Source organism: Scyliorhinus canicula, chromosome 1 (genome assembly GCF_902713615.1).
Source record: "Scyliorhinus canicula chromosome 1, sScyCan1.1, whole genome shotgun sequence".
NCBI lineage: Eukaryota > Metazoa > Chordata > Chondrichthyes > Carcharhiniformes > Scyliorhinidae > Scyliorhinus > Scyliorhinus canicula.
The window spans coordinates 220,264,301-220,408,479 of NC_052146.1; the positions used below are offsets into that span (position 1 = coordinate 220,264,301).

General features: G+C 45.7%; 2 protein-coding genes across 8 annotated transcripts in view; one reads left to right on the forward strand and one right to left on the reverse strand.

The window, feature by feature from the left end:
- sytl3 (synaptotagmin-like 3) overlaps positions 1 to 6,920 on the forward strand; it is a 205,372-nt gene extending 198,452 nt beyond the window's left edge. For all 5 annotated transcript variants that reach the window (XM_038808089.1, XM_038808083.1, XM_038808108.1 and 2 more), the window contains one exon: positions 6,733 to 6,920. In XM_038808089.1, the coding sequence (XP_038664017.1) occupies positions 6,733 to 6,801 (69 nt within the window). In that variant the 3' untranslated portion in view covers positions 6,802 to 6,920. The remainder of the gene's footprint in view (positions 1 to 6,732) is intronic.
- Positions 6,921 to 13,957: 7,037 nt separating this feature from the next.
- LOC119971873 (ezrin-like) lies at positions 13,958 to 119,916 on the reverse strand. Of its 3 annotated transcripts, none has more exons than XM_038808144.1 (14): positions 119,794 to 119,916; positions 119,015 to 119,107; positions 95,548 to 95,631; positions 79,818 to 79,913; positions 68,633 to 68,907; positions 63,000 to 63,083; positions 56,574 to 56,720; positions 53,081 to 53,177; positions 47,837 to 48,000; positions 46,556 to 46,686; positions 39,410 to 39,570; positions 23,911 to 24,003; positions 16,425 to 16,679; positions 13,958 to 15,424 (listed from the first exon to the last, which is right to left on the reverse strand). In XM_038808144.1, exons 2-14 carry the CDS (start codon positions 119,024 to 119,026, stop codon positions 15,260 to 15,262), a joined length of 1,764 nt encoding a protein of 587 aa, XP_038664072.1. In that variant the 5' UTR covers positions 119,027 to 119,107; positions 119,794 to 119,916; the 3' UTR covers positions 13,958 to 15,259. The 3 variants fall into 3 exon arrangements, with proteins under 3 accessions (XP_038664072.1, XP_038664063.1, XP_038664077.1); XM_038808135.1 differs by having other exon boundaries at positions 119,738 to 119,811; XM_038808149.1 differs by lacking the exon at positions 119,794 to 119,916 and adding an exon at positions 119,520 to 119,538.
- Between the last annotated feature and the right edge of the window lie 24,263 nt (positions 119,917 to 144,179).

Sequence of the window (144,179 nt, forward strand, 5' to 3'; positions counted from 1 at the left end):
GCCAAAGGTGCCTTGCTGGCCAGCTGGCGCTTTGATAGCCACATGGGTGCAATTGATGGCATCCTGGATGGCGGGGAAAGCGCACAACTACAGCAAAACCTTGGCTCACTCAGCCTAATTTGCTTGTCCATCCTGAAATGAATGAATATGCTAACCCACCTGAACAAGTGGCATTCACCAGCTATGCACAGCTGCCTGGGAGACTCCGCAAAGATCATGCACTGACCCCTGGAAATATCCAGAGACATGAAAGTTAAGAGCTACAGTGACCTTCAGTGCAACAGGCATTGAAAGGCGACCCACACGGTTGGGCTCCAGAACCAATCATCTGGCATGAGGAAGTGGCAGTTTTCCTTGAGAGGCAGAGCCACCAGCGGCATGGCAACGGGCAGAGGTCCGCCCAGCTGGGACTCATTTAAATGCTGTCCCAGTCCTGGACCATGTGTTCAGTTAGTCCTGGCTGTGACACTTTTTAAAATATAAATTTAGAGTACCCAATTATTCTTTTTCCAATTATGGGGAAATTTAGCATGGCCAATCCACTTAACCTGCACATATTTGGGTTGTGGGGGTGAAACCCATGCAGACACAGGGAGAATGTGCAAACTCCACACGGACAGTGACCCAGAGCCGGGATTCGAACCCAGGCCTCAGCGTTGTGAGGCAGCAGTGCTAACCACTGCGCCAAGTTCCGTCCCAACGCTTTATAATAATAATAACTTTATTAATGTCACATGTAGGCTTAAATTAACACTGGAATGAAGTTACTGTGAAAAGCCCCCAGTCGCCACACTCCGCACCTGTTCAGGTACACTGAGGGAGAATTCAGAATGTCCAATTCACCGAACAAGCACGTCTTTCAGGGCATGTGAGAGGAAACCGGAACACTCAGAGGAAACCCTCGCAGACACAGAGAGAATGTGCAGACTCTGCACAGACAGTGACCAAATCTGGGAATCGAACCCAGGCCCCTGGCTGTGAAGAAACAGTGCTAACCACTGTGCTACCGTGCCACCACACTTGAGTTTAGAATAAATCTGTTGAAACCTTCATCTTTGTGTCTCCTGGATTACTACAGAGCTGAACTCTTGCAATCATCAGCAGAAATCCCTACCTTATGATGGAGGGATGGTCATTGATGAAGCAGTTGATGATAGTTGGGCCGAAGGCACTGACGAGCTCCTGCAACAATGTCCTGGGGCTGAAGTGATTGTCCTCCAACAGCCAAAATCTTTGTGTTAATTATGAATCCAACTAGTGGAGAGCTTGTCCCTGGTATTGGGTTATGGGGATAGGGTGGAAGTGAGGGCTTAAGTGGGTCGGTGCAGACTCGATGGGCCGAATGGCCTCCTGATGCACTGTATGTTCTATGTCATGATGTGGAGATGCCGGCGTTGGACTGGGGTGAGCACAGTAAGAAGTCTTTCAACACCAGGTTAAAGTCCAACAGGTTTGTTTCAAACACGAGCTTTCGGAGCGCAGCTCCTTCCTCAGGTGAAAGGCGAGGTATGTTCCAGAAACATTTATATAGACAAAGTCAGAGATGCTGGACAATGCTTGGAATGCAGGCATTTGCAGGTAATCAAATCATTACAGATCCAGGGAGAGGGATAATCACAGGTTAAAGAGGTGTAAATTGTCTCAAGCCAGAACAGTTGATAGGGTTTTGCAAGTCCAGGCCAGGTGGTGGGGGGTGGATGTAATGCGACATGAATCCAAGATCCCGGTTGAGGCCGCACTCATGTGTGCGGAACTTAGCTATAAGTTTTTGCTCGGCAATTCTGCGTTGTCGCGTGTCCCGAAGGCCGCCTTGGAGAACGCTTACCCGGAGATCAGAGGCTGAATGCCCTTGACTGCTGAAGTGTTCCCCGACTGGAAGGGAACATTCCTGCCTGGTGATTGTCGCACGATGCCTGTTCATTCGTTGTCGTAGTGGCTGCATGGTCTCGCCAATGTACCACGCTTCAGGACATCCTTTCCTGCAGCGTAAGTGGTAGACTACATTGGTCGAGTCGCACGAATATGTGCCGCGTACCTGGTGGGTGGTGTTACCACGTGTAATGGTGGTATCCAAGTCGATGATCTGGCATGTCTTGCAGAGATTGCCCTGGCAGGGTTGTGTGGTGTTGTGGTCGCTGTTCTGAAGGCTGGGTAATTTGCTGCAAACAATGGTTTGTTTGAGGTTGCGCGGTTGTTTGAAGGCCAGTAGTGGGGGTGTGGGGATGACCTTGGCAAGATGTTCATCTTCATTGATGATGTGTTGAAGGCTGCGAAGAAGATGTCGTAGTTTCTCCGCCCCAGGAAAGTACTGGACGACGAAGGGTATTCTGTCAGTGGTGTCCCGTGTTTGTCTTCTAAGGAGGTTGGTGCGGTTTTTTGCTGTGGCGCATTGGAACTGTCGATCGATGAGTCGAGCGCCATATCCCATTCGTACGAGAGCATCTTTCAGCATCTGTAGGTGTCTGTTTCGCTCCTCCTCATCTGAGCAGATCCTGTGTATACGGAGGGCTTGTCCAAAGGGGATGGCTTCTTTAATGTGTTTCGGGTGGAAGCTGGAGAAGTGGAGCATCGTGAGGTTGTCTGTGGGCTTGCGGTAAAGCGAAGTGCTGAGGTGACCGTCCTTGATGGAGATGAGTGCGTCCAAGAATGCAACAGAATTTGGAGAGTAGTCCATGGTGAGTCTGATGGTGGGATGGAATCTATTGATCTCATTGTGTAGTCGTTTCAGTGATTCTTCGCTGTGGGTCCAAAGGAAAAAAATGTCATCGATGTATCTGGTGTATGACATCGGTTGAAGATCCTGTGCGGTGAGGAAGTCTTGTTCAAACTTGTGCATGAAGATGTTGGCATATTGAGATGCAAATTTGGTCCCCATGGCAGTTCCATGCATCTGGATGAAGAATTTGTTGTCGAAGGTGAAGACGTTGTGATCTAGAATGAAGCAGATGAGTCGCAGAATTGCGTCTGGAGATTGGCAGTTGTCGGTGTTGAGGACTGAGGCTGTTGCAGCAATGCCGTCGTCATGGGGGATGCTGGTGTAGAGTACCGAAACGTCCATTGTGACGAGGAATGTTCCTGGTTCAACTGGTCCATGGGTGCTGAGTTTCTGTAGGAAGTCCGTCGTGTCGCGACAGAAGCTGGGTGTACCTTGTACGATGGGTTTCAAGATGCCCTCGATGTGGCCAGAGAGGTTCTCACACAGGGTCCCATTGCCTGAAACGATAGGACGGCCTGGTGTGTTGGCCTTGTGTATTTTCGGGAGGCAATAGAGATCTCCAATGCGGGGATTACGTGGGATGAGAGCACGTAGGGTGCTCTGCAGGTCTGGATCCAAGGTCCTGATCAGTCTGTTGAGTTGGCGGGCGTGTTCCTTGGTTGGGTCTGTGGGTAACTGTCTGTAGTGTTCCTAGTTGTTGAGTTGTCGGTATACCTCTTTGCAGTAGTCCGTTCTATTCAGTATGGGCAGCATGGTAGCATAGTGGTTAGCACTGTGGCTTCAGGGTCCCCGGTTCGATTCCCCGCTCGGTCACTGTCTGTGCGGAGTCTGCACGTTCTCCCCGTATCCCCGTGGGTTTCCTCCGGGTGCTCCGGTTTCCTCCCACAGTCCAAAGACGTGCAGGTCAGGTGGATTGGCCACACTAAATTGCCCTTAGTGTCCAAAAAGATGAGGAGTTATTGGGTTAGGGGGATTGGGTGGAAGTGAGGACTTTAGTGGGTCAGTGCAGATTCGATGAGCCGAATGGCCTCTTTCTGCACTGTATGTTCTATGTTTTAATTCCTATTGAGTTCAATTTCATGAAGACTTGTTCATACTTCACTCGATCAAAGTGCACATCATTAATTGCGACGCACTTTGAGATGGCCTGAGGTTTTGAAAGATACCAGATAAGTTTAAGAGTGTTCTCTTCCTATTTATAAGATGTGGACAATGCCCTACATACTTAAGCATAAAATTGCACTTTGTGCATGTTATATATTATGATTCATGTATTGCCACTTCAGTATGCTCCTCACAATACTCTCATTTATATTCTGTTTCCAAACGAGGCCTTCGGTTAATCTGATTCCATTATTTTCTGAAAACCTTTTAATCTATTTAAATATTATAGTAATAACAAGTGTACATAGCAATGTGTTTGACAGTGTGTTGTGACCTCTGATTTGCTGTTATGTTTGTAAAGAGGTTGCACAGGAATATACAAATTAGGAGCAGGAATAGGCCAATAAGCTCCTTGGGTCTGCTCCACCATTCACTAAGATCATGGCTGATTTGATTGTAACCTTAACTTCAAGACTCACCACTGAGATAAACAATTTCTCCTCAAATCTGTCCTAAATGGGCTACCTCTTATTTTTAGGCAGTGAACTTGTGTTCTAAATCCCCCCACATGGGGCATGGGTGGCACAGTGGTTAGCACTACTGCCTCACAGCGCCAGGGACCCGGGTTCCATTCCCACCTTGGTGACTGTGTGGAGTCTGCACATTCTCCCCCGTGTCTGCGTGTATTTCCTCCCGGTGATCCAGGTTTTATCCCAAAGTTGTGCAGGTTAGGAGGATCGGCCATGCTGAATTGCCCCTTAGTGTCCAAAGGTTAGGTGTGATTATGGGTATAGGATGGGGAGTGGGCCAAGGGACAATGCACTTTCGAAGGGTCAGTGCAGACTTGATGGGCTGAATGACCTCATTCGGCACTGCAGGGATGTTATGATTCTATAAGAGGAAACATCCTCTCCACATCCACCCTGTCAAGACACCTCAGGATCTTAAAAGTTACCTCCTACCCTTGTAAACTCCAACAGATACAAGCCTAACCTGTGCAACCTTTACTCATAAGACAACCTGTCCATTCCAGGTATTAGTCAAGCAAACCTTCTCCGAACTGCTTCTGACACATTTACATATTTCTTAACTAAGGAGAACAATACTGTACGCAGTGTAGTGATATGCATCACTGTATATACACAAGGGGATTAATGTAAATACACTACAACTAAGTAACCACTAGAAGGAGCACCAGAGATGTCATGATATGCAGACACGCAACCAATGGGTCATTAGAACAGGACACAACTAATGGGTAATCAGGACACCCAGAGGTGGCATTACCACAAGGGGGCACTACACAACCCATACAAAAAGGACAAGGCACACAGGCTCTGCCTCTTCCACCGGCAGAAACCAAGAGAGCAGGACAGGGTTGATTATCAGCAACATTACACCCTAGCACATGGTCGAGAGCAAGCTTGTATAATTAGCAGAGTAGACTGAGTTACTAGAGGCAGATTGATAGAGTGTCAAACTCATTCAGGAGCATTGTTAATCACTCAATAAATACATTAAACTTATCTCTGAGTCTGGGGCATCTTTCAGCAGAGCCTACATCAAGTAGCAGCTTCACGCAGTACTCCAGATGTGGTCTCACCAATTCCTATAAAACTGAACTATAATTTCTCAACTTGTTTTTAATCCCCCTCACAATAAAAAATAACCTTCTATTAGATTTTCTAATTACTTGCTGTACCTGCAGACTAATCTTTTTGTGATTCATGCATTTGGATAACCAGATCTCCCTGCATCTCAGAGCTCTGCAATCTCCCCCCATTTAGATAATATATTCATTTCTTCTTGCAAAAATGGACAATTTCCCATTTGCCTGTTGCTTACTCCATTTGCCAGATCTTTGCCCACTCCATCCAGCGCCAGCCCTAGGGTTGCTGGCGCCCCGGGCATGCTGAACTTCGCCGTCCTTGGGGGGGGGGCCGAGGGGGGGGGGGGGCCGAGGGGGGGGGCGAGGGGGGGGGCGCCGAGGGGGGGGGGGGGGCGAGGGGGGGGGGGGCGCGGGGGGGGGGGGGCGGGGTGGGGGTGGGGTGGGGGGGGGCGGGCGGGGCCGAGGGGGGTGCGGGGGGCGGGCGGACCCGAGAGTGGGGGGCGGGGGACCCGAGGGGGGGCGGGGGACCCGAGGGGGGGGGCGGACCCGCGGGGGGGGGACCGGGGGGGGGGGGGGCGGGGGGAGCGGACCGAGGGGGGGGAGCGGACCGAGGGGGGGGCGGACCGAGGGGGCGGACCGTGTGGGAGGGCGGACACCGCGGGGAGGGCGGCCACCGCGCATGCGCTGGTTGGCACCGGCCCAACTGCGCATGCGCGGGACCCGAGTCTCTGGCGCCCCCTACCACATGGCGCCCCGGGCGACTGCCCGAATTGCCGGTGCCTTGAGCCGGCCCTGACTCCATCCAACCCTGTAATCCCACCGAACCTACACACCGTTGGACACTAAGGGGCACTTGTTTGGACACTAAGGTGACCAATCCATCTAATCTGCACATTTTTGGACTACGGGAGGAAACGGAGCACCTGGAGGAAACCCATGCAGCAATGAGGAAAAAGTGCAAACTCCACACAGTCACCCGAGGCTGGTATTGAACCCAAGTCCCTGGCGCTGCAAGGCAGCAAGCAGTGCCAACCACTGTGTTGCTATTTCCTGTTAACTAGCCAATCTACTACCCATGCTAATATGTTAACCCCTACACCATGAGCTTTTATTTTCCTCAATAACTTTTTATCTGGCACCTAATCAAATGCCTTCTTGAACTTTATTTTTGCTGATACTTACTATGCCTCCACCAACCCATCTCCATTTATTTAGCAGACACTGGGTTATTTGTAAATGCATTCTTGAATGTTATTGACCATTGTAGTGATTTAATATATTTTATATTTGTGTCATTTTGTAGATCTTGCCACTAGGTTCTCAGTGGAAACTCCCAGTTTATAATCTGGAATCACCTTGTATCAAGATCTAAAATCAGTAACAAATGCAGCTCCTCAACTGTCTACATGTTTTCACTATACTGCAGTATGTATTGCTGTCATCTTGCAATTACATAAAATAAATTGACTGAATCCTTTATGTAAATAGTAATTCTTGTTTATCAGATTTTATTTTGTCAAGCAGTTAAAGATAAACTTTCTCTTCTCACCCTTTTTTGATCTGTCTGCAGCCTTTGTTCCTGTGCTGTATTTTACTTTGTTCTTTATTTTAGTTTAGACAGGCAGAATGGTCAGCACAGGCTTGGAGGGCCGAAGGGCCTGTTCCTGTGCTGTACTTTTCTTTATTCTTTGACACGGTTGACTATACCATCCTCCTCTCTCACCTCTCCAATGTTACCAGTGGGACTGCTGTCACCTGGTTCCCTCTTATCTATCTAATTGTAGCCAGAGAATCACACTCAATGGCTTCTCGTCTCCTTCCTCCAATGCTAAACATGGTCCTACCTGAGGATCTATCCTTGACCCCCTTCTTTTTCTCATCTACAAGTTGCCCTACAACATCTTACAAAAGCACATTATTAGTTTTTACATGTACACCGATGACACTCAGCTTCTATCCCGAAATCACCCGCCTCAACTCCTTCACTGTTGCTAAATTATCAGACTGCTTATCTGACAATTGTACTAGATGAGCAGAGATTTTCTCCAATTAATTGTTGGGAAGACTGCAATCATTGTTTTTGGTCCTCACTCCAAACTATTCTATCCACCAACTCCAACTCCACACCTCTCCAGGCAAGTCTGAGATTGCACTGGCCTGTTTTCAATCTTGCTGTCATATTTGACTCCAAAGTGAGTTTCCGAACACATATTCTCACCATCACCAAGACTTCCCATTTCCATCATTGCAACATTGCCTGACTTCGGCCTGTCTCTCAGCTATTTTTGTTACCTTCAGATTCAAGAGAGGAACATGGGAGCAGGAGGAGGCCATTTAACCCTTTGGGCCTGTTCCACCATTCAGCTAGATTATGGCCGATGATCTACCTCAACGCTGTTTTCCTGCACTTCCCCATAATCCCGTGATACCTTTAATATCAATGTGGACAGCACGGTAGCATAGCGGTTAGCACTGTGGCTTCACAGCGCCAGGGTCCCAGGTTCGATTCCCCGCTGGGTCACTGTCTGTGTGGACTCTGCACGTTCTCCCCGTGTCTGTGTGGGTTTCCTTCCACAGTTCATAGATGTGCAGGTTAGGTAGTTTGGCCATGATAAATTGCCCTTGGTGTCCAAAAAGGTTAGGAGGGGTTACTAGGTTATGGGGATAGGGTGGAAGTGAGGGCTTAAGTGGATTGGTGCAGACTCGATGGGCCGAATGGCCTCCTTCTGCACTGTACGTTCGACGTCGGCGTGGGTTTCTCTGGGTGCTCCGGTTTCCTCCCACAAGCCCCGAAAGACGTGCTGTTAGGTAATTTGGGCATTCTGAATATTCCCTCAGTGTACCCGAGCAGGTGCCGGAATGGGGCTTTTCACAGTAACTTCATTGCAGTATTAATGTAAGCCTATTTGTGACAATAAGGATTATCTATCAATTTCTGCCTTGAATATACTCTATAACTGAGCCTGCACAGTCCTCTGGAGTACAGGATTCCAAAGATTTATCACCCTTTGAGCAAAGAAATTCCTCCTCATCTGTGTGCTAAATGGCCTACCATTTATTCCATAATTTGGCTCAACTATTCTAACCATTCCCAGCTTGTCCTTCTGCCCTATCCACTGTGCTCTTGACATCATCCAAAACTTTTGTCTTAACTCACACCAGGTCCTTTTCAACTACAACCCTTCTCCTCACTGACCTACGTCAGGTCCCATTCAACTAACATTTTCAGTTTAAAATTCTCTTCCTTGTATTCAAATCCTTCTATGTGACATCAGCTCTCCCTACCTCTGTAACCTCCTCCAGCCACACTATCCTCCAAGGTATCTGTACTTCTCTAAATCTTACTTTTTACATTTCATTACACATACATTACACTGTCACCCCATATCCAAGTCACTGTTATAGATTGTAAATAGTAAATTGCATTACCCAACAGGCTACCATCTTCCAAACCAAAAATTACCTGCTTAGTCCTGTTTTCTGTCATTAACCAAATCTCAATCTAAGCAAATGTATTACTGCAAATCCCTAGATCCCCAATGATTTATAATAACCTCTTGGATTATTATACGATGCTTTCTGAAAATCTAGATACATTTGGGCGATTCAGTGGACTTCACATTAAATTTGGTTCAGGGACATTTCGTGCGGTGTTTCTTGGCAGCTGCAGCACCAAGATTCACCCCCCCTAATCACCGCCGTTTTGCCAGTAGTTTGGCCTTGGGGTGCTCCTCCCTGCCAAAGCTTCACTTTAGTTGATTCCTGGATGGCGAGCTGACCTCACCAGCAGGAATGATTCCTTGCAGATCCGGGTGATAATTTGATTGGCTGCCACGATCTCTACACCTGTCCCATTCAGCTCCCCCCCCCCACACTTTCTGGAACACCCCCATTTCATGCCCCCACCTTCTCATGGCTCTTGGTGTCCCTCCTCACCCTTCCTCTAATGGCAAGGTCCCCCTCAGGCCCAACCTGGCAGTGCCCCAGCACCTCAGCAGTGCCACCTGGGCACCCTGGCCATGTCTCAAATTGGCACTGCCAGGGTGCCAAGCTGGTAGTGCTAAGGTGCCCAGCTGCCAGGGGAGTGCCAGGATACTATCCTGCCCTGTCCCCAACCAGCCGGGAGTCTCAAATGGCCTGCAAGACCCCGAGGTGCCATCACGCCTAGTCCACATTTGTGGAAACCAGTGCTAACTGGCACCCCGGTCGAGATCTCGCAGGTGCGACCGTGGACTCCCGAGTGCGGGGTGAATGCGGCTTTTAGGTATTTAAATTGACCAAATAGCTAATTTAAATATGCTGATCTGGATCAGGGCCAGCGAGGGCAAAATCCAGATCGCGGCGGGTGGAGCGAGTTGGGTGACTCGCAGTCAACCTGGCATGGAGCCTGATTTTGGGCTTCACCTGATGCAACGCGGTGGCTAAATCGCACCCATTATTCCCAATTGTTTCCCCGTCATTCACTCTGCTAGTAACAAACTCAACATCGAAGAGAGTTGTTAAACAAGACTTTTCTTTCATAAATCCATTTATTATGTTTTCCTAAGTGCCATGATAATCATAATCAGCCCTGGGATCCAGACAGCAGGGGTTGGATTTGCAATTGTGGGTGGGGTCTGGAATGGGTGCAATATATCCTGCCGCCTCTGGAACACAGTGCAAATTTCAATACGAGTGAGGGGGATGTTAGGGGGCGACGGGTGTCTGGAATCCACCACCCCTCCAATTAAATGCCTTGAAGCTAATTGTGGCGATAATTAAAAGGCCTCACTGAGCCAGTTTAAGGTTTTTAAAATCGGCAGACACGGGGAACGTACAGCGAGTGTCTGAGACATGTCACGCTGAACCTAGCGTGTACTCAGGAGGGTGCTATTAGGGCCATTGAAGGCACCTGGAAATGAATTAAATGAAATGAAAATCACTTGTCACAAGTAGGCTTCAAATGAAGTTACTGTGAAAAGCCCCTAGTCGCCAAATTCCAGCACCTGTTTGGGGAGGCTGGTATGGGAATTGAACCGTGCTGCTGGCCTGTTTAAAAGCCAGTGGTTTAGCCCTGTGCTAAACCAGCCCCTGGTTTGAAGGAGGCTGTTTGAATATAGAAATTAGGAGTAGACCATTTGTCATTTCAAGCCTGCTTCGCCATTCAATATCATGGCTGATCCTCGATTTCAATGCCAAATTCCCACTTCCCTCCCCCATACCCCTCGGTGCCATTAAAATCTAAAAAATTCTATCTCTTTCTTACTTGCATTCAGTGACTAAGCCTCTACAGCCTCTGTGGTAGAGAATTCCATGGGTTCACTACCCTTTGAGTGAAGACAATTTCCCTCATCTCAATGCTAGCCCATATCCCGAGACAGTGTACTCTGGTTCTTGGATTCCCCAAGCAGGGAAAACTTCCTCCCTCCATCTAATCTGCCCAGCCTTTTGTTTCTAGCAGGTTTCCTCATCCTTCTAAACCCTAGTGAATACAGGCCCTGTCGAACCAATGTCTCCTCATAGGAAGGACAGTCCTCTGCTGCACCCCACCTTGTCTTGAAACCCTCCGCTAAACCCCTTAACTCCTATTTGATCTTTTCCAGCCAAAGAAAGTCATATGTCACCCAGCCAGACCGCTACCCCTGGTGGTGTTGCTCACCGCCCCTCCAATAAAATTCTTTGCCGGGCAATCGGAGAGGCAAAGGCCACAACATCGGCCCTCCTCCCCTCCATCAGCTCCAGCTTCTCCGATACCCCATATATCGTCACCAAAGGGTCCCGCTCAACCTCCTCTCCCACTATCTTTGCCAGCGCCACGAACAGTCCCACCCAGAATCTCCAAACTTTTCGCAGTCCCAGAACATGTGCATTGTTCGCTGGTCCCTACCCACACCCTGATAGAACCCACTCATTATTGCCCTAGTCATATGTATCCTGTGTTCGACCTTTAATTGTATCAAGCTCATCCTTGCACACAAGGAGGTTGCATTTACCCTTCGTAGCACCTCACTCCATACTCGCCAGTTTATCGCCCCTTCCCACTAATCCTTAATCTTCAGTACCCGCTCACCTCCCCGTACTCCCAACCACCTGCACATGTCTCCAATCCTGCCCTCCCCTTCCACATCCGGAAGCAACAAGTCGTTTCAGCAGGGTGTACTTCAGCAACCTGGGGAACCCGTTCCAAAACTTCCACGCAAAGTCCCTTACCTGCACAGTCCCTTACCTGCATGTACTTGTAGGGAAATAGTTAAAATCCAGGTTTTAAAAATATTTTAAACTGCAGTCGAAATACAAGCTTGCATTGTTCTGAGTCAAGGTCAGCTCGGCGGTGAAACCCTACACCAGCCTCTCAGCTAGACTGCAAAGGGGACAGCCACTAAGTCAGATATCAATGTCACAATCTAAAACTTGTAAACCAATAAGGGGCAAAGAAGGGGGCAGTACTAAACACAGGTATAAGGCACAAGTGTTTCCTTGTGCCTGCTCTTTACCGTTGTTCTCTTTTCGGTCATTTTTCTTCCTTGTGCCCTGCTGGCTTTTGTTTCTTTTATGTATTTTTGTTGTTTTTGAAGTGTACAAACTTAATTTTTGAAATAAAACTCAATTTTACACCACCACCGGACCCTCGTCTCTTATTTGAAAAATAAGATATCCTACAAATTGGTGCTGTTAGCAGTGTCGCTGAGAGAAAAGGAACTGAAGATCTGGACAGGTCTATTCCTGGAGGTAAGACCTCCCTGTTAAAAAAATGTCTCCGGCTGTTGTACATGACCTGAACCTCTCCATTATGATAGTCGGCTAAAGCCCCTGAAAAGACATCTGGATTTCGGCAGTACACAGGGTAGATATACCGACCTGGCTGCAAGAAGTCGCAAGGTTCGAGTCCATTCAGTAGGTATTTTGGTAGAGGAAAAGAACAGTTGCTGACCACCGTCAAAGGCAGTTTTCTTAGATGAGATCCTTCAGCAATTAAAGGAATATATAGAGCAACAGTCTGACTTATCCAAAACCTGTACAGAGATTGAGGAAAAGTATGGTGCCTCTGAAAGGACAAGGATCCTTGGAGAATATTAAAAGAATCTGGGGAAAAAACTACCCGGAAGAAAGAAAAAGACCAAACCAGATGCTCCTAATTGTTAACGGTCAGGTTTGGCAACGAAATGAAATTACGGGTCAATTCTACCATGATCGCGCACTAACCGCTGCGAAAGAACAGTTGAAGACCGTAAGCGAACAGTTAAAAATAGACCTTACAGGAAACCTGAAGATTGGGGACCACGCTAGGCTCAGGAAGTGGGGGAGGAGATAGAGCAGGTATTTCACTCTGGATTAGTGTTGAAGACAAAGGTGGTAGCGGTCTTGATAAATAAGTGGGTAGCGGTCAGTGCGTGATCATGGTCGGGTTGACCCGTAATTTTATTTCACTGCCAAACCTGAAAATAGTGGACAGAATATCAGAGGTAATTGCCCTTCCCTTTCTGGAATATTACCATGGAGTTTTCATATCCACCTGTGCAGATGCAACAGCTTAATGCGTCAAGCTAAAGACAGCACCTCCAGCAGTACTGCACTGAGTGTCAGCCTGGATATTAGCATCCACAATTACTGACTCATCACATGCTACCACTGAAGTACAGCCCTAACAGGTTATAGGACACTCTGTAGCAACTCAAAATATACATCAACAGTACCTCCCTTCCCTGTGACATCGAACAAGATGACCAATGCCAGGTGGGAGAACCACTCCTTAAATTAACTTCCTAATCCGATTTAAAGCATAGATTGTTCCTCTTGATCCATTGTCCATAAATATTCTTGATCATAATGACTGCAATAGTTCAAGAAGCCCCTCCATCATCTTCGAGTAACTAATGGTTGTGATCTTGCTTGTGTCAATCACATTGAGAGAGCAAATATGAAAAGTCATGAACGGCAATTATCAGCATAGGATGGGCCGACAGATTCAAAACATGTGCACGTGTTGTAAAACATTTGTATTATAACTACTTGATAGAGAAATCTGGACTTGGAGAAGTCAGGAGTTTAGCAAAACATTAGAGCAATTTTTAAGCTTAACGCATTCCTTTACCAAATGTCAACTTATCAGTAGAGGGCACAAGAGCCTTTGGCAGTGTTGCTGCTGCCACCAAGTGAGATCAACTAAGTTAGTGCAGTGCCAGGAACAAACCTAAGCCCTTACTCAGGTAAGTAAGACTCAGCTAGTAACTGGAATTTCAAGAGTTATGACTTCCAAAGTAATGTTGATGTCTGGCCCAAGCCCTTTGCAACAACCGAGTCAGCACAATGATACAATGTTGTCAACTTTATGATGCTATGGAGTCAGTGACCAAATGCACCAACTTTGCACACTGCTACACTCCCATGGTTACCGAATAGCCAACTATGTACAGTACAATTATACATGATCAGACTAGTCAATTTTATAGGTTGACAAAGTCTTTACGATGTGCACATTTATGCAGAATGTAAGTGGATGACTAATGGCAGAAGCAAGGTGAAGTTAGTAAATGCTCTAAAGCCAAAAATCATTGCCAAAATCTTTATTAGGTGCAATTCAACATTGCAAAAACCATTTTAGTACAAGGCTTGCAAGTACAAAGTACAGAACAAGAGTACAGATTGGAGTAACAGAACTGGTCAATTTGATAAGCGCACTATTACGACAGAGCAGTGATAATACATTGACAGTTTCACATTGCTTACCAAGGTATAACGAACATACAACAATGTTGAATTACAAACCTTTAACACATGCAGTTTCACAATGTCTAAATTAAAGACCGGCATATTTAGTTGTAATTATTGTCTTGTATTAGTTGATCAGATTAAATAGAACATGTGATTTTGCCCTTGCGACTGAAATTTTACAAACATGCCGTATTGCTCATTTGGTCCAAAATAAAAAAGAAATCTTTACAAATAGATTCAGTTCTACAAAATAAAAAGTCAGATTTGCTTCTGTGCCACACAAAACTAGTTTTTATTCTATTATAGATATAACTTTGCCATATTTAAGTGTTGAAGCACAAATCTTGAAGTAGTAAAAATATACAAAAGGTGTATCCGTATTCCCATAGACCTGTACTAGGCTGTCATTGATAAAGTGTAATATTACATTAAAACCTATGGAAGTTCATAATCTGCAGCAAGATACAGAGAAAGGTGATAAGTGTCCAAAGTGTTTCAATCACGTGTATGCCATTCATTGATCATTTCAGTGTGCCCATTAATATTTGCATGATCAAATACAAATCCTCATCTGCAGGGTGGCAAGCACTAATCAAAATTATCTTTTCCCCATGGCACAAAAGTGATGCAATGAAGAAATTTGCTTAGAGTGAAAATTCTGTTTTCCAATTCACGATCGTGGCCATTTCAGCTATAATGTTAGGGCATAGGTTGGTTTCCTTTAAAAAAAACACTTGCTCATTAACTATTTATTTTTGGCACCGAACAATCGTTTTTGCACTGCAGCACATATTTCAGAATGAAGAGCATTTCCTTCAAGCACTGAAGAGCCTACAAAAATATGCTTTAAATTATTGTGTGACCAACGATCTTGGTTCACTGCTCAATAACGAAGAGATTCAAAATGAAAGCTGTTCAAAATTTGGACACGTTTTTATATAAAATTTAGACTTGGCAAAACCAGGGAGTGTGGGGGGGGGGGGGGGGGGGGGCTGAAAACTTCAGGCTGTAGCCCTAGTTAGCCTCTTTACTCTAGAATCCAAGGTGATTGCTCCAGTGATCATCAGAAAAAGTAAAATACTTCAAATTGTTCATCACCCTGTGTAGAACAATGCACAAGTAGTGCTGGAAGTGAAATTTTACATAGATTCAAACTCATCCACTCTCTGCTTGGTGTTTCCTCGCCGGATCTGACGAAGCGTCTTGTACTTGTCTTGACCTTTTTTGACATTTTCCATGTGAATGATATCATTGGACGTTTTCTTGCTTTCATCTCTGGCTTGGGCCAGCTCACTGCTTAAAAGCTTTAGATGGGGAAAGGGGGAAAAGAGAAAGAACAATTGAGTCAACCCTCCCATGTAGCAGTGCATATAGCAAATAAATCTCAAGACAAATTAATCACTGCATTTGATCCTAAATATTCTTACCTAAACTAGTTCTCTCTGCCTCCCAACTTTTCCAAAGTGCTTAAAGTGTTACTAATGGTTTTAAATTTCATTTTCACTAAGCGTTGGCTTCAATTTGAAGCAACATCAATTTATCCATCCCATTGAGCATTTTGGAGGTCCAAGAAGGTCCTACCCGATGTCCTTCAGATATCTTCCAAGCTTTAATAATAATATTTATTATTGTCACTAGTAGACTTACATTAACACTGCAATGAAGTTACTGTGAAAATCCCCGAGTCGCCACACTCCGGCGCCTGTTCAGGGACACAGGAGGGAGAATTCAGAATGCCCAAATTACCTAACAGCATGTCTTTCAGGACTTGTGGGAGGAAACCACAGCACCCGGAGGCAGCCCACGCAGACACGGGGAGAACGTGCAGACTCCATACAGCCAGCGACCCAACCAAAGCTCCTCCAATTTAGCCCACATTTTCCCCAGACACTTCAATGCCCATTGGAATAGGCTAGCATGTCCAGGCCATGGTGAAATAAGAGCTGCTGAATCCCACACGTATGGGAGGCGCTTTCTTTCACCAGCATTTTGCAAATCAAGGAATCTTTTTAGGTAAAATTTCCTGAAAGTTGGTAAAACTTGCCAAAAATAAAACTGGCATTTCTCTGAAAACATACTCTACATTATTCTACCTTGACCAGTCTGCCACACAATTACATTTCCACAGCCCAAGCAACATAAGAACCAAAAATCCTAGATTGAATAACTATACATCCGACTTGCTCTGCATCAGTTATGTAACTAGGTTATGAATTAGCCGAAAGTACAGCCAAATGCACATCCATTTCACACAGCAGCATACTACAATATATTATTCACCACATAGCGAATAAAGCTTCTTACCATCAGTTGCTGTTGCACACGTTCATTTTTCTCCACTTCTGTCACACGCTCTTCTTCATTTCTGTTATCCAAGATGCCTTCACTTGCAAAGTCAGCACTGTACATCGAATGATTCTCTTCAGCATCATCATGTTCATTCTCTTCTATATGCTCATAGTCTGGTGGAGGGGGTGGAGGAAGGACTGGGGCAGGGACAGCTAATACCATGTGCAGTTCCTCTTTTGTTCTCACCAAATCATCCTGGACGACTCTTGCCTGAAGTGATTAATAAGATGACTTAATAATGTATTAAATGTTCAATTCAATTATAAAACAGAACCGTCAACAAAACAGTTGCCTTAAAGTTTACATTCCACTAGTAGTGCAGGGTACACTCCTCCCACATTGAGCATTTCTCAGGTTTGGAAGCAGCTATTTGGCTGCACACAACATGGTGGGGGAAATGCTGCTTGCGAGATGGGCATGTAATGGTTTTCTCTGCTGCATCCCTCTCTGCAAGTGCTGGATCACAGGCCTGTTCCCAGTATCTGAAGTGCAATGGTGCTCACCACATCCCTCCTTATTTATGAAGACCCGCCTTCTCACCCTTGCCCTTCGCTGGACGCCTGGTGATCCTCAGGTTAAACCACCACCAGTCAAACGGGAAAGCAGCCTATGGTCATCTGGAACTATGGCAACTTTACCTTGCTCCTAACTCTTGAGAAAGCACAAGATACAGCAGAGGGGGAAATGCAACTCAAGGGGTTTAACTCCATCCAAAGCAGTATTGGATACACGTCTACCTCCTTGTGCATTCTGCTCGTGTCAGTTTTCAAAGCTATTTTATGGGAAGGATGAAAGAAAAAGGGCCAGAAACAAAGGTTAATTTAGAACACAAGTGCTACTCCAAGTGATATAGAAGCTGCAATATTCTCATCACTCAAGTATTTACTTGCAAGGTTAAGTAAATAACATGACGATTAAAAAAGGTGGATGCGTGACTGAAAAATCAACATCCAATAACACAACCTTTATAGATGGGTCAAGTAAATACTGGGGCTCCAAGAGCAGGTTAAACACTGGGAATTCTGCAGTGAGTAGTTCACCTTCCAACTTCTGCCAACCATCCAGGCACAATTCAGGAGTCTGATGGAATACTTTCCATTTTTCTGGTTGAGTGCACCTCCAACAGCACTCGAAGCTCAAACGATCACAGGGCCAAACAGCCCCCTTAGATGAGCACCCCATCCACCACCTTAAACATTCACTTCTTCCACAATCACCAGTGTGCATCATCTACAAGATGCACTACAGCAACTCACCAAGCCTTCTTAAACAGCTCCTTCCAACTCCACCATCAAGAAGAACAAGGGCAGAGATTTGTGGGAACATCGCTAGCAAGTCATACATCTTGATTTGGAACTCTGTTGTTCAGATCAAAAAAAATCTGCAAATCTCTTCTTAGGAGCACTGTGGCTGTACCGGCAACACATTAGATTGCAACGGTTCACAATGGTGGTTCACCAGCACATTCTCATTAGCAATCAGGGATGGGCTGCAAGTGGTGGCCTTGCCAGCAGCACTCATTCTATGAAAGAATTTAAAAACTGACTTCCAGTGACGGGATGTACTGAGCAGTCGTACATCAGGTGGCTCTCCTCCAGAATACAATAAATGGGCACTTTTAGACAAATTTAGTCTGAAAATTGGATTCATTCTACTCATAAACAAGGAAGAGGAAAGGTGCAATATGCCAGCAAATGGGAGCTCAAGAGGCCACAGAGAAAGCAGAAGCTGGTGGTTTCATTGGTCGCCTTGCAGATGGTGATCGATGGAATGGGGTAACTGGAAGCTCAGGGGAAGATGATCCAGAAGCTTGAAAAGGCGTCGACTAACCCAAGCCACCAGAGATCAACAGTTCACTCCGACCGAAGCTCAAGGCCAGGGAGCAGCCAAAGTCAATAATCGCCAAACTACACATGTACCAGAATCAGGAGAGGTTCCTGTGTTGGGCAGACAAAGGCGAGCAGTTGGGAAGGACACAGACTACGGATGTACCAAGACATTGGGGCAGACCTGGAATGCGCAGGGCCGAGTTCAACCAAGCGAAATTAGGTCTGTACAGAAATGGAATAAAGTTTGAGATGCTATTCCCAGCCAGGCTCTAGGTGATATTTCAAAACAAGGAACATTATTTTAACACCGAGGCAGACGAGTTTGTGCGGACGAATGGTCTGGACAAAGGGTAGACAAGTGAGAGAGCAAGCGCCTTGCTTTGAGCAAGAACTCATAGGAACGGGTTGAGGGCAGCAGAGTGCAGGAAAGGGTGAAGAGGAGACAGAGGGAACAGCTATTGATCAGGCACAGGGGAAGGGGCAAGATCAGCCCCGAGAGGGTGGGGCACCACACTAGCGGGGAAAGCTAGCGCTAGGAAGTATGAAAGGGAGACTGCGACGCACGTCCCAGCAGGGAGGGAGCATCTGGCAGGGTAGAGGGGTGGGGTGTAGAAAAGGGGACAAAATGAGAAGGAAGGGAATGGTTTTAGATTAGCTTCAGCAGGTCAGGTTCGGGTTGAAGGAACAAGATGGCACCGTAAGCACGTAGTTGGCAGCTACGTTGGATGCCCCCTGGACAGAGGGAAACCCAGGAACGCAGGGGCACACCCATCAGGCAAGTATGGTTAATCCCGCAGGAAAGGAGGGGGCAAACTCCCCCCACCAGGATCACCTGGAACCTTAAGGGACTTATCGGCCCAGTGAAAAGATCCAGAGTCTTCTATCGGAAATTTGAAAGCCGACCAAGAGCTGCATCTGAGGGAGAAGGACCGACTGCGGTAAGGAAGGGCTGGGTGGGGCAGACCTACCATTCCTGCTATGGGGCACGGGCTGGAGGGGAGGGGGTAGCTATTTTAATAAGCATGAGGACAAGGCTTAAGGCGACAAAGACAGTTACAGACCCAGGAGAGCGGTAAGTCATAGTCAGCGGTGTCCCAGACGGGTCATCAGTAGTTCTGGTAAACGTGTACGTGCCCAACTGGGACAACAGGGATTTTATAAAGAAGACCATGACGGAAATCCCCAACATCGACACACACTGACTGATCATGAGTGGAAGGGGCGGGGGTGGAAAGAGGAGAGGGGGGACTTTTAACTGCGTATAGAACCCATTGACGAACCGATTAAACCCAAGAACGGGGAAAAAAGACAGGCATGGCTAGGGAACTGGGAACATTCATTGAGCAGATGGGGGGCAGTGGACCCATGAGATTCCTGCACCCAGGTGAGAAGAATTTGATTTGATTTATTATTGTCACATGTATTAGTATACAGTGAAAAGTATTCGTTCTTGCATGCTGTATAAACAATGCATACTGTACATAGGGAAGGAAGGAGACTGCATAATATGTTACAGTTATAGCAAGGTGTAGAGAAAAGATCAACTTAATACGAGGTAGGTCCATTTAAAAGTCTGATGGCAGTAGGGAAGAAGCTGTTCTTGAGTCAGTTGGTACGTGACCTCAAACTTTGGTACCTTTTACCTGACGGAAGAAGGTGGAAGAGTGTATGTCCGGGGTGCGTGGGGTCCTTAATTATGCTGGCTACCTTTGAGGCAGTGGCAATTGTAGACAGAGTCAATGTATGGGAAGCTGGTTTGCGTGATGGATTGAGCTACATTCACAACCTTTTGTAGTTTCCTGCGGTCTTGGGCAGAGCAGGATCCATATCAAGCGGTGATCCCATCTGGACATCTAAAAACCTGAAGCTCTTGACCCTTTCTACTTCGTTCCCATTGATGTAGACAGGGGCATGTTCTCCACTACGTTTCCTGAAGTTTGATGACAATCTCCTTTGTTTTGTTGACATTGAGGGAGAGATTATTGTCGTTGCACCAGTTCACTAGATTCTCTATCTCATTCCTGTTGTGTCGTCAGTGTTTGAGGTCCGACCCACAATGGTGGTGTCACCAGCAAATTTGAAAATCAAATTGGAGGGAAATGTGGCTATACAGTCATGTGTATAAGGAGTATAGTAGGGGGCTGGGGACACAGCCTTGTGGGGCGCCGGTGTTGAGGATGACCACGGAGGAGGTGTTGTTGCCTATCCTTACTGATTGTGGCCTGGGGGTTAGAAAGTTCAGGATGCAGTCGCAGGGGGAGGAGCCGAGGCCAAAGCCACGGAGTTTGGAGATGAGTTTCGTAGGAATGATGGTGTTGAAGGCTGAGCTGTCGTCTATAAATGAGTCAGACATAGGTGTTTTTGTTATCTAGGTGTTCCAGGGTAGAGTGCAGGGCCATGGAGAATTTAGTTCTTCTCACCGGTACACAAGGTATACATTTCTTTTGCAGTGGAGAAATCGGTACTTCCAGGAATACTCCACGATAGTCGTCTCCGACCACGCTCCACATTACACTGGTCGTGCCCATTGTCCCACATGGAGGTTGGACACAGACCTCTTGGCCGACATGGTCTTCTTCCAGAAAACATCACAGGCCATTGGCTGGTACATTAATAACAACCAGAATGGGGGAGAAAAAGCAAATTACTGCTGATGCTGGAATTTGAAATGAGAGAGAGAAAATGCTGGAAAATCTCAGCATCTCTGGCAGCGTCTGTCAGGGAAGTGGGGAAGGTTGGCACGGAGGTTAGCAATGTTGCTTCACAGTGCCAGGAACCTGGGTTAGATTCCCAGCTTCGGTCACTATCTGTACAGAGTCTGTACGATCTCCCTGTGTCTGCGTGGGTTTCCTCCGGGTGCTTCGGTTTCCTCCCACAAGTCCCGAAAGACTTGCTTGTTGGGTGAATTGGACATTCTGAATTCTCCCTCTGTGTACGTGAACAGGTGCCGGAGTGTGGCGACTAGGGGCCTTTCACAGTAACTTCATTAGTGTTAATGCAAATTTAGTTGTGACTCTAATAAAGATTATTATTATTATTATTATGTCTCACCTTCTGCGTTCTGGGAGGCATTTAAGGCAGTGATTAGGAGAGTGATTATAGCCTACACAGAACGTAGAGATGGGGAAGAAAGGGCGGCTAGGCAGCAGCTGATCCATCATCTTGGAGGTCGACAGAAATTACTCCAAGGGCTCCGACCGTAGAGCTTCTGGCAGAGAGGTAAAAGTTACAAATAAACTTTAACCTGCTATCCACCAGGAAAGCAGGGCACCAACTCCGCCAGACACTGGGGACCTTTTATAAACACTGAAAGAAGGCCAACTGTCTGCTGACTCCCCTGCTGAGAAAGCAGGCAGCCACGATGGAAATAGCCCAGGTAACAGACAGCTGAGGTGGACTGGCAGCCGTGGTCAAAGCATTTGAGGCTATCAGGTTCTGTACACTTCCGAGCCCCCCGATGGGAGACTTGGGGATAAAACAGTTTGTCGATGGACTGGACATGCCAGTCATGGGGGACGATAGACGGAGGAAGCTGGAAGCACCAATAGGTGGGAGAGGCCATGGAGAAAATCCAAGCAGGCAGGAAAGGTGCTGGGACCGGATTGGTTCCCGGCAGACTTCCACAACAAATTTGCACCGGCTCTTGCCCCTCACCTATGGGAGGTGTCTGCAGTCTTGCTAGCGAGGGGCACCTTGCCTCCAACACTAACCCAGGACACTATATCCCTTATTCCCAAAAAAAGACAATGACCTGACGGAATGTAGATCATCTCGACCCATTTCGCTGCTCAACGTAGATGCGAAAATACTCGTAAAAGCCCTGGCCAAGAGACTGTAGAACTGTGTACCAGAAGTGGCCGCAGAGGACCAGACGGGCTTTCCCAAGGGTAGTCAGCTAACTGCGAACATCAGGCAACTGCTGAATTTGATACTGACCCCTATCAGGGGGAAAGAGCATCAGAGGTGATCGTCTTCCTGGACACGGAAAAGGCCTTCAGAGTCAAATGCAAGTTGCTCCTCGAGGTACTGGAGCGGTTTGGGCTGGGGATAGGGTTCGCCTCATGGGTGAAACTGCGGTACAACACCCGCAGAGAGCGTTCAGACCAACACCACCAGCTCCGAATACTCCAGTTGCACTGAGGCACCAGGCAGGGATGCCCACCGTCTCCACTCCCGTTCACCCTGACAATTGAACCACTGGTGATCCTCCTGCAACACACGAGAGGCTGGACGGATATCCGAAGAGGAGTCAGAGCACAGAGTTTCACTCTATGTGGATGATCTTCTCCTCTACATCTCAGACCTGCAGAAAAGCATGAAAGTAATCACGAAGACCCCGAAAGAATTTGGGGCCTTCTCGGGCTACAAACTCAACCTGAGCAAATAAAGTGAGGTATTCCAGGTGAACCCGAATGGAGAAGGGACAGAGCTGGAGGAGGGTCTACCATTTAAAATAGCTCAAAACAATTCCGCCAGCAAGTGGAATCTGACCAGCCTGGCAGAGGAAGTTAAAAAGGACCTACTGAGATGGGATGCATTCCTGCTTTCCCTGGCTGGGAGGGTGCAGACGATCAAGATGAACGTATTGTCAAGGTTCTCTTCCTGTTCAGATCCATACCGATTTTAGACGCCACCTTTAAGAGGTGAAGATATGACGGGGGACGCTAGCTATCTGGGACTTCTACATGGGGATAGACTCGCAACCTTAGAAAAGCTGACGGACAGATTGGAACTACCGAACGGACAGGAATTCTGACATTTACAAGTGAAAACCCTTCTCCGCAAGGAGACGATGTGGTACCCTAGACCCCGAGAGACACACACAATGTTGGAGGAGCTATTGGACGCCGACAATATGGAAAAAGGGAACAGCATGTAAATTGTAAATAATAACCCATCATCTCCTGTACAGTGTAAAAATGTAAATTTCAATTAAAAATCTTTTAAAAAATGTAAAAACATTCAGAAATGTAGCACAATTTGCTCCAGGTTTTCCAATTGTGCCACGTTAGTTTAAATGTTCCAGGACACATTTTACAGATGTGGGATCAAACTCTACTCTGAATGGATTTATAGTTCGAAAAGTAGGTTGAAAGGAAAATTTGAATTATGGACATTAAGAGAATTAATTTAATTGGTAAAGAACACTCCTTCCTGCTGTAGCTGAATCCCAATTTACCTGCAATAACAGTTTGACAACTGAACTACTAACCCCAATGCAGTTACATTGCAGGATGGGCTTTGCACAGGCTTATCATTCACATACATGTTGTGCTCGCACATTGTCAGTGGCACTCGAGATTCCATCCAACAACTATGTAGCCCACACCAGCATAGACATATATATTTGACAATCTTGCATGAAGCAATGGAGAGAGGTGGGTATCACATCCCATGGTCTTCCTCAACCACCCTTTGCCAAACATTCCAAGAAGTCCTAGAAGTCATCAGGGGAAGGAGATCACAGAAAGACAAGGATCAAAAGGACCTAAAAATAGTGCTGCTACAATTAGCCAATTCCATGGATTTGACACAATCAGACTGAAATAACTGCTTCCTTATTTCTGAGCAAGTATTTCATATAAGTATAAAGATTAATAATAGGACTTCACCCGCTCTTGCCATTCGAATGCCTCTTCCTCTTTCATTCTCTTGGCATTCTCGAGTTCTTCAATCTTGGCTGAATATTCTGATAGTTCTGAAGACTGTTACAGAATAGTAAAGTACATTAATTGAGAAATGTAGCATATAACAATGAAGTTACTTCTGGTACTTAAGAAAACACAATTGGTCGAAGGCTTTGTGCATTCAATTCAATTGTAATATATTCTCGTACCGCACAAAAAAAAGTTGCAAACATTCTCTGCACTTTTATTTTAATAACACTGAACAATGTAAAGCATTGCAGAGGTTTGGCCCTGATGCCCAGTTGATTTTTCATTTCTCACTCCAAAATATAGGATTTGTCTGTTATGATGGGCCATGTGCATTTTGGGGAGAATCCTTGATTATATTATGGGGCGATTGCATCTTTACGAAAGCGTGTAAGAAGGAGGTTTGAGAAAAGAGCTGAAGGGAACTACCTTGCTGGGAGTAATGGGGAATGGAGCAGAGAGAGTGAGAGAACAAAATATATGTAGATAGGGGTAATACAATGTTTTGGATACAAGGGGGCCAAAATATAGTACAAAGGTGCTCAAGAGTAAAAGATCCCCTTGTGTTCTTAACATGATGAATTCAGTTTGAGAGCAAGAAATTTGGATTGGAAACAACGGTGTTTAATTTAAATAAAGTGAGTTAGAATGAAACGAGGATAGAGTTAGCTGAAGTGGACTAGGCGGATAGGTTAGCAGGAAAGACAGTAAACTAGCAGTGGCAGACATTTAAAGACATAAGACATCATTTATGACTCTCAGCAAAAATACATCCCAGTAAGGAGGAAAGATTCCAAGAGAGGAATAAACCAATCATGCAAAGGTTAAGGAGAGTATGAAGGTGTAAGAAAAAGCATATAAGCAGGCATAAGTCAGTGATAGCTCTGAAGACTGGGATAGATTCAGAATGCAGCAGAGGACTAAAAAAATAATAGAGAGAAAATAAACAAAGGCAAACCAGTGAGGAATATAAAAACTGAGAATAAGCTTTAAATATATAAAAAGAAAGTGAGGGGTCAAAGTGGACACAAGCCCCTTAGAAAATGAATCGGAGGAGATAGTTATGGGGAACAAAGAAATGGCTCACAGTACTTCAGATAGGGGGAGGAATTAAATACCATCATCACAGAGAAGCAGTATTAGACAAAATAATGGGTAAAGACAGATAAGTCCCTTATCCTGATGGCTTGCATCTTAGGATGCTAAAAGAAGTAACTACGGAGATAGTCTCACTTTCATCCAGAGTTCTGGAGTGGTTTCCTTTTTTAAAAAACAATTTTATGGAGGTATTTTAGGCATATAGAAAAAGTGACATTGCACAGTACAAAAAAGTCAAGACACAAATTAAACATAGTGCAAACCACGGCTTTGTTCACGCACGGACCTGCCTCAATATTACTCTACTCTACCTCTAGCGCCCCCCCCTCCACATTCGGGTGAACCTCAATATCGAACCTCTCAAGGCGAACTTGACTTTCTCCAGGCCAAGAAAACTCACCATGTCCGATAGCCATACCTCAGCCCTCAGGGGCTTCGAGTCCCTCCATGCTAACAGTATTCATCGCCGGGCTACCAGGGAAGCAAAGGCCAGAACGTCAGCATCTCTCTCTTCCTGGACTCCCAGGTCCTCCGAAACCCCAAAGATTGCCATCTCAGGGCTCATTACCCAGTTTTCAATACCCGGGACATGACATCTGTGAATCCCTGCCAATACCCCCTGAGTTTAGGGCACGACCAGAACATGTGTACATGGTTAGCTGGCCCTTCGGCGCATCTAGCACACTTGTCCTCCAGCCCGAAGAATCTGCTCATCCGGGCCCCCTGTCATGTGGGTCCGGTGCACGACCTTAAACTGGATCAGGATGATCCTGACGCATGTTGCGGTGGTGATCAGTCTGCTCAGGGCTTCTGCCCAGATAGCGTCCTCCATCTCCCTCTTCCCCCCCGCCAACCCCCCCCAAGCTCCTCCTCCCACTTAAGCTTCAGGTCCTCAGTCTGCGTATCCTCAGCTCCCATTAGTTCCTTGCAGACATTCGAGACTCTACCCTCTCCAACCTCTCACCTAGAAACGATCTTGTCCTGCCTCCCCTTCGACGGGAGACGTGGGAAGGATGGCGCCAGTCTGCGTACAAAATCCCACACAAGTATCTAAAGTCGTTCCCTCTCGCCAGCCCAAACTTCTCCTCCAACGCCCTCATGCTCGGGAAGCTCCCAGATCCCCCATCCTTGCAATCCCCACCTTCCTCCACAGTCAATACACCCCCCCCCCCCCCCCCCCCTCCTCCACAGTCAATACACCCCCCCCCCCCCCCCCCCCATGTTCCCCGGGGAAAATCTGTGGCTGCCGCAGATTGGGGTCCACACCGATGCTCTTGCCTCTTCCACTGGCCCCAGATACGAAGAGCCAGCACCACTATCGGGCTGGTGGAGTACCGTGCCGACGGAAGCGGCAGAGGCGCCGTGACCAGGGCTGCTAAGCTAGTGCCCCTGCACGAAGCAGCCTCCATCCGCTCCCAAACCGACCCCGCACCCACCTTCCATTTCCTTATCATCGCTATGTTGGTCGCCCAGTAATAGTTGCTGAAGTTCAGCAACGCCAGCCCCCCTTCTCCGCTGTTCCTTTCAAGAATCACCCTCTTCACCCGCGGGGACTTCCCTGCCCATACAAATCCCTGAATAAGTTTATTCAGCCTCTTAAAGACGGACCGCGGGATAAAGATGGGGAGACACTGAAAAACAAACAAGAATCGTCATCTTAACAGTCTGCACCCTCCCCGCCAATGACAGTGGGAGCACATCCCACCTCCAGACCTCCTCCCTCACTCGTTCCACCAGTCGGGACAGGTTGAGCTTATGCAACTTGCCCCAGTCCCGTGTCACCCGAATCCCCAAATATCAGAAACTCTCCCCCACTAGCCTGAACGGCAGAGGGGAAAGAAGGCAACCCTGTCTTGTCCCACGGTGCAGTCTAAAGTAGTCCGACGTCGACCTGTTTGTCCTTACACTCTCCTCCAGGGCCTGATATAATAGCCTAACCCAATCGATGAACCTCACCCCGAACACGAACCGTCCTAGTTCCTCCCACAGATACTCAACCCAGTCAAAAGACTTTTCAGCATCCATGGCTACCACTATCTCAACCTCCCTACTCTCCGGGGGCATCATAATCACGTTGAGCAGCCTTCTTAGGTTGGCCACAAGCTGCCTTCCCTTTATAAACCCGGTTTGGTCCTCCATAATTACATCCGGTACACAGTCCTCAATTCTAGTCGCCAAGATCTTGGCCAATAACCTGGCGTCCACGTTGATTGGCCTGTATGACCCACACGCCTCTGGGTCCTTGTCCTGTTTCAGAATAAGCGAGATGGTGGCCTGCGATATCGCCGGGGGTAAACTCCCTCTGTCTCTTGCCTCGTTAAAGACCCTGACCAGCACCGGCCCCACTATCCTGGCAAATTTTTTGTAAAACTCCACAGGATACCCATCCGGCCCCGGGGCTTTACCCAACTGCATGACCTTCAGGCTCCCCAATACCTCTTCGATCCCGACCAGGGCCCCCAGTCGTCCACCAATTCCCTCCCCACTCTTGGGAAGGTCAGCCCGTCCAGAAATTGCCTCATCCCCTCCCCGGGTGGGGGGGGGGGGGGTGGTTCCAAAGTGTACAGCTTCCTATAAAAGTCCCTAAAGACCTTGTTCAGCCCTGCTGGATCACCCATTAGATTACCTTCCCCATCCACTACCCTCCCTATTTCCCTAGCCGCTTCCCTCTTCCTTTGTTGCGCAAGCATTCTACTTGCCTTCTCCCCATGCTCATAAATCGTGCCTTTTACCTTTCTAAGCTAATCTACAGCCTTGCCTGTAGTCAGCACCCCAAAATTGGCCTGCAGCCTCTGCCGTTTCCGGAGTAACTCTGGCCTCAGGGATTCCGCGTAACTCCTGTCCGTCCATATAATTTCCTTAATCAGTCGGTCCGTCTCTGCCCAGTCTGTCCTGTCCCTGTATGCCTGGATTGAAATCAGCTCCCCTCTCACCACTGCCTTCAGCGCCTCCCAGAGCACCTGCTCTGACTTCTCCAGTATCGTTCACCTGCAGGTAATTCTGCATGCATTTCCTCAGCCTCTCACACACCCCCTCGTCCGCGAGTAATCCAACTTCCAGCCTTCATGGTGGGTGCTGGAAGCTGTCCTTACAAAACTGCAGGTCTACCCAGTGCGGAGCATGGTCTGATATGGCAATTGCCGAATATTCTGCCCCCACCATTCCGGCCAGCAGGTCCCTACTCACAACAAGGTAGTCAATTCAGGAATACACCTTGTGGACGTGGGAGCAATACGAGAACTCCCTCGCCGTCGGCTGGCTAAGTCTCCATGGATCTGTCCCCCCATTTGCTCCATGAACCCTCTCAGTTCCTTTGCCATTGCTGGCAACCTGCCCGTTCTTGAGCATGACCGGTCCAGGCTCGGGTCCAGGACTGTATTAAAGTCCCCGCCCATGATCAGCTTACACGAGTCCAAGTCGTGGATCTTCCCTAGCATCCTCCTAATAAAATCCACATCGTCCCAATTAGGGGCATGCACACTGACCAGGACTATTCTCACCCCTTCGAGCTTACCCCTCACCATAACAAACCTGCCACCCCCATCCACGGCTGTGCCCTCCGCCTCAAATTGTACCCTTTTATTAATCAGGATCGCAACCCCCTCGTCTTAGAATCAAGCCCCGAATGAAAGACCTGACTGACCCAGCCCTTCCTTAACCTTACCTGGTCTGCCACTTTCAGGTGCGTCTCCTGCAGCATGACTATGTCCGCCTTCAGAACCCGCAGATGCGCAAACACACACACCTTCTTCATGGCCCGTTTAACCCTCTAACATTCCAGGTGATCAGCCTGGTTGGGGGGCACTTTGCGCCCCCCCCCCCCCCCCTTTGCCAATCAGCCGTCCCCTTTCCTTGGCCAGCCCCCCAGCCATGTGTCGCGCTTCATCTGGCCCGTGTCCTGACCGGCTCCACCCATGACCTCCTCACTGTTGCCATGCCCAGTTTCCATCCCCGTCAGCAGAACGACTCCTCACCCTCCAGCAACACCATCCTATCACCTAACCCCTGCTCTAATCTAACTATATGCCCACCACCCACCTCGGATCCCGTTGACTAGCCCCACTCAGCTAGCCTGGGGCTTCCAGCCTCGGTGCCAGCGCATCTTCCACCCATTGTTCCCAGTCACCCCTACCCCCACCCATGCCTACTACTTCCCCAGATCAGCCCTACTTAAGCAAACACTCTATACAAGTCACAAATAAACCCCTCACTAGCACAATTCAAGTTAAAGACAAAAAAAAGAAAGAGATAAATAACAGGCACTCAGTCCTTCCCATACAGACACAGAAAAGATTGCACTAAGTTCCCCTGAAGCATTCCTCTTAACCCAACCCTTTTAACTGTTTTGTTTATTATTTCCCCCCCAGCCAAGCTCCAACTAATCAAAGAGCCCAAAAAAGAAACAGTCAGGTAAAGCATGCAAAAAGCACGCAGAGAAACAACAAAAACGGACCTGAACAGGCAGGCAATTTTCAAAACGGGAGAGACACCACATATATTTAAAAGTTCTAACACGAGTCCAAACACCCTCAGCTCAGGGCCAGCCCTTGCTTCTTAACGAAGTCCATCGCCTCTTCGGGTTCCTCAAAATAGTGGTGCTGACCCTCTTACGTAACCCACAGTCGCGCCAGAAAAAGCAGCCCGAATTTCACCTTGTTTTTATACAGTATCTTCTTCACCTGCCTGTAGCCTCCCCTCCTCCTGGCCACCTCAGCACTCAAATCTTGGTAAACACGCAGGGTGGTAATGTCCCAAGTACAGCTTTGTGTGCTCTTTGCCCATTGCAGCACCCGCTCCTTGTCCAGGTACTTGTGAAAGCGTACCACCATCGCTCATGGGGGACCCCCTCGTCGCGGCTGCCTCACCTGCAGTGTGCGCGCTCTGTCCACCACCGGCGGGCGTGGGAACACCTCGTTCCCCAGCAACTTCGGAAACATACCCTCCACATACACGGCAGCATCTAGCCCCTCTGCCCCCTCCGGGAGGCCCACGATTCTCACGTTCTGCTGATGTGAACTGTTGTTCAGGTCCTCCAGACTTTCCAAAAGCACTTTTTGCTGGTGCCTCAGCCTCCGAATCTCCACATCCGCCACCGTTTGAAAGTCAGCCTGCTCCTCCACTAACTTCTCCAACTGCTGGAGCTTCTCAGCCTGATCATCCAGCCTTTTTTCCATCCGGTCAATCGACTTCTGTAGCGGCTCCAAGTTGTCACGCTTCAGAGCCAAAAATCCCTCCTGCATAGTCTGCAGCAGCTGATCCATAGTGGGCTGGGCTGTCGGCTCCTTGCTCTGAACACCAGCCATGCTGGTCTCTCTCAGCCTCCACTGTGCCCTTACTCGACCACTTCTTCTGCTGTTTATGGTCCCTCCGGCTTCTTGGATCCATACAATTCTGTATGGGTTCGTGCCCGAGTACTATTGCTTTCCAGTTCCACACTCAAAAGTGCAAAAAAGTCGGGGAAAAGGTCCAAAAGTCTGTCTGAGACAGTAGCCACCAAATGCGAGACCTCCTCCCACATAGCAGCCACCGGAAGTCCAAGTGGTTTCCTTTTAAGGGAATGTACCTCGACTGTATCCGGACCATTTCTGTTTGGAAGGCAGCCCATTGTTCAGCCACAGCTTTACCTGCCAACCTTTTATTCCAGTCTATACGGCCCAGCTGTTCTTGCCCCATCAAAGTCAGATCTCCACCAGTTAATTATTTTTACTCTGTACCATCTATTTTCCTTTTCTTTTTAAAAAACGAATTGGGAGTATCCAATATTTGTTTCCAATTAAGGGACAGTTTAGCGAGGCCAATCCACCTACCCTGCACATCTTTGGGTTTGTGGGGATGAGACCCTCGCAGACACGGGGAGAACGTGCAAACTCCCCACACACGGGGAGAACGTGCAAACTCCCCACACACGGGGAGAACGTGCAAACTCCCCACACACGGGGAGAACGTGCAAACTCCCCACACACGGGGAGAACGTGCAAACTCCCCACACGGAGAGAATGACCTGGGGCTGGGTCCTTGGTGCCGGAAGGCAGCAGTGCTAACCACTGCGCCACCCTCTGTTTTCCTTTTCTATTATCCTAAATCTTACAACACAATGATCACGGTCTTGTAAATGTTCCCCAATGACACTTGGATTCACTTGTCCCACCTCATTTCCAAGAACCAGGTCCAACAAACAGTGCATCCTTCCTTATTGGGACTAGACACATACAGTAGAAAGTTTCCAGAACACAGTCTCAGAACTTGGTGTACTACTCCATCCTTTACACAGTCACTGACCCAATCTACATTTGGGTAATTGAAGTCCCCCATTAGAACTACTCGATAATGTTTGCATCTATGTAATTTCCCTGCAGATTTATTCTTCTACATCCTTCTCACTAGCTGGCAGTATATAGACTACACCAAGCAATGTACCTGCACCCTTATTGGGCCAAATTGATTTGGTCCTTGAACTCCCTGGTACATCCTCTCTTTCTCCAACACTGCAGTGCTCTTCATAACCAACATCACCACCCTTCCCCTTCTTTTCTGAATACCTTGTACCCAGAAATATTTCCCTTCCTCGAGTCAGGGCGCTCATCACCACATCATATTTCCACAATTAAATCTGCACCCGTCATGCCCCAATCTTATTCATTATACTTTGTGCATTCACATACAGTAACCCTGATTTAGATGTAATTACTTTCTCGCTTAGTAACCGAAGATAAAAACGGATGCTGGAATCGAAAACAAAAACAGAAAATACCGTCAGTGTATTCAGACTCGAAACGTCAGCTCCCTTCTCTCTCCCCAAGACGCTGCCAGACCTGCTGCAATTGTACAGTATTTTGTGTTCACTTAGTAACTTACCATTTTCTAGTAAGTTACTATTTTCTACGTTAGCGCATTCTGTCCCAGCCAGTATTTTGTGCATCCTGGCATTCCTCTAATATTTCCTCTTCGTTCCCACACCAAGTTACTTTAAAGCTCTCCCGACAGCACTAGCAAACACTCTTTAAGGAGCTCCAACCCAGCTCTGTTCCGATGCCCCGGATTCCCAGGAATCTAAAGCCCTCCTGCCTGCACCATCTTTCCAGTCACAAATCCACCTGCCTTATCCTCCTATTTCAGAACTCACTTTCATGTGGCTCAGGAAGTGAGTAATACAGAGATTACTACATCTTGCTTAGCTCCCCAAATTCTGATTGCACCATGTAAGACTTAAATTGTACAATGCTCCAAATTGAGGAGTCCTCAAGCTATAGAGGCAAGCAATGGACAAAACATTACATCAAAAGGTGAAGAATGTTTTAAAATTAACTCATGGCTTTTATCATGTTCTCACTTCTCTGGTGGGACTTTGACGTTATGCCTACAAATTGTATTGAGCCACCAGTTATACTGCTGCTCTCCTCTTCCCCATTATATTCATTTATGTTGAGCATTTACTTTTTTGTGCTGTACTATTACTGCAGTTTTGTTGTGTTGTTTGTTAAATAAACATAATTTAAAGAAAAAATTGATGACAGGACAGGAAAAGCTTTGAAGGAACAGAAGAACAGCTAAAAGTCCTTGGAGAACCAAAATTAGAAGCTATAACAGAAATGTGATCAAACATATAACAAACGGTGCATTCCAAGTGACTCAAGAATATCCATTAGTTTACCTAAATGGCACTTTAATTAAATTACTAGTTACACTTATAATTCTAAAGTAATGTTGAAAGTTGAAACACAAAATTAAGAACTGGTTTGAAGCAGAAAATGGTGAAATTTGAGGCAGATAAAAATAACTTTCCAGAAATGCTAGGGAAGCATTTTTGAGGATGAGGAATTGAAGAAAATTAGAACTAGGGAAAAATAAAGTGGAAAAATTAATGGGACTGAAAAACTGATATTTCCAGGGCACTAAAGGAGGGGGCCATGGAAATAGTGGGTGTGTTTGTTGTCATCTTCCAAGATTCTGGAACAGTCCTGGCAGATTGGAGAGCAGAAAATTTAACCATGCTATTTTTTTTTTTTAAAAAAGCAGAAAATTACAGACCGGTTAGCTTAACGTCAGTAGTAGGGAAAATGCAAGAGTCTGTTATAAAGAATGAGATATTAAGGCACTTCGAAAATATCAAAAAAATTAGATAAAGTCAGCACGGATTTGTGAAAGGGAATTCATGTTTGACAAACCTACAGGAGTTTGGGAGAATCAGTAAAACTGGTGTATTTGCTTTTTCAGAAAGCCTTTGATAAAATCCCACATAGGTTAGTGTACAACGTTAGAGAATTGGTTGGCAGACAGAAAACAGTAGGAATAAGTGGGTCTCCTCTCTCTCTCCTCCTCTTTCCCCCCCCCCCCCCCCCCCCCCCCAACACAAAACTAGGTGTAATTTTGAATGGCGAGGGGATGATGTAAAGAGGCCTCATGGAAGTTTAGGCAATTTGAGTGGGGAAATACATGGCAGATATAATGAGGATAAGTGTGAAGTTACCCACTCCGGTAGAAAAACATAATGGCAGAGTATTATTTAAATGGCAATAGATGGGAAATGCTGATGTACAAAGAGACCAGGTCACTGAAAGCAAGTGTGCAGGTGCAGCAAGCAGACACAAAAGCAAATGGTATAGGTTGGCCTTTATTACAAGAGGTTTAGAGTACAGGAGCAAGGATGTCTTACTGCAGCTGTACAGGGCCGCGATGAGACCACACCTGGAGTAGTGTGCGCAGTTTTGGTCTCCTTATCCAACAAAGGATTTACTTGCCATAGAGCAACAAAGGTTCACCAGAGATGGAATAACTGTTGAATGAGGACAGATTGGACTGACTAGGCTGGTATTCATTGGAGCTTAGAAGAATGAGTGGGGGTATCTCATTGAAACTACAAAATTATGAAAGGGCTCTACAGACTGGATGAGGGAAATGATGTTTCCCCTGGCTGGCGGAGCGGGTGTTGAGAACAAGGGGTCACTGTCTCAGGAGAAATTTCTTCACTCAGAGGGTGGTGAACCTGTACCACAGAAGGCTGTGGAGGCCCAGTCACTAAATGTATTTAATAAATTAGATATCTAGACAGTAAAGGGATATGGGAAGAGAGCAGGAGTACGGCATTTAGATAGAGGGCCAGCCCAGATAAAATATTGGGATTTCTGTCCGATATCCTAGCAAAGAATGGGGTCTTGTCCGGGATTGTAATGAGTGGATGTGGGAGGATTGTGCAAGACAGAGGAGTGTGAAATACATGACAGCAGATATCCTGGTACAAAGGATTGGGCCTTGTCTGATTGGCAGGATTTAGCAAGGGGCAGGGCTGGGTGCTAGGGCCCCAACTTTTTACTTTGATGAGGAGAGTGATAGCATGGTCGCTAAATTTGCAGATGACAAAAAAAAAATGTAGGAAAGTATTTTGTGAAGACGACAGAGTTTGCAGATGCCTATAGATAGGTTGACTGGTCAAAAATTTGCCAGATGGAATAGAATGTGGGGAAATTTGCATAGATTGATTCCCTTGCTCAATAAGAATCCAAGGTTAGGGGCTGGTTTAGCACAGGGCTAAAGAACTGGCTTTTAAAGCAGATCAAGGCAGATCAGCAGCATGGTTCAATTCCCGTACCAGCCTCCCTGAACAGGCGCTGGAATGTGGCGACTAGGGGCTTTTCACGGTAACTTCATTGAAGCATACTTGTGACAATAAGCAATTTTCATTTTCCGGTTATCACGGTTTAATGGTCAATGTGGAACTCAACACAAGCAGATCAGCCATGACCCTGTGAATGACAGAGCGGGCTTGAGGGGCTGAATGGCCTACTTCTGCTTCTTTTTCATATGTTCATAAGTAGCTATAAGCTGCAGCACCAACATAACTGACTATCCAAAAGGTAGTTAAAGATACATGCTCTTTCTGACTTCTGGTGGTGGCCATGGTGTGAGTGGTCACACATAGGGCAGCTCCTGCTTGAAGGCACAGAAGAGAGCTCTTTTTACCTGATACGGTGGGGAATTTTGATGAAAAGGCATGGGTGAATGTTGGAGGAATAGTTTCCCCGGGGATGGTATGTCTGCTGGTATCAGACCCGGCAGCGAGAGACCAGGCTAGAGTTGGAGCAGGCCTGTACTGCAGCAGCAGCCACTGTAAGGCGGGGGAAGGGCTGATGCAAGCTGGAAGGCCCAAGATGAAGCAGCTGATGGCTTTTATTAAGAGGAATTCTGCCAGCAGAGGAAGGAGATGTGGGAGGATTGCTCAAAGGCCATCGAAGGGGCTGTGGCACCCCTGAAGAGTCCTTTTGAACGGATGGAGAAGTGTTTGGAGGTGCAGGGGTCGCAGATTCGGAAGATCGAAGAAGTGATCTCGGACCACAGCGATCGTGGGTGGCACTGTAGGCGGAGGTGGGGCTCCGAGAGGACCTCTGTAAAATGTTGAGGGCAAAGGTGGAGGAGCAGGAGAATACCTAGAGAAGGCAGAACCTGCGAATAGTGGGCCTACCTGAAGGAGTAGAAGGTGCAAGCGCCACGAGGGACATATCGAAGATGCTGGCAGGGCTGGTGGCAGAAGAGGTGCCTGAAGTGGACCGAGCACATCCCAAATTGGGATATATGGGTTTGATGAGGGGGTTACTGGCATTAATCCCAGGTAACGCACTAGTTGATCATGGGAGGAGATTTTAAACTGTCCTAGAGCCGAGGGTAGATAGGTCGAGCCCCAGGTTGATGGGTAGGGTACGAATGGCAAGGGAGCTGGTGGGGTTTATGGAGAGGATGGGTATGGTGGATCCATGGCGCTTTCAGAACCCGGGGGAAGGGAGTATTCCTTCTTTTCACACGTCCAGAAGATGTATGTGAGGATTGATTACTTTGTAGTGAGCCGGTAGATTTTGGTTGGAGTGGAGGGGGGTAAGTATGCAGGGATATTTATCTCGGACCCACTGGCTGGAGACTTGGTTTAGATCAGGACGAGAGCAGAGGCCGGGGTGGAGGTTTGACTCGGGGTTGTTGGTGAATGGAGGTTTTTGTGATATGGTGCAGGCTGCAATTAAGGAGTATGTGGAGTTGAATCAGAATGGGGAGGTGTCAGCAGATATTTTTTGAAAGGACTGAAGGCAGTGGTCCGGGGGGGGGGGGGGGGGGGGGGGGGGGGGGGATTATTATTTTAAAGGCTCGTGCGGATAGGGAAAGGAGGGAGGAATATGACTGTCCAGTGAGTGAGATAGTGGAGGTGGACAGGGAATATTCGAGAGTGCCCACTGTGCAGGGATTGGCGAAGAGGAAAAAGTTGCAGGGACAGTTTGACAGGCTGACAACAGGGAGGCGGTAGGGCAAGAGGGGAGAAGGCAAGCCGCATGCTGGCACAACAGCTGCTGAGGCAGCCATGTCCAGGGAAATATTGAAGATACAGGCTAGGAATGTGGTGTTGGAGCAGGGAGGATAAACAAGGCGTTTAGAGAGTACTACCAAGGACTTTACGAGGCAGACCTGGGGAGAGAGGCAGCGGACATGGGCTGTTTGTGGACAAGCTGGAATTTCTTCAGGTAGGAGGAGCAAAAAGGCAGGCGATGGAGGAGCCCCTGGGGCTGAGCAAGGTGCTGGATAGTGTCAGGGGTCTGAAGTCGGGGAAGGCCCCTGGGCCTGATGGATACCCGGCAGAATTTTACAAGGAATTTGCGACGGATATGGCACCACATCTGTTGGGGGCGTTTAATGAAGCACTGGAGAAGGGGGAGTTGGCGGAGACGATGAAGCAGGCAGTAATCAGACTAATCCCGAAAAAGGGGAAGGACCCGGTGGAATGCGTGTCGTATAGACCCATATCACTATTGAACACGGATGTGAAAGTATTGGCTAAGTTGGCCAAGTTGTTGGCGGAGAGGATGGAGGATCGTGTCCCAGGGGAGGTTGCAGAAGATCAAACAGGCTTTGTGACGGGCAGGCAGCTCGTGAGTAATACAAGACGGCTGTTGAATGTGGTGATGAATCCATCGAGAGCTCTGGTACCGGAGGTGGTGGTGTCCATGGACGCGGAGAAGGCATCTGACTGGGTAGAGTGACGGTACTTGTTTGAGGTTTTGGGAAGGTTTGTGTTTGGGCTGAGATTTGTGGCATGGGTGCAGTTGTTGTATGTGGCACCAAGGGCAAAGACGAATGATATGAGCTCACAAAGCTTTGATTTACACCGGGGTACGAGGCAAGGGTACCCACCATCACCGTTGCTGTTTGCATTCGCTTTTAGCAGGTCAGCAGAGTGGAGGGAGATTATGAGGGGACAGAGGGAGATTATGAGGGGACAGAGGGAGCATCGGTGTCGCTTGATGCCAATGACCGCTTGCTGTATGTTTTGGATCAGTTGGAGTGTATGGGAAGGATTGTGAGCCTGCTGGGGAGGTTTGGAGGGTTCTCGGGGTACAAAGCTGGGCTAATTTGGGGGGGGGGGGGGGGGGGAGAAGAGAGAGATGCCATTTACGGTAGCAAGGGATAGGTTTAGATATTTGGGGATTCAGGTAGTGAGGGAATTACTGAAGCTGGTGGAGGCCAGGGAGGATCTTAAGAGGTGGGATACACTGCACTTAACACTGGCGGGGAGGGTCTAAGTGGTGAAAATGAATATTCTGCAGAGGGTCTTGTTTATCTTTCAGGCTTTCCCGATCTTTATACCAAAGGCCTTTTTTCGGAAAGTGGACATGACCATTTTGGACTTTGTATGGGCGGGAAAGGTGCCGAGGGTGGAGACGACCCTGCTACAGAGGCAGAGGCAGCATGGGGTTTGGCATTGCCCAACTTGCTTCATTACTATTGGGCAGCGAATGTGGATGTGATGCTGGGGTGGTGGGAACAAGGGGTAGAGTGGGTTAAGAATCTTGTAAGGGGTCTAGTTTGAGGGCTATGGTGACGGCAGCATTGCCAATGGCTCTGAGTAGGTATTCAGGGAGCCCAGTGGCACAATCCACGGTGAAGATATGGAATCAGCTGAGGAGGCATTTTAGGGTGGAAGGGATGTCGGTGCTAACGCCGCTGTGCGAAAATCATGGGTTTGACTGGGGTGGATAGTGTATACAGGAGGTGGAGAGAGTGTGGGACTGGTCAAGGTGAGGGATCTGTATTTGGAGAAAGAGTTCGCCAGTCTGGAGGAGTTAAGGAAGAGGGTTGAGCTGCTGATGGGGCGAGAGTTCAGGTATCTGCAGGTTAGGGGCTTTGCGCAAAAGGTCTGAAGGGGGTTCCCTAGGTTACTGGGATACTCCCTGCTGGAGCGACTGCTGCTTCCGGATGTGGAAGGGGAAGGAAGTATTGGGGATATATACACAAGTGGCTGGTGGAGCAGGTAGGCGGGCAGGTGGTGAAAATCAAGGAGAAATGGGAAGCGGAGTTAGGAGGGGAGATCAATTGGAGAGTTACGAGTGAGACACTACGTTGGTGAAACTGGACCTTGTGCAAGGACGAGCCTGATAGTTTAAGGTGGTGCACAAGGTGCATATGACTCAAGCAACATTGAGTGGGTTCTTTCAGCGGGTAGGAGAGGAGTGTGAGAAGTGTGGGCGGGGGCCAGTGAATCACGTGCACATGTATGTGTTGTGAAAAATTGGTAAGATTCTGGGCGGGTGTTTTCGTGGTCTTAGCCAGGATAGTGGAGGAGGTGGGACCTGGACAATTTGGTGGAGATATTTTGGGTTTCAAAGAAGCCGGAGCTCATGGCGAGGAGGAAGGCCGCATGTTGTGGCCTTCGCCTCTCTGATTGCACGGTGATGAATTTTACTGGAGTGACGGTCGGCATCGCCACCGGGGGTAGCGGCTTGATTGGGTGACCTGTACGACTTCCTGCGGTTGGAGAAGATAAAATAGGAGTTAAGGGGCTCTACGAGGGAGATGGGGGGGGTTTGAGAAAAGGTGGGTGATGTTTGTGACCGTGTTTGAGGAGCTGTTCATCACGGCGGGGGTGGATTATATTGCGTCAAACCCAGAACCTTGTAGTTTCACACTTTTAGTATCTAGACTGTTGAACGTTACTGGTATTTAGAGATTATAATATTGTTTTGTTTAAAAAGTTCGATTTATAATTTACAACTTAATCCACACAAACTACAATAGACTATTTTCAACTAATTGAAAATTTAACAAGCTTAAAATGCAAGATATCCTTTGCTCCAAGCCACGTGAAGGTGATTTTTTCTTTTGATGCCTCAGTTCCCCAACTCTTTCAATTCGCACCATCTCAAATGCAGGCCTCTACACTACACTAAGCTTAGTATATATCTATCGAAACTGTATGAGTGAAGCAGAGGCTATGGGGACACAAGAATCATTAATAAAGTAACCATATGTGCAGCTGAAAGTTTAGTTACTCTAACGGTGCTGCAAGCCACATTGCCTCAATAGTAAGGTAGAACACATCAGTTCTTACCAATTGTTCCTGGTTCTTCATTTGATCCTCAGCTTGTCTCTGCAACTCGTCCTTAGCTCGGAGGGCATCCAAACGTTCAGCTTCTAGACGTTCAGCCTCCCGCTGAGCTTTAGTCCGCTCTTCCTCCAGATTAGCTGCTCGCAGCATCTGCTCAGCCAGGTCTAGGATCAAGATAAAAGGTACAGTCGATCACCAGTCACTGTGAACATGCTAATGAAGAGCAACTAGGGATGGGCAATAAATGCTGGCCTAACCAGTGAAGCCCACATACCGTAAATTATCTTTTTTTTTTTTTTAAAAAGGAGACAATTAACTCCTTATGAATATATCCAAGAATATTTGCAGCCGCAGATTGCCTTGTGGAAATATAACGCTGTGGTGATAATTGAGACTTGGCTCAAAGGAGGGCAGGACCAGGCATTAAATATTCTGGGATGCAAGGTGTTCAGGAAAGATAGGAGGAGAGTTGTCAATATTGATTAAGGAGTACATTACAGTGCTGGAGAGAGAGGTTGTACCAGAAGAGTCACGTATACAAGTAGCACTGCACTGTTGGGCATGTTTTGTAGCGGAAAAGGATGTAGGGAAGCAAATATTCAAGGAATTATAGAAGTACAAGAACTGTAAAGTGGTTATAATGGGGGCTTTCAGTTATCCAAATATAGTTTGGATAGTAATAGCGATAAAGAGAAGATTGGGGCAAATGTTTCTAGAGTGTGTTTAGCAGAGTTTTCTACACCAGGAAGGAGGCATTGCTGGATTGAATTCTTGGGAATGAGGTGGGCAACTGGATCAATTTTCAGTCGGGAAAACTTGAAGGACAGTTATCATTGCATCATAAGGTTAGGTTAGCCATGAAAAAGAACACATAGCAATCCAGAGTAAGAATAACTAAAGGACAGCCAACTTCTATGGTTGAGAATGGATCTGGCCCAGATAAATTGGAAGCAGGCAGCGTTGTTCCCAAGCATCTTCTGCCTCTGTCCTTCTAGGTGGCACAGGTCACAGGTCTGCTAAGTTGCCATTGTCCCAGATGACCACAGGCTGTTTTCCTTCCGAGGAGGTCAGCTGACTGGTTATGATTTTACTGGAGGATCACCACACCTCAGAGGGGCAAGATTGAGGGGAGGCCTTCATGAATATCTTCACGGGTTTGGAAGGTGCTGCTGAAGGAGCTTTGGTGAGTTGCATCATGCAGATGGTACACACTGTTGCCACTGTGCATCGGTGGTGGAGTGGATGCTAGAGGTGGTGCCGCCAATCAAGTGGGTTGTCGCATAATGGTGAGCTTAAGTATTGCAGCAACTGCAGTCAACCAAGCAAATAGAATGTATTCCATTACAATCCTGATTTGTGCCTTGTAGATGGTGGACAGGCTTTGGAGAATCAGGTGGAGTTATTTTCTACAGAATTACCAGTCTCTGACCTGCTCTTGCAGCCACGGTATCTATATAGCTGGTCCAGTCAGTTTCTGGTCAATTATAACCCCCAGGATGTTGATAGTGGGGGATTCAGCAATGGTAATGCTATTGAATGTCCAGGAGAGATAGTTGGAGTTTCTCTCATTGGAGATGGTCATTGCGTGGCACAAATGTTCCTTGCCCTTTATAGTCTCAGCTGGAACGCTGTCCAGGTCTTGCAAGACCGCTCCAGCGAAAAAGCAAATAAGAGACGCAGAGAGAGTGTGAGAAGAGACTGACGGCTAACATAAAAGGGAATCTAAAAGTCTTCTTTCGGCATACAAAAGCGGTAAAAGGAGGAATTAAGTTGATTTGGGACCAAGAGGAGATTTACAGATGGAGGCTCTCACATGGTTGAGATACTAAATGAATACTTTGCAACTGTCTCCTGATAGAGTTTAGGGGCTGGTTTAGCTCACAAGGCTAAAATCGCTGGCTTTTAAAGCAGACCAACAGCATGGTTCGATTCCCGTACCAGCCTCCCCGGACAGGCGCCGGAATGTGGCGACTAGGGGCTTTTCACAGTAACTTCATTGAAGCCTACTCGTGACAATAAGTGATTTTCATTTCATTTCTTTACCAAGGAAGAAGATGCTGCCCCAATCATAGTCCCTTTCCTGAGACAGGAAGAGGCAATAAATAAGCTGGCTATACGTAAAGTTGATAAAGCAATTTGTCCAGGTGAGAACCCAGGGAAGCAATGCCCATAATTTTTCAATCTTCCATAGATAGAGGTGGTGCCAGAGGACTAGAGAATTACCATGTTGCTGACTTGTTCAAAAAGGGGCACAAGGGTAGGCCCAGCAACTATAGGCCTGTCAGTTGGGTGGTGGGAAGCTTTTAGAAATGACAGTTTGGGACAAAATTAACAGTCATGGAGCCAAATGCCGGTTAATCAAGGAAAAGCAGCATGGGTTTGTTAATTCAACTAAATTTCTGAATTGGTTTTGAGGTGGTAACAGGGAGATGGAGAGGAGAGTAATGCTGTTCACGCGGTGTCCACGCACTTACAAAAATTGATGAAATGCCACACAATAGACTTGCGAGCAAAGTTAGAGTTCATTGAATTAAAAAGGTACAGGAAGCAGAGTATTGCTGAATGTTGTTTGCAGACTGGAAGGAGGCTTATAGTGGAGCTCCACAGGGGTTAATGTTAGGATCCCTGGTTTTCTTAATATATATTAATGACCTAGACTTTCATGCAAGGGGCACAATTTCAAAATTTGCAGATGACACAAAACTTGGGAAGTATTGCTAACTGAGGAGAACAGTGTTAACGTTGGCGGAATCGATGGAAAAATGGATATGAAATTTAATGCCGAGCAGTGTGAAATGATTCATTTTTCTAGGAAGGAGGGAGAGATACCAAAATACAGGAAATAATTATAAGGGTTGGGCGGAGGAGCAGAAGGACCTGGGTGTATATATCCATAAATCACTGAAGCTGGCAGGCCAGGTTGAGAGATAATGGTTGAAACAGCATATCGGATCCTGAGCTTTAAAAGTAGGAGCACAGAGTACAAGAGCAAACAAGTAATGATAACAAACTTCCGTAAACAAGTTTAATTTCAACTGCAGCATTGCATTCAGTTCTGAGCACCACACTAAGGGTGAATCATAGAATTTACAATGCAGTGCAGAAGGAGGCCATTCGGCCATCAAGTCTACATTGGCCCATGCAAAGAGCACCTTAATTAAGCCCATGCCACCACCCTATTCCCCCTAACCCAGTGACCCACGGACACGAAGGAGCAATTTAGCATGGCCAATCCACTTAACCTGCACATCTTTGGACTGTAGGACGAAACCGGAGCACCCGGAGGAAATCCATGCAGACACGGGAGAAAGTGCAAACTCCACACAGACAGACACTCAAGGCATGTGAACGCTTAGAGATGATGCAGAAAAGGCTCACCAGAATGGTTTCCGAGATGAGGAATGCAAGTTACATGGACAGATACAAGAGAAGCTGGGATGTTTTCTTAAGGACGAGGGTAAATCTGATGGATGTCTGGACAGAGTAGATCGGGAGAAACTGTTCCCTTTGGGAGAGGAATTGAGAACAGAAGTCACAGATTTATGAATGACAAACAAAGCAAAGGCAACGTGAGGAAAAGCTTTCTTACGCAATGAGTAGTTAGGATTTGGAATTCTGACTGTGGTGGAGGCAGGCTCAAAAGTGGCTTTCAAAAAGGGAACTGGATCATCATATTATTTGAAAAACAGAATTTAGTGTTACTCAGAAAGCTGGCACAGACACAATGAGTCAAATAGCCTCCTTTCTATGATTCATTCTAAGATAGTGTGGAAACTGCCTGCTCAGATCCAACTAGCTCCCAACTGCAGATTCAGGCTGCATTTCACTAAATTTGGTGAAGCAAACCACATCACACATGGGTCACTGCAATCAGAAAATCATAGAAACAAGTGTTATGGGGATCACCAGGAAGAATTCACAACTTTCAATATGGACATCAACAGATTACAAAGGAGGATATGAATAGAACCGAAATAACAAGCCTCAGCTAGCTGATTCTAGGATGTGAACCAAAATGTGCAGCTTCTCATCCATTTATATTTTAATTAAAAGCTAGAAACTATAGAAGAGCAGCAAGATTTGAGGGTTCAGAAGTCAATACAAGATAGTGGACAGATAAAAATAATGAAAACGATAAATGGAATGTTAGCTTTCATCTTCAAAGGAGTTGGAGTACAAAAGGCATGGAGGTTATGCTAGTTGCATAAAAAAAACTTTGGTTAGACCACAACTAGAGTGCTGCTTCAAGTTTTAGGTTGCCAGGTGGACTTGAAGTAGAAGCCCTGTAGACATTGCACTCCAACGCACACAAAATGAGGAGAAATTTCTTCTCCCAGAATTCATTACCACAGAAAGCAATCGAGCCCAAAACATTTTTCAAGAAGCAGTTTGATATAGCACTTGGAGCAAAGGGGGTCAAAGGATATGTGGGGGGGGGTGGGGGGGGGGGGGGGAAGAAGAGGAGAAAGAGAGTGTTCAGGCTATTGAGTTGGATGATCAGCCAGGATCATAATGAATGATGTGGTAGGCCCAAATGGCTTCCTCCTGCTCTTAGGTTTAAATGGTGGAGAGAGGATTGGTTTACCCTGGATAGTGTTCAGGATTCAGAGTGTTGTTGCAGGCTGGACTCATTCATGCAAATGGGAACTATTCCAACATACTTAATTTTTTACTTTGTAGGTGGCAAAGAGTATTTGGGGAATAGGTAGAGGAGCCAGTCACTGCAGAATACCCGGCCTCTGATTGGCTGCATTTATGTAGCTAAAACAATTGAGTTTCTGGTCAAAGGTGACCCGCAGGATGTTGATGGGGGATTCAGTGCTGGTAATTCCATTAGGAAGAAGTTCAACATTCTCCTGCCAGATATTGGCTTTGTCTGGCACTTGCCTAATTCAAATTATTGCATTCTGTGCTCGGTTTCAGCAGGTAACCAACAATCCGCTGTAGAGTGCCCCAGCAGCCCATAATTCACCCATACCCACCATCAGTTTCCGAAGTCAGATCGGCCTTCCTGAAAGTGAACCCACGGAAGGCGACGGGCCCGGACGGGATCCCTGGTCGTGCACTCAGAGCCTGCGCATACCAGCTGGCAGAGGTATTCACAGACATCTTTAACCTATCCCTACTCCACTCCGAGGTCCCCACCTGCTTCTAGAAGACCACCATCATACCGGTACCAAAGAAGAACCAGGCAGCATGCCTCAATGACTACCGCCCGGTGGCCCTGACGTCAGTTGTAATGAAGTGCTTCGAGAGGCTGATCATGAGGTGCATCACCTCCATACTCCCGGAACACCTTGACCCACTTCAATTCGCATACCGTCGCAACCGGTCCACGTCAGACGCCATTTCCCTGGCCCTACACTCATCCCTAGAGCATCTCGAAAACAAAGACTCCTACATCAGACTCCTATTTATTGACTACAGCTCTGCCTTCAACACCATAATCCCAGCCAAGCTCATATCAAAGCTCCAAAACCTAGGACTTGGCTCTCCACTCAGCAACTGAATCCTTGACTTTCTGACCACAGACCACAATCAGTAAGAATGAACACCAACACCTCCTCCACAATAGTCCTCAATACCAGTGCCCCGCAAGGCTGCGTACTTAGCCCCCTACTCTATTCCCTGTACCCACACGACTGCGTGCCAAAACTTGGTTCCAACTCCATCTACAAGTTTGCTGACGATACGACCATAGTGGGCCGGATCTCGAATAACGACGAGTCCGAATACAGGAGGGAGATAGAGAACCTAGTGGACTGGTGTAACGACAACAATCTCTCCCTCAATGCCAGCAAAACTAAAGAGCTGGTCATCGACTTCAGGAAGCAAAGTACTGTACACACCCCTGTCAGCATCAATGGGGCCGAGGTGGAGATGGTTAGCAGTTTCAAATTCCTAGGGGTGCACATCACCAAAAATCTGTCCTGGTCCACTCACGTCGACGCTATCACCAAGAAAGCACAACAGCGCCTATACTTCCTCAGGAAACTAAGGAAATTCGGCATGTCCACATTAACCCGTACCAACTTTTACAGATGCACTATAGAAAGCATCCTATCGGGCTGCATCACAGCCTGGTATGGCAACTGCTCGGCCAGGACCGGAAGGAACTTCAGAGAGTCGTGAATACCGCCCAGTCCATCACACAAACCTGCCTCCCATCCATGGTCTCCATCTACACCTCCCGCTGCTGGGGGAAAGTGGACAACATAATCAAGGATCCCTCCCACCCGGCTTACTCACTTTTCCAACTTCTTCCATTGGGCAGGAGATACAGAAGTCTGAGAACACGCACGATCAGACTCAAAAACAGCTTCTTCTCCACTGTCACCAGACTCCTAAATGACCCTCTTATTGACTGACCTCATTAACACTACACCCTGTATGCTTCAACCGATGCCAATGCTTATGTAGTTACATTGTATATCTTGTGTTGCCCTATTATGTATTCTCATGAATTTTGTTTAATTCCCTTTTCTTCCATGTACTGAATGATCTGTTGAGCTGCTTGCTCAACAGCTGCTTGCTCACTGTACCTCGGTACACGTGACAATAAACAAATCCAATCCAATCCAAATGTTACTTGTCACTGTTCACCCCAAACCTGCATACCATCCAATTCTTGCTGCATGCAAGTGAGGAGCCAAATGAATTGTGACTGCAGTGAATAGCCCCACCAGCTGAAGATGGTTGAGTGGATAAAACTGCTCTAACTCCAGGAGCATGGCCTCGGATTGAGAAGATATGACATCTAAAAATCCCAACCAACTTCATTTTTGCTAGGTATGACACCAGACACTAGAGGTGATTCCCCCAATCTGAACTGGCTTAGATTCCGTAGTGCCACAATTAGTTGAAAGTTGTTTCGATGTCAATAGGCCAATCTGTCATTTCATCGGTGCATGCAACAGCAATTATAGGATCTTTACAAGACCTGATTTGTAAGAATACCAAATGTTAAAACAAGATACCTGTGTATAGGCAATAGTGATGATTATCTCCACTTCCTGTGGAAAACCTCAGTATAGGAAAGGGATTCATCCACAATATCCATTAAAGAATGAGACGAGCAAATTTTCCCCCACACACATTTTCTGGAGACTGGACAAAGTAGCAGGTCGAGTATTATGAATTTACACTTACCCTTTTCAGCTTTCCTTGTCTGATCTTCATAGTTTTGCAACTTCAACATCAGATCGCGAGTTTCCTTCTCCATCTGTTCCTTCTCTTTCTCTATCATCTCCCTCTTCTGTTTCTCTTGCTCCAATTGAGCCCTGCACATAGAAGAGTTAACGGTTTAAGATTTATTGTTCTCCTTATTTAAACTGACCCTATATTAAAACTGAGAGACTGTCACTCCATTTTCTTGCTGCCTTAAGCATTAAAGGCCCCAACCAATTATGAGGCACTACTTTAGCAAACTCAGAAAATAGTGATCATGGAAAATCAAATATTGAAACATATTTTTGACCATTTAGATGTCAAAGAAATTTTAAGTGCCTTAATAGGACTACACATTAAGTTCCATTGTACCCTTGGTTGGTAAAGGTTGATGCACTGATCTATGATACGGTTAATAAGCTAGGCCAGAGGGCACCATGGGACGTCAACTTAACAAAAGTAAACAATTAACTAATTGCAGCATTTAATCATTAACCTGACTAAATGAAGCAAACAAAATGGGGTTTAAAGCCTGTAACATGTTTATAAAGGTGGAAACCGTATGTAAAAAAGCAAAGTTGCTCTCGAAGGAAAAGCTGTGAAGGAACGTGACGAAGTGGAGAAGAGTGCTCAGGATATGCTACAGCAATTCACAAACAATAGATGACTTCTGAAGTAAAGTTATGATTGTGCCACGGGAAACTCAGCAGTCAATTTGCATTCAGCAGGTTCCACAAACAGCAATATGCTTCTTCTGGTGCTGAGGGTTATAATAATAATAATAGTAATAATCTTTTTTAGTGTCACGAGTAGGCTTACATTAACATTGCAATGAAGTTACTGTGAAAATCCCCTAGTTGCCACACTTTGGCATCTGTTCGTGTACACTGAGGGAGAATTCAGAATGTCCAATTCACCTAACAAGCACGTCTCAGGACTTGTGGGAGGAAACCAGATTACCCAGCAGAAACCCACACCGACATGGGGAAAACATGCAGACTCCGCACAGATAGTGACCCAAGCAGAATAAAAAAACCCTGGTGCTGAGAAGCAACAGTGCTAACCACTGTTCTACAGGTTAAACATTGGTTGGGTTACTTTAGTGCCTTAGGATGTTTCACATTTAGCATAAGCAGGTAGCCGAGGCCTGGGTTCACCGTCTCATCGAAATACACCATTCGGGTAAGTTTCACCCTTTAGAAGGGCGAAGTGAATGCACTACTTTCAAAAAGTCTGGAAAAAATATTAGATTAGACCCAATACCTCTCCAACTGTCTCTTGTGCTTCTCCTCTCGAGCCTGGGCCTTCATCTGCTGGACTTCAATGGTGTCAGGTTTACGGCGCCTCATGTACAGCTCATGATTGCCCATACACAGTTGCAAGATTCTCTTGTTTATTCTCAGACGAGGAGCATAGAATATAAAATCCTGTGGAATAGAGATGGTAGAAGAACTGTCCAATTTAATCCCATACTCCAGATCACCCCCACAATCCTGAAATTTAATCCTCAAAGTACACGCCCAATTCCTTTTACATGTTGCTAAGTTTTTTATGGAATCTGATTCCACCACCCTTTTGTTACGAGTCGTGCAGTGGAAATGCAAACCAAACTAGACAAACACCCAGCAAATGAAAATTACCAACAAGATTCCCCTTTTTTGTACCTTTTACTTTATTCACAGTCTCCTGTCAATGCAAGGTGACCACTGATATCCATCTGCGCACATGTATCTGTCTGCGTATACGCAGAAAACTATTAGCCGGACATATCAGCAACAGACACAGCTCAGTTATAAACGTTGGAAAGTAAAACCACAAATTTAGTTTTGTTAGCGATAACCATGTATGTTACAGATTGTGTAAGCTAAGAGTGTTTGGGTCTGTATTAAAATAACAGTGTAATGAATAGTAAAATATTTATGCAAGGTATGTACACAGAGCTGCAAATATGGCACAGATAAAGTTGAAGGAAATTACCAAGAAGAAAATGGGCATTGTATTTAATTTTGAAAATAGCCCTTTTTTGGTTCCAAAATCCATTTTTCCAAGATTGTAAATTTTATTTTGTTCTTTGGTTTCAGTTCTCATTTAGGATTGCTGCAAGTTTGAATTTTGCTTAAGAAAAAGTGAGGAACTAAATGGAGAGGATTAGTATCACAAAGGTCGAGGAATTCATTTATCTAGCAGTTTCTGTTTTCATTAAGGAGGAATGAGTTCTGATCTCCTTTGCTTGCGATGATATCACGGAGTGAAGTGGCAGAACTGTTGGCAGCAAATGCAACTCAATACCAATCAAAACCAATCTAATTAAACATGAATTAATAGATAAATTATACTTCAGCTTCTCCCTACTTGCTCAACCAAAACCCCACAATTTTAAATCTCCCAATTGGCACTCCATATGTTCGAAAGGAATAAAATCCCAGGTTCATCACTCTCTACACAAGTCCTTGGTATCATTCTGATAAACTTCCTCTATCTTGTCCAAGTCAGCATCCGTTCCATAATTTCACACAACTGAGACACAAGTAGAGATATGCAAATGCTTAAAATAGCTTTCTAATGTCCTATTTTCTAATCAACTGTCCCATAGGCTTTTAATTACCTTAACAACTTGCCTTCTCCTCTTTTAGGTTTGTGACTATGCACCCCTAAATCCCACGTTCTTGCACTCCTCAAAATAATACAACATCAATAATAATACCCTTTCTTTTTAATTTTCCCCAAAAAGTGCATTACTTGGGTGATTTATTTTTGCCAGGTGTATACCCACTTCTCTTCAATTCTGCTACCATCCTGCTTACATTGCCAAGTTTTGCATCATATGCAAACTTCAAACTTTATATGCAAGTCCAGTTTGTTTAGGGGCTGTTTAGCACAGGGCTAAATCACTGGCTTTGAAAGCAGACCAATGCAGGGCAGCAGCACGGTTCGATTCCCGTAACAGCCTCCCCGAACAGGCGCCGGAATGTGGTGACTAGGGGCTTTTCACAGTAACTTCATTGAAGCCTACTCGTGACAATAAGCAATTTTCATTTATATACAAGAAAGGCAATGAGTCTGTGACCCCTGGGGGACAAGACCATACTACAGTATGGGGGACCATACTGCATTATTCTATCCCAATTAGAAAAAGTATCAATTTACCACTCTTTGCCTCCAGTTCCTTAATCAAGCACTGTCACTAATTCCATAAACAATTTTCCAAATGAGTCTGTTCTGTATAACATTAGATGTCTTTTCAAAGTTCATATACAGAGCTTCCCCTTATTAACTCATGCTTTCCAAGCAGGAATTAACCTGGTTCTTGACTTTGGGGTCTAGAAGTTCTTCTACCACTGGCATTGGCTGAAGTTACCAGGTTTATCCATCACCACTTTGTTGAACAAGGATGTCTATCACGGCTCTTGTCAGGATTGAACGACTAATCAGTTTCTGCTACCTCCACCTTAAGCTTCCCTCAAAACTAGGAGGCATCCCATCTGAACTGAGTGAAGGCAACCTATTTGACACATTTCTATCTATTTTCATATTATCTACATCCCTTTCTTTTACTGCAACATAAACATTCTCTACTTTTTTTTTGAAGGCATGTGCAAAGTACTCATTCAGTACCTCAGTCATGTCCTCTGCCTCCACAAGATCATCTCTTTTTTTAGTCAATTGTGTAACTTATTGAAATATTTATAGGAATTTGGATCAGTATTGTCCTCTCAAGCCTGTTTTCCTCCTGGACACTATTCTGCTTGGAGTTTGGTTGCAGTCTGTACCTGACATTTGCCATTTTGCGTCGTGTTAAGATTTCTGAAATTTGCCTACAATTTTGCTCTTCAGTTTTCTATCTGCTACTATGTACAAGTAACACAAATGGGCAGAAGATGTTTTTGCAAATTACCAAGAATCAGTATCTTATGTAGACATACACTTTAAATAGAACATTCATATTTCAGTGTTGAAACACTCAAAAATCAAAACTTTGGATAGGACAATTAAAACCTCCGGCTTCATTTTAGACAGTGAAAAAAAATGTAGTTCAGAAGACACTGGAACCAGTACTAAGCAATAAAAGCAAGGGAAGAGATCATTCTGCTTAATTATGTTTCTGCTAGAGTAATCCAGGCCTAATTGCAGGAAAGAAATAAATAGACAAAGTCAACCCAAGAAACAGACTGCAGAGAAAGAATTCACATTGAGGAACAAATTCAGTTCAAAGAGCTCAAAGGAGCTTCCTTCCTTTGCATGTTATATTGAGTTACAATACTACATGCAAACCATAATAATGGCTCAGATCATAAAGTGCGACACACTACGAAAGCAAATGGTCTAATGCTGAGCCATGTGCATGGTTTGCAACTGACATTTGGTAACCAAGGTGAATCCACAGTAACTTTCACAGCCGTGTTGATCTAACAGACCCAATTTTCAAAAGTGTAAAGTGTTTCGAAATTGGGTTTTGCATCCCCAAAAAATAAGCAAAGAACCTTCTGGTATTGAAAGGTCCTGAACATTTCTAATGGTTGGCAGAGGCAGTCACGGACCAGTCAAAGGAGAGCATGATGGTGGGCTTAAGAGAGGGAGACAGGCTGGCATGGGCATGAGAGGATACCTGATGAGAGGAGAAGCAACAGACCCAGACTGGAAGGTGTGCGCCAGTGGTCGGTATTAGGGCCACTGCTTTTCTTGATCTAAATTAATGGAGACTTGCATGGGTTGGGCACTTCCAAAATCTGCAATGGCACAAAACTGGTATTGTGAACTGTGAAGAGGATAGACAGGCTGCTGGAATGGGTGAACATGTGACAGTTGATATTCATGTAGCGAAATGTCAACGGAAACATTATGTGAGGAAAGGTGATATAAATTAAAGGTTACAATTTGAAAGGGCGAGGACATGGGTTTGATCCTGGCCCACTGTCCGTGTGAGTTTGCGCATTCTCCCCATGACTGCGTGGGTCTCACCCCCACAACCCAAAGATGTGCAGGATAGGTGGATTGGCCAAGCTAATTGGTCCCTTAATTGGAAAAAAATTATTTTTATTATTAAGAAAAGTACAATTCATAAGAGGGTGCAAAAGCAGAGACTTGGGCAGGGGGCACGCATGAACAAATCATTGAAGGTGACATGTCTGGTTGAGAAAGTGGTTAGTCAACTAAAAGTGGTACATAGAGCCCACTTAACAAGAACCAGTATGAGTAGGTTCCTCCCAGAGGTGGAGGATAGATGTGAATGGTGCCAAGGAGGCCTTGCCAACCACGCCCACATGTTCTGGTCTTGCCCCAGACTTGCAGGGTACTGGACAGCCTTCTACGAGGCAACGTCCAAAGTGGTGGGGATGTGGGTGAAGGCATGCCCGAAAGTGGCGGTCTTCGGGGTTTCAGACCAGCCAGATCTATTCCTGGGGAGGAGGGCGGACACCCTTGCCTTTGCCTCCCCGCCGTAGAATCCTGTTCGTCTGGCAGTCAGCAACATCACCCAAAGCTGCAGACTGGTTGTCCAACTTCTCAATCTCTCCAACTGGAGAAAATCGAATTCGCCACCCGAGCATCAGACAACAGCTTCCACAGAACGTGGGAACCATTCACCCAATTGTTCCGGGACCTGTTTGTGGCCAACGAACAAGCAGAGGAATAGCCAGGTAGCCAAGAACCAGGGGAAAGAAGCCAAGGCATGAGAGGGAGAGACAGACCGGGTGAGGGGGGGGAAATCAGCTAAACTGAAGAGGAAAGAAAGTTGAACCACAGGAGGAGGGGGGGGGGAAAGAGAAGAGTGAAGCGACAGAGAACAATAGAGAAGATCAGGGAGGCAGGGAAATGATAGCCAGAAGGAGGGCATGGGAAATGAAAACAAACTTGGCATCTACAGGAACAGAGAGCAAGGAGAATCCAGGCGAAAGGCAGGACGAACGGCTGAGGCAGAGGCGAGTGCAAGACGACAACGGCAGCAAAATCCGTCCGGGAGAAGCAAGCGACAACACCAACACCAGACCCATTAGAGTATTGCCCTCTGTAATTGTTTCTCCGGCACCCAAATGTATATTTACACCACCCCCCCAACCCCAGTCTCCATATTGCCAATTGTAGAGTTGCTGCTGTTGAGCTGGTGCATAATACCGTACCAGTTATTTTATTTTGTATTTATTTTTTATTACTACTTCTTTGGGTATGTTTATGTGTGCCCTTCCCCACACACAAATAATACATATCTTATTCTGTGTACATAACAGTAAATATACTTTGTTTGAAAACCCAATAAAAAACATTTATAAAAAAGTGGTTAGTAAAGCATGTGATCCTGTAATATATAAAGATCTTGGGTGTAAAGGCAACCAACCCCTCCTGTTGAAGTGGCAACAAAATATGTGTGATATTCTGCTGCAAGCAGTCAACCTTGTGAAAGAAAAATCTTTCTCAATGAAATCCAAGTGCTGATGCACGAGAGACTAGCTCTAAATATTTGGAATGAAAAATAATACCTGAAAAATGAATCGGAAAAATAAACTCACTCACCGGTGCCTTTTTGTCGATGGGTTTGATGACAAATTTCTTGTCATTGAAGGAGATATTGCGGATTTCACTCCACGGGAAACCAATCTTGGGTGTTAGTCTAAATTTAAAAGATAATTTTACTTTCCAGTCTGGGCTTCAGCTGAACTAAACATTTCACTCCATACATATTAAACCAAGAACTGTACATTCATTAGATTGTACCTTGATGCACCTTTGGTACATAATATTTGTGGAAATACTATTTTAAACAAATTATGAATTCCTATAATTTATCAGAACTGACAACAGAAACACAGGTTTATCAAGATAATTGCGATTATTCCGAGACTCATGATTACCAAGTTATGTCACGAACAAAAATTGGAAAAGTGGTGCCACAAGGACATAACAAAAACAAGGTCTTGCATGAATTATAAAGAATGCACATCAGGAATGACCGAATTGAATTACACAATTGAAACCATTTTGAATTCCTTTATTCTCAACAACATTCCATTACTAGATTGGTATTTTTCTTCGAGAAAGAAAACGATCCTCAGGTGGAGCGTAATTCTGGGCACCATTAGAGAAACACGAGGAGGGGGTTAAGGAGAGACTTACTATCATGATTTCAGAGCTGAGAAATTGCAGTGCATGGGCAGACTGGAGAAGCTAGGGTTGTTTTCCTTGGAGCAGAGGTAAAAGTAGAAAAGGTCAAGAAATTTGATAGAGGTGCATGAAATCATGAAGGTTTTTGATGGTATTAAAAAAAATACGGTTCCAATTACACTGATTAATGGTGATATAATATTCTCAACAGGTTTCAAATATTCTCAAAAAAGGGAATTGGATAAATACTTGGGAGGAAAGAAGTGCAGGATATGGGAGAAATGAAACAAACGGGAGTGGGGCTAACTGGATTATTCTTCAAAGGGACCACGCAGACTCAATCTGTGCTCTACTGATGATTAAGAGTCTATGGAATCAAGATGAATAGATGGATGGGTGAAGTTAGCACATGGATCACCCATGATCTAATTGAATGGTGAAACAGGCTAGAGTTCAATGATCTACTTCCATTTCTTATGCATGAAAGAAGAGTTCTTAAAACTATTGCCCTCAAAACTTTGCTCCCATCAGGTCAGCCACAGATAAGAATCTCCAATCATTGCAGTGTACATCTCCCTCCAGTGCATGTACCCCTTAAGTGCAACAAGCTCATGGTTTTGTCATTAAGATTGAGACTACCTGCTCTGCCACTTCCCTCCTTTCTCCTAATCCACGGACTAAACATCCTCCAAGGACCCCCCCAAACAACCCCAGTTGTCGCCCGGAATTCTCTTTTTTCCCCAGTTTCTCTTACCTTCTCAATAGCACATTTTGTCTACAAGACTTCTCGTTTTTTTTCAAACTTCATTTTCACCCATCTCATCACCCAACTTTGGTCTTGGCCCCCATGCAGGCTGATATTAACAGTTCTCTCCCTTCAGGTACTACCCCATCCCATTCAAATCTGCCTTCACCACCCCGCTCTTCTAATTAAAAAAACACACAATTGACCTCTCCAACATTGCAATCTACTGTCCCTTCCTCAACCTCCCTTTCTTCTCCAAACAACTTGAATGTGTTGACAACTCCCAAATCAGTGCACATTTTTCCCCAAACGATCATTAACAAAATGGTTAAGTCACAAATGACATGCAACTGGAACCACAGTAAACCAGCTGCTTCAATCTCTTGACCCATCTGCAGCCTTTGACACGGCTGACCACCGTATTGTCCTCCTATGCCTCTCCTCCATCACCCAGCTCTGTGGAACTGCTTTTGCTTAGTTCCATTCTCATCTATACATTTGTAACCAGAGAATCACCTGCAATGATTTCAATAGCCCCTCCTTCCCAGTTACCTTTGGAGTCCCAAATATCCTTGGTGCCCCATTTCTCATTTACATGTTGCCCCTAGACCATCCAAACAAAACATGTACACTGTCACTCAAGTTCAAACAACACCCTTTCAATCCTCAATCACAACTTGTTTGAAATCCATTAAGACCACTTACTTTCACCTCAATAATATCTGCCAGCTCTCCTTTTTGTCGACCGGAATTGACTATTCCAGTCCTTCGCTGGTCAGACTTCCATAAAATGAAGTTGAGCCAAAACACTTATCCTAAATTGCACCAAATCCCATTGACTAGCACAGAAAAATAAAAAATAAAAAATAGTCCAGTTGATGATTTTATACATCTTTCTCGTCTTGACTATAACACTAGTTAAGACGACATAGCCTGAACTTTCTACATTTGCAGGATTGCAACAGACCTTAGCCTCCCAGCCGCTAAAAAAAAAAAATCTTTATTCCCTCTTAGAATCTAGTTAGTAGTTTGTTTAAACTATTAATCTACCTCCTGCCTCTAGACCTACTGTCATCAACTGACCGACCGTTCTACGGCACAGTGGTTAGCACTGCTGTCCTCACAGCTCCAGGGTCCCTGGTTCAATTCCAGCCTTGGTGACTGTCAACGTGGAATTTGCACTTTGTCCCAGTGTCTGAGTGGGCTGCATCCGGGTGCTCCGGATTCCTCCCACAGTCCGACATGCCGGTTAGGTGGATTGGCCATGCCCCTTAATGTCCAAAAGGTCACTGGGATAGGGTGGAGGATGGAGGTAGGGTGTTCTTTCCTGGGATAGGGTGGAGGATGGAGGTAGGGTGCTCTTTCCAAGGGACTGTGCAGACTCGATGGGCCACATGGCCTCCTTCTGGAGTGTAAATTCCATGATTTTATACATAGGCTGATGTTAATTTTTAATTTCACAATGTGTAGATTATAGAAATGGCCTACTTTATATAGAGAGAGAAAAGTACTAAACCAATCACTTATTTGCAATATTACATGGATGGTTCTTCCCTCCCCCTCCACTCCTCGCCACCAATATTGCCGATCCACTTCCACTTAGCTCTTGGATTCTCTCTCCAGTCTCACCCAGCTCCACCTCAGGCTTCAGCTCGCTGCTCTTTATCCCCACCCGAGGCTGGCTTTATTCCAACTCTTACTGCTACTGCAGTCAGGCATTAGGTCACCTGCCCTCATGCCTCCAATGTAGCACTGTGCAAAATGATCTTTCTTAACCTTTCTGAGATGCACCTTAGGAAATATTACGTTAAATGTGTGCTGCCGTGGTAGGGGGGGCTTTCCGCAAATCCTGATAGGAAAGTAATTAATCCTATGCCTCCTGAACAGAGTTCAATGTCATACGAACACATTATCCCGTGGTTGAAGCATGAAAAACCGGTTCAAGTAGCTATGGTTACAGATTGGAACTCAGAGACATTTCTACATACATCCAGCTGAATACCATAGCTTCCAACCCATTGCCAGCAAATCAAAACATAACCTAAATGAAGTTGCTTTTTATACAGGCCCATTCTTCTGAATGGGTATGGACAGAGTCAAAGTCTACTCATTCCAAATGAGCATGGTAATGCATTGAAGGACTTTAAAATAATCACTTACTTGTCTTCTTTTTCATAGATATTGAGACCCAGAGCATCAACACCCAACCACAAGTCTGTTCCCTTCTTATTTTTGATATCAAAGTAGTTGACACCATACATTTCTAGATCCTGGGCAATCTTCAGGTACTCTAACATGGCATCTTCTCTGTTGAAGAAACAAAATTTAAAAACAGGCTCATAAATAACAATAAATGAGTAGCACCAGAGAAATAAGAGAATCTTCTGCATATTATGGGCAAGTGACCCGTAAGTAAGAGAACACAACCTACACTATATATCTACGTTGGCTAGTGACCTTTCCCAATTGCATTAAATTGATTAGATGTCAAATAAAGCTCCGCCCAACCATCAGGACAAAGTTTGTTGACAAGATTTTCGAAATTGAAATTCCATGACTCAAGATGACAAAACCTACTGCGTAATCATTGTTTACACCTCATATTTATGGCCATCAGGAACGGAATGGATATATTGCTATCTTAGCATATTTCCAGATAGCTTGTAAAGAGAACCCTTTAAGCCCACTGGTTTGGGTTGGGATCAAACCCAGAAACAGAAACAACGTGCAACCTCAACACTTATCATTGGCTCCTTCATGGTTATTACCAGCACACTTGTGTAGAACAGAGAAGATGGTACCACTGCAGTCAGGCTCTTCTTCAGAATCATACAGATTCTGGCCAGCGTTTTCAGCTCCCTTTGAATCTCATCATCAGGCCCACACTCAATCATCCACCCCCACCCGTCCCCCAACACTAAATCCATCCACAGTGATATGATGCAAGAATAGCACATAGGACAACTGGCATGAAAAGGCATGCATGCACATGGTGAGCACAATGTTTGTGCAGCAGCTCCACGTGATCTGGGATTTATTCCGAGGGTTTGACTTGGGGGTACGGAGGTCCTAGCGGGGGGAGGGAATCAAGTGTGTAAAGCACTGTTCTTGAGGATGCTTGCTACTGGCTACTAGGGGCTGGTTTAGCACAGTGGGCTAAACAGCTGGCTTGTAATGCAGAACAAGGTCAGCATTGCGGGTTCAATTCCCGTACCGGCCTCCCCGAACAGGCGCCAGAATGTGGCGACTAGGGGCTTTTCACAGTAACTTCATTGAAGCCTACCTGTGACAATAAGCGATTATTATTACTGCCAGGCCACAGGCTCCTCAGAGGGAAAGGCAGATGGGCGTCATCATGGATTCACTCAAATCGGAGTGTGGGACATGTTGCCAAGGGCAAGGCCAACATGTCAATCATCAGTAGCCCCACCAGCTGAGACCATTCAGCTGTAACACAATTGACACGCCTGGAGTCAAACTAGTTGTGCTATTATGCCCACTCAAGCACCACCTATATACGAGAGTGCCACTGATTGCCACTCAGAATCTAGCCCTTGGTGCACTGACTTCCAAAATCGATGACTACCATGGTGTGGCTTTAACACTGCCCGATCGGGGAAGCAACCATGTCCCCTCAGAGTTGGCAATGGCACACTGATTACCTTGGCTGTATGCGAAGATGCGTATTGACAAATGTTCCCCATTTACCAGATTGAGTGCAAGGTCTTGGGAGTGAAGCTTTGGATAAGGCCTGCACCCAAGATGAGAACTCAGGATTCAGTTGAGTCCAAAGCTGCGACCAGTCATGTGGTGTGGGGCATTGCCAAAGCAGAATGCGAAGCAAGGACAAGGCATCAATGCAATTGCCAGGCCACGAGTCAGTGGGCTTTGAGAGGCAGCTTCAGATAATGAATGAACAGTGACCCAAAGTATCTCATTTTGATACTGTGGCAAGGAGAATGTAGGAAACATGGAGCTTGGTAAACATCAATTTTCATGTTCTTGGCAGGAGAGAAGACAATGTGAGGGGCAGCACTGAGCTTGCCAAAGGCAGGAGCAGAACCATCAAGGGGAAAGGGTGGCAGGGTCTGCTCTGCACGCCGAGGACGGACCCGAGAGAACTGTTGCCATGAGGCACCTTGCTAGTCCCAGGGTCTGCAGAAAGTCCCGAGCATATCTACATATGTCCATGAACCAGTGCTGCCAAAGACTACACATGTCCAGGCAACTGGTTGGTCATATCTGCCATCTTCTGCAGGATTTAGTACCATGGGGACATGGAGGGCATCCACTGCCAGTGTCATGGAAAATTAGAGCAGTGTTCAATTTTTACGTCAGTGGTCTTTCCAGGTTCCCCGGAGTTGAGCAGGTTGGGCCTGTACTCATTGAACTTTAAGAGGATTGAGAAGTAACCGTATTTAGACATATAGGATTCTCCGTGGGGGGGTCTTGACAGGTTAGGATGCTGAGAGGTTGTTTCCCTTTGTGGGAGATCCAGGACCAGAGGGCATAATCTCAGAGTAAGGGATCACCAATTTGAAATGAAAATGAAAATCGCTTATTGTCACGAGTAGGCTTCAATGAAGTTACTGTGAAAAGTCCCTAGTCGCCACATTCCGGCGCCTGTTCGGGGAGGCTGTTACGGGAATTGAACCGTGCTGCTGGCCTGCCTTCAAAGCCAGCGATTTAGCCCTGTGCTAAACAGTGTGCACAATGCCTTCATCCTGGCACACAACGGTTCCTGACCCTTTCGAGGCACACTCCCTGGCGAGGGGTTGGCTATGGGGCGACAGTGGCCTACCCAAGGCCACTAGACTCTCCCACAAAGGGAAACAACCTCTCAGCATCCTAACCTGTCAAGCACCCCCCCCCCCCCCCCCCCCCCCCGAGAATCCTATATGTCTAAATACGGTTACTTCTCAATCCTCAAGTTCAATAAGTACAGGCCTAACCTGCTCAACTCCTAAGAAAATCCATCCATAATCAGGATCACCCTAGGTGTTCCTTCTCTAGAATGCCTCCAATGCCAATATATCTTTCCTTAGATAAGGGGGCCAAACTGTTCACAGTATTCCATATGTGGCCCAACTAGTGCCTTGTATAGTTTTAGCAGGACTTTCCTATTTTTATACTCCATTCCCTTTGAATCAAGGCTAACATTTCATTTGCTTTCCCTCTTACCTAATGAATTTGCATGCTAGCTTTGTGATTTATGCACGAGCACCCCTAAATCTCTGATGGCGGTTTCTGCAGTCTTACTCCATTGAAATAATATTCAGCTCCTTTATTCTTCCTGCCAAAGTGATTAACATTACATTTTCCTACATTATATTCCAACCGTCAAGCTATTTCCCGCTCATTTAACACATGTATTTCCAGACTCGCCGTCATCCTCACCACTGGCCTTTTCACTTAATTTTGTGTCATCTGCAACCTTGGCAATACATTCACTTCTCCGGCCCAAGTCATTAACATACAGCATAAATAAGCGTGGCCCCAGCACGGATTCCTGTGGCACGCCACTAGTTATAGGTTACCGTTCTGAAAATGTCCCTCTTACCCCAACTCTCTGGCTATCAATTAGCCAATCCTCTATCTATGCTAAAATGCTAGCCCCAACACCAGACTCGTACATTATTAAGGCACAACACAAAATGCTACTTATCGAATACTTCTTGGAAATCCTTGTACATTCCATCTACTGGTTGTTATTTATCTACCCCTGCTTGTTACTTTCCATCTACTGGTTGTTATTTATCTACCCTGCTTGTTACTTCAAAAGAATAATAAATTTGCCAGGCATGATTTCCCCTTTATGAAGCCATGCTGACTCTGTTAGTTTACATTATCTATTTCTAAATGCTCTGTTACATCCTTTATAATAGACTCTTAACATTTTCCAAATGACAGATGTTAAGCTAACCTGTTTTTGTCTCCTTTCCTTTTTGAATAATGTTGGCAGTTTTCCAATGCACTGGGATTTTTTCAGAATTCAAGGATTCTTGGAAGATTACTGTCAGTACAACAAATATCTGCTAGTTACTTCCTTTAATATCCTGGGATGTAATCCATCAGATCCAGGGAATTAGTGGCCTTTAACCCATTATCCTAATGTTAGTTTTGTATTTATTTCTTCCGTCTTTTGTCCCTTGGTTTAATATTTTTGGAATGCCATTAGTGTCTTCTACAGTGAAGACTGACGCAAAGTATTATTTAACTCCCATTTAATGGCTCCCCACTCATTCTCTAAGGGGCCTATGTTCATTCTGGCCTATGTCTTCCACTATATATATTTAAAGAAGCTCTTGTGTCCATATTTTAATATTACTTGCTAGTTTAGCCTCAAAGTTCATCTTCTCACTATCTTTTTGGGGGTCATCTTTTGTTCATTTAAAAACTTTCCCAATGCTCTGGCTTACCACTAATCTTTGCAACATTATATGTTTTATCTTTCAGTTTAATACTATCCTTAACTTACTTGATTAATTTATCCCCTTCCTAGAATCCTTCCTCCTCACCGAAATATATTTTTTTCATGAGTCACAAACTACTTTCAGAAACGTCTGCCATTGCTGATCAACGGTCTTTCCGGCTAAATTCATTTTCCAGTCCACTCCAGCCAACTCTGTCCTGATTCCTTTGTAATTACCTTTATTTAAGTTTAGCACAGTTGTCTCTGTCCCAAATTTCCCACTCTCAAATGAATACTAAATTCTAACGGGTTATGGTCACTGTTTTCTAGGGGATCTTTTACTCATTGTTCGTTAACCCTGCCTCATTACACACCAGATCCACAGTACCTTCTCAAAGGCCTCCTGGAAATTGAAATAGATCACGTTCACTGGCTCTCCTTTGTCTAACTGCCTCGTTAGAATTTGAACAGATGTCAGGCATGGGCCCCGAGAGACAGAAAATATGACTCACAGCATTATCATCTGATGGATGCAGCAGTGCTGGATCTTCACCACGATAAGCACAGGAGCAGTTGACACCCTCCCCAGCCAGCTGGGTGGTTCGGTCCTTAACGTCCATGAGGACCTTCAGCTCTGGCATCCCTCCACCCATCTGGGATGAAGATGCGCATGGGAGTGCGAGTGGTGCTGAACCTTGAGCTAGGAGTGAGTGAGAGCCCGGTGGGTGTAATGGGTGTGTGTGAGTGTATGAGTGGAGTGATGAGGAAGGTGATTTACCCTGGCAGAACAGAAATTATTATTCATCCTCTTCTTGCCTGGATGGTGGTTTTCTTCTATAGCGTGTCGGCACTGACCACCGCTGCCCATGCTGGATTAGCAAGCTTGCTGACTGGTATAGCACATCATGGCAGGCCTCCGCAGCATCGAGTCGCCTCTCCAGGGTGCCGTCGGAAAATTAGGGGGCAGATTTCCTGACCAGCCATCCCTTCTTCGTAACACATGAAGTGCGGCCGCTGTGCACTCGGGTGGCCTTGAAATGTGGCGCCCCTATGGTTACTGTACTAAGATATTGACAGGGCAAATGAATCAGAGGCCACACCACCAACAATACGGCATGGAACACGTACATGAAAATCTTTAGCGCAAGTGCCACACTATATGGCATGAAAAGCCACCATTACCGTCGGCAGGCTCAATGTCAATTATCCCACCCACCATCGGCCTTTGTCAATTTCCAAGAAAATCCCACCCATCAATTCAGTTTCTCTCTCCACAGATGCTGCTAGACCAGAGCTTTTCCAGAATTTCCTGCTTTAAATACCACTGCAATTAGGATGGTTTAGTATGAAGGGTCTAAGAATCCATCCAAGTGACTGAAAATTACTCTAGGACAAGCTGAACGGAGTTTAGCTCTTTGGAAATATAAGTAAACTAGTTAGAAGGCATGAAATGGTTCCGCTTTCCCTTCCCAACTTGGGAATTGTGAATTTTTATGATATGCAACCTGGCATCATCTCTCAATCAGAAGGCCCAAGCACTGAATGGGGGAAGCAAGTGAAAGAGGGAAATGGACAAGTTGCAAAATTCAGATACTAGCACCTGATTTTGATTGCAAGGGGCGACCTGCACAGACTTCTGGTGTACAGTGCACAGACTGACTGAAGGGATTAATATGCACCCAGTGACCATCTGCCCGAGTAGACAGATCATAATGACCACAAAGTATTTTCTATCTGTTTTGGAGGCTAGTGATATGGAGTAATCCTGTATTGCGATCCTTATAAATCCTGATGGTTCGATTAGTCCTTCGCCCCTATATCAAAGTCAGACAACCGACCTATGTTTGGGTCATGCTCAATTTTGACCTCAAAGAGCAAAAGGAGGCTACGCAAGACTTCAGAGTTTGCAGAGATGTGGTAGGTCAAGGCCCATAGGGTTTGTTTTCCTATTGGGTTAACACTTTCTGGTTGCAAAAATGTCATTAGCCTGAATTAGACTTGAATCTTTGACACCAGAAGAAATGAAAACAAATCCAGTCTCCAAACACCCAACATTCCCACAAATCAAATCCAAATTGCTTAATTCCTACCAAAAGGCATACATTACAAATTTTTCCAAACCTCTGGAACAAAAAGTAATTTCCCATTGATGACTTTGATTAGTCCAAACTTACTTGTGCATCCCACGATGTTCCTCATGCCAAACCTGGATTCTCTCCTCCCACTGCTCTCTGCTAAGTTTATGCTGCTCCACAACACTGTAGATGAAGAAAAACATTTTACAGTTCAACACTTGCATACAGAAAATGCTCTTAGAAATGTTTTTAAATTATGAAATCTAGTAGTTTACTGTATTCCTCCTGCCTGTGGTGGGCCCAAATCAGCAGAGACCCGGGGGTGGGGGGTGTGGTCCAGATACATACATCACTATAATTAAACTAGCTAATGGAATGCTGCCATTTGCATTTGGGGGGACAAGAATTCCAGGGGGTAGAGGTCATACTTCAGCCTCAGCCCTGGTTACACAACACAGAGAGAACGTAGGACAAGTATGGGAAGTTTAGGGAGCCTTGGATAACGAGGGATATTATGAACCTCGTCAAAACGAAAAAAGGAGGCTTTTGTACGGTCTAGAAGGGTGGGGACAGCTGAAAAACTCGAGGAAGATAAAGAAAGTAGGAAGGTACTTAAGTGGGAAATTAGGAGGGCGTCATGAAAAGTTCTTGGCAAGTAGCATTAAGATGAATCCCAATGCTTTTTGTTCATGTGTAGAAAGCAAAAGGATGGCCAGGGAAGGAATGGACCACTTAGGCACAGTGGGGCGAATCTATGTGTTGAGCCAGAGGAAATGGGCGAGGTACTAAATGAATATTTTGCATCTGTGTTCAACAAAGAAAAGGACTTTGAGGAAGATGATTCTTGGGTAGGGTGTGGGGATAATCTGGGTCATGTTGATATCAAAAAAGGTGATGGTATTGTTTTTTTTTATTAAAAGGACATGAAGGTAGATACATCTCCTGGGCCGGATGGGATTTACCCCAGAATACGGAGGGAAGCAAGGAAGGAAATTGCTGGGTCTTGACGGACATCGTTGCATCCTCATTGGCTACAGGTGAGGACTGTGTGGTACCACTGTTTAAGAAAGGTAGCAGGGATAATCCAGGAAACTATAGGCCGGTAAGCCTCACATCAGTAGTAGGTAAATTATTGGAGAGAATTCTCAGGGACAGGATTTACACCCATTTGGAAACAAATGGACTCATTAGTGATAGACAGGTCGTGCCTCACTAACTTGATCAAGCAGGTGACAAAGATGATTGATGAGAGAGGACAATCACATGACTTCAGTGAAGCCTTTGACAAGGTGCCTCATGGCAGACTGATACAAAAGGTGAAGTCACAGGATCAGAGGCGAGGTGGCAAGATGGATACAAAGCTGGCTCGGTCACAGAAGGGTGTTTTTCTGAATGGAAGGTTTGTGACTCGTGGTGCTCCACAGGGATCAGTGCAGGGGCCTCTGTTGTTTGTACTATACATAATTTGGAGGAAATTGTAGCTGGCCTGATTAATAAATTTGCGGACGACACCCAAGGTTGGCGGAGTGGCAGATAATGTTGAGGATTGTCAGAGGACACAGCAGGACTTGGATACTTGGGCAGAGAAATGAAAAATGAGTTTAATCCAGACAAATATGTGAGGTAATGCATTTTGGTATTTCTAACAGAGGGGAAATATACAGTAATATGACAAAACTCTTGGGAATATGAAAAGTCCGATCTGGGCGTACAGGCCCACAAATCTTTAAAAGTGGCAATACAAGTGGACAAGGTAGTCAATAAAGCATACGTGATGCTTGCCTTCATTTGACAGGGCATAGAGTATAAAAACTGGCAAGTCATGCTTCAGTTGGATAGAACCTTGGTACGGCCGTACAATTCTGGTCGCCACACTATCAGAAGGATGTGGAGGCTTTGGAGAGGGTGCAGAGGAGGTTTATCAGGATGCTACCTGGTCTGGAGGGTGCCAGCTATGCGAAGAGGCCGAATCAACTCAGACTGTTTTCATTAGAATGACGGGTTGAGGAGTGACCTGATAAATGTCTACAAGATGAGAGGCATGGATAGAGTGGATGGGCAGGCATCGTTTCCCAGGGTGGAGGGGTCAGTCACTAGGGGACATAGGTACAAGGTCTGTGGGGCAAAGTTTAGAGGAAAGTGCGCGGCAAGTTTTAAAAAAAATATACACAAGAGGGTGGAGAGTGCCTCGAACACACTGCCAGGGAAGGTTGTATAAGCAGATACATTAAAGGCATCTCAACAAGTACATGGATTAGATGTGTATAGAGGGATACGGCACTAGGAAGTGCCGAGGGATTTGGCCATGGGTGGTATCATGACCGATACAGGCTTGGAGGGCTAAATGGCCTGTTCCTGTGCTGTATCGTTCTTTAGATACTGGGAGCAATTCTGGAAGGTGGATAAAACTATCTTGGGAGGGTCTGTGGCATAGGTTGACCAGAATGGTATCTGAACACAAAGGATTAAACTAAGAGATCGCACAAAAGTGGGTTGCTGTTTTTGCTAGAATTTAGACGGTTGAAGGGGCAATTTGATCAAGGTTTGTAAAATATTCAAGAAGGGAAAACATAGGGTAATTGGAGAAAAAGAATCCTGCTGACTGGGAAGTCCAGTGGGGCATGGCAAAAAAGATAACCAGAACTTTCAGGAGTGAAGTTAGAGAGTACTTCTGCACAAGAAGTTTGGAACTTTCATCTGCAAATGGCAACTAATGCTAGATGGATTGTTAATTTTGAATCAGAGTAGAACATATTTTTGTTCAGGGGACATGGGGAAAAGGTGGGTATAAGGAGTCAGCATGATTTCACTGAATAGTGGATCAGGTTCAAGGGATCAAATGGTCTATTCCCATTCGAACTTTCTCATGACAGCAACATGGCGAACATCAAAGCATTTTTGGGAGAAGGTAGCCAATTCCGTACTGATAAACTTGTAAAAGCGGTTAGTGATTTAACTGAAAATACAAACTGGTCCTAACTGGGCAGAACCAAAAATGAGTCAATCTAAAGGTAAAATCTTCAGGAAGCCAAAATGCCATCCTTTCACCCAATTTGTTTTTAAATTCTCAATTTCTTTATTTTTTTCAGGCTTTTAATCTGGAGTAGTCCCTGGATCTCAAATTCTTGGCCCTTCTCCTCAACCATGGAACTGACATGCAAGTAACCTGACCCATCGAGTTGGCACCAACCAGCCAAAAGAGCACCCTACCTAGATCCACCCTATCCCGGTATCCTTAAGGGGCAATTTAGCATGGCTAATCCACATAATCTGCAATCTTTTGGACTGTGGAAGGAAACGAAAGCGCCTGGATCAAACCTACGCAGACGCGGGGAGAACGTACAAACCCCATACAGACAGACAATCACCCAAGGTTAGAATTTAATCTGGGTCCCTGGCGCTGTGAAGCAGCAGTGCTAACCACTGTGCCCATGGGTGGGAATGTCCTGTTTGAGCTGTAGACTATATAGATATGGCAGATTTAAAATTGCACTTTCTCCAGTTTCAGCCTCACTTCAAAAATAAAGAGGGTCAAATGCAGTCATGAATCTGCCTAGCAACAGCAGTAAATGAGTTTAACAAATCATGATAAAATGAGACATGTCCAGCAACAGGCCAAATTGGTCTACAGGCAACAGCAGACAGCATTCAAAAGGCCCCATTGATGACTGTCTCGCCCAGAAACGAGATTAAAAGGCTATTTTGATAACAATCTGGTGTGAATAGCTTATGAGGAGAAACAGCTTTTGATGATTGGGAAAGGTCATTGATGTATGGTCTTGGAAGGCGATAGGGGCAAACAGCCCGGGACACAGAAGGCATAATCAAAGAGGAACAAATGTATAATTGACACAGCAATCAGAAGCCAAGGAGGCAGTTAACACCCAGCAGTCTCAGAAGGCAGACATGCCAGTTTATTTTGAAAGGTAGTTTTTTCAGCTCGCAGACTAGAAACCAGTTTTAGATCACACAAGCCCTTAAATATCTTCGCTGGATCAGGAAAATAAGTTTTCCAGACTGGAGTATCGCCACCCCTATTGTGCAGAACTATAAGCCGGATTTAATTTGTATGCTGTTTGGGGAAATTTTATAGTTCAGGTAATCTTACATAATTCAGGTATCATAGATAAATTTTGGAAAATGGGTTTCATTCTATATAAACTGTGTGTTTAGTAACTCATACATCTTAATTGTACAGTACAAAGAACAAAAAACATTACAGCACAGGAACAGACCCTTCAGCCCACCAAGTCTGCACTGATCCAGATTCCTTATTTAGACCTATTACTTATTACCCAAAAGATCTGTTTCCCTCCATTCCCCATCCATGAGTCTATCAAGATATATCTTAAAACTTTGCTATCTTGCCTGCCTCCATTACCTCCATTGGCAACGCGTTCCAGGCACCCACCACCCGCTGCGTGAAAAACTTTCCCCGCACATCTCTTTTAAAAACTTTCCCTCTCTCACTTGGAACCTCCACCCTTGCATTGGAGTCTTCCTGCTCCTGTGTATTTGTCTTTTCTTTACTTCAATAAACAAACAGTCTTTAATAATTATTACACAGCGACTGGGGTATTTATTCTCACTGGGGTTTCACTTGTCTTCTCGCATCAAAACAATACAAAACTATACACCCCCATGTACCCTAGAGATATCATCTTGTTTAAAAACATGAAAACCATCAATACATTCTGTATGCTCAAAGAACCTTGTAAATGTTGTAAATCTCACTTTGCAGAACATAATAACTTCAAAGGGCAAAATAATGTTTTAGGTGTTGAACAAACATTAGTGATAGTCATACTTTAAAAATGTTATATAATTCACTGGTACTGCTCAGGGAAACAATATACAGCTCTGTTCTAACCAACTGCACAAAACTACAAGTTTGGTTAGCCAGCAGTTAACTCTCATCCCCAGCTGAGTTTGCAGCCAACAGTACAATCATACACAGTATAAAAATAGGAACAGCGTATACCATGGAAATTTTTGCTTGGCAAAACATTAATTGTGCACAGGGCCAGGACCATGCCTTGCAACATCAGGCCACTTTTGTTCCTTGGAAATGGGGTTACTAGAAAGATTACATGAAGGTGACTTCTATCAGATGTTAGAATAGTTAACCATGTAGTTGATCACACTCTATCATGGGCAATGGTTCAGTTATTCAGTTATACTGCTTTATGAATAGAAAACTAGTTGTAGATATAGAATAAGCTATTAATACCTCAAGAACAAAGAGGGGCTGGGAAAGTTTTTTTATTTTAAAAATATAGATAGATACTGCTTAGCTCAATTGGCTAGAGAGGTTCAGAATACAGCCAACAGCACAGGGACAATCTCTGTTCTGACAAGAGATAAAATTGGGGCCTGCTTCCTCACCCCAGTAAAATCACAGCAAATCTCGAATAATTGATGGTCACAGCTGGAGAAAAATATCCAACTGAAAATATTGGTGGAAAATATCCAACCGAAAATATTGGTGGAGAGAGAATCCAATCTCCACAATTTACCCCAGCGGACCAACAGAACTCTCAATCGCCACAAGCAGCCACCGTCGTCAGTTCAAGGAGGTTCTCCCAGTTATCTCCTGAAGTTACAACCCCTGAAGAAATCCAGGGTTTGCACATGCTTAAAATACTGCATCCTTCTACATAGAAGCCAAGATTTGGGTGTCCAGCCTATATCAGAAGTCCTGAGTTCCTGTGCAAGTTCTTAGGTTTACCTACCGCTGTGGGAGCAGGCCGTCAGATGTAAGGTAGCCAGTCTTGTGTGCTTCCATGCTGAAGTCTCCAAACTTTGATTGGACTGCATAGGAGGCAAGCAGGACAGCTGTTTCAGGAGGGCAGTAAACTTCATCAGAAAGAATGCCTTCCTTGACCTGAAGGAAGAAAAGCTTCTGGGTGACCTCCTGGATTAGCTCCTCAGCCACATCTTCTGGGAAGAACTTGCCACGGAATTTGAACTGAACAGGATTTTCTTTCTTTAAATCCTGGTTAGATACCTAACAAGAAAACAAAGGTTTTGATCACTTTTCAAAACAAAATCAAGATGACATTTCACTATTAAAATAGCATCACTCCTTTAATTAGAAGTCATGAAAAACCTAATCTACATTAATGCTTCATTGAGCATCCTCTATAGGTTTAGAAATATTCACCATGTTAAAACAAGGCAATTGCAAGAATGCAACTAGAACACCAGTCAACCTTTATCTCGAACTGCCATTGTCTCAGAACGAATCACCCAATCAGTAAAGCTCATTTTCCATCATTAAACCATACAAAGCTAAGGAGGACCTGGACTCGAGGCCTTACTAAGTGCAAAGCTAACCAAATTTATTAGCCCTGGGAAGTGTTGAGAGCTGAGCCAATCTGCTTAGTATCTTGCTAAAAAGAGTGGCGCTGAGTATTTGGCGAGATTGGGAATTCACTGGTTGTATTGATATAGTTGCGTTATCTAACTGAAATGAAATGAAAATCGCTTATTGTCAAGAGTAGACTTCAATGAAGTTACTGTGAAAAGCCCCTAGTCACCACATTCTGGCGCCTGTCCAGGGAGGATGTTACGGGAATCGAACCGTGCTGCTGGCCTGCTTTAAAAGCCAGCGATTTAGCCAAGTGTGCTAAACAGCCCCTGAAATGCATCCTAGTTTTCTTACTTTACAACTGCACCTTAATGATAGTTAACCCACTGTAACTCTACCTCAGACTAGATTCCAGATATATTGTGGATGACTAATCAGTTATGACTGCTGTGTTTCTAAAACATTATTAAAAAAAATAGAGATATTTGCTAAAGCACAGAGTAACTTTGCTCAGTGTGACAAGGAGAATTTGGTGAGACTGGGAATTTGACGCAGATAGGAGAAGGTGCTATGTAAAAATTGCAGATGGCACGGTAGCACAGTGGTTAACACTGTTACTTCACAGCGCCAGGATCCCAGGTTCAATTCCCGGCTTGGGTCACTGCTTGTGGGGAGTCTGCACGTTCTCTCAGTGTCTGCGTGGGTTTCCTCCGGGTGCTCCGGTTTCCTCCCACAAGTCTCAAAAGACGTGCTGTTAGGCAAATTGGACATTCTGAATTCTCCCTCAGGTGTACCCGAACAGGTGCTGGAATGTGGTGACTGGGGGCTGTTCACAGTAACGCCATTGCAGTGTTAATGTAAACCTACCTGTGACAATAAAGATGAGCAAACTCCTTGCCAGCTGCAATTTTAACAAGGTGGGTGGCTGACACTTGTAGCTTGTATATTTTGTGCCATGTAGGAACTCCAGGACACTTTATGTGCCCTGTATAATTGTGTACAAGTGCTACGGCTATGGGGATATTGGGCATAGGGATTACATGCCTTCAGTTAATAAGAGATGGAGGAAGGGTTGAAATCAATGCAGTTCATACAGGAAAATACGTATTTCCTGGGTCCCATGTTCCAGAAGTGGTCACACCGTAACTACAGAGTCTATGGGAGAATAGATAGCCGATGGCCTTCTTGCAGGGTAGAACGAGGCAGACAGTGCAGAAATCATCTGTCAACTTGGTTTCCGAGTGCTGAAAACTGGTGAGGATAACAACACCTTGGAGTAAGTGCAGTCCAGGTTACATTCACTACACGAGGCAAACTATAGCACAGAGGAGCACAGTAGATTCTAGAAATGCAACAATCATAAGAGGATTCAATACTCGGGAGGTAGACTGGCATTTCTGCAATCGCTGAGCATTGCGTGATATTTTACTGTCCTGGTGTTGGGTAAAGGACGTCACAGAGAGTCAAGTGTTAGACTTACTCCCAGTATCTCGTGCTAGCGAGCATAAAGATAGCAGGGCAAGGGAGGCGAATAGTGCAGCAAAGACCTATACAAGATAGACGGTGTCTCAACTTGCTGTGACTAATGTTATCACAGGGAAGTTTAACTCGTGCTGTGGAGGAGACACTAGTTTGGCAGGGGGTGGACCACCGGGAAAAGCATTAAGAGGAGATACATGATATACGGAGAGATGAGCAAGATTAGTATTAAGAGGAGTGAGGAGTAGGAAGGGCAAGATGGGGGTGGAAATCGAGAGGCATGTTAAGATTAAAGTTTATAAATGCCAGGAGCATGGTAAGTATGCAGAGTTGAAAACACAAGTCATTGTTTTTAGCATCCATTACATAATTTTTTGTCCTCATGTCACCTCAAGCTTTTTCTAAACAATTGTATCTGCTGGTTTCTGGCCCTTCGGATAGCTCCTCCTTTACTGTGTCAAAACCATGATTTTTGAACACCCACGCACACAGGGAGAATTTGCAAACTCCACAGTCACCCAAGGCTGGAATTCTGTCTTTTTAATAGCCTTCAAAATTGTATCATTTTAGTTCTTGTCCTGCTTTTCTCTTTGCTATTCAGTATTAAATTTTTATTTGCCATACTTCTACTCATTTCAACATTCCATCTTCTGAAGTCTGTCATTAACCTCAAGTTTTGTATATTTGAATTCTCATTTGCAAATTTTGAAATTATGCAAATATTGAGTGAGATAATGCCCAGAGTAAAAGGAAGAATTTCTGAAATGTGTTCAGGAGAACACCCTTGACCAATACATTCACAGTCCAAATAGGAAGACCACAGGTGGAATTCTCCACAAGGCCCGACGCCGTCGTGAAACCCGGAGAGGTTCACGACAGCGTCGGAGGCTGCACCTTGCCCCCTATTCCTCCCCCCTCCCCCGGGCTAGGAGGGTCGTGCCGTAAATCGCGGCCGCGGGGCCTTGTCGCTGGCGTCAAGGCGCGGCACGCCGAGACTGACGCGGCCGGCGTGCCAAAGGACGTCAGCCGCGCATGCGCAGGTTGGCGGCTCCAACCCGCGCATGCGCGGCTGACATCACGACGGCAGAGGGCTCAAACCCGTGCATGCGCGGTTGCAGTCTTCCCTTCTGCTGCCCCGCAAGACGTGGCGGCTTGGTCTTGCAGGGCGGCGGAGGGGAAAGAGTGCATCCCTTTGAGACGCCGGCCCGACGATCGGTGGGCACCGATCGCGGGCCAGTCCCCTCCCAAGCACATTCGAGGTGCTCACTCCACTCTCCGCCCTCCACAAGCCACAAAACAGCTGCTGGCGCCATGTTCACACCGGCAGCGACCAGGTGTGGTTGCCACCAGCGTGAACCGGTCGGGAACGGCAGGCCGCTCGGCCCATGCGGGTCGGAGAATCGCGGGTCGACGTGAAAAACGGCGGCCTGCGATTCTCCGAGCAGCGTGTCGCGTTTGGGGGGGGGGGGGGGGGGGGGAAGAGAGAAAGAGAATCGCGGGGTGTGCCAGAGCGGCCCTCCCACGATTCTCCCACCCGTCGTGGGAGCGGAGAATTGCACCCCACATTTGCTAGATCTGGTGCTTGGGGATATGGGGCAAAAGGGTCAAATGTTCAAAGGACAGCTGTTGGATAAGTATGATCATTGCAAAAGTATTTTCGATAAGTAATGGAGAAGATCAGGGGACCATTTAAGTGGAACTTGTGACTTTTGCTCCAATCTACCTCAACTAGATCCCAAATTTGACAGGAAAAACTGATGGGACAATGAGTGATCTTTGAGGTGCTGTTTCAGGTACAGGCTAGATTAACAGGAGATTAGAAAAATTGTGCAAGATAGAGGCCTTCAGATTCCTGCAGCATTAGACCAGTTCCAGGGCTGGAGAGAATTGTACAAGCCAGCTGGGTTGGATCTCACCAATGTCCCTCGAAGGAGGCTAACTAGTGTTAGTGCTCAGGCGTGTTAAAAACAAATTTGGCAGGGGTGAATATCAAAGGAGGAATAAGGTGCAGGACCGAAAGAGGGAACAGAAGAATCGCAAAGAAGGGTAGGATTGGGAATGTAACATTTGTGGGATTCAAGGTACACAGGAAAACAAAAACAAAAAAAATCAAAGGAGGGGCAGAAGGCAACAATCAAAAAAAAGTATTAATATGGATAAAGACGATGTAGGAAGAGTTTGAGGACAGAATCTATTCAGTCAAAATCAAGAAACAAAAGGATTCTATTATTCGTGTTACCATCATCCAAACAGTGGAAAGGAAATGGAAGATCAAATTTGCAGGTACAAACTATAGATTGGGATTCTTTAAATGGTTGCTGTCCTCAGTCTATATTTGGATAATTTAAAGAGCAATGTAGGAGAAGGCAATCTGGAAATGTGTACAACTTTACAAGTTCAACAAGGAACAAAGCAGTTCTGTATCTGATTCTGGACAATGATGTGGGGCAAGTGAAGCAGGTTTCAATGAGAGAGCATTTTGAAAACAAATGACTGAAATATCAGGCTTAAACTAATTATAGAAAAGGACACAGCACAGTCAAGCATAAATTACAAAACCGGAAGGCAGCCAACTTCAGCGAGTTGAAAGAGGATCAGGCCTAGGTGCAATAGAATCAAAAATGGTTTGGCAAAACAGAATGATCAATGAGAGGTCTTCAAGATTGAGTGGTTCAGGTGGAGTACACATATTCCCATGAAGGGGAAAGGAAGTTCATCCGAAGCTAAAGTTCCAATGATAACAAAAAGGTGTAGGAGGTTAAAAAGGCTCCACCATCATATGGGCTAACAAAGTTAACACGGACTGATTTTGGAGTATAAAGACTTTGGAGTATAAAGGGTAAAGCAATTGGTGTTGTATATCTGGACTTTCTAATGACATCTGACAAATGATCAAGACAATATCTTTGAACAATATATTATGGAATGAACCAGAAGCAATTAATTTTTTTAAAAGTTAGAGTGCCCAATCCAACTAATCTGTACATCTTTGGGTTGTGGGGGTGAAACCCACGCAGACATGGGGAGAATGTGCAAACTCCACACAGATAGTGACCCAGGACTGGGAGTCGAACCCGGGTCCTCAGCGCCGTAAGCAGCAATGCTAACCTGTGACACGTGCCACCCCACCAGAAGCAATTAATGATATAGTAAAGAATCCTCAAGGAAGAGCGATCATAACATGGTGAATTTCACATTCAGTGTGAGAACCTTGGGTCTGAAACCGGTGAACAAAAATAAAGACAAATCCAAAGTTAAGGTGACAAACATTTAAAGAGGAATGAAAAAAATAGATTAAAAGGCAAGGCAGTAAGTAAATAGTGGCAGTGGAGATAATTTATGAATCTCATTGGGATTCATTATCAATTCCATTGGGTGAGCACAAAAGAGAAAGCTAGCATGAAAAACAGAGAGAGAGAGAGAGAGCGCGAGAGCGCGAGAGAGAGAAAAGACGACCAAAAAATAGAATTTTAGAAACTGGCAAATATTACAACAAAAATGGGAGAAAATAGATAAACAAGAAACATTAAAACAGACAAAGTTGTGGTTTCTGCAAGCATATAAAAAGGAACAGATTAAATAAAATAAGCATTGGTCCCTTAGTGGATGAAGTTAGAGGATTAATAATGGGATACAAGGGAAATGGTACAGTTTTTGAATAAATATTTAGCCTTAAATGGTTGAAGTATTTAGTCTTAAATGGTTGAAGGCGATCAGAAGCATCACAATAATACAATCAGAAGCAAAAGGGAGGAAGACTAAGAAAAAGTACTCGGCAAACTATTGCCAAAATGGCCGACAGGTTCTCTGGTGTAGGGGTGATATTAATGTGGAAAGAGGATTGGCCAACCAGTAGGAGATAGAGATGGGATAAATGTGTTATTTCCAGATTGGCATATTATAATTAGTCAAGTGCCACAGGGATCACTGCTCAGGTTGCAAATATTTACTATCTATATCAATAACTTGGATGAAAGATCAACTATATTGTAGGCAGATTTGCTGATGACACAAAAATCAGTAGAAAGGTAAGATGGAAAGATCACACAGAGACTGGAAAGGGATACAGATAAGTAACTGGGCAAAAATCTGGCAGATGGATTACAAAGTGGAACAAAAGGGAAAATGCTGGAAAATCTCAGCAAGTCTGGTAGCATCTGTAGGGAGAGAAAAGAGCTAACGTTTTGAGTCCGATGACTCTTTGTCAACGCTAACAGACAGAGAAAGTGGGAAATATTTATACTGTGGAGTGAGAATGAAAGATGAGTCATAGCCACAGAAACCCAGGGAAACCGGGTGCTAATGGCCACAGATACCAAGGGGGAAAGAGTGCTAATGGCAGTCCCCAGAGAGGACAAAAGATGTGAAAGGTCAAACAGCAGGGAAACTAACATCAGAGGATGAAGTGTAGGTGTGGGGGGGAGGGGAAGGGGGAAGCAAAGAGGAGAAAGGTGCAGGAAAGAAAGAAATGGTAAAAAGACAGTTAAAATGAAATGAAAACAAATGGGTTGAGGTGGGGCTGATCATCTGAACATAGAACAGTACAGCACAGAACAGGCCCTTTGGCCCTCGATGTTGTGCCGAGCAATGATCACCCTACTCAAACCCACGTATCCACCCTATACCCGTAACCCAGCAACCCCCCCCCCCCCCCCCCCCCCCCCTTACTTTTTTCATAGGACACTACCGGCAATTTATCATCGCCAATCCACCTAACCCGCACATCTTTGGACTGTGGGAGCACCTGGAGGAAACCCACGCACACACAGGGAGGACGTGCAGACTCCACACAGACAGTGACCCAGCCGGGAATCGAACCTGGGACCCTGGAGCTGTGAAGCATTTATGCTAACCACCATGCTGCCCCTTGTTGAATTCGATGTTCAGGCCGGAAGGCTGTAGCTTGCCTAACCGGATGAGATGTTGTTCCTCCAGTTTGCATTGCGCTTCACTGGAACATTGCAGCAGGCCAAGAACAGACATGTGGGCATGGGAGCAGGGTCTTTTTTTAAAATGGCAAGCAACAGGAAGGTCCGGATCCTGAATGCGCACAGACCGAAGATGCTCAGCAAAGCGATCACCCAGTCTGCGTTTGGTCTCTCCGATATAGAAGAGACCACATTGGGAGCAGCGAATACAATAGACCAGATTGAAAGAGGTGCAAGGGAAACGCTGCTCAACCTGGAACGAGTGTTTTCGGCCTGGAATGTTAAGCATGGAAGAGGCAACGGTGCAGGTGTTACACCTTCTGCGATTGCATGGGAAGGTGCCATGGGTGATGGGAGGGGTACTGGGTATGGTGGAGGAGTGGACTAGATTGTCAAAGAGGGAACGGTCTCTGCGGAATGCTGACAGAGGGAGTGAAGGGAAGATGTGTTTGATGGTGGCATCACGCTGGAGTTGGCGAAAATGGCGGAGGATTATGCTTTGCATACGGAGGCTGGTGGGATGAAATGTGAGAACGAGGGGGACTCTATCCTTGTTCTGGGAGGGGACGAGGGTAGTGAGGCGGGAGATGGACCGCACACTGTTGAGGGCCCTGTCCACAACTGTAGGTGGGAAATCACGGTCAAGGAAGAAGGAACACATTTTCGAAGCACCATTTTGGAAAGTGGCATCGTCGGAACAAATGCGACGGAGGCAAAGGAGTTGAGAGAAAGGGATGGAGTCCTTACAGGGTGTAGGGTGTGAAGAGCTGTAGTCCAGATAGCTGTGGAAGTCAGTGGGCTTGTAGTGGATATTAGTAGATAGTCTATTGCCGGAAATGGAGACAGAAAGATCAAGGAAAGGAAGGGAAGTGTATGAGATTATCCAGGTGAAAGTGATGGAGGGGTGGAAACTGGAAGCGAAGTTGATTAATTTTTCCAGGTCCGGGCGAGAGCATGACGCGGCACCAAAATAGTCATCAATGTATCGGTAAAGGAGTTGTGGCAGGGGGCCCGGATAGGCCTGGAACAAGGAATGTTCCACATACCCCATAAAAAAGGCAAGCGTAGCTAGGACCCATGCGGGTACCCATTACTACACCTTTGATTTGGATTACAATGTTGGTTCACTTTGGCAGGAAGAATAGTTTTTTTTTTAATGGTCTGGAACTACAGAGTGCTGCGGTAGAGGGGTTCTGGGCGGGGGGCAGGGAATGACACTCTTGACTAGTGCGCGGTCAATTCCAGCCCCACAGGCCCAGAGTCCCATCATAAGTGAAGTAACCAATAATTTGTATGTACTTTCTGAGCTCTTTGACCCTTGACTGTTCCGATGATTTACTGGCACCAGATTTGTAAGTAAAACGGGAATGAAAGATGAGTATCATTGGTGCTGAGGCTGTAATCTCCATAGTCGTCTATCTTCCCAGGATGTGGAGTGTTGAAACCCAATGGTTGGATCTGACGTTCTGGTTTGTGGTTGGGGGGGGGGGGGGGGGGGGGGGGGGTGTTGGCTCTCAACCTCACTAAAATAGAGTTAGAATTCTCTGCCTGAGAGTTTAAAACAAAAAAATGGTTTTCTGCAGGTCAGGATTAACTGTATTAGAGAGATAAATAAAAGGGGTATTTTCTTCAAGACCTCTTGAGAGGTCTCAGGAGGGATATCGGAATGGATTTTCCCTCAGTCTTTCAAACAGGGTATAAGCTTTCACAGGCAGTCTACAGGGAGAGACTGCTTGCAGCCATCAGAAACTAAAACTTTCACAGGCTGATTGGAGAGAAAAAGTTTTAAAATCGCCAGCCTTAGCTGACAGAGAGAGAGTCCAAACCAGTGTGCCCGCTTCTCCCCTGGTCTAAGCAGAATGGAGTCTGTCTTCTAGCCAGAACCTTCTCACACCAATCAGGATCAAGAGGGAAACAAATACTGGGAGATCTTGTAACAGCTTATTGCCTGTCAGCCAAGTTCAAAGTGTTATCAGTGGGCCAAATAGCACACTGTAGCACTACAGCACACTGGTCCTTGGACCAGTTCAAATAGCACATTAGACTGTGCTAGTTCAGTTTAAAAGCATATCGGCAGAATTGTAGCAGCCACCAGAGCAGAACATAAGGGGATTACACAGGAAAACAAGATTTAAACAAGAGGATCCTGATTGTGAAGCACAAAAAGTTATCTTATTACAGCAAGTAATTAGAAAGGCAAACAGATTGTTGTCCTTTATTGCAGAGGGATAAATTAAAAGTAGGGAAGGCTTGCTACAACTTTAGAGGGCATTGGTGAGACCGCACCTTGAGAACAGTGAACAGCTTTGGGTCTCTCTACTCAAGGGTCATACATACTGTATTGAAAACAGTTTGGGGAAGGCTCTCTTACAAGAGGGTTTGTCTTGCGAGGAAAAAGTAGAGTTGGTTGGGCCTATACTCAGTTAACAAGATGTGACCTTATACTAGATTTTTGGAATGGGGGAGGAGGGGATTAATAGAGTAAACGCCGAGAGGATGTTTCTCCTCGTGGGAGAATCTCAAATTAGAAGTTATACCTTCAGAATAAGGGTTCTCTCACTTAAGACGAGATGGAGATGAGGAGGAATTTCCTCTTTCAAGAGGGTTGCGAATCTTTGGAATTCCCTACCACAGACAGCTGTAGAAGCAGAGTCATTGAATATACTCAAGGAATGACATTTGAGCACCAGAGGAGTTGGGGTTATGAACAGTAGGCAGGATAATGGAGTCGAGTCCATAATCAGATCAGTCTTGATGTTTTCATATGGCAAAGCAGGCTAGACAGGATGTATAGCCTCCTTCGGCAGCTATTCCTTACTATTTTACAACATGATAAACATGTTAGCCAAATTAGAAGTCCATGAAATTAAAAGGACAAGAGGTAATATAAATACAACATGGGCAATAGAAGAAGGGTCTGGACTTGGCCTTACAAGGCACAATTGCAAAGCTTGTAGATATAACAAACAAATGGAAACAAAGGGGGTGGCATGGTGGCACAGTAGTTAGCATTGCTGCCTCACAGCGCTAAGGACTCAGGTTCAGGTTTTGGGCGACTGTCTGTGGGGAGTTTGCACATTCTCCAAATGTCTGCGTGGGTTTCCTCCAGGTGCTCTGGTTTCCTCCCACAGTCCAAAGATGTGCAGGTTAGGTTGAATTGGCAGTGCTAAAATTACCCCTCCGTGCCCAGGGATGTACAGGTTAGATGGGATTACAGGGACAGGGCAGGGGAATGGGTGGTCTTTTAGAGGGTTGGTGTAGCATCAATGGACCAAATGCCTCTTTCTACACTGTCAAGATTCAATTCTATGGAACGACCAAAGGAAATGAAAAATTACACAAAAAAATCTCAGTGGAAAACATTTGAGAAGTGCTTTAAGCTGGCAAAAGTGAAATAAACATGGCAGCTGAAGATCAAGAGAGGAGAAAGTGAAGTAATGCATTTTTAAGAGGCCTAATATGGAAAGATATCGAAAAGTTGTGAGCAAAGACATCTTGGTGTGTATTTGCATAAATCCGTAAAGATATGGGAAGCAGTTAGGCTGGTTAAAAAGCGTACATCAAAACAGAAATCAAAGATAACTTTAAGAACTGCTTTGGCCTCAGTTGGATTAATATGGACAATTCCAAACATCAAACAGCAGGTATGGAGGAAGCCGATCAGGGATGATGGGCTTTTGTAATTCGGAGTCTGATAAAGTTTGGATTGTTCTGCTTGGAACAGAGTAGATGACGAAGAGGTGATCAAGTAGGGACATAGATACATTTGAGGGGTTGGGGCTGTTTCCTTTGAAGAAAAGGTTGAGGAGATTTGACTTCTTAAAAGTTGAACAATTCTGTTTATTACAGTAAGAAGTCTTACAACACCAGGTTAAACTTTCATTGTATCCAAGTTACCCTGGACCCAGTTGCAAATCCACATCCACAATGACAATCACTCTTAAATATGTTGCAGCCAATCTTAACTTAGCAATAAAACACCGAAATTCAACATCCTACAAGGCATGTGCTGTTTTGATGATTGGAAAAAGGAGGGAAATTTTAAATATACCACTTTCTCCCACCCAACCATCCCAAGACAAAAGAAAGCTTATAATTTTGGAAGTGAGGGTAGGAAATCAATCAGGATTCATAAAACTGGATTTCATTAAAAAGAAATAAATAATCAGGTTTGATCTTGAAAAGTCAAAGCGCGCTTACCTTTTTATCAAGCTTTAACCAGTTTGGATACCCCTTGTTGTCTGTATACTGGAGTCCAAAATACCAGATCTCTCGCAGGCCAATTGTTTTGACCACCTGTGGAAGAAAGGTGGATAAATTCTTACTTTAAAATCTGCAAACTATTATAGTTACTGACAGGCTTCCTTCTAATCTGTAAATAGCTATAATTGACTGGAGGTTTGAGATTGGAGCTCCTCGCAAGACAAGTGAGTAGAAAGCGCACCATCGGGTCAAAGGAATTTAAATATACTCGAGTTACAAATTATACATGATGGATTTTATATTGGAGCTTGCCAAAATGTAATTAGCCAATTTTGAAAAACAACATTTTTTTGGGGGTCACACCAAAACACTTTGTAATGGTTGAAAGAAGTTCACAACTATCCAAGAGAATAGTAACAGCATTACAAACGGCTACTTTACTTTAGTAAATATCAGCATCACACATTGGTTTCAGTAGATGATTCAGAAGACGTCCCTGAATCAGTAAATTAAAAACATGCCAATTAATCAATAGATCTGGCAGTGGAATGTTTTGATTAAAAGTGTTGAAGGTGGTGTACTGCTGCCTGGAAGTATTTTAAATCTCATTGCTTTTCATTCAACAAAAGGAATCTAAACAGGTTTAAAAATCAACTAGTTTGCAAAAGGCTCAAAAGATCACCTAACTAAATTTTGAAACTTTGAGTCAGGGTCATTTACACCACAGAAGGACGCTGTTTGGCCAATCACGTCCTCCCAGTTCTCTATAGAACAATTAAGATAGCCCCATTTCTTCATTCTTTCCCTGTTACTGTGCAAGTTTATTTCCCTCAAGAAAACATACCAAATTTCCTTTGGAAATCAGTGACCATCTCTGCTTCCACTACCTTGGTAGGCAGCGAGTTCCAGGTCAAAACCATTCACTATGGAAATAAAATTCTTCCTCACATTTCCCCTCCATCTCACTGCCAACTTTTAAATCTGTCCTATACCATCAGCTAATAGTGGTTTTTCAAACTTTTTTTCCATGGACCCATTTTTTCCAACCGGCCAACCTTCGGGACCCACGCTGGTCGACCTCCATGACCCACGCCGGCTGACATTCGTGAACCACCTTTTTAAAAAAAAAACCTTTAATGCGAGAGCAAAGCCTGCTTGGTCCTCACTATCTTGTAACAGTCCAGGTTCACAGGAGGAGAGGGCTACGCACATATCGGGTGCAGATTTCAGCCGGTTCCTTTGTGCCATCTTCATCTTTGTGATGAGGGAAAATCGAACCTCGCACATGGGAGGTCATTGTGTAGGATAAAAGCAACAAATGCTCGTTTTACTCAGCTCTGGATACTCCTCGGAGACGCTACTCCAATATGCTGACAGTTTCATTGACTTGTGCCGTGTTTTTAATGTGCTGTAAAAGCTGAGGCGCAGAAGTTCAGTCAGCTTCATTTGGAGTCAGGTTTGCCAGCCCACTAATGTTATTTTTGTTCGGTGTCGTAGCAGCGTGGGGAACATGTAGTAATTTTGGTTTTGCACTCAATTGCCAAACTTTCAATGAGTTTTGGAAAGCTGCGATTTCTTCAGTGCTGAAAGCAATCATCATCCTTCCCTTGCAATTGGGTTCAGTTCATTTAGAATTGAAAAGATGATAGTTAGCATCCAAGTTTCATCAGCAAACAAATCAGCCAGAGAGGACAATTAAGGAGGAAAGCGTGGATTTCATTCCTCAGTTCGTAAACTGAGTTGCTCCCCTGTTGACTGATCATTACAGTAACTCTTCAAGCGGATGAAGTCCACCGTCATAGGGATTTACTGTTCCGATTCAATGCAGTCTAAAAGGTCAGCAAAAACATATACCCACCCTTCAGTACACAGAGGGCAACGATGTGATGATTTCCCATGGCTTTCATTATATCCCTTGCCAAATGTTCAGTTCTGCCCATGATTAAACCATGAGGAATATATACTCTCTCCAGATCATTTGAAAAATGTTTAGGGGTGCAAAACAGATAGAGGTTATAGATTTGTTCATCAGCGGTGATCATCACGCAGTCAGCCACCGGCATCCCGTGATCGCACTTTGACCCCGGCTCAGGTCCCAACACTCCCGGTCCCCATGCGTACTGATAAGCGGACACGCATACTCAGTGCACCCACATTTTTTTAGCTCGTCGCGGCCGCCATTTGTAAAGCCGTCCGCAGCCGGCATGGTTAAAAGCCGGCTGTTGTGCTTGTATTACCGCGATTGAGAACGCCGCAATGGACATTGCCGTGACCCTCCCGACACCTGCCCGCGACCCACCCACAGGTCACAACCCCAACTTTGAAAATACACGAGCTAATAGGAAGATCTTTCCTTCATTTGACTTCTCTAAACTAGTCATAATCTTGCACACTTCTAACAAATCTCACTAATGTTTGTTCTCCCAAGTAGAACAAACAAACAACTTCTTAAACATGACCTAAAATTCCTCATTTCTGGAACCATTCTGGTAAATATCCTTTGCACCCGGCAAAAGACCCTCCCTTCTACAGTATGGTGATCAAAAAGGATACAATACTCTAGTTGGGGCCTAACCTGGGTTTTATAAAAGGCTCATAACTTCTCAGTTTCTGTACTCAATATCTCTTTGATAACTAGCAAAGCATTGACTATTAATAATGTGTCCTGTCTCCTTAGTCCGATGTACAAGGACCCACAGGTCCCACACATTTTAGAACTGTGCCGATTAATCTATGTCCCCTCCATCTGTTCTGCAAATATGCCTCACCTTACTTCTCTGTATTAAATTCCATCTTGCCATTCTACTAGCCTATAGTAGTCTGATTTAGCTCACAAGGTTAAATCGCTGGCTTTTAAAGCAGACCAAGCAGGCCAGCAGCACGGTTCGATTCCCGTACCAGCCTCCCCGGACAGGCGCCGGAATGTGGCGACTAGGGGCTTTTCACAGTAACTTGATTGAAGCCTACTCGTGACAATAAGCGATTTTCATTTCATTTCATCCTCACCGACAACCACACATCCAAGTATGGTATCAGCAGCAAATTTTGAAATTGGTTTGTATTCCAATACTCACTATACAGATCAGAAAAGCACTGACCCTTGGGGAACTACCTTCTAACCAAGGTTCAGTCTTAAAAACAACCACATACTAGGACTGATTTCGGTCCTTGGGCTATATGTTTTATCCAAACGGATCCCTTTTTTCATAAACAAACAATTGTCACTGGTCACAAAAGGCAGGTGTTTTCTTTTGTGGACTCAGCTCCACTTTCCGGCCCGAACACCATAACCCTTAATTCGTCAAAAAACTATCTTTATCTAAAAAACATTTAATGAAGGAGCCTCTACTGCTTCACTGGGCAAGGAATTCCATAGATTCACAACCCTTTGGGTGACGAAGTTCCTCCTAAACTCGGTCCTAAATCTACTTCCCCTTATTTTGAGGCTATGCCCCCTAGTTCTGCTTTCACCCGCCAGTAGAAACAACCTGCCCGCATCTATCCTATCTATTCCCTTCATAATTTTATATGTTTCTATAAGATCCCTCCTCATCCTTCTACATTCCAATGAGTACAGTCCCAGTCTACTCAACCTCTCTGCGTAATCCAACCCCTTCAGCTCTGGGATTAACCTAGTGAATCTCCTCTGCACACCCTCCAGCGCCAGTACGTCCTTTCTCAAGTAAGGAGACCAAAACTAACACAATACTCCAGGTGTGGCCTCACTAGCACCTTATACAATTGCAACATAACCTCCCTAGTCTTAAACTCCATCCCTCTAGCAATGAAGGACAAAATTCCATTTGCTTTCTTAATCACTTGTTGCACCTGTAAACCAACTTTTTGCAACTCATGCACTAGCACACCCAGGTCTCTCTGCACTGCAGCATGTTTTAATATTTTATCATTTAAATAATAAACCAGTTTGCTGTTATTCCTACCAAAATGGATAACCTCACATTTGTCAACATTGTATTCCATCTGCCAGACCCTAGCCCATTCACTTAACCTATCCAAATCCCTCTGCAGACTTCCAGTATCCTCTACACTTTTCCACTCATCTTAGTGTCATCTGCAAACTTGGACACATTGCCCTTGGTCCCCAACTCCAAATCATCTATGTAAATTGTGACAATTGTGGGCCCAACACGGATCCCTAAGGGACATCACTAGCTACTGATTGGCAACCAGAGAAACACCCATTAATCCTCACTCTTTGCTTTCTATTAATTAACCAATCCTCTACCCATGCTACTTCTTTACCCTTAATGCCATGCATCTTTATCTTATGCAGCACCTTGTCAAAGGCTTTCTGGAAATCCAGATATACCACATCCACTGGCTCTCCGTTATCTACTGCACTGGTAATGTCCTCAAAAAATTCCACTAAATTAGTTAGGCACAACTTGCCCTCTATGAACCCATGCTGCGTCTGCCCAATGGGACAATTTCTATCCAGATGCCTCGCTATTTCTTCCTTGATGATAGTTAGAAAGACACCGGGTACACATGTGCTTTATATTTTCATTCAGTTTACATTTAGAAGATGCAGGGTCAGTTTCTTGCAAGTTACCTAATTCAGTTTATCACTAGTACTGCAAATGGAAAACAACTTTCATTGCATCTGGTTTCCCTGGTTACAAATCCACATTTTTGATACGTAATATACTACCACAGTCAATGTTAGTTGGGGGGGGGGGGGTTAGTTTAGCTTAGAGTCGGGGGTGAATAAAGGTGGGACCTGTAAGTAAGGGAGACGGCTTTTGCACTATGTTTATAGTTTCATGTACATTGTTTATTGTGTTGTTGTTACAATACCAAAAAACACCTCAATAAAATGTTGATTAAAAAAATAATTTTAGATGCTCCATGCTCCCATTTTGAAGTAACCATCCACCACCTAAATGCTACGATAGGGAGATATTAAAAATTTGGGTCCAAAATTAAGCAATTTAAAGGTTTAAACAGATTGAAGGAAAATGCTATTAGCCTGAACTCAAATGTTTGCTCTCATTCTGATTTAAAACTTTTGTTACGGAACACATAACGTGACCCAGCAAAGACCCATTGGGCCGGATTCTTCCGCTCTGCCCACTGCAAGATCGCCATGGCCTGGACACAGATCATGTAAAAGGTCCATTGACCTTGGGCAGGAATTTCCAGTTGCTAGGCAAGCAAGGGGTAGAATCCCACTCATCGCCTTTCAATGACCAGCCATTATCTTATTAACAGAATCTGATGCCTTAGTGGTCTATAAATGGCTCTGGCCTTTTGTGTAAATGGAATGGCCTATCAGCCAAATAATGAGAATAGATTCAATTTTGACCACCTCAGGGGAGAAACTTTGTTTGAAGTGTTGGGCAAGAGCTTAGAGAGAGAGAAATCCTTTTGGGAACAAGGTGAAGCAGATGGGCAGCCAAGACGACAGGTCAGGAAACCTGGAAGCAGAAGGTAGTGGAGAACAGCCCATCAGGTCATGAAGCCTGCTAGCTTAAGGATGGAAGCAGCAATAGAACAGGTCATGCAAGCTGCCAGAGTGAGAAAGCTTTGAAATTCCGATGAGATATCCTAACAGAAGATTGCTTCTTAAATTCAAGTGTAGCCTTTGTCTGGATGTACACGTGAAATCAGAGCTGTATTTTAATGTCAAGTGTTGTTTAATGGGACCTTGTGGGGTAAAATTAAGAAACTGCATACAATCTGTTAGTGTTAGAACTGAAGTTTGGTGACATGGCCGGGTTTCTCAGGCTTGAGAAGATGAAGCTTGCCCCGAGAGGATTGTCGCTAGGGTTCGCCTGGAGATGGCAGCCGTTATAGACTTCTTTGGGGAAAATTAAGCTGTCAGCAGATACAAAAGGTCAGGAAGGGGTGTATTGGTTGAGGCATGATTAGTTAGTGGGAGGGGGAGACTGGGGATCTGTATGTGTAAGCCATGTTGGCTGGGTGGGTGTTATTTACTTTGTTGTTTTGCCTCTTGCAAATTGTTGTTAAAAATGTATAAATGCCTTAATAAATTTTTTTTAAAAAGAACTGAAGTTTGAAAGTTTTATTTTAATAAAGTTTTGTTTATAAAATAACAAAGCCCAATTTCTTTTATTATCACTCCCAGAACGAATCTAACTTTTCTGCACAGTCTTAAAACATTATGCGTCCAGTTCACTATCTTAACCTTTGTGGAGGGCTAACCAGGTGTCCATAAAAATGCCCTATTTCCCAGTCAATGTGCTCTGCCTGTGGGAAAGTCAGCCATATCCAAAAAGTAGAGTACAGGAGAGGAAACAGTATTGATCCAGGTCATAGTAGCCATGCACCAGGTCGAGGTTGTGGTACATTTAAAATTATTTCAGGAATCTGGAAATCTTCTAATGCACATAATAGATGTGGAAGCAGAAATTGAAGTTATTGAACAGGAAGATCAAGAATTGCTCTTAGTTAGGGAGTCATGTGGCACAGTGGTTAGCACTGGGACAGCGGTGCCGAGGACCCAGGTTCGACTCCCAGTCCTGGGTCAGTGTCTGTGTGGAGTTTGCACATTCTCCCCATGTCTGCGTGGGTCTCACCCCCACAACCCAAAGATGTGCCGGTTAGGTGGATTGGCCATGCTAAATTGCCCCTTAAATTGGAAAAGAAAATATTTGGGTACTCTACATTTTTTTTTAAAAAAGCATTTCTCTCAGTCAAACAGCACAAAAAATAACACGCGCAAATGAAACAAAGCAAAATGAATTTCCAGCGTCCAAAGTAGAAATGAAAGCCAGTTTTGCAACTTACCTTCATGGTTTATACAGCTGCAGTAATGTCTATTATCTTAAAGTGTACAAGAAGTCACCAAGTAATACTCCGCAACGCAAATCTGGTATGAAACTGACTGGTTATTCCATTAACAGTATCCCAGTGATAGGTGAAGTTAGTGTTGGAGTGGAATGTGATGATACATCCCATCACTTGCCATTGGTAATTGTAGGAAGGAACAAAGTCTCCCTGATGGAAAGAAACTGGCTTAAGATCACATGGTTAAACTGGGCCAAGTTATTTCCAGTAGGATCAGTGGCAGCAAGTGCAACATTGAGAAAGTACTGAGAGAACAAAGTGGTCTTTCAGCAAGGAGAGCCAATTGATAAAATTAAGCATCAGTTGGCTGAAGTCAAGATAAAAGGACAATGTACATCATACAATTTGGAAGGCTAGGAGCGTTCCAGTATCTCATACCGTTAGAAATAGCAACATGCTTGGTAGATTAGGAAAACGGGCCATTAATAAGCAGTGGGGTAGTTTAAAAAGCAAATGGGTTTGGTGGGGATTAGAATACGGTGGCGATCAAGAATGATCTGCCTACTAGTGAAGATTTGTCCAACATAGCCAAAGTACATTTGCCAACTTCATAACATAATAGGAGGGAGAAATAAAAGGGAGAATTACAGATCAGTAGTTTTTTTTGGGGGGGGGGGGGGGGGGGGGGGAAGAGAGAGAGAGAGAGAGAGAGAGATGAGAGAGAGAGAGAGAGAGAGAGGAGAGAGAGAGAGAGAGAGAGAGAGAGATGAGAGAGAGAGAGAGAGAGGAGAGAGAGAGAGAGGAGAGGAGAGAGAGAGAGAGAGAGAGAGAGAATAGAAGCGAGAGAGGAGAAGAGAAGAGGAGAGAGAGAAAGAGGAGAGAGAGAAAAAGAGACGAGAGAGAAAAGAGAAGGAGAGAGAAGAGAGAAAGAAGAAGAGAGAGAGAGAAAAAAGAGAGAGAGAGAGAGAGAAAAAGAGAGAGAGAGAGAGAAAAAGAGAGAGAGAGAAAAGAGAGAGAGAGATTTCAGTTTTTTTTGAGGATGGAACTAGTAGAATAGATGAGAAACACCAGTGGATGTGGTGTATTTGGTCCCTTATAACAGGTTAGTGGGCAAAGTTCTAGCACATGGGATAGGGGGTAAAGTATTGGCCTGGATTGCAAATTAGCTGACAGACAGGTAACAAAGTGGGAATAAATGGGTCATCTTCAGAGTGGTAGGTAGCAGCCAGTGAGGTACCGCAGGGATCAGTGCTTGGGGTCTAGATAGTCATGATATTGTAAGGATCCTTCCTGCTGATTCCCTTATTCTCCTTTATTTTTGCCGTTAGCATTTTTGATCCATGGAAGCTTAACGGACATGTATCTTTAAGTCAAGCGGTATAGAGAAGGAATTCAAGTAACTTGGAATATCGTATATGGTGCTGCTAGCTTTGGACAGCAAGACCCAGATCATCACCCGAGAGATGGGTGCAACTCTTAATGGATTGGCTGGTGGCCAATAGGCCCAGTAACAGGTGGTGATTGGGTCTTACTCGAGTGAGATGGTTCTCACAGCCCCAAGGAGCTTTTGTCTTCCTCCCTCCCTCCAGAAAGGCCTAGTTGCTGTATTTCTGAAACTGCAGAGACCTGAATGAATATACAGTGAAACCATTACAGCTGCAAACAAACAGAGACCTAGATCTGAAAGCTTACTTTGAAGGAAGGTCTGGTTAAAGTCAACCATCTGAAACAATGTCTCTTTTTCCTTTTACTTGTGATTTTCACCCCTCTTCTGCCCTCAGTTTGTCAGTATGTGTGTGTGCGTGCGCATTATGTATAGTGGGTGAGGGGCAAGTTAAAGTTTGGGATTAGAAATTAGATAAACGTTAACCAGTTGTATTTGCTGCATATTTCATTCTAGTTCTTGCGAACTATAGCGTTCATTTACACATAATTATTGGGTAGCCACAGGCAAAAGACTTTGGGTATTTTTCCAAGAATTATTTTGCTGCACATTTTATTAATGTTCTCATTATAAATAAAAAAGTAATTGTGTTAATTTACAAACCTGGTGACTGTAATTATTGGGCAGCCACGGGTCAAAGACTTCAGATGTTTTTCTAAGAATTATTGGTCAATTTATTTGTGTTGTGACTCTAGGTCAAGTGGGGCTGGAATTGACTGCACACAAGCCCAGGGCGTCATAACAATATATAAATGACCTGGATGAGGGAGCAAAATAAGATTTGCAAATTTGCCGATGACACAAAACCGGGTAGAATTGCGAGTGACGAGGAGGATGTAAGGAGGCTTCAAGGTTATTTAGGCAAGTTGAGTATGTGGGCAAACACATGGCACATTCAGTACAACGTGGCTAAATTTGAAGTTATACACTTTGATGTGAAAGACAATGGAAGAGTATTATCTAATGATGATATATTGGAAAGGATCTGGATGTTCTTGTACACCAGTCAATGAAAGTGGAGAGGTAGGTGCAGCAAGCAATTAGGAAGGCAAATGGTATGTCGGCCTTCATTACAAGAGGATTTGAGTTCAGAATGAGAGATTGGTACGACAGGGCCTGTATAATACATTAGAGTTTAGAAGGATGAGAGGAGACCCAATTGAAACGTACATCCAAACCTTCCTGTTCAACACCATTTTTGCTCAGCACCTTGCTCTCATGTCCATCCTTGCCCTGTTGCAATGCTCCAGTTAAACCCGGCACGGCGTTGCAGGCGGTTGGGTTTGTTGCAGCCCTCGATGTGGAGTTCGGCAACTTTAGATTTTGATCATTCTCCTCCATCTTAAACCCCCCTTTCTTTTAAAAAAAAATACTCCATGCATATATAGCCTCAATGCAAAACACCATCCTCCCCCATCTCACACCAGGCCACCTGTCTATTATTCTTAAAAGTTGCAACTTTCTGTTGCAGCTTCTACATTTTCCCTCCTTTCAGTTCCGATGAAGAGTCTATGACTCGAAACGTTAACTCAGGTTTCTCTCGACCAGAGCTGCCGAGCTTATCCAGCATCTTTGCTCTCGTCTCAGTTTCCAGCATGCGCCGTACTTTGCTCAATTCCGGAAAGATAAGGTTTGGCACAACATGAAACTGAATTTCAATAAACGTTGGAGGATTTTAAGAGCAGAAACAAACTTGCACAAAAATAAAGCAATACATTGCTTTAAGTTTAAAAAAAAGTAATAAAAATGACCGGAGTGTGAGGGGGTCAGGGTGGGTGTGCCAGGCTCACTTCCAGTTTCAGGGTGTTCACTCGCTCGCCCTCACCTTCTGTACAAGTATGTCGGTGTGTGGTGGTAGAGTAAGGCAAAAACAGTCTCACACACACACGGAACCCTACCCCAGATAGCAGGCAGCCCATCTGGCTCCTCCTTCCTGCCAGCCCACTCACCTCCACCAACCCCCACCAACCCCCACCACCTGAAGGAATGGCTCTTTACCCCCAGCAAACTCACTGATGCTGGTGTTTGGTCTCCTCCAAATCAGACCATTACGCTCACACATTTGTTGCTCAAAAGCTTACTGGTGAGTCGATTCGCAGCAACAACACGAGAGGGGAGTGGCCTGGGACGAGAAGCAGCTCCTTGCAGGATATTCCACTCCAACTTATCTGTTTGAACGGCATTTTGTAAAAGGGCTCCAGGGATGCTTTTGGGGCCGGATACCGGCTGTGGGTTGAACAAAGCGGACTTTGAAGAAGAATTATGATCCAAGTATGCTGATGATACAAAGCTAGGTAGAAAGAAAAGCTGTAAGAAGAGCACAGAAGCTGCAAAGAGAAAGAGATAGGTTAAGTCAGTGGACAACAAGATGGCCGATAGATTATAATCTAGGGAAATGCAAGTTATTCACTTTGAGCAAAAGAATAGAGGAGCTGAATTTTTTTCAATCAGCTAAGGAACTTGCAAGTGTTGATGTTCAAAGAGACAAGGTGTCCATACAAGGAATGAGAAAGATGTTAGCATGCAGATACAGCAAGCAATTAGGAAGGCCACTGGCATAAAGGCAATTAAAGTATAAGAAAGAAAAAAGTCTTTGAGTTGTACAGGATGTTGGTGAGACCACATCTGAAATAGCGTGTACAGTTTTGGTCTCCACATTTGGAAAGATATAGGCCGGGATTCGCCAACCCCCCCCCCCCCCCCCCCCCCCCCCCCCCCCACCCCCCGGGTCGGAGAATCCGCTGGGGGAGGCGCGAATCCCGCCCCGCCAGCTGCCCTATTCTCCGAGCCCCGATGGGCCGAGCGACCGTCCAGTTTTCGCCAGTCCCGCCGGCATGAATTACTTACGCACGGCGGGACCTGTCAGGAGTGTGCACGGTGGCATGGCCTGCGATCGGGGCCTACCGATCTGCAGGCGGGCTTTGGGTGGGGGAAAAAAGAGAGAGTGGAAGACTTCTTTCCTCCCCGCCGGCGTGGGGACATAGCCCTTTCAGAGAATTCCACCCATACTTGCATTGGATGCAGTACAGCCTGCAATGAACGTTCACTAAATTGGTCCCTGGGATGAGGGAGTTGGAAGAAAAGTAGATAGATTGGAGGCAGAGAGCCTGTACCCCTGGTAAGGGAGTCCAAAATGCAGAGCATAGTGTCAGATTAAGGAGACAATCATTTCAGACTGAGATTAGGGGAGATCACAAAATAGAATTGCGACAGTGCAGAAGGCCATTCGGCCTATTGAGTCTTCACCCAGCTTCTGGGCATTAAGGGGCAATTTAGCATGGCCAATCCACCTAACCCGAACATCTTTGGACAGTGGGAGGAAACCTACACCGTCACTGAGAGAACGTGCAAATTCTGCAGAGACAGAGTCTCCAAAGGCTGGAATTGAAACCGGGTCCCTGCCTCGTTGAGGCAGCACTGCTAACCACTGTGCTGCCATTTTTAAAATAACCTCCCATTTTCACATACTATACACCATCTGCCAAATTTCTGCCCACTATGTTGACCTATTTATGAATCCTTCTCAACTTGCTTTCCCCCTATTTTTGTATGGTCAGCAAATGTAGCTACAATACACTCAAGTTCCTTCATCCAAGTCATTAATATAGATTGCAAATCAGGAGGCTTCAGAACTGATCCTGTGGCACCCACTAGTGACATTTTGTCAACTTGGAAATTACCCATTTGTCCTATGTTTCCTGTTAGCCAATCCTCTATTCTTGCTAATATATGTTACTGTAGACACCAACTGTGAGCACATACCTGGTGCAATCTGTTATGTGGCATCTTACGGAATGCCTTTCAGAAGTCCAAAAACACTACATTTACTGGTTCCCCTTTATCCACCTTGCTTGATTCAACTTTAAAGAACTCTAATTGTCAAACACGCTTTTCTTTAATTTGACCATACTGATTTTCCAAATGTCCTGCTATTATCTCTTGTATAATGGATTCCAGCATTTTCCCAATGACAGATTAACTGGCTCATTGTTTCCTGTTGTCTAGGTGCTAGATTTGTCTTTTTACAAACCACTGGGACATTTCCAGAATCTGGGGAATTTTGGAAGATCCCTAATGGGACTGAAGGCTGATAAGTCCCCAGGACTTGGAATTCCAGGGTAATAAAAGAAGAATTATATATAATCTTTATTAGTGTCACAAGTAGGCCTACATTAACACTGCAATGAAGTTACTGTGAAAATCCCCTAGTCGCCACATTCCAGCATCTGTTCGGGAACACTGGGGGAAAATTCAGAATGTCCCAATTCACTGAACGAGCATGTCTTTCGGGACTTGTGGGAGGAAACTGGAACGCCCGCAGGAAACCCACACAGACATGGGAGAAATTGCAGACTCCAAACAGACAGTGACAAGCCAGGAATCGAACCCGGGACCCTGGTGCTGTGAACCAACAGTGCTACCTACCATGCTACCGTGCCGCCCTAGTGGGTGCATTGGCTGTTCCTTCCCTCCTTTTGCACTTGGATTTTTATTATTTCTGGGCTGATTTATGTCTGATACGGATAACACAAATACAAAATATTTGTTTAAGGTCTCTGCCATTTCCTCATTTCCCAGTCCCATCCAAATGACTAATGTTTACTTTAGCTACTCTTCCTTTTCTAATATATTTGTAGAAATTCTTACCCTTTAAAAAAAGTTTTATATTTCTTGCTGGTTCACTCAATTCTAATTTCTTACTTTTTCTTTGATTATACTTTGCTGGTTTCTAAATGTTCCCAACTTTCTGGCTCCACAAATTTTTGTAGCATTATTTGTCATGCCCCCGCTCCAATTTGATACCATGCTTCACTTCCTTATTTAGCCACAGATGGTACATCCATCTCAGGGGCTCTCGCTCTTGGAATATATCTTTGTTGAGAGTTATGAAATATCTGCCACTGTTTCTTGGTCTTCTTATTTTCCCCGAGTCCATTGTGACCAATTTTGTCTTTATATCTTGGGTCTAAAATGACTTGCCTTCAACTACAAGTTTTTCAGCCTTAGCCCGAATGTGCAATTTCATCATTCTTGCTTGAAAGATCCTTCACAATGTGATCATTAATTAGTCCTGTCTCATTACACACAATCAAGTCTAAAATAGTCTATTTTCTGTTTTAGTCTATTTCCTATTTGGTTGAAGACCTATCATTCTGAGAAACGGTCTTCATTACACGGAGCATATCCTCAAAGCCTACTTTTGCCAATTTGATTCACCCAATCTATATAAAGATTTAAATGGTCTATGATTATTTAAGTAAATTTCCCAAAAGTCCTCTTTGCTACCAAGACAGTGTAGATACGGTTATAAATTATTCCCACCATTGATTTCTCTGCCTTGCTCGTTCTTACCTCCACCCAAACGGATTCTATGACTTGATCTTTCGAGCAAAAGGTCAATTTTCACTACTGTACTGATGCCATCCCTTCTCTTCCTGTCCTTCTGAAATATCAAATACTCAAATATTCAGTTCCCAGCCTTGGTCCCTAACCATTATTAAGAAAATGTTGCAATTATTTCACACCCATTTATTTACATATGCTTTATCAATTTCACTACTGAGTTCAAAGCCCCCTTGAATCATAATATATCATTTGTATGGTTAAAGTGAAGGGTGTTCCAGTGAACAGTTCCCCCTTTCCCTAGTTCTTGTGCCAGTTCCCTATCAATTAAAATTAATTTCTTCCACACCAATCTTTGAGCCAGGTCTTCAATTCTGATATTATGTACCCCGTGTCAATTTGCTCATGGCTAAGGTAGTAATCTGGAATTTTTAAAAAATGTTTTCATGGGTTGTGGGTGTCATTGGTAGGACTGCATTTGTAGCCCTACAATTTAGTGACTTGTTAGGATGTTAGATGGTAGTTAAGAGCCAACCATGTTGCTGCAGTCCTGGAGTACACACAGGCTGGGCAGACGAGGCAAGGATGGCAAATTTCCCACAAGAACATTGGTGAACCAGATTTTTAAAAACAAAACAACAATAACTTCATGGTACATAGAAGGATACAGGAGGTTGGTCTGGATAGGACACGTGATCAACGCAGGCTTGGAGGGCCGAAAGGCCCATTCCTGTGCTGTATTGCTGTTTGTTCTTTGTCACCATTACGAAGACTATGAAGACTGGGTTTATCAGTGTGTCTCTGGACTACTAGCTCAGTGACATTACTACGGCACCACCAGCTCCCCATAGAATTCTACATTTGTAGTTCTGCTTTTTAATTTAGCCCCCAGCAAAGTCTCTGTTCTACCTAGGTCATTGGTAACTACATGGACCACGACAATTTAAATCTTTCGCCTCCCACTAGGCCACAGAGATTGGGACTCATATATTTAGCGGCAGACAACAGTATCTATTCCCCTCACACACTGGCTTCCTGCACCACGGTGCTGTGATTGAATTGCTCATTCTCCCAGCAGCTGCTTGCACACAGGTTACAAGAACCTGAAACCTGTTGGACAAGGGCAAGAGCCAAGGCTCCTACAGTGCTAAATAATGGATCTCCACACCTACCTTGCACAATCATACCCTCCTGTCTCTGACCATGGACCTAATCCAAGAGCCTGCAGATACCTTCTTCCCTCAATGACCAAATCGTGTCTCTAGCTTATCGAGTCGAAGTTCATCAATCTGCAGTCAATTACTGAAGATGTGGCTACTGTGAATAATGTCAAATCCCACATGTCAGCTGCCCTGCCATCTTTATTATCTTTTATTTCAACAAGTAGTAATTAATTTCTGTTTAGAAATATCAAAACATAAATTTGTAGTTATTAGTTAACTAGTTAAGCGATAAATTTAATATAGTACTTGTATCGCTTGGTTTAAAATACTTAAAAACTCACCAGCCAATCACCTACCGTTTACCTAATTAAAACCTCTGGATTTTAACTCTCAAATGGTCGCTCTCTCAGACCACTCCTTGTTCTATTAAAAGGACTACAATTGTTCTATTAAAAGGACTACAATCGCACCACCTCCCTCACGGCCCGATTTCTTTCCCTTGCCAAATACTACAGTTTAGTACTAGGTTGAAGCTGGTCTCCATGCTACTTATTCAACCTCTTATCCTCTTTTTTCCTCGAAAGTACTCCCTAAAATTCATGTCTTTGACTAAGAATGCACCCTCCATCATTAAGGGGCTCAGTATGACATTTTGCTCTAAATACCGTGTGATATTTTATCACATTGCGTTTTATCAATACAAATGGCTGTTGGTGTTGATTATTATGGATGTAAATACCTTCAATGAGAAAAAAAACACAGGCATTAGTCCCTTTAACCCACTAAAGTGATGCTTATTGGATCTGAAACTATCACATATGAAATATCAGATTCTGTTGTGTAGCACATTGAATGTTATGCATCAATCCAAAATAGTTACACTTCGGGTTCATGATTTCAGTTTAGAAACTATTCTTTGCAAGTTATCGCTTACCACTGTACAACATAGTGCAGATTAAGGGCACACAATATCTTTAATGTAAAGAATAAAAAGCTTCAGACTGACCTGATCAAAGAGCTGCTTGCCTGTCGTGCTGGGCTGGATGGCAAACTCCAGCTCAGCATCCATTGTTGTAACACGAACATTGACCTGAAACAGGAAAAAAAAATTGAAGGGAGAAAAGTAACAGCAGACAAATAATTTTGCACTATGTGCAAGACTTCCATTTTGCACTTAACTAATTAGGACCAGTGTTTAATTTGTCCATAAGAAACAGGAAGGATAGACCATTTAGCTCATTGAACCCAATTCACCAGTTGATAAGTTCACAGCTGATCAAATTGCGGCCTTAACTCCACTTTCCTGCTTGTCCCTATAACCACCGACTCCCTCATGGATCAAAAAACTGTAACACGGCCTTGAATATATTCAATTATATAGCTTCCACAGCTCTCTGTGGGAGACAATTCCAAAGACCAATGATGCCAGCCTAAGTGGGAGAACCTACTTTTCGAACTGTGCCCCCTAGTTCTAGATTCCCCTACAAGGGAAACATCCCCTTGGGATTTTTTCCCCCTAATATTATCTCTCAATCTTCTAAACTCTAATGGATTCTAATGAATACAAGTCCAACCTACTTAACCTTTCCTCATCAGATGATCCTTCATCCCAGGTGAACCTTTTCGGAACCGCTTCCAATATAAAATATCCCCCCCCCCAGCCCGAAGTGAGGAGGCCAGTACTGATCACAGTACTCCATGCACGATCTCATCAATGCTCTGCAATTGCAGCAAGACTTCCTATACACCACCCCCTTGTAAAGCCAATATTACATTTGCCTTTAGTTGCTGTACCTGCATGCTAACTTTGTGGTTCAGGTACAAGGACACCCAGATTCCCTTTGTACTGCAGCATTCTCCAATCTCCTCCATTTGAATCATATCCTGCCTGCCAAAGTGGACATTCTCACATTTTCCCACATTATATGCCATCTGCCATTTTTTGTCCATTTGCTTAATCTCAATCCCTTTGCAGTCTTGTTCCATCCTCCTCATAACTTGCTTTCATTTTTTTGGTAAATATTTTTATTCTCCTCCTTTTTCACATTTTCTCCCGAATTTACACCCAACAATAAACAATAATCAGCAACAAATATGTCAATCCCTATAACAATGATCCCATCCTCCCACCAACCCCCAAACATCAGCCCGCATGTTTGCATAAACAAATGACCAAAAGGAATCAGGGATTACCCATAGTCACAGCGCCCCTCCCCCCCCAACCCATCCCCCTCCCCCCAACTAATGTTCAATGTTATCCAGTTCTTGAAAGTGCATAATGAATAATGCCCATGACTTGTAGAATCCCTCCATCCTTCCCCTCAGTTCAAACTTAACCTTCTCAAGGGTCAAGTATTCCAACAGGTCCCCCCGCCACGCCAGGGCACAGGGTGGAGAGGCTGCTCTCCATCCCAGCAGGATCAGCCTTTGGGCGATCAACGAGGCAAAGGCTACGATATTTCACGTGCACCAACTTGGAAATCACCCTGAAAACCTCCTTCCAGTACTCCTCTAGCTTTGGACATGACCAAAACATATGAACGTGATTAGCGGGGGCTCCCCCGCAACGCTCATACACATCTTCTACTCCTTCAAAGAATCGGCTCATCCTCGTCCTCATGAGGTGTGCTCTGTATACCACCTTCAGCTGTATCAGCCCAATCTCTCACACGAGGTCGAGGCATTCACTCTCTGGAGCATCTCACACCAGAACCCCTCCTCTATAACCTCTCCCAACTCTTCCTCCCACTTTGCTTTGATCCCTTCCAGTGGTGCCTTATCCTCTTCCAAAATAGCTCCATACACCGTTGACACTACCCCCTTCTCCAGTCCCCTTGTCGTCAGCACCTCCTCCAGCAATGTGGAGGCCGGTTCCTCCGGGAAGCTCTGTATCTCCTTCCAGGCAAAATCTCGAACCTGCATGTATCTAAACATTTACCCCTGCTCCAGCCCTACTTCGCTTCCAGCTCCTTCAATCCTGCAAACCGACCCCTAAGAAACAAATCTTTTACTGTCTTAATCCCCTTCTCTTCCCATTTCCAAACACTTCCATCCCACCTCCCTGGCGTGGTTCCCCCGAATCAGCATTTCCCTTGACCCTGCCCCCAACCAAAGTGTTGGCGAAACTGCCTCCAGATTTTAAATGAAGCTATTATAACCGGACTCCCCGAGTATTTCCCCGGAGCTATCGTGAGCGGCGCTGTTGCTAGTGCTTTCAGTCCCGACCCCCAGCACAAACTCTCCTCCGTTCTGACCCACTGGGAATCAACCCGTCTGGCCCAGCCCTGCACCTTCTCCACATTTGCCGCCCAGTTGTAGTACATCAGGTTTGGGAGACTCAAACCAACTGCCTGCCTTCCCCCCCCCCCCCCCCTGTAGCAGCACCTTTCTCAATCTGGCCACCTTCCCTCCCCATATGAATGAGGTAATCCTTCCCTCAATCTCCCTGAAAAAAGCCTTTGGCAGGAAAATTGGTATGCATTGAAAAATAAACAGAAATCGCGGCAACACAATCATTTTAACCGCCTGTACCCGACCCGCCAGTGACAGAGGGAGACCGTTCCACCTTGCTAGATCGGCTTTCACTTTCCCCACCAAACTAGCGATATTGTACCTGCGAAGCCTCCCCCACTCCCGGGCAACCTGCACCCCGCAGATACCTAAATGAGTCCCTGCCCTACGGAATGGCAGCCCCCGGCTGAGACACCACAAAATAATCACTCTTGTCCAGGTTCACCTTGTACCCCGAGAAAGACCCAAATAATAACTTGGTTTCATTATTATCTTTGTACTGTAGCTAAATCTGCTGACAATGGTTCATCCAAACCATCGATGTATATTGTAAATAGTGGGAGCCCCAGCACCACTTACTGCAGCAATCCACTAGTTACAATTTGCCAACCCGAATGAGTCATTTATCCCAATTCATTCCTGTTAAGATGCCAACCCTCATCGATGCCCATACATCATTTCCAACACTGAACTCTTTGTGGTCATGCATGTCCCAGAATTAGCAAGTCTTCTAACCCATTTCCAGTCACGCATGGGACAGGTTTGGTTTTGCGTCAACCCTCTTCACAAGGTTTTTCTCCACAATGCTCTCTTAGGCCTTACTTAAAAAAATGGTAATTCTGGCATCAAAATCAGATATTGCGTCGAGTGAAAGTTGTTCAATCTGAGATGACTACGGGCAAAGACCAAGGTCTCCAAAGACATACTTGTTTGCCAATGACCATGCACTAGCTGCAGGTTCAGAGATGGACATGCAATATGGCTTAGATCGACTCTCCAATGCATACAACAACTTCAGTTTTCTTCATGCTAATGTACTAGCCTGCTCCAGCAAAGCAGAATCTCAAGCCCAAGGTTTCAGTCGATGACCAGATGCAGTCAGTCAGTGGATAAGTTCACTTATCTCGGCAGTATACTCTTAAGCGGTCTGTACGGACAATGGAACATGCAAGAAACTCCCCAAGTGTAGCCTTCAACAGACTTCAAACATCAGTCAGGGATTGAAGAGGAGCAAGTCTGCCTAACAAATTGAAAGTCGGTAGAGCAATAATCCTACCCACTCTGCTCCACAATACGAAACATGGACTGTGTACCAGCATCAAGCTCAACTACTTTCATTTGAGCTGCCTTCAGAAGGTTCTGAGATCAAACAGCAGAACAAAAATACAAGGCCCGGAGGTACCCCCTCAGCTCGCATGCCAAGCATGACACCATATTGGGACAGTCACAACTAAGTTGGTCTGATCATGTAGTCAGAATGGCGGATGCTTGCTTACCGGAGCAGGTAATAAGGAAGGTAAGTGGAATTTTGGCATTTATAGCTAAAGGAAGAGAGTTTAAAAGTATGGGAGTATTGCTACAACTGTACAAGGCATTGGTGAGTCCGCATCTGGAATACAGTGAACAATTTTGGTCCCCTTACTTCTACAGTCCTCCACTCTACCATCTGAGCTATTGAAGGCGCTGTGGTTCCCTTACTTAAGGAGGGATGTAGTTGCATTGGAAGCTGTTCAGAAGAGGTTCACTAGATTGATTCCAGAGATGATATGGGGTTTGTCGAGATTGAGCAGTTTAGACCTATACTCTCTCTCAAGTCTAGAAGAATGAGAGGAGATCTCATTGAGGTATGCAAGATAATAGAAAGGTATTGACAAAGTAGACACAATCCATTTTCATAGAACCTTAGAATTTACAGTGCAGAAGCAGGACATTTGGCCTATCGAGTCTGCACCGGCCTTGGAAACAGCACCCTACTTAAGCCCACACCTCCACCATATCCCTGTAACCCAACTTAAAACTTTATTTGGACACCAAGGGCAATTTAGCATGGCCAATCCACATAACCTGCACATCTTTGGACTGTGGGAGGAAACCGGAGCACCCGGAGGAACCCCACACTGACACGGGGAGAACATGCAGACTCCGCACAGGCAGTGACCCAAGCCGGGAATCGAACGTGGGACCCTGGAGCGGTGAAGCAACTGTGCTAACCACTGTACCGTGTGGGGCAATCTAGAACAGAGGTCATAGTTTATGATAAGGGGTAGCAGATTAAAACAGATGAATAGAAATTACTTCTCCCAAAGGGTTGTGAATCTGTGGAATTCACTACCCCAGAGTGTGGTGGATGCTGGGACAGGAGATAGAAAGACTATTAATTAGTAATGGATTGAAGGGTTATGGAGAACAGGCAGGAAAGTGGAGCAGAGTCAGATATGAGATCAACCATGATCTTATTGAATGGTGGAGCAGGCTCAAGGGGCTGAATTGCCTACTCCTAGTTCTTATGTAAATGCATCAAATTGCATTGGTCCAACTGGGCCAGGATGTTTGCTTTATGCAAACGTATCCAAAATCCATTTACAAATTTTCAATCATGGAGTATATGTGGGAATGAGGTAAAAGGAACCAATTAGAGTAACAGAAAAATACTCGGAATGCTGGCGACTATTAATATAATTAAATTTTCTAGTGAGGATGTCAAAGCACAAAGTTTATTTGACTTGTCTCACATTTAATCAAGGCAGCCTTTTGGTATGCTGTTGCTGTAGATTAGTAATACTGAATGCAAATGTGGACGTCCACAGTACAGTATCTGCTGCTTCCTGTCTACGAGCTGCAATGGTTCAGGTAAAGCAATAGGCGGAGGAGTACATAACATTTTTACAAGGTACTTTAAAAACACATTGAGGATGTTAAGACTGGAGGCAACAAAGAAGCATTTCAGCAGCAGATGAGTGGAGACAGGGATTACGTCAGACAATGCTACAGGAGGTGGAATTGAGCTGACTTGGTGATGGCATGAATAAGTGGCTGAAGTTAATCTCCGGGTCAAATATGATACCAAGCTTGTAAACAAACTGGATTAATATCAGACTGTTGCTAGAACAGAATTTGGAAAGGGGAAACAAAAAACAAATGATATTAGTCTTTATTTAACTTGGGAATCAAAGTCTGCTCACCCTGTATTGGATGTTGGATAAGCAGTCTGATAACTTCACAGTGGTGGAGTCATGAGAGATGGTAGCTGAGGTAGAGCTGGGTATCATCAGTATACATGCAAAAACTAACATGGTGCATTTGGATAATGTTATTGAGGAACACATTTCTCGTAGACGAGAAATAGGAAGAAAGTGCCTAATGATCGATCACTGCAGACACCAATGGTTAATGGTGCTGGAGCAGCAAGTGAAACTGCTGCACGTGATTGTTTAGCTATGATTAGAGATAATAGAACCAGGTGAGAAGCAGCCGCCACCCAGCTGGATAACAGTGATGGAGCACTGCAGGGGAAATCGGGTGGCAAATCCGGTTATGGGCTGCAGACAGGTCAGGAAGGACAAGGAGGAAAAGGTTACCTATGACATTGTCACGGCACAATGGAGTCACTTTGTTAAGAGGTGTTCAGTACAGTGGCAAGGATAGAAATCTGATTGGAGGGATTCAAAAAGATGTAAATAAATTTGGTACAAGAAGTTCAAGGGCTTTGTAGAGTAAAGGGAGGTTAAAGACTGGACAGTAGTTTGGAAAGAGAATGGGGTTTCGTTTTGAGAAAGTTGATGACAGCAGTTTTTAAGGAGAGAGGGACAACAACTAAAGAGAGATAACCATTTAAGACCAGTTATCAGCTCCAGGAGGGGAAGTTAGGTGGTCAGCAGTTTAGTGGTAACTGACAAAATGAGGGCAGCGAGGGTACGAGGAGAGATGGGAGAGAAACTAGAGCAGAGGGAGGATTAAAGGAAGCTTGGCCAAGTGGGGACAAAGGCAGCTGATCTCCTTCTATTTGTTGGAGACTATGGGGTAGCAGACAGAGGAGGGATTTTTAAAAGACCGGACTTTAGAGGAGATTGAGTAGATAATTCTGTGGAGTCAGAGACAACAAAAGCTAAAAAGTGACCTTTTTTAACTGACACTTTCTATGTACCCGAGCAGGCGCTGGAATGTGGCAACTGGGGGCTTTTCACAGTAAATTCACTGCAGTGTTAATATAAACCTACTTGTGACAATAAAGATTATTATATTATTATAAAATAAGGGGGGCGCGATTCTCCCAGAGAGGGAGAAATCGTAAGGCTGGCGTCAAATCCGGGCGGGTTTGACGCCAGCCTCCCCCTCCCCGACCGGGAACCGATTCTGGTCCCCGGTCGGGGCTAGCATGCCGCCGCCATAAACTCCGGCATCGCGGGCTTAACGAATTTCGTTAAGCCCGCTTGCCAGAGTTTGCGCCGGCTGACACGTCACATGACGTCAGCCGCGCATGCGCGGATGACATCATCGCGCATTTGCGCGAAACCCGCGCATGCGCGGGCTGGGATGCCCCTCAGCCGCCCCGCGAAGTGATACAGCGGGGCGGCGGAAGGACAAAGAGTGCACGGGTATCGGACCCGCTGCCCGCGATCGGTGCCCACCGATCGCGGGCCCATGGCACTCTTGGCACAGCTGTGGTACTGCCGTGCCAATCGGTGCCATGGTTTTAAAAATCGGCACTTTACGGCCGTTTTTACGAACGGCCAGACCAGGTGTGTTTGCCGTTCGTAAAAACAGCCGTAAAGGGCTTGGAACTCGGCCATCGGCCAGCTGAGAATCGCTGCTGGCCGTAAAAAAACAGCGGCAGCGATTCGTATCGGGAGTCGGGCGTTGGGGGGGGGGGGGGAAAGAGAGAATAGCGGGAGGGCGTCAGACTAGCGCGGCCGTAAAATTTTACGAACCTCGCTATTCTCCGCACCGTCGTGAGTGCGGAGAATTGCGCCCGGGGTTCTCCAATTTCGGCACTCGGGCAACACAATAGTTTGTACAGATTGGAAATTTAGATAGATCTGCTGAAGGCATAGTTGTCTGACTGATTGGATAATATTGTGTCTCGTTTTGGATTTTCTGGGGTTGGAAAAGTGAATCCTGAATCATCTAGATCACAGTGTACAAGAAAATAGAAGCAGGAGGAAGTCATTCGACGAGCCTTCTCTACCATTCATTATCAAATTCAATACCCTGATCCTGCCTCCCCATCCCAATGCCCCCTGATCCTGCCCTCCAATATCCCTGGAATCCCAAGTGCTTATGTAATTCCTTAACTATTCTGTGGTAGCGAATTCCACAGATTCACCACTCATGATGAAGAAACGTCTCCTCACAGTTCTAAAACATTTCCCCCTTATCCTCAAACTATGACCCCTAGTTCTGGACTCCCCCACCATTGGAAACATTCTTTCTGAATCTACCCTGTCTATTCCTGTTAGAATTGTATACATTTCTATGAGATCCCTTCTCACTCTTCTAAACTCCAATGACTATAATCCTAACTGACTTGGTCTCTCCTCATATGACAGCCCTGCCATCCCAGGAATCAGCCTAGTAAACCTTTGCTGCACTCCCTCCATAGCAAGAACATCCTTCCTCAGATAAGGATACCAAAACTGCATACAATACTCCAGGTGTGGCCTCACCAATGCCCTATTCCTATACTCAAATCCTCTCACTATGAAGGCCAACATACCATTTGCCTTCTTTACTGCTTACTGTACCTGTGTGTTTACTTTCAGCAACTGATGCACGAGGACATCAAGGTCTCGCCAAGTTCACCTCTCGCAAACAACACCCATTCAAATAATAATCTGCCTTCATATTTGTACTACTGAAGTGGACGTCACATTTATCCACATTACATTGCATCCGCTATGCATTTGCTCACTCATTCAGCCTGTCAAATCATGCAGAAACATCTCTGCATCCTCCTCACAGCTCACTTTCCCACCCAACCTACACTTCAAAAAAGAATTAATTTTCTATTTGTATGTAGCAAGAACATTTAAACCAAGTTCTCGCTAAACAAAAATAGAGAAGTTAGAAACAGTCAGCAGATTTGAAAGCATCTGTAGAGAAACACAAATCAGTCAACACCTGTTCCAAGATGCTTTCATCGTCACAGATCTCAGATCCGCTTGGGCTTATCCTCACCCCACAAGGCTCTACAATAAACAGCTACACAGGTCACCAAAGACTAAGGGTTGAGAAATCTCTCCCATTATTAACAAGTGTGATTAGGTAACACAAGTGTAAATGAATTGAAACTATTTGAAACAGCTACATGGAAGTCAGGGTAGGCCAATAGAATCCTTACAGTGCAGACGGAGGCCATTCGGCCCAGGAGTCTGCATCGACCCTCCAAAAGAGCACCCTACTCCCCCACCCTAGCCCTGTAACCCCACCTAACCTTTGGGGCGATTTGACATGTCCAATCCACCCAACCTGAACATCTTTGGACTGTGGGAGGAAACTGGAACAGTCAAAGCAAACCCACGCAGGCACGGAGAGAAAGTGCAAACTCCACAATCACCCATGGTCAGAATTAAACCAGAGTCCCTGGCGCTGTGAGGCAGCAGTGCTAAGCACTGTGCCAATCAATTGCTGTCTACACAAAGACATCAGATTACTAATTAAATCTTTGCAACATGTAAGAGCAGCATTAAAAAAAAATACAGACTTGCTTTAATAAAGTACAGAGTGCAGTTCCAGCCCATCTCCTGGGAAGATGCCAGCTGTTGCCGGATACAGCTCGTCTGTTTGCAGACTTCAGGTGTTACATCCCCAAGAAGCCATTCTGCAAATTTCTCAACAGCAAATGTTGGCATGCTATTTGGTTGCAAGAAGCATTTAGCCAGCAAGTCTCACTGTCTAAAACTTTGCAGCATCAGTAACAAACAGAGCCATGGCTAGTTTTCCCACTCTTTCCCAGCTTGTGCTCAAGTGAGTTTAGAAGACAGGGCATGAAAGGTACACCAAAGGTACACCAGCAAGAGGTTCAGTAGAAGTTCTTTAAAAATTATGAAATATGATTAGTGAAAGATCATTTCAACAAGTGGCAAGAGATTAGCAACTTTGAATTGGCAGCAAGCAGGATTCAGGGACAGGATTGAATGAAAACAGAAGGATAAATTATGCATAGAGTTATTACAGCAGAAAATGTTTGCCAGATAGAACAGTTGCAGCAGAGACCACTGCATATTTTGGGAGGTTAGATAAACATTGGAAACAACAAATTGCAAAGTTTTGAGAGAGCAAGACAGGGGATTAGTTTTGGATTGCTCTAGTAAATTGCCAGCAGTCAGGAACCTGCCAGCAGTCAGGAACCACCCACCATGTGGCATTATTCTGTGCTGAAAACATCTGTGGTTCTGACCACATCTGGAGGATGACTTTGAGATCGTCGGCTTTGCCAGTGATGCCCACATCCCACAAAAGAATGACGAATCAGAAATTTGGTAACCGGAGACAAATGATACAAAAGCTCTACGAACTTTAAACAAGTACAGAGGCATTGTGACCAGCTGTTTTACTAAACCCCACTGCTGTGGGGGAAATATACGTCCATTTGTTCTAGCTAAGCAGTGGGGAACAATTCAGGAGCTAAGTAGGTTAATCAATAGTTTAGTAAGTAAATGCAATGAAGAACTAACTTTGAAAAATAAATGGTGCTGGTTGGAGGCAAACAATTCACCAGAGAACTCCTTACATCTCGTTACGAAGCATTGAGACTTATTATCCATCAGACAGGGCTTCAGATTCAATGCTTTATTTGCAAGATAAAACTTCTTATAATGCAGTACAGAATTTGCTTGACTAATTGAGAATCTCTTGATAGAACAACAGGAGATAGCATTCCATTCACCGGCGATGTTGCTTATATAGAATTTAAGAAATAATTTGAAAAAATACCACGTAAAAGGCTGGTTAACAAAGTTGTGGCTTATGGTCAGTGTTATCTTGAATTAAAAATTGGTCCAAGGACAGAAGAACGATAAATGGCAAGGTTGCCTAATGGAGGATGAAGTTCCCCCAAAGATTTAGCAATGATATCAAACCTAGAAGGATAGCAGAGAGAGTAACCAATTGACTGCAAATGGGCATAGACAAGACAGCCGACACAAAGTTAACAAAAGAGGCATAAGGGGATGAGACGGACAAAATATATTTAATGGCACAGCCCTAAAAAGTGTGCAAGAAAAGAGGAAATAGGGCTATCATGTGTATAGATCTTAGAATGTGGTAGGACAGATTGTGTAATTAGCAAAGTTACATGTGATAAATATGATATGGAGTACAACAGCAGGGAACTTGTGCTGAACTTCTACGCTGGCACTGCTGCCTCACCATGCCAAGGACCTCGATTCGATTGATCTTGATGCCTATGTGGAGTTTGCACATTCTCGATGTCTGGGTGGGTTTCCGCCAGTTTTTCCCAAAGTCCGAAGATGTGCAGGTAAAGACGACTTGACCATGATCAATTGCCCCTTAGTGTCCAAAAGGTTAGGTGGGGTGGCAGGGATAGGGCAGGGGCTTAGGTAGGATGTTCTTTTGGAGGTTCAGTTGTAGACTCAAATGGGCCAATTGGTCACCTTTTATGCTGTAGGGATTTGATGATTCAAAAAGCTCTGGTTAGGCCCTGGACTATTGAATCCAGTTCTGGTCACCACACTTTTAGGAAGGATTGAAGGTCCTGGAGAGAGTAGAGGAGATTTAGCAGATTTAGGGTGAGGGAATACAGCTGCAAGATTAGGCTGGAGAAGCTGGAGTAGTTCTCCTTGATGAGAGATCTGATGTGGTAGACAAAGTAAAGCTGTTTCACTAGGTAATGATGCTAGGATTATGAGGGGACACAGATTCAAGGTTTTGGAAAGGCACCCAGAGGGATGTTTACTTGGCGAGAGGCAATGGTGGTGGAATTAGTGAAGTTTAGCGATTTCAAAAGGAAACGGTCAACTGCTACCAGATGTGTTGAGGGTCTTAACGTGAACTTCAAGGGATCGGTCTCTATGCTAAGCAAAAAATTGAGAATGATGAGGGTTCTGGTTCAATTACATGAAGTTTATTATTAGCAACAGCTATATATAGCTCTGCATAGGCCTCCCAACAGTTACATAGGTTGATTACTTGACTATCTGCCGGACACATACAGTATACATGAAGTCTTACTGATCGTGTCACAGACCGTAGTAAACATCTGCAATAGGGATCACAGGCAATAGCAAACATTTGACATGGAGGCTGGTCCCTTTATTTTCCAGCCTCACACACAGTAATATCACTGTGCAGCTTTAGAGGTACATTAACATGTATACGGGGCGCGATTCTCCGAGTCCCACCCTGGGCCAGAGAATCGGCGCAACCGCGCCACGCCGCCCCGATGCCTGTGCGCGATTCTCCGAGGTGTGGAGAATCGGCGCCATTGTGTGCCGCTGTATGAGGCCGGGCTGCCGATTCTCCCACCCGGATATGCCGAGCGGCCACACGGAAAAAGCAGAGTCCCACCGGCGCTGTCCACACATGGTCGCTGCCGGCGGGAACTCTGCGCGAAGGGTCGGGGTGGGGTGGCGCCTCGCGATCGGGGCCCACCGATTGGCAGACCGGCCTCTTCTTTCTCCCCCCCCTCCCGGCCTACTTTGTTGCGTGCAAAGCCCCAGAACCCCCGCGCCAAGCCCCAGAACCCCCGCGCCATGTTGTGTCGGGAGCGTTGCGTAAAGCTACTGTGCATGCGCAGGTTGGTGCCGCGCCCGGAAGTGAGGCTGGAGTGGCGTGAACCGCTCCAGCGCAGTGCTGGCCCCCTGTGGGGGCCAGAATCGCTAGTGCCCACACCCGTTTCGCAAGGTAAAAGGGTAGGTGCTGTATAACCCGAGTCATTACAAGAAGTGGCATGGGAGCAAGTGCAAGCAAGTAGCTGTGGAGTCAGCAGGTTAACAGAAGATACTGGCCGACAGCCTATCCCCAGAAATGGAGAAAGGGAAATCCTAAGGAAGGGTCGAAGACGGACCAGTTGAAGGTAACAGAAGGGTGAAAATTGGAAGTAAAGTTGATTAATTCTCCAGTGAAAGTTTAGGGCAGGAAGTGACACCAATGCAGTTATCAAGATACTAGAAAAAGTAGCCCCCCGATTTACAATGGAAGGAAGAATGTTTCATATACCCCATGAAAAGGCCGCTCAGACCTATACAAATTAAAGGAGAGTGTTGGAAGGGGACTGCTTGGACCTCTGTTCAAGGAAGAAGCACCAATCTCTCAGGTAGTCCTGGTGGTGGTGGGGGGGGAAAAAGGAGAAATATGTAATGTGATTGGACCTTGCTGGTGAAAACAGGACAATTAGGGTCAGGAAAAAGGAAACTTAGTGGTGGAAGGCATTCTAATTGTAGTGAATGTAGGCAAAGAGATTGGACAAGAAGAGAAAAGGAAGCAAGCTAAGAAGTCAGTTCCGTCAAGTACAGACTGAATTTATGGGTACATTAGGTCAGTCCCTGGTGCACATCTTGGGAAGGAAGTAGAAACAGCATGTGCAGAATTGGGGAACTACAAGGTTAGAGGCTATGGAGGAAAGATCTCCAGATGAAGAGGTCAGTAACCGTTTGAGTGTAACAGCTTAATGGGGGTCACGGACCACTGGAGGTAGAAGGATCAGAATGGGTGCTCGGCCATCTCGAAGCAAGGTGTCAGCTCAGCATAAAAACCATCACTATTAATGACTGTGATAAGGTTGGATCAGAGGGAACAGAACGCTGCAGTTCAAAGGAAGGTCAGTTACAGCAAGTCAGTGAAGCAAACGTCATGCTGACCCCCCCCCCCCTAACCTGCCACTCTTCCCACCCCCCACGACAGTCCCCACATGCCCCTCTGCCCCCACCCACACTTCGTTGTCCCATCCCACCTGGAGGATTCCCCAAGCGTCAACCCCCCCCCCCCACCCCACCCAAGGAATCCCCATGCATCCCCCAACCAGTGACAGTAGGCTGTGGTTATCAGTAGTTGAGAAACGATTAGCATATTTTTCAACCAGCAGTAGCAACACACGAGTGGTACCTTCCATTAATAGGATGTTGTTGTCAGGCCAAAAAAATGTTCTGCCCATCATAAGAGTAATGTGTACATGAATTTCAGTGTTGCCGAGATGCCAACAACTGGAATCCATACAATCCTACAGTGCAGCAGGAAGCCATTCAGCCCAACTAGTCTGTACCGCCCCTAAAAGAGCACTCTACCTAGGCCCACTTCTCTGCCCTATCCCCTTAACCCCACACATTCATCATGGCCAGTCTACCTAACCTGTACATCTTTGGACAGAGAGGAGAGAGGAAACTGGAGGAATCCAAAACAGACACGGGGAGAACAGGAAAACTCCACACAATCACCAAAGGCCGGAACCAAACCCAAATCCCTGGTGCTGCGAGGCAGCAGCGCCAACCACTGTCACCATGGAGTATCATATGAAACAGCATGTCCCTTGCCAGCCTACTCAATCAACACATGCTTTCAGGACTCGAGCATGATGTTAAACACGAGATGTGACCACGATTGGACAGCACTTGCTGAACATCCCAAGTCTGTGAATCACAATAACAACCAATTCCAGATCATCAGTCGTTTATGCTTGATAAATATAATCCTACAGAAGGACCTCACGCTGCAGGCAAAAGCAACATGTCCAGGTATTGCACGTTTTTTTGAATTGAACAAAAACATGGGATACAATAGTTCCAGGGTGTATTCACCATGGCATCACCTCAACAAGAGTCAATGTATCAACCAAGTATCATGCAGTATAAATTGTTGCTCTCATTCTTGTTTCTGTCCTGATAGAAAGCTTCAAAGTTATCAAGATTTTAGTAAGGCATTTGACAAAGTCCCACATGGCAGAATTGGTCAGAAACGCAAGAGCCCATGGGATACAGGGCAATACAGGGCAATGTGGCAAACTGGGTAAAAGGTTGGCTTTGTAACAGGAAAGAAAGGGTATTAATCGATGGCTGACCTGGCAAATGGAAAGTTGTTTCAACTGGTGTTCCACAGGGCTCGGTGTCCGGACCCTTACTGTTTGTGTTATATATTAGCGATTTGGACACTAACGTGGGGGACACGATTGTGAAATTTGCAGACAACCACAAAGATGGACCTAGTGGTGGACAGTGCAGAGGATAGCTATAATCTCCAAAGTGACATAAATGGGTTGGTGGAGTGAGCGATAAACTGGCAGATGGAATTTAACACAGAAGTGCGAGGTCATGCATTTAGAGAGGTCAAACAGTTATAGAGAGCACACAATAAATGGGACTATACTAAGAGGGGTAGATGAAGCGAGCAATCTTGGTAACCAAGTACAAGTAGACATGGTTGTAAAGAAAGCAGATGGAATGCTCTGCCTCATTGGCGCAGAGGTACAGAATATAAAAGGAAGAATAACTGTTGGAACTGTATAAAACACAGGTGAAAATTGTGCGCAATTCTGCTCATCACATTACAGGACGGACGTAATTACTCTGGAGAGAGTGAAGAAGAGGTTTACAAGAATGTTGCCAGGGCTAGAAAAGGTGTAGCTATGGAGGAGAGATTGGACAGGTTGGGGTTATTTTCCTTGGAACAAAGGCAGCTGAGGGGTGACTTAATTGAGGTGTACAAAATTATGAGGGGGAAGAGACAAGAGCGAGTAGGATAAAATTATTTCCCCTGGTGGAGAATTCTAGAACCAGGGAACATAGACTCAAGAAAATGGCAGATGATGTAGAGGATATGAGGAAAAACTTGCAGGGTAGCTTGAGTGTGGAATTCACTACCTGAGTTGTGTTAGAGGCAGAGACCCTAAACTCCAGGAAGGGTACCTGGGTCCACACCTCAAGTGCTGTAAGCTACAGGGCTACGGACCAGGTGCAGGAAGGTGGGAATAGAAAGGACACCTGGGTGTCCTCAGGCTGGCATGGACAAGATGGGCCGAATGGCCTCATTATGTGCTATAACTTTCCTATGGTTCTAAGAAGCACCATGCATTTAGGATTTATATATTCACAAATGTCCTTTTACTGTAAGAGTATCCATTAAACCTCTATTAAGAAAAAAACAATACTGGGTTCCTTCTCAGCATTTGGCTGAAAAATATCAAGTTTGTGGAGAGACAAATGACAAGAGTCTAATGAAACTGAAGTATTTTTTTTTTAATGAACCTTTAGGCACCATCAGTTTTACTGTGAAATATAATCTCTATAAAACAACTCCTGCTGTATAAAAGTGAAACCAACCCCAAGGAAAATGTAGTACCACATCCCCAATTATAACATTCACCTTTAATTTCAAAAATATTCCTCCTATACAATTTGGAAGATCATGCATCCGTTATCAAGAATCTTGTGACTGGAAAATCTTCCAATTTTAAAATACAAAATGTTGTTTTAGGAGAGATGTAAAATTCATATGCAAGAAACTGTGCACAACAATAGACATTAGAGTGGGGAGGGGAAGATAAGTAAAAGCAAGCAATGTTATGTTATCATTTTGTGGTACACTTGACAATGGATGCTAAATGAATACTCCCGAACAAACATATCATCTCATTGATTGATCAATGTCAGTATTTACTTCGGTAGCACTCTCACCTCAAAGTGATTAAGTTGCACTTCAGAGACTCCAGCATAAAAATCTGTTGACAATCCAGTGAAATATCACTGCATTGTCAGAGGTGCCTTTCCTTGGACATTTCTTTGACTGTTCTGTGATACAGAGCGATGCCAAAAGCATGGGTTCAATTCCCGCACCGACTGATGTTACGAAGGTCCCGCCTTCTCAACCTTGCGCCTCACCCAAGGTGTGGTGACCTTCCCTCAAGTTAAATCACTACCAGTCAGCTCTAAAGAAAAAAGGGGAGAGCACCCTATGGTCCTCTGGGACTATGGTGACTTTCATTCAAAATAATGGCACTATTTTGAAGATCAACCATGCCCTAGTCAATATATATCCCTCAATCAACATCATTAAAACAGATTAACTGATCACAATCACATTGCACTGAACAACTCCAACAAACAGCAAAATGGCTGCTGCCTTTCCTGTATTATTAGTGATTTCAAAAATATTTAATTAGCTGCAAAGCTCTTTGGAATATCTCTAGGTCATGAAAGTTGCTAACCATTTTCTTCATCTCGTTCATCTATAAGTGCAATAGTTATTGAGGGTGGGATCCATCATCATATAGTTATTCATTCACACAAGTGATTCAGCCAAGTCAACATTCAAAACTATATTTGGTTTATAATTTACACTGGATCCCAACATCCCTTCATAGATTGAAAAATACTTGTGTATATTCAGGAGAAGGGAAGTGTGCCTTAGAAACCATAGAATCCCTACAGTGCAGGAGGCCATTCGGCCCATCGGGTCCGCACCGACCCTCTGAAAGAGCACCCTTTCTAGGCTCACTCCCTCACCCTATCCTCTGCAATCCTGTAACACCATCCCTGCACACTAAAGGGACAATTTAGCATGGCCAATCCACCAAACCTGCACATATTTGACTGTTGGAGCAAACCCGCACAGACACGGGGAGAAAGTGCAAACTCCACAGACAGTGACCCAAGGCCGGAATTGAACCCAAGTCCCTGACGCTAATACAGCGTGCTAACCACTGTGCCACCATGCCTTTTAAAAGAGGAATTTTTCAGGACAGTTCATAAAAATCTAGAACCACGTCATAAAACTCCAACAGTATAGGAGGAGGCTATTCGGCTCATCGAGTCTGCACCGACCCTTCAAAAGATCACCCTACCTAGAACCCAATCCTCCATCCTATTCCTGTAACCCCACCCAAATGTTTGGACACTAAAGGGGCAATTTAGTACAGGCAAGCCACCTAACATCTTTGTACATCAAAATTACTAGACGTCAATGTTTGAACAGAGACTGCAGTATTTCTGTTGCTCAGTTCAAAATGATCTGATTCCATTTCTCAGCATGAAATTCCTACCATTTACAATGTTCAATTCAAATATAGACAACGTAGCTATTTAAAGCACAAAAACATTCTAAAATTACAAATAGATTAGATGCTCAGACAAATATAGTCTAATTATCCAACAGCAAGGGAAAGAGGCAAGATGAAGAAAATGTATTTCAGGCTAAAATCTAAAAAACAATTACGAATGTATCAAAGTAGTAGCACTGGAAAAGGAGCTCCAATTTCATTTTCTAACTTATAAAATTGGGAAATCTCACTTTATTAACTGACCTTTTTTTTTACTGCATGTACGTTGCAGGACTATAATGTTGAGAGACTTTATGGATACCAAATTGCAAGCTGTTCAATGACAATATGCAGTGTTTAGCCTTTGATTCTATGATCTCTGGTATGCAGCAATCTCGCATCAAATATGGTTAAGGAAATTTTAAAAAGACTTTGTTTTAAAAAATGTTGAAAAAGGCAGCGATTAACTTGCTGGGACCCACCCAATTTATGATTCATATATCCAACGGGTGGTTCTAGATTTTAACCTTTCGAGCTCGAAACCAATACAATTGTATCGAAACATGAGAACTTCCTTTCGCAATTTAACAGAAATTAAGATAATATTCCTCGAACTGCTGAATTGGTATTAAAAATCCATGATTTGAATAATCCCTCATGCTCAAGTAGGAGGAATTCATAGAGTCATAGAGAGTCAGAGACATACAGAAAAGGCCCTTCGGCCCATCCAGTCTGTGCCAGTCAAAAACCACCACCCAAGTTTTCTAATCCTATTTTCCAGCACTTGCCCATAGCCTTGGAATCGCAAGCGCGCATCTAAATACTTCTTAAACATTGTAAGAGTCTCTGCCTCGACCACCCTTTCAGGCAGCGAGTTCCAAACTCCCACCACCTTCTGGGTAAAAAGCTATTTCCCTCACATCCCCTGCCCCTTACCTTCAATCAATGCCCCATGGTCATTGATCCCTTCACCAAGGGGAAACGTTTCTCCCCATCTACTCTATGCCATCATTTTATACGTCTCAATCATGGGTGGCATGGTAGCACAGTGGTTAGTACTGTTGCTTCACAGCTCCAGGGTCCCAGGTTAGATTCCTGGCTCGAGTCACTGTCTATGCGGAGTCTGCACATTCTCCGTGTCAGCGTGCGGTTCCTCCAGGTGCTCCGGTTTCCTCCCACAGTCCAAAGATGTGCAGGTTAGGTGGATTGGCCATGCTAAATTGCCCTTAGTTGGCCATGCTAAATTGCCCAAACATGTTGGGTGGAGTTACTGAATTACAGGGATAGGATGGAGGTGTGGCATTAAATAGGGTGCTCTTTCCATGGGCTGGTGCAGACTCATGGGCTGAATGGCCTCCTTCTGAACTGTAAATTCTATGATTATACATGTCCCCTGTTAGTCCTCTCTGCTCCAAGGAAAAACATTCCAAGTCTATCCAATCTCGCTTAATAACCAAACTCTCCAGCCCAAACAACATTTCCAGTGCTAGCACAACCCTCCCATAATGTGGATTCCAGAACTGCACCCAATACTCTAGCTGTGCCTAACCAACCAAATTAAGTGCCAGTTTAAGTCAACTAACAGTAATCTCAAGTTGAAACCAGGTGGCTTGGTGTTCAATCCCCATTTGTGTTGAGGCACTATTCCAGCTTGATCCTTTCTGCAATACCAAGTGAGTGCAGCATGGTTAGAAGCCCTGTCTCAGTTGGGATGTCAAACTGGTGCAGCTGCTGCCTTTCATTTACATTAACCCAAACATTTGGCTACTAGACTCCAAATGCATTATTCATAAAAAATACTTTTTTCCCTGCCATGCCGTATCCAACATTACTAACACGAGCAAATAAAAAATCCGTCAAGACCTCAAAATGTCCCTGCACGGTCGCTGGATCAAAACCCTGGAACTTCCTTCCCAACAGCACTATGGGTGTACCTACATCATATGGCCTGCAGCAGTTCACGGTAGTGGCTCACCATCACCCGCGAAGGGCAATTAGGGATGGGTAGTAAATGCTGGCCTAGCCAGTGACACCACAATCCATGAAAAAAAAAAATCACTTTTACAGCAAAGCCACTGAAGTATAGTTACTGCTGTAAATTATTTGTACACAGCAAGGTCCCACAAACAACAATGCAATAAATAATCAGATCTGTTTTAAGGGATAAGTTTCATCTACAACATTTCATCTCAAACATTTCACAAACAGCTCACCTAGCAGTGCAGCACACCATCTACAACATTGGAATGCCAACCTAGGTTACTTGCTCAAGCCTTTTCAGCGAGGCTTGTTGACAGAAGGGTCCAAAACACAGATTTACTACTCATTCCATCTGACTGTGGCATACAGGATGTTCACATGTAAAAAAAAATGGTGATCATTGTATTTGTAATCTGCTATATAATGAAAGTCAAATCATTCTGGTCCAAACCTAAAGGCATCCAGCTCTACCTCATCCCTCCTGTTGCCTCACCATCACTAAATTATCAGACTATAGAATTTCATGGAATTTACAGTGCAGGAGGCCATTCGGCCCTGGGGTCTGCACCGGCCCTCACAAAGAGCACCCTACTCAAGTCCACGTATCTACCCTATCCCCCACTTAACCTTTTTAGACACCAAGGGCAATTTAGCGTGGCCAATCCACCTAACTCGCACATCTTTGGACTGTCGGAGGAAACCGGAGCACCCGGAGGAAGCCCACGCAGACACGGGGAGAACGTGCAGACTCCGCACAGACAGTGGCCCAGCCGGGAATCAAACCTGGGACCCTGGAGCTGTGGAGCAACTGTGCTGACCACTATGCTACCCAGCTACTACTTATCCAACATCCTACATAGAGTAGAAATTCTCTCCAAATATTAAAGAATGAAGCCATTGTTTTTGGGCTCCACTTCAACTCAAACCGCTAGCTACCATGACATCACGGTCCCTTGCAACAGTCTGGAGATTAAGCCAGTCTGTTCACAACCTTCGTGCCACATCTGATCCTAAAATGAGCTTACGACCTAATTTCATGCCATTACTAAGACCGCCTTCATCTCCGTATCAACTCAACTGCTGCTGAAACCTTCATCCATGTCTTTGTTATCTCGGCTTGTGACTATTCTAATCCACCTGTGGTGGTCTCACACATTCTACATTTGAGGTCATCCAAAACACTGCTGTGTCATAACCTGCAGCAAATCACATTCCCCTGCCTGCTGACCTACAGTGGCTCCCAGTCAAGCAACATCTTGGATTTTAAAATTTTCATCCTTGTTTTCAAATAATTCTCCATGGACTCACTCCTCCCCATCTCCAATTCCTTATTGCCTCTCAACCTCAGGAATGTTGGCATTCCTATTTCTGGCCTCTTGGGCATCCTAATTTTAGGCACTCACCATAGGTGGCCACGCCCTCAATTGCCAAGGCCCCGAAGCTCTGGAATAACTTCCCTTCACCTCTTAGTAATCTACCTTGCTTTGCTCATTTAAGACATTCTTTAAAAATCTCTCTTGGGTGCCTTGCTTTATAATACTCCTGTGAAGCACTTTGGGATATTTTGTTACATTTAAGTATGTTATTGTTTTGACAAGTTAAACCATACATAACATTTGAACATCTGAATTGGGTAGGCTACAAAGATATTTTGCAACTTCAGCATAACTTTGTTTCTCTCTCAGGAGCAGACTATGGGCCACTCAGCTCCGTGTATATTTTGAAGATGCCAATCTCTCCAAGCCTGTTAGCCTCTAATGTGAGATAGGAAAATTCAATTGCACATCAGATTGCAGAAGCACACGCTAACTATACATTGCATATTTAGCTTCCTGGAATAGGTGTCACAAAACAAGCTATATGGCCCAGTTAACTCCTGCTGATATACATGCATACATGGCCCTCATCTCACGTACCCACACAATCACCACATCCTTCAGCTAGCTATCTAATCTATAATGAGATAGTTATGAAAAACAAATTACTGCAGATGCTGGAATCTGAAACAAAAACAAAATCCCGGACAATCGCAGCAGGTCTGACAACATCTGTGGAGAGAAGGGAGCCAACGTAGAGTCTGGACGATGGCGTCGAAGCTGGAATGAACTGGAATGGGGTCAGATTTGTACTGTTGTATGGGGGTGTGGAGCGGTGGGGTTGGATAGAGGGCTAGAGGTATGTGTAGATTGACAAAGGTGGTCGTGGACAGAAATAATGGCAGAGTTTCTAACAATCACAAACTCTAATGGTGCAACCCATGGCCACAGCTCTGTGTGCAATACTTTCCCCTGTCTTATTCCTAAACTTAATGTCCCTGCGACAACTTTGTTTCCATCTATCCTCCCATCCCTTCATAATTATATACACCTGAGGATTTTATAAATATATTCTGATTTAATGAAACCATTCCCAGTGTTACAGGTTGTTATTATATTTCTATGGACTGACACGAGGTCCTAAATTAGTCCGCTCTTAATCTCATTATTTCCATCCTAGCGTGAAGCCAAAAACGGAACACAATACTCCCAACAGTGAATTACTAAATTGCTACGGATTTACCACTATTGCATCTCAACTTCAATGTATTTTTAAAATTGAATGGTAGGTTTTTGAGATCTCAGCATTACTGCTTTGTGTAGCCCATCTTAAATAATAATTAGAGCACCTTTGGTCAATTCAACCTCCAGCCATTCTCACTATGACAATAGTTTCAATTTAGATTTCCTGGCACAATCATCAAACACTCATTCAACTTTAATCCATTAATGTTGATCAGTCACATACTAAGTGTACACGATGCCAGAGTTCAGGACATGTTAATTATTACCTCTGAACACTTGTTGCCAAAGATCTTGGTCATGGGAATGAGGTCACATGCCATTTTTTTAAAAAAGCTCCTGATTCCTTCTTCTCCCCCTCCCTTTTTAATTCAATACCGAACAGGTAAAGTCATCTTGCCAAATAAATATTCCTCTGCAGTCATTTACAGCGCAGCAATTCGGCCCATCAAGTCTATGTCAGCTCCTTGTCAAGCAAATCAGTTTTATTCCCCACAGACTTGCAAGTTTATTACCACAAGTACCCATGCAATTTCCTTCAGAAATCATTTATCTGTTTCCACCATTATCATGGGCAACACATTCCAAGCCATCACCAATCAATCATAGTGTAATAAAAGTTATTTCTCACATTCCAAAATCTTAAATCTGTGCCCACTAACCCTTGTATCGCTGCTTAGTGAACAACTTTTCTTTTCAAGGTCAAATTGATCTAATACCATCACTGCAGGATAACAGATTTTAGTGACTACCAACCTACTTATTTTTATGATCAAACTAGGATTTAATCCATAATTGACAAAAACACGAGTTCACAGGCATAGCTCATAGAAAAACAATTTTATTGTGCCTGAAAGAGTTTTCACATTTCAAAATGCACGAGAACAATGACTGAAGTTTATCCCTAAACAAAATTTGTAACCCAATTGATTACTCCAAAAGCATCACTATAAATCATGCTTCCAGATGAGTAAATACACAATTCCTGTTTATGGTAAATAACGTTGTAACGTTTACGCGGTTGAAGAAACACCCAGCACATCACATACCTGCACCAACGCAGGAGCAGTCAAGTTTTATTTTTAAATAGTCGCGTTTGCTGCATCAACCAAATAGTTAGTACCCGCTAGTGTTTCCACAGCAACCACCTCAAAACTTCATTCTGGTACAAGTGCAGGCTTTGTTCATCACACAGAGCCAACTCTGAAAGCTGGAAGGTTAGAGAGACTCAGCACTAACCGGGAGTGGTCGAACTCAGAAGGAAAACAAAATTCTGCCACCAGGCCTAACTATGGACCCAGCCACCTCACAGGACCGGACTGTTCAGCTCATTCATGCAACGCCGAAGCCCCAGATTTCAGTTGCCCCAACGTTACTTTGTAAAACTCGGACTGGTATGAATTCTGACCGGCACAGCAGGTTTTCCAACCTTCACAAAACAAAAATCCTGTGCAGGTCGTTTCCTAACTTTTGAGGTTGGAAGATGCTTCATATTCCAGTGCAGCAAATGATTTCTGCGTTTCAAACAAGTTTCCCATGCGGAAAGTAACCTTGCCTGCGGAAAGGCACCTTTCGCAGGGCACCATCTTGGCTGCCCGGGGGGGGGGGGGGGGGGGGGTCACCGCGCTCTTTTAAGAAAGAAAAGAAAGAAAGCGACTTACCGATTTCGGCATTTTGCTCCAAACTTCCGTCTGTCTCTCCCGGGATGGATGTGAAGTGCGAGGGAGAGAGCCCGAGGTTTAAAGACTAATCACCTGTCACAAAATGAAAGGCGGGGTAAGGAGATGGGTCAAAGGTGCCTGTCTCTCTCTCCCTCCCTCCCCCCCTGGGAGAGCCTCTCCGGGCTGGGCTTGAACTCACGGGCAGGGAATTCAGGGAGAAAACAGGGCGCAGCCAGGGCAGAGAGTGCCGCCCACTCTGCAAATACCTCCAGGCAGGGAGGGAGGCAGAGACACAGGGAGCAGGATTGTACACGGATAACGGATCCTGGGCTGCAATGCCAGTCCTCTCCCTCCCCCCGGGGTGGTTTCTGGTGGAATACCCCGGGATTGGAGAGGTTGAACCGGTTCAGTGTCTCGGAAAGCCCACTTTTAGTCGCTTTATTCAAGGTGGGATTCCGCCCGCATCCCTACCACTGCCCCATCCCCCTCAAATCCAGTTACTTACGCTAAACTGCACATTTTAAATACTTTTCAAAACTCGCTTTCAGCACTCTTTAGTTTTACAAATTTTTTTAAATCTTAGTTTAAAAAGTTACGCCTGGCGTTTCCCTCCGCCCGCACCAGTTGAAGAAAGCAGTGCAACCCCGGCACAGATTGAGCCAGAGGGCCAGCCTCCTATTACAGCGTGTATATCTCCCCCTCAACCCCGGGCCGGCTCCTCACCTACACTCAGCTTGCCTGCTCCTGACCGTCGCCAATATGGCTGTTTTCCGTCTTACCTGCTTTCCCCCGATCCGGTCTGTCCCTCCCTACCTCACTCTTGTAGCCACTCCCCCTTAAAAGCTGCCACTCCCTCCTCAGTGGCTCTGCCTTCCACCCGCCCACAATACCACAGCCTTGAGTAAGAACCCGACTTTCATTTCTGTAGCACCTTTGGGCTGTTGTGCGGAGAGGCAGCCGATTTCAGCACAGGAAACTCCCACAAAACCGCACCATCTGTTCTGTGGGTTAATGGACATACACGGGCCAGGGCACTGGTAGAATTGATTTTCACTTCAATGATAAGTTCTGATGAGAAGGCGCATGCATCAGTTTAATGTATTGGAAGAAAATGACACCTTCATGTGTGCCCCACTCCTGCATTAAAATGTTACCATGGAAAAGGGAGGGGGGGAGGGGTTGGAAAATGGGAGACATGGTAGTGTAAGTCAAGGACAGGGAACTTAATATACTGGTAATCAGGAGATTGGGGGGTAGTAGGGTGTGTTATCTTAATGTTGTTGCGTGTGTTGGCCCGCTTGGTTGTTTAAGAAATGTTAAATTGCTAAACTGTGAAAATTACAAATGCTTCAATAAAATATTTTCTAAAAAAAATGCCAGCTCAACCTCTGGAATGGGTTTGAACGCATGCCTGGCTGATGTGTATCCGATGGAGTGAGCTGGACTCTCTCCATTGTTATAGTTGATGCTCGGTGGCTCAGCAAACATGTTCCATTGCCAAGCTCCAATATTCTTGATTTGGATAGATTTTTCATAGCTTCCACCAAAGCTCTGGGAAATCCATCAAAACTGCCATTCACACCAGTGCTTCCGCTTTAGAATAGAATAGAATAGGGGCAACATGGTAGCACAGTGGTTAGCACTGTGGCTTCACAGCACCAGGGTCCCAGGTTCAATTCCAGCTGGGTCACTGTACAGAGTCTGCACATTCTCCCTGTGTCTGCCTGGGTTTCCTCCGGGTGCTCCGGTTTCCTCCCACTAGTCCCGAAAGATGTGCTGTTAGGTAATTTGGACATTCTGAATTCTCCCTCTGTGTAGCAGGAGTGTGGCGACTAAGGGCTTTTCACAGTAACTTCATTGCAATGTAAGCCTACTGTGACAATAAAGATTATTATTATTAGAATAGAACTGCTACAGTGCAGAAGGAAGCCATTCGGCCTCCTTCAAGTCTGCAGCAACCCTCTGAAAGAGCACCCTACCTAGGCCCACTGCCCACCCTATCCCTGTAACCCCATCTAACCTGCACACTTTAGTACACTGAGGGACAATTTAGCATGGCCAATCCACCTAACCTGCACATCTTTGGACTGTGGTTGGAAACCAGAACAGACAGTCACCCAAGGCCAGAATTGAACCAGGGGCCCTGGCGTAGTGAGGCAGCTGTGCTAACCACTGTGCCACTTCAAAAGAGGTTGCCTTGCAATGGCCAGGAGTCGAATCCAGATCTGTGGGGGAGCAGAAAATGCCGGAAACACTCAACAAGTCTGGCAGCATCTGTTGCGTCTGTATCACTCTTTGTCAGTCATATGAACGTAAAACACGTTATATTCTAATGTGCTGCAAAGAGAAAAGGTATGGAGGTGCCACGCACTTGGGTTTCTTCCAAACACGATGCAAGGTTTATTTGGGAGATTTTGCTCATATAATATGAGATGGAGAACAAAAGCCTGGGTAAACATCCTGCTGAAGTCACTACAGATCGTGTGATATTCCACCAGCAGGGATATATTACTTAATAATAAAACACCCCTCCGCCTTCTTTAGTTCGAACTATAACTTTTCTTAATGTTTAGACAACAGACCCAATTATACAGTAGATACATTACTCTGCACGTTTTTACACATACATATCTTAATAAGACAGTCTCTCAGGTGGATGCCTTTATTTTGGGTTGTACTCGGCGTTCTGGAACCTGGCTACTCGAGACCTTTGAAGTGTCTTATTTTTCTTCTGTTGGTAGTAATTTCTGTGAAGTTCTGGCCCCCAGTGCTGAAAAAAAGTCAACAACCTACACCGGGTAGCATGAGACACCAACGCCCCCCACCTCCCCCAAGGGAGCATCTACCCCCTAACTCCCATGTGACCCCAACCCTCTCTCCACCCCTCTTCCACCACTGTGAACCACGTGTATGGCTAACAATGCTCCCTCTGTGTCTCCTCAGGAAAAGCTCTCCCATAATCATCGGGAGAGGATCCAGACTGGCAGAGGGCTGCTGGACCTGAGCATCCTCATCTCTTTCGAGGAGTGGGCCCTGGAGGTGACTGGAGTGGCCAAGGACAGGGCAGTCACCCACACGGAGGCTGGCGGACGTCGCTGAGGTGAGGAACCAGCAGGCACCTGTCAAATGTGAGTTGGTATTGCCTTACAGACTGACCCCCTCTCCCATTGACCACATGTCTATTCTCCCACAGGTCCTCCAGCCGAAGGCACCGGCCCATCCTGAGTGACCCCCTCTCCAGCCTCCTAGGAGACCATCTCGGAGGGGAGCTCCGAGGATGCCACTATTATAGTCGCAGCACAGCTGTCATCCCCACCCTCCACCAGTGCAGATACACACACCTCAGTGGGAAATGTTAGTGGTCAGGCCTCTGGGGCACAATCTGGTGACACCACACAGCTGATGATGCACATCAGGTGGAGGCAGGAATCCCCAGGTGAGACAGCAGTGGGAGGTTTGCTGGGTCCCAGGACCCAGCTGGGTCCCAGCCTGATGCTGAGCCTGTTGTACAGGGTTACCTGGAGCTTTCCATTTCCAATGGAAATACTTCTTGGGAAGCTTCAGCGATTTCACTATGTGAAGTTAGTCGTTGGTCAGTATGATGTTGCCAAAGTCTCTGGGCATCCCTCTGCACGCTGTATGATATTGGACCTGTTTTGCTCGGATAATTGCAGCTCCCCATTTCTCATTTGTCGTGTAGCTTCTTGCTAACACTCGCTCTCCTTGAGTAACAACTCTCTTTTTCAAGTTTTCTTCCCTCCTAGCAATCTGTGGTTGTTGTTTGACAGTCTCTGAAGTATCAGGTGGTATCACAAGGTCAAACATTGTTCTGAGTTTTCTTTTGAAAAGCAGCATTGCTGGTGAATTCTGAGTCATTGCGTGTGTGGTGTTTCACTATGACATCAAGAATTTATTCACTTGTCTTGACAATGTGCCTTGGTCGTTTGATGCTTTGATTGAATATCTAAATGACTGTACAAATCGCTCGGCCACAATCTCTGAGGAGCCAGTCTCGTGAACGAGTTCAGCCCCCCACTGCTAAAAAGTGTGGGCTCCCCAATGCCCTAAAAATGACTAAGTGTGAATGAATACTGGGCTGGATCTCACCCATAAATCCGGCAAGAAATACCCTCCCAAACTCACCCAAAATAACACTTAGAAATGTTTTGGGTGAATCGCGTCCATTGTGTTTAGTAAAATGATGTTGTTAATGAGAGGAGCCAGGCATTGAAGGCTGCAGTTTAAGAAATTCAGTTTTAGATAGGGATGTGAACAGCCAAGAAGCTGTGCTGTAATATATTTCAGTTAAAGATCTGTCTGTGAGCAGACTAGCTGTTTCTGGAAATGCTGGCCGTTTAAACAGTAGATTGAGATAGGCAAGAATCTGGAAGCTCAGTCCTGAAGGATATCTTTCTCAAAGTGGGGTTACATTAGCTATCCTCCCCTCCATAGGAATTGTTCCAGAGTCTATATAATCTTGGACAATGACCACTAATGAAGCATTCTTTCCAGGACCACCTCCTTAAGGATGTAGAGTATCAAGCCCTGTGGATTTATTGGCCCTTCCTTCTCATCAAATTAGTGCTAGAAACTTCAGTCAGTGGGGTAAAGTGCTTCACCTGTGAGATGTGGGAAATCTGTGATGCTTCAAGCGTTCCCAATTGCAGCTTCTCACAGACCACATGGATCAGTTGGAGTGGCTTTCAGAATGCCAGAGATTCCACGCATGCGTGCCCCTCAGCAGTGTGCAGGCCCGGAGCCCAGCAGGGAAGACTGCCTCCTCCTGACGTCAGCGTGCTGACCCAGGACCAGATTTTTTTTTAAATCGCTGGAGTCCTTCTATCTGGAGCAGCAGCGGAGAGCAGGTCATGCTGATGTCACATGTTCTGGGCGCGAGAAAGGTTCCTCTATTTTGCAGCTGCCAGCAGTGCCAGTGTGAGCTCCAGGGTCTCTGGTGAACAACCCATGAAGAAGAAGCTGAAAACAGGAACAAAGCACATAAAGATGATAACTTAGGTATGGGATTATTAATTGTGCCACTGCAAATCAGGATGCAAAGTTAATGTGTGTTATGAGCAGGGTGGTGGAAAGCATCATAGGCAGGGGCTAGAGACATGGCCACACCCAAAGTTCAGGCAGATAGATGGGTGACGGCGAGAAGGCAGTCAGTGTAGGAATCCCCTGTAGCTGTCCCCCTCTCTAACAAGTATACCGTTTTGGATACTATTGGGGGAGGGGTGACCTATCAAGGGAAAACAACAGCAGCAGCCAGAGCAGTGCCACCATGGCTGGCTCTGTTGTCCAGCAGGGAGGGGCAAAGAGACTCCAGGATGGTAAGTTGCTTCCCTGGTGCCAGGGTCAAGGATGTCTCTGAACGGGCATAGAACATTTTGAAGGGGGAGGGTGAACAGCCAGTGGTTGTGGTACACACTGGTACTAACGACATAGGCAGGCAGAGTGATGAGGTCTTGTAGGGGGAGTTCAGGGAGCTAGGTAGTAAGTTACAAAATAGGGCCTGTAGGGTTGTAATCTTGGGTTGTAATCACGTGTCAGTGAAGATAGGAATAGGAAGATAGTGCAGCTAAACACGTGGCTAAAGAGCTGGTGTGAGAGGGAGGGTTTCATATGACTAGATCATTGGGATCTCTTCCGGGGAAGGTGGGACCTGTACAAGAAGGATGTGTTGCACCTAAACTGGAGGACCTTAAATATCTTGCTGGGAGGTCTTCTAGTGTCCAGTGGGAGATAGAGCAGCAGATATATAGGCAGATTTTGGAAAGGTGTAAATGCAACAGGGTTGTTGAGCTGGGTGATTTTAACTTCACCTATATTGACTGGGACTTACTTAGTGCTAGAGAATTGGATGGGACAGAATTTGTAAGGTACATTCAGGAGGGTTTCTTTAAACAAGATGTAAATAATCCAGCTAGGGAAGGGGCTGTACTGGACCTGGTATTGGGAATGAGCCCGGCCAGGTGTTTGAAGTTTCAGTAGGGGAGCATTTTGGGAATAGTGACCATAATTCCATAATTTTAAAGGTACTCATGGATAAGGATAAGAGTGGTCCTCGGGTGAAGATACTAAACTGGGGGAAGGCTAATTACACCAATATTAGGCAGGAACTGAAGAATTTAGATTGGGGGTGGGGTGGCTGTTTGAGGGTAAATCAACCTCTGACATGTGGGAGTATTTCAAACATCAGTTGATTAGAATTCAGGACCAGCATGTTCGTGTGAAGATGAAGGATACGTATGGCAAGTTTTGGGAACCTTGGATAATGAAGGATATTGTGAAACTAGCAAAAGGAAAAAGGTAGCATTCATAAGGCCTATCGAGTCTACACCAACTCTTGGAAAGAGCACCCTACTTAAACCCACACCTCCACCCTATCCCCTTAACCCAGTAACCCCACCTAACCTTTGGACACTACGGAGCAATTTAGTGTGGCCAATCGACATAACCTGCACATCTTTGGACTGGGGGAGGAAACCGAAGCACCCGGAGGAAACCCACGCACACACGAGGAGAACGTGCAGACTCCACACAGACGGTGACCCAAGTCAGGAATCAAATCCAGATCCCTGGCGCTGTGAAGCAACAGTGCTAATCACTGTACTACCATGCCGCTGGGAATAGAAGGATGCGGACCCCGGAAGTGCAGAAGGCTCTAATTTAGATAGGTATCATGATCGGCACAGGCTTGGAGGGCCGATGGGCCTGTTCCTGAGCTGTACTGTTCTTTGTTCGTCTTTGTACCTTTGCTTTAGCTAATTCCTGAGCTCTCCTCTTTGCCTTGCTGGTCATTTTACCAGACATGGAGAGCTTTCTTCTTCTTGTCAATGAGGTCTTAGATGGTGTGGTCATTCTCGTCGAATCAATCTTGGTGTTTCCTGGTCTTGTAGCCGATGGTATCTTCACAGCTTGAGATGCTAGCTGTCTTCAGCTCTTTCTAGTTTTCCTCCATTTCATTAGAATGGATACTTTGGGGATTTTGGAAGACATTGTTGGAAGTTCTCTTGTATGCTTGACTCTTGAAGATGCTCAACATCGATCTTTCTTCTGAGTTGTTTCTTCATCTTCCTCTGCTTCTGCTGTAATTTGATGGACATTGAGGAGCAGATGAGCTGGTAGTCTGTGGATGAGTTGGTGGTCTGTCCAGCAGTCATCTGCACTGGTCATCAGTTTGGTGATGAGGGCATCCTTTTGATCTCGGGATCGGATGATGATGTAATTGATCATGTTCCAGTGCTTTGATTGTGGATGTGTCCAGGAAGTCTTGAACTTGTCATTTTGGCGGAACAGTGTGTTAGTGATGAACCTTCTTTGGACTCATCATTGATGTCAAGGGTTGGGGCGTAGGCCTGCTGCTTCTTGGCAAGTTGTAGACTGAGGGTCATGAGGCGTTCGTTAATGCTGATAGGGATCTCCAATAGTCAGTTGATGAGTTTGTTCCTGATGGCGAATCCAATTCCATCTGATCCTTGTGTTTTCCTCCCCAGAAGAAGGTGTAAGCATGGCCTTCTTCCTTCAGCTGCTCTTCACCTGAGATTCGAGTCTCTTGCAGAGCGGCAATATCAATATTGAAGTGCCTGAGTTCTCGGGCAACAAGGGCAGTTCTCCATTTCGGTTGATTGTTTTGCTCATTATCCACAAGTGTTTGTACATTCCAGCTTCCAGAATTCAGTTTAACTTTGATTTTCTGACCACAGATAGATGAATTTGCTGGATGCGGATTTCCAGCCAGGTTGGGATGGAACAGACTATTTTTCGGGCACCCCTTTCTAACCCTTTCCCGATGCGCAATGAGCAGAGGGGAACCTGAAGAGGGCTGTTTAGTCATGGAGAAACTTGCAGAAACGCTCTCCTGTTCAGATTCCAAGAGTGAGACAAACTTCACTGCCTATGTGCCAGTCCGAAGCTAGGGACTTCCAGATCTCACGGTGCTGTCCCAGTCACCTCTCGCCGATTGCTGCAGGGCTTGTCTGTCTGAGGGATTTGCTGGTTTCATCTAGGTAGATGCTTGGTGCGGGACATCTTTTAACGTGGGTATGCTGTTGCACATCAGCAGACACGTGGGCTGGGATTCTCCCCTACCCGGCGGGGCGGGGGGTCCCGGCATAGCGGAGTGGCGCCAACCACTCCGGCGTCGGGCCTCCCCAAAGGTGCGGAATTCTCCGCAATTTTGGGGGCTAGGCCCGCGCCGGAGTGGTTGGTGCCACGCCGACTGGCGCCAACGGCCTTTGACGCCCGCCAGCCGGCGTCAGGGCTGGCCGAGAGGCCTTCGCCAGTTCACGCATGCGCCGGTGCATCAGCTGCCGCTGTCGTCACCACCGGCGCATGCGCGGTAGGGGGGTTCTCTTCCGCCTCTGCCAAGGTGGAGGCCGTGGCGGCGGCGGAAGAAAAAGAGTGCCCCCACAGCACTGGCCCGCCCGCCGATCGGTGGGCCCTGATCGCAGACCTGGCCACCGTGGGGGCACCCCTCGGGGTCCGATCGCCCCGCACCCCCCCAGAACCCCGGAGGCCCACTCGCTCCGCCAATCCCGCCGCCACCTGAGGTGGTTGAAACCACGGCGGTGGGAGAGGCCTCTCAGCGGCGGGACTTCGGCTCATCGTGGGCTCGAGAATCGCCGCAAGGGGCTCGCCGATCGGTGCGGCGGGCACGCCGATCGGCGCAACGCAATTCCCGCCCCCGCCAATTCCCAGGTGGCGGAGAATTTCGGCCACGGCGGGGGCGGGATTTTCGCCGGTCCCGGGCGATTCTCCGACCCTGCGGGGGGTCGGAGAATTTCGCCCATGGTCCTTGACAGAGGGTAGGTCCAATTCCAGTGATTTAAAAAAAAATAAAATTTAGAGTACCCAATTAATTTTTTCCAATTAAGGGGCAATTTAGCGTGTTCAATCCACCTACCTTGCACATCTTTGGGTTGTGGGGGCGAAACCCACGCAAACACGGGGAGAATGTGCAAACTCCACACGGACAGTGACCCAGAGCCGGGATCGAACCTGGGACCTCAGCGCCGTGAGACTTCAGTGCTAACCTACTGAGCCACCGTGCTGCCCAAACCAATTCCAGTGATAAGGGAACCCCGATGACTGGGGATCTCCCGACTGCTGCAGCCTTTATCCACCATCACAGCCTTTGATACCATTTGAGTATCTTCCGCCTGATCTATAATGAGGACTTGTTTTGGATTGCTCTTTCCCTGGTTCCTCCCCACTCAATTTACCATCAAGGTGACCCTGCCAGGACCTTAAGACTCCTGACGGTATTGCTCTTGGGATCAATGGAACGTTCTAGCCTCTCCACCACGGCAAGGTGGCAATCCAAGGAAAGCATCTCTGTAAATAAATTCTCACTAATTGCACCCGTTCTATGGCTCCTTGTTCTGATGAGTTGTGCTCCTGTAATCCTGACCTGAAAACTTGCTTCATGCTGAAGATAAAGGCAGGGTGCTCAGTCTACGATTTCCTGTCTATGCTTTGTGCAGCACAATGGGGACATCCTTTCAGAGTGACTGAACATATCAGTCACGCCTCTACATCGACTCTCTGGGTTCATCCTCTGAGTGCTAAGCACGTCCTCCTCCTCTTCCTCTTCTTCTCTCCTGCCTATTAGAGAGAAGAATGACAGCCAGATCAGTAGCCTCCATGTTCCATATGTTCTCCTCACCGCAATATCAAAGAGAGACTTGACATTGAGAATTTGTTTTCTGAAGGCCATTCTTTACCCCTTCATCATCTGAAACTGCCTCTCAAAGTCCACTGACTCATGTCTTGGCCACCACAATGGTGCTCAGTACTTAGTTCGCATTCTGCTTCGGCAACAGCTCATTCTACCTTTGACCCACACAACATGACCAAGTGGCCACAGCTTTAGCCACTCTACTGCATCCTGAGCTCTCATCTCTGGCACTAGTCTTGACCAAAGCATCACTCCAAAGCCTTGCATTCAACTTGGTTTATGGGAGTCACTTGTCAATACACACCTCAACACACAGCCAAGATTAGGAGTGCTCTGCTCAGGCAGTGTGCCCTTGCCAGCTCTTTAAGGGAATGTAGTTACTGGCCCAGTCAGCCAATGGTACAGGCACACCAGTGATTTTGAAATTCAGTGTGCCAAGGCTTAAATGCTGAGCAGCAATGAGTGGTGCATGAGTGGGTATAATTGTGTGACTAGTTTGACTCCTGGAATGTCAGTTGAGTTACAGCTGAACAATCACAGCTGCAACAGGGGAATGATCACTGACATTTCCTTCCATTATCCTTGCCCTTGGCAACATGCCACCTCCAGAAGAACTCCCCCTCCCCTCCAGATTTGATTCAAACCATCAGTCTGGGATAATGTCCTCCCCCCACACCACCACATTGCCCCAGGCTTCCCTTCCCTCTGTGATGCTCTTCCAAGAAGCTCACAGCCCAGCAGCAGCTCTCAGAAACAGTGCTTTTTGTACTTGTCAGTTTTCCCTTGGTGCCTTGTCCCCACTCCCTCCCAACTAGGTCCTCGGTACCCTGAAGTCAAATCCCCGGTACCCTTCTGTCAACCTCCCGTTACATTTCCATTGTCACCCCGGCCTCCACAAGTGGAACCCTGATCTCCCTCAAGTCAAGCCAGGTCTCCCTCAAGTCAAGCCAGGTCTCCCTCAAGTCAAGCCAGGTCTCCCTCGAATCATAGATATCATAGAATTTGCAGTGCAGAAGGAGGCCATTCAGCCCATCGAGTCTGCACCGGCTCTTGGAAAGAGCAACCTACCCAAGGTCAACACCTCCACCTTATCCCCATAACCCAGTAACCCCACCCAACACTAAGGGCAATTTTGGACACTAAGGGCAATTTATCATGGCCAATCCACCTAACCTGCACATCTTTGGACTGCGGGGGGAAACCGGAGCACCCGGAGGAAACCCACGCACACACGGGGAGGATGTGCAGACTCCACACAGGCAGTGACCCAAGCTGGAATCGAACCTGGGACCCTGGAGCTGTGAAGCAATTGTGCTATCCACAAGGCTACCGTGCTGCCAGGTCAAGCTGACAGAGTCACCGGACTCGAAACGTTAGGGCGCGATTCTCCGCTGCCCACGACGGGTCGGAGAATAGCGGGAGGGCCTTCCCGACATTTTTCCCGACCTCCCGCTATTCTCCCCCCCCCCTCCACGGCCGCCCCACGACACGAATCGTTGCTCGCCGTTTTTTTACGGCGAACAGCGATTCTTCCCTAGCCGATGGGCTGAGTTCCCAGGCCTTTACGGCCGTTTTCATGAACGCAAACACACCTGCTCTCACCGTTCGTGAAAACGGCCGCAAAGTGCCGTTCCTGACAACCATGGCACCGATTGGCACGGCCACACCATGGCCGTGCCAAGGGTGGCATGGTCTCTCGATCGGTGGGCACCGATCGCGGGCAGCGGGTCCAAAACCCGCGCCCTCTTTGTTCCTCCGCCGCCCCGCAGGATCAGTCCGCGGGGCGGCTGAGGGGCATGACGACCCGCGCATGCGCAGGTTTGACGCATATGCGTGATGACGTCATCTGCGCATGCACGGGTTGGAGCCGTCCAATCCGCGCATGCGCAGCTGACGTCATCGTGCGCGTCAGCCGCCGTGACCCTTGGCGCGCGGGCTTAGCGACGGTCGCTAAGCCTGTGATGCCGTGCTTCGCGGGGCCGCGCTGCTAGCCCTGACCGGGGGGAGAATCGGGTCCCGGGAGGGGGCAAGGAGGCTGCCGTGAAACACGGCCAGTTTTTTGTGTCTACATGTCAGCACTCTATTTCCCCTTGCTTTTATTTTGCCATCATCATTTTTGATCCATGGGTGATTAATGGACATGAATCTTTAAGTCAAGCAACAGAGAAAACAAGGAATTCAGAGGTTACAGGGGAGAACACTGGCTAGTTTCTACTAGTTTGAACAGGATCTTCAGATTTTTTTGGCACCAAAGAGCGTGATGGGGTGGAACTCAGTTTGATTGATTGGTTGATGGTCAATAACTTGGCCAAAAGGCTGTACTCTGTCTGGTAATCGGTGGCGATTGGATCCTGTCCCAATGGGATGGTTCTCAGAGAACTGTGGGAGCAGTTGAGTCCGAGACAATCTCTCTATCTCTCTCTCTCCAGAAAGGTTATGAGTGCTGTATCAGGGACCTGAATGAGTCTTGTGTGTGTGTGTTTGTAGAGGCAAGTTAAAGTGGGGAATTAAGAATGAGATATTAGTTAACCAGTTGTATTCGCTGCATATTTCATTATAGTTCTTGCTATAAATAAACAGTAATTGTGTTTCCGTTTGCAAACCTGATGACTGTAATTATTGGGTAGTCAAGGGCTTGGGTATTTTTCTAAGAATTATTGGTTAATTCACTTCTTTAAAAAAAATGTTTTATTGATGTGTTTCATTTTATACACTGCATAATACACAAAAGTATGTGGATTAGATAGAATTTACAGCAAAACGACAGGGCAGAAAGGGGGGTTTGAAATTGGCCTCCAACAATAATTAGGGCGGCACAGTAGCACAGTGGTTAGCACAGTTGCTTCACAGCTCCAGGATCCCAGGTTAGATACCCGGCTTGGATCATTGTCTGTACGGAGTCTGCACGTTCTCCCCGTGTCTGCGTGGGTTTCCTCCGGGTGCTCAGGTTTCCACCCACAGTCCAAAGATGTGCAGGTTAGGTGGATTGGCCATGATAAATTGCCCTTAGTGTCTTAAAGGTTAGGTGGGGTTACTGGGTTATGGGGATAGGGTGGAGGTGTGAGCTTAGGAAGGGTGATCTTTCCATGGGCCGGTGCAGACTCGATAGGCCGAATGGCCTCCTTCTGCACTGTAAATTCTATGATGATGAATAACCCCACCCCCCATAGCACCCCTGCCCCCCTTTTGTTATTTTTTTCCCTTTAAGATATAATAATCTTTATTAGTATCACAAGTAGGCTTATATTAACACTACAATGAAGTAAGTGTGAAAAGCCCCTAGTCGCCACTTTCCGACGCCTGTTCGGGTACACAGAGGGAGAATTCAGAATGTCCAAATTACCTAACTGCACGTCTTTCGGGACTTGTGGGAGGAACCCGGAGCGCCTGGAGGAAACCCATAAAAACGTGGGGAGAATGTGCAGACTCCTCACAGACAGTGACCCAAGCCGGGAATCGAACCTGCAACCCTGGTGCTGTGAAGCAACAATGCTAACCACTGTGCTACTGTGCTGCCCATATTGGAGTACATATTTTACGAAAGGTGAGTGTCATCTATTTACATATGTATAGCTCTAACCCCCCCCCCCCCCCCTTTCTGCCCTATCGTCTTGCCCCATCCAGTCTCTACCCCCCCTTACTTTAGGTGTTTCTTTGGGGCCTTGTATTGGTGGCCTTGCTCGTGGCCCCCTGTTGTCTACTGCTGCTGTTCCTAACCCCTCCAAAACCTTGCAAATTAGTCCTATTCAAGCACTTATCTAATTGTCTTTTGACATTTCCTAACAAAATCTACTTCTTTAATCCTTTCAGAAAGTGCATTCCAGATCTTAACAACTCTATGTGGAAATAAAGTTTCCTAATTTCGCCTCCACTTTTCCAGTTGTTTAACTCTGTGATCTCGGGCTAACCGACCCTCATGTCACCTTCCCGAACCTTCTCTACCCTAAGCAGAATAACCTTAGCTTCTCAAATCCATCTGTGTAACTGGAGCCACCATTCCTGATATCATCTAGCTAAACTTCCACTTCACCTTCTCCAAGGCCATGACAGGTAGGACCTGTGGGGAGGTGGTGTTGCAGTGATATTGTCATTGGACCAATAATCCAGAGACTTAGGATAATGTTCTTGGCCGGCACGCTGGTGCAGTGGTTATGGAGATACGGTAGAGGTGTGGGTTCTTTTGCAGACTCGACGGGCCGAATGGCCTCCTTCTGCACTGTAAATTCTATGATTGTCCCTCCTCTCTCCCTGCCCCCCTCCCTCCCCTCTCTACCTGCTGCCTGGGGCCTTGTTGGCTCCTGTGTGCTTTCCCCCTCCCATAAGACCATAAGACAGAGGAGTGGAAGTAAGGCCATTCGGTCCATCGAGTACACTCCGCCATTCAATTATGGCTGATGGGCATTTCAACTCCACCTACCAGCATTCTCCCCGTAGCCCTTAATTCCTCGCGACATCAAGAATTTATCTATCTCTGCCTTGAAGCCATTTAGCGTCCCGGCCTCCACTGCACTCCGCGGCAATGAATTCCACAGGCCCACCACTCTCTGGCTGAAGAAATGTCTCCGCATTTCTGTTCTGAATTTACCCCCTCTAATTCTAAGGCTGTGCCCACGGGTCCTCGTCTCCTCGCCTAACGGAAACAGTTTCTTTGCGTCCACCCTTTCTAAGCCATGTATTATCTTGTAAGTTTCTATTAGATCTCCCCTTAACCTTCTAAACTCCAATGAATACAATCCCAGGATCCTCAGCCGTTCATCATATGTTAGACCCGCCATTCCAGGGATCATCCGTGTGAATCTCCGCTGGACACGCTCCAGTGCCAGTATGTCCCTCCTGAGATGTGGGGCCCAAAACTGGACACAGTACTCCAAATGGGGCCTAACCAGAGCCTTATAAAGGCTCAATAGCACATCGCTGCTTTTATATTCCAACCCTCTTGAGATAAATGACAACATTGCATTTGCTTTCTTAATCACAGATTCAACCTGCATGTTTACCTTTAGGGAATCCTCGACTAGCACTCCCAGATCCCTTTGTACTTTGGCATTATGAATTTTCTCACCGTTTAGAAAGTAGTCTATGCTTGGATTCTTTTTTCCAAAGTGCAAGACCTCACATTTTCTCACGTTGAATTGTATCAGCCATTTCCTGCACCACTCTCCCAAACTGTCTAGATCCTTCTGCAGCCTCCCCACTTCCTCAGCACTACCTGCCTGACCACCTAACTTTGTATCATCGGCAAACTTCGCTAGAATGCCCCCAGTCCCTTCATCCAGATCATTAATATATATGGTGAACAGCTGTGGCCCCAACACTGAACCCTGTGGGACACCGCTGGTCACCGGCTGCCATTCCGAAAAAGAACCTTTTATCCCAACTCTCTGCCTTCTGTCAGACAGCCAATCCTCAACCCATGCCAGTAGCTCACCTCGAACACCATGGGCCCTCACCTTACTCAGCAGCCTCCTGTGTGGCACCTTATCAAAGGCCTTTTGGAAATCCAGATAGACCACATCCACTGGGTTTCCCTGGTCTAACCTACTTGTCATCTCCTCAAATTGGCTGTTTGCTTCAAACAAGTCTGGAAACAAGTTGGTGAATGGCCTCCACGTTTTGTGGAAGCCCTCCTCTGACCCTTGAATGACAGATTTGATTTTCTCTAGGTGGTGAAAGCCTGCCAGTCTGCAGCTTTGGGTGGTGCTGCTGATGCCAGCCGAGCAGGATTCATCAGTGGACGATCAGGGAAGCAAAAGCAAGGGCGCCTGCCCTCTTCCCCATAAATAGCTCTGACTGGTCTGATACCCCGAAGACTACCACTTTAAGGCTTGGCTCGCCCCTCACCCTCACAACCTTGGAAATTGCTTCAAAGAAGCCTGGGTTAATTCAATTGTGTTGTGACTCCAGGTTAAGTGGGGGGCTGGAATTGACCACGCAGTGAGGATGAGATGGAGAAGCAGGAAGCCAGCTGGCCACACGGGCAGGTACAGCAATAGTTGCAGGAAGGTGGACAAGCTGCTGAGGAGTGAGGAGATGTTGAGGAGAGGCAACAGCAGGCACACAGCAGTAGACGAAGGCAATACGCTGCCTATCAAGTTTCCAGCGTCCAAATGTCCTACAAGTAGATGATGGAACCACAATGTTTCCAGAGACTGTGCCTTTCACGAGAGACTGTCACCTCTCTGTTACATGCAGGTAGCAGTGATAGCCTCCAATTGAGTGCATGGCCACCTGATGATTGTGGCCTTACAAATGACTGTAACCTTGAATTTCCTCACCTCTGGGTCATTCCAGGCTATCTGTGGAGAACTCAGTGGGAGCATCCAAACCTGCAGCACATTCCTGCACAGAGGGTTTCACTGATGCCATGTTTAGGCGTGCACATCAGTATATTTCCTTCACAACAAACAACAACAGTCAAATGGAAAGAACCAGAGGTTTTGCAGTCATGGCTGTTTTCCCACGGGTATAAGGAGTGATTAGGGATGCCAACTCTTCCGGAATGGCCAGGAGACTCCCAGAATCACCCTCAATCTCCTGGCAGCTGTTAAAATCAATCTCGGAGATTTCTAAACTGTCTGGATTCAGATTCCCTGGCAGCGCAGAGTCCATTTCACATAACCACAGCGTCCTCGTGCACATGCAGCCAGAGTAATGACCTTTACCTTGTTGCTGTATATGGGCATTGCCACTTGCTGCCCTTCCTGTATTATCCCCACAGTGGCTGGCACTCCGAGAGAGTGAAGCGTGCCAGCCTCGGGTTGAATCTCAGAGTGACTTGAGACAAAAAGAAGAACGCACGAAAGATTCAGCCCAACCAGATGAAGATGGCAACTGAACTGTCTCCCACTTTGAACTTTCAGCTACTCCGACTGGGAAAAAAACCACTTGTCCACAGCTTGGAATTTTCTAGAAAATTCAGACCCACAGTGCTCGGTCTCACCAGCGCAGCCCAGGTTCCCTAGACCTTGGCTAAAAAGAAAGTCCCAAGAGAGGACAAGACACACTTGAGTTAAGAGGGACTTCTGCTTCCAGCTTCTGAATATTGCCTTGCTGCTGTGCTAGGAGGATTGCATTGATTAAAAGGCCGAAAAGACCACACTTTGAAAGTATTCCACTGAGAGACTAGAGGACTGTCAGAGAGAGTCACTTGGGCAGAGGTAATTAAAGGAGTTCTGCTGACTGCTGCTTTCATTATAGCTAGAGGAAAGCTAGCCTGATAGTTTTTTAAAAAATTGTTCTTATTAAGGCATTTATATATATACATCAAACACAACCAAATTCAAAAAGAGTACAAACAGGAAACCTCAGAACAAATAAATAACCAACACCCCGGCGCCCACCCTTCCTGCTATTACCCTCCACCCACTCTGCCTCCTTTTTTAATCCCAAAATACCCCCCCACCCCCCACTCCACCTGCTGACTTAACTATCCTGGAATTTGATTAATGATTTCCAACCCCTCCACAGTCCCTCTTAAGGCGAACTTGACTTTTTCTGCCTGAGGAATACCGTGAGGTTGCTCACCCACACACCCGGTTTCCACCTTCATCCTCAGCACCTCAGACACCACGTCAGTGAACCCCCACCAAAATCCCTCCACTTTCGGACAGGCCCAAAACATGTGGACATGGTTTTCACACCCCCCCCCCACCCCCCACCCCCCACGCTCCACGCTCCAACCACACCTATTCTCCACCCCTTCAAAAAACCTGCTCATTCTGGCCATCGTCAATTGTGCCCTGTGGATTACTTTAAATTGAATGAGCGCGCGAGGAGAATGCATTCACCCTCCCCAGAGCCTCCTCCCACACCCCAGCCTCCAGCACCCTCCCCAACTCCTCCTCCCACTTCCGCTTAACTTCTCTATTGGGGCACCAACCTTGTTCTCGACACCACCTTTTCCTGCAACCCTGGAGGGGGGGGGGGGGGGGGGGGGACAGGTTAGGAAAGGATGGCACCTGTTCCCTCACATAGTCCGGAACCTGTAAGTGCCGGAACCCATTCCCGCTGCACAGCTCATATTCCTCTACCAGTCCCTCCAAGCTTGTGGAGCTGCCCCCCATGAATAGGTCTCCAAACTGCCTAATTCCCGTTCACTGTCACCCCTGGAACCTCATATCCAGCCCCCCCAGAACAAACCAGTGATTCCCACAAATCGGAGCCCAAACCGAGGTCCCTCAGGGCCGCCACCACTACCGGACTCGTGGAGTACCTGGCTGGCGAGAATGGCAGAGGCACCGTCAACAGTGCTCCCAAGCTAGTGCCCTTACAAGAGGCTGCCTTCGTCCGCTCCCATACCGACCCCTCTCCCACCACCCACTTCCTTACCATGGCAATATTTGCTGCCCAGTAATAATTCATTAAGTTTGGCATGGCCAGATCCCCCCACCCCCCCCCCCCCCCCCCCCCCCGCCCCACTACCCCTATGCCCTGCTCCAACACTGCCTTCTTCACCCGTGGGGCTTTCCCCGCCCACACAAACCTCAAGATCAATGTATTGATATTCCTAAAGAAGGCCTTTGAAATAGAAATCGGAAGGTTCTGGAATATGGAAATAAACCTCGGAGGTACAATAACATCTTCACGGATTGTGCCCGCCCCGCCAATGACAGTGAGTTTCAGGTGTCTGGGCATCCAGGTGGTGGGGGGATGGGAGCAATTACATTGAAGGGGGATTTTAAAATCACTTAAAATCCCCTTTCAAAGTAATTGCTCCCATCCCCCCACCACCTGGATGCCCAGACACCTGGGGCGGGATTCTCCCGCAATCGGCGGGATAGCCCGACGCTGGCACCAAGAACGGCGCAAACCACTCCAGCGTCGGGCCACCCGGAAGTTGCGGAATCCTCCGCACTTCCGGGGCTAGGCCGGCGCTGGAGGGGTTGGCGCTGCGCCAACTGGCGCCGAAGGGCCACCGTGGTCCCGCACATGTGCAGAACCGCCGGCGTGTTTTTGCGCATGTGCAGGGGTTCTCTTCGTGCCGGCCATGGTGGAGCCCTACAGAGACCGGCGTGGAAGGAATGAGTGCCCCCACGGCACAGGCCCTCCTGCAGATCGGTGGGCCCCGATTGCGGGCCAGGCCACTGTGGGGGCCCATTCCCGGGCCGGATCCTCCCGCGCCCCCCCAAGGACTCCGGTAGACGGCCTGCCAGCCAGGTCCCGCCGTGATGGACCCTGTCCATTTCACGCCAGCGGGACTGGCCGAAAACGGGCGGCCGCTCAGCCCATCGGGGTTCGGAGAATTGCCGGAGGGGCCCCCGCCAGAAAACCGGCTCCGGAGAATTCAGCATGCCGGCGTCGGAGCAGCGGGGCGGGATTCACCCCCCACCCCCCGGCGATTCTCCGACCCGGCGGGGGGTCGGAGAATCCCACCCCTAAAACTTGCCCCCACCACTGTAAACGGCAGCTCGCCCAACCTCCTCTCCTGCCCCCTCGCCTGGATCGGAAAGACCTCACTTTCCCCATGTTTAACTTATACCAGAAAACCGTCTGCATTCCACCAAAATGTCCATGATGCCTCCAATATTTTCCAATGGGTCTGATATGTAGAGCAACAGATCACCCGCATATAGCAAGACCCTGTGCTCCATCTCCCACACTATCCCCTACCAACCCCTTGATGCTCTAAGCGCCATTGCCAATAGCTCTCTCGCCAAGGCAAAGAGCAATGGGGGGAGTGGGCATCCCTGCCTCGTCCCACGATGCAGCCTGAAATACCCCAAACCCGCCTGGTTCGTCCTTACACACGCTGCCGGTGCCTGATACAACCGGACCCAATCCACAAACTCCTGCCCGAACCCAAACCACCTCAGTATCTCCCACAAAAATTCCCATTCCCATTCCACCCGATCAAGGGCCTTCTCCGGGTCCATAGCAAACTCCACCCAGTCACCCATGGCTGGAATTGACCTGGGTCCATAGCGCTGTGAGGTAGCAGTGCTAATCACTGTGCAGCCCACAGCTGGCATCAGTGGTGGTGGTGACACAAAATAATTGTGTGAACAAAGACTGGTGCTGAAGAAAATGCATTCAAAAAATTGCCACTTGATTGTATAATTGACACGGTAACAAGGGCTTGAATGAAATACGAGGGAATAGGAGTGCTGATCAATCATACAGAGATCACAAAATGCAAGGAGTCAGAGAAATGGCAGACAAGGACGCCATCACTAATTACAGGATCTTTTTATCAAAAGAGACTCATCATAAGAAAACCTGGTTATCACAGCTGAAGTGAGGCAGCTTTACCAAGCATTTCACACCGTTTAACTTGTGCAAACCGAGACTGTGGAAACAAGATGCTTTGAAGAATTTCACCTGATTCTGAAATTGGGAGAAAAATGTCACGTGGACGGATGAAAGCAAACAGCATAGCAGAGTGTGCTTTGGCACCAGAATCACAAGAACCTTTTGCTTAAGGAGTTGGCTGCCGCACAGCCTTTTTCAGTTGGATTCGACATCTCCGACAATGAAAATATGAAATTCTTCCTGAAACCTGAGACTGGTTTAGCACACTGGGCTAAAACGCTGGCTTTTAAAGCAGACCAAGGCAGGCCAGCAGCATGGTTCAATTCCTTTACCCGCCTCCCCGAACAGGCGCCGGAATGTGGCGACTAGCGGCTTTTCACAGTAACTTCATTGAAGCCTACTTGTGACAATAAGCGATTTTCATTTCATTACCTGTCTGTTACCTTTCTGCTATAGAGGGAGTGGCTTGCTTGATTTTTACAATGATAATGATGAGGCAAGTGAGGCAACTGCAGCATGTATTCTATAGGAAAATGGGCTGAGCATCAATAAAATCTTCTTACCTGCCTGGCAATGCCTCTAAGAATTTTGGAAAACATGGGTCAGTTTATCAGACACTCAAACAGCGTAATGGCTGACTGATGCAGGTGGGGTGCAAATGTCATATCATACACAATTTCCTCAAACCTGGGATGAGGGCACTGCATTTTGACGTAGAAACACACACCATCAAAGTATACAGTGAATTCTCCTCCTTGGCAAAGAAGACAGAGACCCTTAAGTCATTTCTCGAGTTTGTTCAAATGGCATTCCAAGGTGTTCTTCTGCATATATCAACAAGGTGGCTCTCACCTCTGCCCGTATTGAAAGAGAACTACAAAGCTCTCCAGCACTGAAAGCATACTTCATGCCGGGGCGAGAAATATGTGCGAAGATTGTGTGGAAGCATTCATTGAGAAAGAACCCAAGGCTTTCCCCCTTTATTATGTTTCTCTGCATACCCTGATGGAAAATTTCACGGAGCTGTGAAAAAATGGGAATGTAATAATGTCAGCTACTCAGAACTGCAGTGTCATGGAAAATTCCGAGGAAGCAGGTAAGGCATTGAATACCTGGAGAAATGGTATGATTTTTCAAACATCAGTTTTCAGATAAATGGCAGTGCTTGAACTTGACATGGGAAAGTCTGATTTGGAAAGTCTTGCTGCAGCACTCCCCATTAAACCATAGAAGCCCTGCAGCACATTCTGCCCATCAAGTCTGCACTGACCCTCTGAAAGAGCATCCTACCAATGCCCATTCTCCACCCTATTCCCGTAACCCCACCTAACCTACAAATCCTTTGACAGTGAAGGGCAGTTTAGCATGGTCAATCCACATAACCTGCACATCTTTGGACTGTGGGAGAAAACCAGAGAACCTGGAGGAAGCTCAAGCAGACATTGGGAGAATGTGCAAACTCCACGCAGGCAGTCACCCAAGGCTGGAATTTAACCCGGGTCCCTGGCGCTGTGAGGCAGCAGTGGTAACCATTGTGCACCATGTGGCCCCACGACTGAGAGTGACATTAAAAAGCAGTTTGATGACCACTATATTTTACAGCGATTAAGAGATTGTTTCAAAGCAGCAGAGAAGAAACAGAGGTCTTCAGACAAACACCAGAGAGTGGTGGCAGCCAAATGTTTATTTGATTTGAAATTGGTCTCTTTCACACTTTCCATTCCTGTATTAAATGCCTCCTGTGAGAGAGTTTTCAGTTTAATGGCACAATTGAGTGCAGGGCAGGAACAGACTGAATAATAGTTCTGTGATAAGCAGAGCTAAAGGTGCAATTGAACTTCAATATGTCCGGTGCAGAATTTCATGAATCACTTTTTTTTAAAGTATTTTTTATTGAACTTTTCACATTGTATATCAAAAGGTACAGAACAAGACAAAACCAACACGTATCAAAAGTTATAATACAATCATAATCTTTATTGTCACAAGTAGTCTTACAGTAACATGACAATGAAGTTACTGTGAAAAGCCGCATTCCGGCTCCTGTTCGGGTACACTGAGGGAGAATTCAGAATGTCCAAATGACCTAACAGCACGTCTTTCAGGACTTGTGGGAGGAAACTGCAGTACCCGGAGGAAACCCATGCAGGGACGGGGAGAACATGCAGACTCCGCACAGACAGTGACCCAAACCAGGAATCGAACCTGGGACCCTGTCGCTATGAAGCAACAGTGCTAACCACTGTGCTATTACAACACCAAGAGTAGTTTCAATTATTATGCACATAGTATACAGTCTCAACATGTAAAACATATTATAAGGTGCGCTTATTTAGCTCAAAAGAAAGTCGAAAAAGGATACATCGAATATAGAAAACAAAAAGACAGCTGAGCGGCAGCTGGGCCAGACAGGGGCCCGAGGTGAGTCCACTAGGTCGTGTGGGGCCGATGGCTGGCTGTGTTCCCCCGGGAGGGGGTTAATGTACAGTTGTGGGGAACCCCTGATTAGGAGCCGCCGATGGCTGGCTGTTACCACTGGGAGGCCTTGCCCCCCTCCACGCTTTGGATGTCTCCTGGCACTGAACCATGCTGAGGAGGGGGTTGAGGGGGGATGGGGCTGTCTGCTAGGTGTACTCGCAACTCTGGTTGCTTTCGCTTATTGCCATTTGACCCTTTTGGTTCTCTCTTGTTTTTATTGCTTCCTTTGGTGTCTTTCCATTCCTCCCCCCACTTCCTGTTCTCCCCAGCCCCCTGCCTCTCATTCCTCCCTCCCACTTGCCTTTCCCTCCTCCCCCCGCTCTCTTTGTTTTGGGGTTCGTTCTGGTGCCCCGTTCCCCGGCCAAGCTTATTGGTTGCTGGTTCCGAAAGTCCTGAAACATGCTGGTGAATGGCCTCCATGTTCTGTGGAAGCCTTCCTCCGATCCTCTAATGGTGTATTTTGTTTTCTCTAATGTGAAAAATTCTGCCAGGTCGGACAGTCAGTCTGTAGCTTGGGGTGGTGCTGCCGATCGCCAGCCGAGCAGGAGCCTCCGGCCAGCAATCAGGGTGGCAAAGCCGAGGGCATCTGCCCCTCTTCCCATGAATAGCTCTGGTCACTCATGGGTAAGGCTCCATCCACTCTCACCCCTATAACCCTGGGCATGGCCTCACAGAAGGACGTCCAGTAGGCCTCCCTGGCACCATTCACAGTTGTCCTTCACCGCCGGGAAGAAAGCGTTCATTCTTGACCTGGTTAGGTGTGCCCTGTGAACTACCTTTAACTCCATTAAGCTTAGCCCTGCACACATAGAGGTGACTTTCATGAATCATTCAAAAAACAAACCAGAGGTGCTACGAGCATCAAGGGGCCAGCAGGAATGCCAATTTGAAAGGAAAGAAACTGAGGACATTCTGCAGGTGACCACCAGTTTTAAAATCAAACCACAACATTTAATTATAATTTATTAAGTATTTAAATATGAAGGTTTAAGGTTTACTGTTGTGGTTTCTCACTTTAAAATAAAATGATCATAACCTTGGGCGGCACGGTAGCAAAACGGGTAGCACCGTTGCTTCACAGCGGCAGGTCCTAGGTTCGATTCCCGGCTTGGGTCAGGTCTGTATGGAGTCTGCATGTTCTCCCCGTGTCTGTGTGGGTTTCCTCCCACAAGTCCTGAAAGACGTGACTGTTAGGTAATTTGGACATTCTGAATTCTCCCTCTGTGTACCCGAACAGGTGCCGGAATGTGGCGACTAGGGGATTTTCACAGTAATTTCATTGCAGTGTTAATGTAAGCCTACTTGTTGTCATAATATGCACTCATGTTCATAATGAGATACAGACAGGCAGTGATGGACACACACAGGAACCAATCACCACACAGAACGCAGAACAACCAATCACCAGGCAAGACACGACAGGGTACATTACCAGTATAAAACACACGAGGCAGGAAGGCTCGGCCTCTTCGTACTGGTGATAACTGTAGCAACAGTCAGGGTGCGATGTACAGTCAGCACCTACTACACATGGCACAGAGCAAGTCTGGGCAAGCCAGACCAAGGTTAGCAAGTTTAGATTAATAGTGTCAACTCACAGCGAACTATGTATATTACTCGGCGAGTTCAATAAAGCAGTGTTGAACCATCTACATCGTTGGAAGCCTGTTTTCAAGTGATACTGCATCAAGTTGCAGTCCGTGTTAATCTAACATAGATAACACATCACTTGTGACAATAAAGATTATTATTATTATCAATTTGAGCTAATCTAGTCATTTACACTGGAATTATTCACACTGTAAATGACACAGAAATGTATGCCAGGGATTGCTGTCAGGCTATAGTTAGCAAACTGTCCTTAATGCACTCTGCCATAAATCAACAGTGACAGTGACACTATTATGTAATGTTCACACTGATAAAACTGTCATAGACAGGGAATAACTTAGCATTGATCCATTTCAAACTATTAAAATGGCAACTAGACTGCATGTTTGGCTGTGGTCCATGTTGTCCTAATTAATGTGAGTAAACTGCCTGTGGCATGATTGAAGTGGAATGGTTTCAGTTTTGTTTCAAACTTACCTGAAATCATTTGCACAAACTTGCAACTGTTGTACAGACCCTGGGAAATGAACATGGGCACATGAACAACACCGTAATCAAATTACTGACATAACTGCCACACTCTCACAATGAAGATGAATTAAGGCTCAGCAACCAGCAAGAATTCCATTGAAATCATATAAACATGACTGAAACTCTAAGAATGTAGGAAGTTGATTTTTACTTCTCAATTGAAAGTATCATTCATTTAGCAACAATAAAATAGCAAGAGTTCATCATGGAAGAAGAGAACTTTAAGGCTGGAAGCTTTAATCACCCCTCTCCCACACTAAAATAAAAAATCTGGTTAGGGGTTTGGAAATATCAGGTCAACAATGGATGATGTCATCAAGTTCATGTTCTGTTAGGTACACTGGTCTAACACTGGCTGCAACTGGATGCAGCTTAGATCAGAAAGATACTCCAGACCTTGAAGTTAGTTCAATCAGGTTTATTGAACTAACAGCACAGTTAGCATAGTTCTCTGTGAGTTGGACTCTCTGCTAACTTAAGTGTGGTTACTCTGTCTGACTGAACCAGACTAGCTCTTAGCCACGTGGTGGAGGTGTGAGATTGTAACAACACACTTGACTGACTCTCTAGATGTTCATCAGTGGAAAGAGGTGGAGTGTGAGTACCTGGTGTCTT

Excerpts from the sequence above, each read along its gene's own strand:
- LOC119971873 (XM_038808144.1), bottom strand. Across the intron at positions 68,908-79,817 it reads GGTTAAAGCTTGATAAAAAG|GTATCTAACCAGGATTTAAA; the intron begins GTAAGCGCGCTT and ends TTTTCTTGTTAG. Across the intron at positions 48,001-53,080 it reads CCATCGACAAAAAGGCACCG|GATTTTATATTCTATGCTCC; the intron begins GTGAGTGAGTTT and ends TCTATTCCACAG.